Source organism: Cupressus sempervirens, chromosome 5 (genome assembly GCF_028749045.1).
Source record: "Cupressus sempervirens isolate cs-2001-9-10 chromosome 5, ASM2874904v1, whole genome shotgun sequence".
In the NCBI taxonomy this organism is placed as follows: Eukaryota; Viridiplantae; Streptophyta; class Pinopsida; order Cupressales; family Cupressaceae; genus Cupressus; species Cupressus sempervirens.
The window spans coordinates 150,834,893-150,979,071 of record NC_143122.1 but is presented as its reverse complement, the minus strand read 5'-3'; positions in this window follow the sequence as shown (position 1 = coordinate 150,979,071).

Genomic DNA, 144,179 nt, shown 5'->3' with positions numbered 1-144,179 from the left:
CATTTGCATAGAGAAGCCTTCCCCCTTTTGCATCCATCAGCATTATTGCATCTCATCCCTAGGAGCATTTTTCATGCCACCCGTCACTCGCTTAGCCAAGAAGAAAGAAACAATGGAGCCCTATCATTTGGATCGAACAACCTCACCCCCCTTGAGCACTCAGCCATCCTTCAGCCTAGAGAAAGCTATGCCATCATCTACTGACATTGAAGTTTTCATGAACCAACCAAGAAATGCAGTATTGGTAAATGCCATTATAGACAAGAACAAAGAGACAATCATGGCTAATTTTCGAAGGGACAATGTAGGAACCTTTGACTTTGGAAGACCCCCTCCATTATCAGATCCATCTCGCCCATTTTTTGGGAAGCTGCCATCACCCATAGGCTCTTATGATCCAAATTATCCTCAATATATGCCAAAAGAAGAGCCTCCAACCAATCCATATGATACAACAGACCCAAACATACCATCATCCACCCAAGTTTAAATCTCCATGCCGCAAGCCAACCCAGCCACCACCACTCCATCCTTGGTTCATACCTCTCCACTCCAAACCCCCTTTACCCAAAACACCTCACTGTTCACCCCCTTCACTATTGTTGCTGCTACTCCCCAACCCAGCCTTCCAAATCCGCCCATCTCCCAAATCAGTGCTAGCATCTTTGGCCAACCTCAGCAATATACAACAGGGATGCCACCTATGGGGCCATGTAATCAACCTTTCATCACCCCCAGTTTGTTTAGTATAGCCCAAAGCACAATCCCATCATTTTAATTAGGTCTTGGGAGCTTAGTGCCATCAGCCACAAATCCACAAGCTACTACCCTCACTCCACAAAGCTATCAAACCCCACAAGCTGCTACCAATTTTCTACCAAGATCCCAAGTAACCCCAGCTCTTGCCACCACTCTACCAAGCTTTCAAATCCAGCCACCAAGCTATCAAACCCCATCAGTTCCATTCCCAAGCTTTCAATTCCCACCACCTCCACCACCAACTAATCCATTACTTCCTATTACCAACTACTTTTCAATGCCACTTCTAGGAGGTAATCCACCAATCCAGCCAACCACCAATTATTTGCAGGTACCATCCAAATGGGCGCACAACCCACATACCTTGGTCAAACCTCACCAGCCCCCCGATCCTTTCCCCAAGCTTCACAGCCATCTTATACCTTACCTCCACAAAGCCATTCATTTATCCCACAGACAACTTATGTTCCTCAATCCCAACCTCAAATCCCATATCAACAGCAAGCCTTGCAGCACATGCAGCAATATGCGCCACCTCCCCATCAACAACCTGTCATCCACCATGCAGCTACCCAAACAATGTACAATCCCTATCATCAAATCCCTCACAACCATCCGTATTTAGTGGCCCCATCTAGCGCATACCTACCTCAATGCACTCCTACATTGGGGGCACCCTAGCCATCACCTATCAATTTAGAATAGGAGCAAATGAAGATAGCTCTGAAAGCCATCCAAGAAGGGAATGATCCGAAGACATTCAAGTTTGAGAATGTGTGTCCTTACCCATTTGATAGAGCCATTACCATGACACCATTTCTCAAACACTTTGAGGTACCCAAATTTGACAAATTCAGAGGAAAAGGAGACCCTATCACACATATCAAAGAATTTTACATGCACTGCTAGGACATAGCATACAATGATGTCTTCCTCTTGCGCCTTTTTCCCAAAAGCTTGGCTGGACCAGCTCTTGAATGGTTTTATATAATCCCCTATGGCACAATTAAAAACTTTGCTGAATTATCTGAGGCATTCGTAGCCCAATATGCCCATCTTGTTGAAATAGAGCTATCAATAGTTGACCTTGTCCACACTAAGAAAAAAGGTGGAGAAAGCCTTGCTGAATACCTAAAAAGATGGCAAACCCTTACCACCCGCATATCCTGCACCTTGCTAGAGCACCATGTGGTGAAAATGTTTATTGATAATGCACATCCTAGCTTGGCTCACCACATGACCATGAACTATTTGCAGACCTACAAAGATATCAAAGAGAAAGGAATGATCCTTGAGCAAGGACTGATTAAAGATGGTGTGGTCAAGATTTACAAGGAAGCCAACCAAAATCAATCACATTCCAATGACAAGTCTAGGTATTGGAACAAAAACAAGCACGTTGCAACAGATGGCGTCACTGACACCAGACATGTGAATATTGTTGGTCCTTCTCACAACCAGTCCAACCCACCATATCAACCAAACAATCAACAAGCTATCAACTACCAACAATAGAATAACCAAAGCTATCAAAACCACAATCCAAGACCCAACTTCCAAGGGTCTAGCAATCAAGCTAATGCCATCAATGTAGCTGCAGGAAAAAAGCCTAGATTCCAACCTACACCTAGAAACTATACACCCCTTGGTGAGCCATTGGATGTCATTTTTGAGAAATTAGTCAAGGAAAACCTCATCAAATTTCCTCCTACCCAGAAAATTGACCCAAGCCAATCCAAAGCTGCATGGTACAAAGATAATGAGTACTGCAAATTTCATAGGGTAAAAGGTCACACTACCCTTAGATGCATGAAACTGAAAGACTATGTGCAGGACCTCATTGATCGGAATGAAATCACTGTTGGTGCCCAAACCTCTCCCAATGCAGGCTTACAAATCTATCAAAATGCTTTTCCTCCACACCACAACCAAAATCCTGAAAAAGCACCTATCCAAACCAACAACAACAACAGCAACAACCATCAGCCAAACCAACTGCATGGGAAGAACAATGACCACACTTCATCCTATATAGACTATGGTAGCCTTATAGGTTGTATATCTGAGAAAGAGCCTTCTGTCAATGTTATCAATATCTAAGGACCAAACAATGAGTGTGCAGTCACCACTCGAAGAGCGCAATTTAACATCGCAGGCACACCCATTCCACCAGCACCATCATCTCCATCAAAAAGCCAGTACAATATCTTGGAACACCTTGGGAACATGCCAACCCAAATCTCAATTTTAGACCTTCTTCGTACTAGTCCTGTGTACAAGAACATCCTTGATAGTGCTCTCATAGAATCTCGTGTCCCTTCAGATATCAATGCTACTAATTTTCATAATCTTGTTGGACACCTATCCTCCTCATGTGCCCTATCTTTCAAGCCCACCGACATAGCTGTGGTCGAGCCAGATCACACCCTTCCGCTTCGCATAGCCATCATGGTATCCAACTTTGCTGTGAAAAGAGTAATGATAGATAATGGATCAGCCTTGAATATTTGCACCCTAAAATTCATAAAACAAGCTGGGTATACTGAGGCAGATATCATCAGTGGGGTTATCACCATCAAAGCTTATGACAACTTGGAAAGAACCATAGAAGGAACTATTTTGCTGCCAATCAAGGTTGGGCTAGTCATCCAAGAGACACTCTGCCATGTTATTGATCTAAACCTACCATTTAACATCCTCCTCAGTCACCCATGGATTCATGCCATGAAAGCCGTTCCATCCACTTACCATCAGTGCGTCAAATTTCTGCATCAAGGCACTGAGGTAACCATCCATGTTGATCCAGAACCCTTTGCTTATTGCAATGTGGTTGAAGCTTCATATACAAACCATTGCCCTGGAATTGATATTGGCACATCCATCGCCAGCTCATCCCACACTTATAATGACCCAAAAACCATCCTCGCCTCTATCCTATCTACCATGAAGATCAATAACAAAGGTTGTGGAGAGTATAGTCTTTCGGATGCATTTGTTGTCGGGGCACTCCCACTTGATCCACATGCCCATGGACGACTGACATATCATAAAGCTAAGCAGATTCCACCTCCTCGATACAAATAGTTTGGCCCAACAAACTTTGTATCCTCGAAAATCCCTCTTCATGAGGAGCTCACTCCAGATATCAACAAATGGTTACATAAGGATGCACCTCAAAGAAATCAAGCATGCCTTGATCACTTTAACCAAAAGTATCCCCAAGAATGTAAGCTCATCACTGACAAATGGAACTATTAAGGTGGTCGTCTAGGACCAGAAGAAAGAGGCATGCAGTGCCCCATCAATGCACACAAGTGGGAATCGAAGTCAAGTCTTGGCTTTGGCATACCCACAACTGGGGGCACCAATGAGAATGGTCACGCTTTTTTGAACATTCACCGCAACCTTGTCGAAATCGAAGACATTCTTGAGGAAGTTGAAAAGAGAGCCTACGACGATATCCTAGATCAAATCTCCCTCAGAGACTCTGTTCTCCAAGAACTATCCATCCACCTCATTGACCTACCACTCACCCATCCACAACACATAGATTGGAACCAACCAAGTGTCATACACATTGATGAGTTCACATCAGAGGAGGCACTTCTAAGATTCATGGGAGCTAAAACTCCTCACAAGAAAACAAAGCCAGATTCTACCTATATCTACAAGCTAGATCCCAAGGGGTATTTTGGAGAAAATCCCCAACCTAGTTCCGATACACCCAAAACTGGAACTAAGGTGAATCTGAGACTAGCTAAGGCAACGAAGAGAACCCCTCAGCAAGAAAATCCAGAGCCACAAGAAGAACATGAGGATTTAGCATTGCCTCCTCAAGATAATCGACCAGAGGTGTCTTCTATTCTAATTGAGGATCTCAAGAAGTCAACATTGGTTCTTCAGAGATCCCTAGACTTGTTCACATTGCTGCATCCCTATCACAAGACCAAGCTGATCTCCTCTTTGAAGTCTTAAGAGAAAACATTGGTCGATTTGCATGGTCATATCAGGACATGCCAGGGCTTGATCCAAAGCTTGTAGTTCATCATCTTGCAGTCGATCCAAAGATCAAGCCCGTTAGACAAAAGCTTAGTAAAATGCACCCCAAGGTGGCATTATTGGTCAAAGTTGAATTAGAAAGAATGTTAGCTGCTAAGGTTATCCGACCTATCGACTATTCAGAGTGGATCTCCAACATGGTCCTTGTCAGTAAGCCTTCTGGTGACATCAGAATCTGCACTGATTTCAGAGATCTTAACAAAGCTTGTCCAAAAGATGATTTTCCCTTGCCCAACATAGATATGATTGTAGATCTTACAGCTGGACATGAAATTTTGTCCCTCATGGATGGATTTTCTGGGTATAATTAGATCAAGATTGCAGAAGAGGATCAACATAAGACAACATTCACTACCCCTTGGGAAACCTTTTGCTACAACATGATGCCTTTTGGCCTAAAGAATGCTGGGGCTACCTATCAAAGAGCTATGACAGTCATTTTTCATGATCTCATCCATAGCATTTTGGAGGATTATTTGGATGATATCTTGGTCAAGTCTCATACCTTCATGGATCATCTTGCTGACTTGGAGAAATTCTTTGATAGGTTAGCCAAATATCATCTCATGCTAAATCCCAAGAAATGTGTCTTTGGGGTCACATCTGGCAAGCTTCTAGGCTTCATAGTTTCTAAACAAGGTATAGAGATCGACCCCAAGAAGGTCAAGGCTATCTTAGACATGCCTTCTCCCCAGACACTATGACAGCTTCGCTCTCTTCAAGGAAAGCTCTAATCTGTTTGGCACTTCATCTCCCAGCTTGCAGATAAGTGTACACCATTTTCACATTTACTGAAGAAGGATGAGAACTTCAAGTGGGATCCTTTATGTCAGTGCAGCTTCAACCATCTCAAGAAGTATCTCATCAATCCCCCTATCTTGGTTCCACCAGTTCTTGGTCGTCCCCTAACTTTGTACATATCAGCAACACCTACTGCTCTAGGGGCACTTGTAGCATAGCTCAATGACTACAACAGAGAAAGAGCCATCTACTACATCAGTAGAACCCTAGTTGGTTATGAACTCAATTACACTCCTATAGAAAAATCTTGTTTGGCAGTTGTTTTCTCAACTCAAAAGCTTCGCCATTACATGCTAAGTCATACCATCCAACTAGTCTCCAAGATTGACCCTCTCAAGTATATGCTCTTAGAACAACACTTACAGGCTGTTTGGCCAAATGGGTTATGCTCCTTAGTGAATTTGACATTCAGTATGTGGATAGAAAGGAAATCAAAGGGCAAGCTATAACAGATCACCTAGCTGATGCACCTCTAATAGATGCTTATCCATTGATCACAAAATTTCCAAATGAGCATATCTGTCTTATTGAAGAACAACCCCCATGGAAACTTTATTTTGATGGCTCATACACATCTCATGGATCAGGGTCAGGAATATTGTTGGTCACACCTCAAGGAGATTACATTCCAAAAGCCTTCAAGCTAGAATTCCCTAGCACCAACAATATAGCTAAATATGAGGCCCTCATAGTAGGATTAAAGATAGTAGCAGAATGGAACATTGCTGATCTACAAATCTTTGGTGATTCTTAGCTCATCATCAAGCAAGCCCTAAATGAATATCAAACCAAAGATGAAAAGCTATTACCCTACAAAGAGCTAGTTGATCAACTAACCCAACATTTTACAAAGCTTCAGTTTACACAAGTGCCTTGAATATAGAACAAAGCAGCAGATGCTATGGCTACTATAGGCTCGCTCTTGAAAATTCCCCAAGCAGCTATACAGTATGAGTTTTTAGTGGAGCAGCTCCTCACACTTGCCTATGTGAATGAGGATTCAAACTGTGTTTGTATCTTGGTTGGTCCCCAATCCCCTTGGTACCATGAGATTCACGCTTACCTTAACGATGGTATCATATCCCCTCCCCTCACACGTACCCAATGCCAATACCTCATCTGAAAATCATCCCACTATGTTATCATAGCCAATACCCTATATCGTCGGGGTTATCACGATACTCTCTCTCGATGTTTAGACCAAAATGAAGCCACGATGGTGTTAAAGTACACTCTAGACTTTGCGGTGCCCACACGAGTAGTATTGTCCTAGCGTGACAAATCCTTAGAGTAGGCTACTATTGGCCTACCATTGAAGAAGATTCCTGTGACTTTTTCAGAAAGTGTCTCCCATGTCAGGAGCATGCAAATATTGTGCACGCTCCAGCACAAGATCTACAACCTATTGCACCACCTTGGCCTTTTGCTTGTTGGGGCCTTGATCTAGTTGGAACTATCACACCCCTCTCATCTGATGGACATAAATGGATAATAACAGCTACAGACTATTTCACTAAATGGGTGGAAGCAGTCCCCCTAGTCTTAGCTACAGGAGTTTAGGTCTCCAAGTTCATCTTGTACCACATTGTTTGCCGCTTCGGCATCCCATCCACCATCTTCACCGACCACAGAGGTAACTTTGAAAATCTCAACATGGAAGAATTATGCACTTCCCTCTGCATCCATCACCACTTTTCTAGCCCATATTTCCCACAAGGTAACGGCCAGGCAGAGGCAACTAACAAAACCCTCCTCAAAATCCTAAAGAAAGTTGTCAATGATTTCGGCCATGATTGGCACCTACAAATAAATTCAGCCCTATGGGCCTATCAAACTTCCTTTCGTACATCCATAGGCACAACTCCATACTCCCTAGTCTATGGTGCTGAAGCGGTACTACTTATAGATGTTGAACTTCCCTCCTTGCGCATATCTTTGCAAGGGCAAATATCATATGAAGAATATAGAGTAGCTCAGCTCACCCAGCTAGATCTCTTAGACGAGAAGCGACAACAAGCCTATGATCATCTCACAATCTATCAAACTCATCTCAAAAGGAATTTCAACAAGAAGGTGCTTCCATGACACTTTCAGCCAGGTGACATGGTCCTTAAAGAAAACATGAAAGTCCAAGTAGATCAAGAAAAGAAAGGCAAGTTTGAACCTACATGGCTTGGTCCTTATGTTGTCACTGCTTCCTTTGGCTTCGGAGCCTATCAGCTATCTACACTGGAAGGAGAACTCTTGAATGATCCTACTAACATCATTCATCTCAAGAAGTTCTATGCTTGAAGATCCTTGGTATACCTAGCTTTTGAAAAATGGAAAAAAAAAATAGTAAAGAGAAATAAGTGTGCAATGGTGAAAACTTGGCAATTCAAGCGCCCTGGATAGGTACCTTGGTGAAAACCTGGTAATTCAAGCACCTTGTGTACTAAGACTAATCCATTATCTATCACTATCCTATCCCTCATCCATTCACCCACCATCCCATAAAACATCTGCTTGTTCCCTTGGTGTTCCAACCAAATATCCAAAATCTAATGGAGCTTGTAAATACCTCCTGTACAGCTTGTAAAATCTTGTACCAAAGCTTGTATTATACCTTGTAAATCTTGTACCATACCTTGTGTATCTGAATCTTGTCCAAAGCTTGTACCATACTCCAGCTTGTAGATAATCTTGTATCCTAGCTTGTATCCTATCACATGCACACAAAGAATCCCATTTTCCTTAAGCTTTTCGCAAACCATCTACCTATCCACCTATCACCTATTATGGACATCCCATCCTTCACAAACATTTCCATCTCACAAAAACCAAAACATGAACAAACTTGTACATTTGTAACATATCTTGGTCCATCAGCTTGTACATCCTCTTTAGCTTAGTACCATTGTATCTATCCAGCTTTTGTGTCAGTTCCTCCTTGATTAGCATCTTGCACCCATCGCATATCTTGGTTAGCTATTCCAATGCATCCTTTAGCTAGATCTCCTATCACCAAAGTTTTATCCTTCTTAATTCAGCTTGCTAGATGCACCACTCATCCCGATCCACCAACTTAGGTGCTCTCTGATAGGTCCTTTTAGGATATAGCTTTCCTCATGTCTGATCTTGGTCCGTTAGTACCTCGTCCTACCCATCTCATTGGCAAATGACTCTCTTTTGGATTTTCACTTTCTTTTGATTTGGAATCTCCCCTTTTGGGTCTTGAAGTATCTTTTCCAAGCAATCTCCTTGTTCCCTCCTCAAGGTTGCCACGATCTTCCATATCATGGTATGCTGCAAATGGGGCAATTAGAGCGTAAGGTCTTGATCAAGTCTTTTGTTTATTTTTCTTTTCTGCTTGTGGGTTACCCAGTGTCAGTTTCGAATTGCTTCCTCTAGGATTCATGTGTGATGCTTGGGCAACCCTTGCGTGTTTGTTTCGAGTCAGTTTGTCAGTCCTCTGGATAGTTGGTGAACATGCCTTGATGTTCTTGGTAACCTTGGCAATTAACCAATAGTCCTATAGCAAATCTAGTGCTCAACTACATGGTGGTACTTCTCTTTGAACTATTCCCCCACTCAAAAAGCTTCAATGGATTCCCTTCATCTCCATTATCCCCCATCCATATCCAGCACCTATCCCATCTTATGCATCAGTATCTCTTTGGATCACTCCTCATGCTTAGCTTTAGGGATCCACAATCCTAGTCTTAGGGATCCACCAATCAAATCAATCCACCAAGCCTCATCTTTCGAGATCCACAATCCTAGTCTTAGGGATCCACCAATCCAAATCAATCCACCAAGCTTCATCTTTCGAGATCCACAATCCTAGTCCTAGGGATCTTTGAAACCCATCTTCCACCAATCTGACTCTTTGAAATCTTGTTGCATCAGCTTTATAATCCCCTCATCCATCTCCCTATCCTGGATTCCTTTTTATAGCACTTTTCTCCTTCATCCTCCCCCTTCCCTAAAGTGTTAAGCTTGCTTCCTCTTGTGCATCTGATTCTCCTTTATCATTCTCCCATAGTGAGAGTTTGAGATAATTCGGCCCCTTCTCTTTGCCAATCTGAGTTTCCTTGCTCATCTGAGATTCTTGTACATTTCAAGAAGCCATCAAGCCTCACTTTCTCTCCCCGCTGCCTTCTTGAGGGGGCATCTCACAGTCCATTCTCTCCTTTTCTGCTCTAGCCTTGGGCATCTTATTTTCTTATCTTTGATGCCATGCCACTTGCGGCATCACATCAAAGAGGGGCAAAATGTAGACACATAAAAACCTTTAGAAAATAAAGTATTTTTATTTTCTGAAAAATTCCTGATGACATCATCATTTATTAATTATTTATTTATTTAATTAATTAATTTATTTTTATGCCATTAAATCCCTTTATCTTAATTAAAAATATTTAATTAATAAATTGACCAAAAAACCCAAAATAAATAAAAAATTTATTTTTTGTCCAAAACTTGGCCAATTTCCTTAAGACCACTAACCTCTTCCAAAATCTTCTAATCCTTCTTTAATTTTAATTAAAGGCTAATCCCATCATTTCCTACCCCTAATCCCAACCCAAAATATTTAATTAAGATTAAATATTAATCCTCATGTTTATTAAAAAAATTTTAATAAATATCTCCTCAACCCAAACCCTTGAAATAAATAAAACTTTATTTATTTCCTAAAAATCTAATTTATCCTCATCCTAAGAAGTTCTAGACTCTTCTAGAAAGTCTTCATCCTCATCCTAGGAAATTCTAGACTATTCTAGAAAGTCTTTATCCTCATCTAAAGTCTAGACTCTTCTAGAAGATGTCTTTAAACCTAATCGTAATCCCCTCCTAACCTTGTCACATTCCCTAAACATGGGTTAAGAATTACTAACCCAAGCCAAAGTTAACAAATATCTCCTCCTTCACCCACCCTCATTAAATGTCATCCACTTGCCTATCCCTAAGCTAATCCTAAACCATCCTAATCCATCCTCTAATCATTTGCACAAGCCTAAGCAAGCTTAAAACCCTCCTAATCAAGTCCAAGTCGAAATTGCTCTCATCACCCTCAAAATATCTCAACCATAAAACTTTATGAAGCCCACTAGGCCATAAATGACTCTTCCAAGCCCTTTTATTGCTCTTACAAGTCATTATGAGGGTCTTTATGAATATTTTATCCCTTGAGCCTCCTTTGTTGGCTCATCCTTCTCTTTTCCTCCATCCTCTCACCATGTGACATGTGTCATTCCTTGATTGGCTGTAAGGAAGCACAATCCATGTGCTCTACTCTCATGCAATCTGAGCCCTCCATGAGCTTTTTTCCATCCTTGCATCTTAGCCCTCAATCCCTCAAGCCTCTTGCCTATAAATTGGATCCTTCCCCTTTGCAAAATAACACAATCCATGAAGTAAAGTTATAATGCTATTTTGAGAGCCAAATCCATACTAAAGCCATCTATCCACACCAAAAATCCACAATCATCCATTAAAGCCTTTGGAAGCATATTGAGCATACATCCTATCCATTTAGATAAAGCCACTCAACAAGACAGCTTCTCATTGAGAGAGCCCATTAATGGCTCATATTTTCAATTGAGAGCTCATCTTAGTCTATCTTGAAGTTTATAATTTTCTTTAGTTTGTAGAAGCTTTATTTAAATTTTGTTTCTATTAGCATACTAACACTACTCATATACAAGTAAATTCTTTGGGACAAGTTCTACATTCTTCCTTCATAGGGACAATTGAATAGGCTTCACATGCATCAATGATGATTGGAATTCTTTCCACACACAATGGTAGCATCTCACTTGTACCTATGGTATTATTTCTTCCAAAGGGGGGAGGAACACTATTCAACAATCTTGGATCAGCTTCTACATCAGAGAAGTCACTAGTTGACATTATTCTTTGTGGGGGGAGCCTATCCTATCTCTCTTCCTCTTCTCTGATTTCTCTATTGTATATACTTGATGTATGTCATAATGGGAGGGTCTTCATTACTCCATCCATCCATGCATCTAGTTTTTTCATCTCTCTTTTTGGGGGAGGGTTTTTCCCACGAGATTTTCCCTCTTTCTCTACTTTATAAGAGATTGCATTTTATTATGTACATGGGTACCTAACATGGCCTAGTAGCCAAGACCCATTATGCATTTCATCATAGATTTTGTGATCTTAAGCACATTCCCCTAAGTTGCACTTATGGGAGGTGTTGGTGTAAATAAGTATTTACTATTTACACTTTACATAAGTTTACTAAAGTTAATGCATTATTTTATTATTTATTAAGGTGAGACACTTAGTAGTTTGTGTACTCTCATGAGTTGTCATGTTGACAACACAGAAGTATGCAACTCTAATTCAACACATGGTGCCTACAACACTAAAGTTTGCATCATTCACTGAGTTGTCATGTAGATAACATAGTTATTCACACTCCCATTTTAAAAAATTTTTTCTACAACCTTAATTTTTGTACTACACCTTTGCACACTTATCCTCTCATCATCACACTTACTCCCACACTTAATGGAGGATAACCCATATCTAGTGGGCATGTCCTTGGTTGTATGACTTATCATGTTTTTGACTTCTATGCATTCTAGAAGCTTTGTAGAGGCCTTTATATATAGACACTCCTTCTGCACTTTAAAATATAATATTGAATGAATATATTGTCATTATGATCATACTCTTAGTCTACTGTTGTGCTTCTATTTGAGTTCCTTCATCTTGTGTGAATTCCACCCTAAGGAAAATTCTTACAAATATTAACAAAATATTTTTTTAAAGGATCAAAGAATAATTGCACCTTCACCATTTCTTTTATTGTGGTTTCCCACCATGGATGTCATGTTTCATTAATGACTTTATTCACTCTCAAACAAAATAAATCATCTAATTTTTTGGCCCATTCATTTTTATCCTTCAATTTATTCTTCTTATCCAAAGAAAGTTGGAATAAATCAAATTTCTTACTTTTGTACTTATCCAAGTAGCTACCAATTCTTCTTTGTAGTTCAACTCTCTTATCATCAAATTCTAGAGGATCATTAGCAACATCATAAGTTATTTCAATGTGGTCATGTGAAGATCTTATAATCGAATAACACAACAATGTAACATATTTTCTTCTCTTGCTCAACTTATTGACAATGAGTTTCAAAATCTCATCACTTGCTTTTATTTCCTCCCATGTGTTTGTTACCTTGACAATTGATCATAGAATAATGGCCATTCAATTTTGTCAACCAAATACATGAGAGCCTTTCTCAATTTATCTTCATACTGCACATTCAAATCTACATGTAATGCCCACAATTTTCTTTTCTCTTCTTCATAATCTTTAGCTTTATAATACTATGGCCTCTATGTTGTATTAGGAATCTCAATAAGGGGAGCAGATTTAAAAGGCTCCACTAGTGGGTGGGAGTATGTGATCTTTGGTCTAGAAGGTTGTCCCCTCATCTTATTTTCAAGTTCAATTATTTTTTGATTTTCTTTATTGTAAGCCTCCAAAACTTTCTCATACTTAGCCTATAACTCCAACCTTTCCTTCTCATCTCTTTCTGTAGTGGCCAAAGCTAGGTTAAATATACCAACATTCAAATGTGCAACCTCCACATGGGTTGTATCTACCACTCTCTTTACAATTATATTTCCCATTAATCCAATGTCATCTGACTATAAGGAAATATTCTTGGATCCTTTCCTTAGTGACCAAAAGACTAAGGTAGCCTAGTTTTCACTAAAGGTGACACCTTTTATTTCTTTCTTATTTTTGTCTTGTATGGTTAGTTTATTAGAAACAAAATTAAAAACTAGAGCATTTTCTATATCATAATTGGGTAGCAATAGAATATTATATGCTTTTACCATTTGTCTCCCCTCTTTAGGGCTTATATTTTGGCATTCTTGCATCATTTCTTGTTTTATTTGATTTTGCATGGCCGCTTCTTCCATTTTTTGAATATTCTCTTCTTAATTTATTACAACTATCCTCATATTTTCTCTCCATGCAAATTGATAGAAGCTTCTGGTTCTAAAAAACTATCATCAGACAAAAATTCAAGACCAGCCTGTTGAATTATATAGTCTAGCTCTTTTCCTCTGTAATTTGCTACTATCAAATCAAGGTTTGGCATTGGAGGTTCTTAAGGATTTTGTTCTTCTAGATCTACCTACATAATAAATACTCCCCCTTGGGACCCCATCTATTCAAGCTTCTCTTCCATGAGTTTCTCCTCTCCAATCTCTAAAGGGGATTGGGTAGGTGAATATTCCTCAATGTGAGGACCTTGTTCTTTCAATATATTTTTCCTCTTGGGTGAGGGCTCATTAGGTCTCTCTTCCAAGACAACACTAGTTGATTATATTATTTTCTTTCCTTTTTCCATAGAGATCTTCTTATTTTGGATCATATTATAACCTGGTCTTTTTTGGATAATTAATTGTCCTACTCCAACATTGGGAGTGAATGCCAACCTTCTCATAACCTCCCTAGCTTTATTAGGATAGGCATTAATGAAGAATTGTTTCTTCTCATTCATTTTTCCCATTATCTCAGGAAAAGTTATCATGAGTTTATTTATTTTATCTACCTCTATTTTTGCATTATCCAGAGGCTCATAATCCTTGTCAAAACAATGAATAAATTCCAAAACTCTTGAAAAAACTCTCAACTTCTCCTTTTTGGTTTCTTGCTCCTACAAAGAGAACTCATTCCTTATTATATCCTTAGGGTAATAAGGTTCATGTTTTATGGAACCAAGTTTAGCTGTGAATCTAAAAACTAAATCATAGAATCCCTTCGTATCACAAAAATGTGGATGAGATACAACCATCTTATATTGGTCTATTAATTTGTATAAAGACAACCAACCACCCTCTATGATTACAAAATGGTGTACTATATTACAAGTTGGGAAAATTGAGCCTCTTTGTCTTCTTACCAAATAGTTTTCCTCCAGTTCTCCTAGCTGCCACAATATCTTAGCTATCCCCACTTTTAGAGGCACCTGGTAGGGAAATGCATGAGGAGTCCCTCTAAAACCATAAACTCTAAACATATTTGAAATAGAGTATGGTATAATATCTCCCTAGTTATGTGATACTTTTAGACCTTTAGGATTATCCATGGGCTTGATAAAATCTACTAGTGCCCTAGGAACTCTGGGATTGTCCCTTAATAAGAGGCACCTTAACCTTGAGGCAAAGTACCTATCAAACCTAACAAAACTATCATTCTCTGCATCCCAAGTCATATCTACACTCCATAATTAAACTAGCAGGGCTTCTCCCTCCTATTCTCTATTTAAGACCATTTCCTTCCCAAAATATGTCACACCTTTAAACATGAAAATGTGCATCAAAAATGAGTAGTGACCAAATTTTTTTCTACCTTGCCCTTGGAAATTCCAACTAGGCCTATATGGATTTCTTTTGCTAAATATGAGGCAAAATGAAAAATAATATCAACACCAAAAGAAGAAATTTGACCTAGCATATACACCAAATTTATTGGCATCACATTATGTTCATCCTCACCAAAAGCCCTACACAGAGTCCTATATATCTCCACAGCTTAGGAAGTGAAATATTCCTTTTTAAAAAGTTTCGTAATAGATGCCCAATTGTGACTATGTGTGCCCTCAATGCACCTTATCTAATCTTATCCCTTTTAGATAAATAATATTTTTCTAATTCTTGTAGGTCAATAGGTATATGATAATTGTATAGTGGCTCAAGACCAAAAACTTCTCAAATTTCCTCAAAGCTTGTTGTGATCAGACATTCACCATCCAACCTTCTCACTACTCTAATTACTAGATCATAATTTTTAGCAATAACCTTTAATAGGTCATAATCCATGAAAACACTAGGGACCACTAGATTTCCCAAGTCAAACTTCTAGATGTTCCAATGAGGGGAAAATAATTTCCTTTGTGAGAACTATTTTTTAAGAGACAAAGCCTTATTTGAGAAGTTTTAGTATCCCTAACCCAGTTTCACTTATCATACAATCCCTCAACAATTTTGAGTCTAGGGTTCAGAGTGGTTAATTTCTTCACTTGAGCAGATTCATTTGTGGACTCGAGCAACAACTCAAGGAGGTCATCATGTATGTTTCTAGATAAATAGTCAACCTAAACTAAGAAAACTTTCTTCGGAGACATGATGATAAAAATTTTAGAATACTAGAAAGCTGAATATATGATGGACTGAGAAACTTACTCCATTGTCACCATCCTATAGCTGTAACTATGTGACACACCATGGTTATTGGAAATTTCTTCGTGTTTTAATCACCAAGCACAAGTTCTCAATAGCTCTGATCTCTCTAGAACTCTGAAGATTGGTTTGCATGGATAAGAATTAGAATTCTTTTTTGCAATATACTCTATTCCTAGTTTGCACAAGAATCCTTTAATCTTCATTAATGAATGGTAAGGAGAACAAGGTGGCACCACCTTTTTTTTTTTTAAACACACTTTTGATTGCAAAAAAATTTGATGATCCAGGGATATGGCCATCAATGATTCATTTTCCCACTTGCCAACTTAGCAATCAACACAATAGAAATTCTCCATGCAAGGCTTTCCTTTTGCTACTTGCAACTTGACCTAGACTCATTGGCACTCACATACATGTGTTATCTTCTCGCTATATCACCATGCTTAAGTGGTGAGTAGTTTCATTATGTGATATAACGACCATCATTGATTCATTATAATCTAATGATGTGCATTACACGAGTTCTTTAACGTGATTGTGGTGGGTCCCTCTATTTTTCCCTTTGGTTGCCATGGCACTATCATTAAAAACCAAACAATTTCTCATAATGACTTAGTGCCTACTATTGATGCAAATTAAATATTATAGTGAGGAACTTGAAATCATCTTACTTAAGCTATAGTGTGCCCATCTATTTTTTCCTTTGGTTGCTATCTTGCATGGGATAAACATCGAGAAACTCTTCATAGTAATTTGGCAATAGTCATTGACGCACTCTAATCTGACAGTTCTTACTATTCATCTGCCTTCTTCCCAAGTTTGAGTCCACATAACATATGACAAGACATCACCTTGACATGTTGGCAAAGTATTATATTAATTATCTTTCTAGCACCACCTCCCTTTTAGTTCCCATTGTGTTTTGTTTTACTAGGAAGATGCTATATCACTACTAGCCAAAATGATGAACTTCCTGATCATGACATAGTGAGTTTTAGGTTATTTAAGAAAATTTGGCACCAAGGGGACACATGTTCTTACTACTATTATTGCATTGATTACTCCTAACATTCCATGAAGATTAAGTGCTGCATTGATGATAAAAAAACAACTCCTTACAGTGCCAAAAAGGTATTTGGTTCATTACCTTTCACTTTAATAGGAAATTAATATGTCACTACTGGTTGGAATGATGAGTTTTCTAGTTTTGACATAGCGACCTTTGTGAATTTGCAAAAAAACAATCATCATGAAGAAGAACATGACAATTCTTTACTCTAAGTCCAATTACTACATCCAACACCTTTGATGACCTCTAATGCTAGCATGTCTTATCAATGATATGCTAAATCTTGGCACTATAACTTACTTTTGGTCCCACCATATTTTACTTTTGTAGGGAGGCACTATGTCACTGCCAATGAAAAAATTTCTAGTCATGACATAGTGACCTTCATTGAGATTAGAAACTTTTGACGGTGCTAGAAAAACATGGAAAGTTTACATTAAATGTTAGTTGGGTCCTAGGGGTAACAACAAAATTGGTTGCTATTTCACCAAAGACAAAATAACCAAAATCCCTTAGTCACAACATAACAATTACTACAAATCTTGAAAGATCCAATAGTGTAGGCTTTTTGTATGAAACATTGATAAAAGCCACTTAAAAAATAGGGTTCCCAAAAATTATGACCATTTTAAAATAATTTTTTCTCTTAACAAAGTGATGATGATCATATGACATAGAGGGTACCAAAGATGCTTAGAATAGGGCTTTTACTTAGGGTTTAAACAATATTGCCATGACCAAACCCTAATTTGTAGATTCAAACCAATAACCCATACCAATATATCTTTATGAAAACATAAGGAAAAAACATGACAAAAAGGATCTGCATTCAAATTCTCTATGTCCATACTTTTGATAGTTGTAGCAATATCCTTCAAATTTTTGTGCATGCATGGTTCTAGTTCTACATTCATATGCCTCATGACCTTGTTTGTTGCATGACAATGATTTATGTTCTTAGGCTTACCATTTTGATTTCAATTCTTGCTCCTACACACATTAGTAGTATTTCCTTTCTTACCGCAGTTATGACAAGTAGTTTTGGAGTTCTTACCTTTGTTGTTCATTTCCTCAGTAGCTTTAGTTGATTCTCCTTCTTTAGTGCTTGTGTAGCCTAGTCCCAAGGTATCTCTATTAGATCTAGGGGATTTTAGTAATTGCTCAAAATATTTGATGGCTTTATTTGGCTTGTTGAAATTTTTAGCAAATTCCTTTTCTCTTTTTAGTTCATTCTGCAATTATTCATTCTACAATTTTAATGTATTTATCTCAATGTCCTTGAAATTCCACTTATGATGAGCATTCATCATTTGGCTCAAGGTATCCAATTGCATTTTTGAGATCCTAGATAGCTCTATTGACTTCTCTTCCAATCTGTTTGCCAAAATTCTTTTGTCTTCTTTAGTCATGGCCTTTTTTGCTATGGCTTTCTTCTTTTGTTCCATCACATCACATAGCAGTATGGATTGTGACTCTTGCTCCAACTTGAGATTTCTGATTTCTTCAGCTTGTGTTGTATTCTTTTCCATTAGATCTACAATTGTTGCATCAAATTTACTAGAGTTACCATCTAAAAATAGCTTTGTGGTGGTAATCTCTTTGTATTGTGTATCATTTTCTACTATAGCAATCTATTTCCTTCTTTATAGGGAACTCTTCAAAGCATCTCTAGATTCATTTAGTTGATGTAGTATGAGATGTATTTCAAGCTCCTAGTTCTCAATGGTCTTTCCCAACTTATACACTTCCATTTCAAGATCTTTCCTCTAAGTTGCAAAGCTTCTTCTTCTAAGAAATCAGCTTTGATACCACTAATACCTTAGGGGTCAATTTGCGACATTAATTTGCGACGGCAAGAAAAGATAATGTGGTTTTGGCCTTTTTTTTTTCAATTTTAGCCCGATGGCATCGCAATTGCGATGGCAGCGAGATATAACAAAAAAAAAGAAGCCAAAAACCCTCATTTGAATGAAATTGCGCAACACAGGCTAGTTCTTCTAAAAGGCGCACGCGGGAGATCACTTTAGCAAGGTGTAAGGTGAACTCGAGGTGCATTGAGAGGGTCGAGCAGAGATGCGCATCGGCAACTTGAATGAGAAGATTGTTTACATATTTCAAATGCGTGAGATCTCCATTCATAGGTGAGTCCCAATGACTCAAAATGATGGTGATGGATCCCAAAAATATCCCTGACCCAGATTGTTATGCAATGCTCTTGAGTCAAAAACATATATGAATTGTTGGTGTTATGTGGCATGCTTGCATATACCATTTTTCAGTCTTCTCACATTCACAATGCCTCCATATCTGAATCATTCAATATTTCCATTCCTCAACTTAGTGTATTAGGCATCAAAGAGAGATTGGGTCACTGCATTTAATGTATTTGTCCATTATGGGCAATTCCTAGTGCATCTTGTTGAACTTAGATAAGATCGAGTGTTTGGTGTTGCAGGTCACCGCTCGATGATGTCTTCACCAACACCTCTTTATCCATTCATCTGTTGAGGCCCTTCAAATCTCTAATTATCTTCTAGTACATATATTCACAATTGTATTCAAGTTCTTGATCTTCATGAGAACCAATAGAGTGAGGCTCGGGTACATGATGCTCATCACCAACTTGGCATACAAAGCATGAATTTTGACTCCAATCAGCCCTCTGAACTCTCTTTCAATGTGCATTGATATAAACCAATGGTTTCCTTATACCCATAAAAATCCTTCACGTTCATTGAGGCCAAATTTTTTCTTTATATGTTTAGATAACTTTCCATAGATTAGGATTTCATTAGATATAGAAGTAAATGTATTCTCGTGAGAGCATATTCACTTACATTTGGATTCTTGATATACTAAGCTGATTGTGAATTCCTACTTCATGTGTGAGGAACTTTGAAATTTTAATGGTGCATCCTTGATAATATGGTTAACTCATTTGCAAAAAGATGCAGCCTTTAGGATTACTTTTAAAATTTTCTTTCCAACCCTTACCAATTTTGTCTCTTCAGAGACTTCACAATAACATGATACTTAGATGCCTTCAGGTATCCCCACCTGAAGGCACAACAACACAAATTTCCTTCTATGTGGCAAGCTGAGGCTCTTTTGTTTCATTGCAGATCTTCTACTTGCACGGAGGTCTCTCCCCATCATCGGACACACTTGATAACATTCGAGCTTCGGATCGCATATAGGAAGTGCATCTATACACATAAGTATAAACTTCTTCTTTTCCTGCAACACATATAACAAAAATTTTAAGTGCTTGCAAGCTGGTATATACTTATGAATAAATATTACATCCTGATTTAAATGTATGAAAAGAATTTTCATTCCTTTTAAGCTTCATTCATCTTGAGGTGCAATTCAAAAACTTAAGAATAGTGGCTTTTGTTCTTTAGGATACCTTTAGGGGAAGAGTATGTGAATGCCCCCTCGTGTTTGGAGTCCAATTTAGAGGAGATGGCTATTTACACTGCTAAGGTTTGTTGAATCTAATTCTGAATAACATTGTTTCCTATTGTTGAATCTAATCTAATGTATATTTTAACTAGACTTGTAGCTTATATGTTTTGAAACTTTTGTTAGGCCTTGTAGTTTGTATAATTTGATTGTTGGAGAGCTTCTACAACTAAGCAAGAAGGCCATTGCACGAGTTATAGCCGCGTACTCGGGTATGAAAATTTTTTTTTTTTAATTCTAATGTATATTTTAACTATACTTTTAGCTTATATGTTTTGAAATTGCTTTTAGTGGCTTAATGTTGTAAGGTCTCTTGAAATAAGACCTTCAGGCGGTTGGTCAAAGTTTTACAAATAATCTTAGGAATAAAGTCAAAGAAAGTATTTTTAAAATATTAAAGTATTTAGCTAGGTCTAAGAAGATTTGAGTACTTTCGACATTTTTGTTTTGTTTGTGAAAGTTGTAGACCAAAGTTTTCATAGCCTGATTTTTGCTTCCTACAAAGAACGATCATGTCAGATAATATAAGTGAAGAACAAAATAGGGAGACAATCAGTAGATTGTGGTCTAACTTGAAAAGAAAAGGTGATGGAAAATGTTATTGTCCTTGCAATATTTGTAAGGTCTTAAATCGTAGAAGACTACTAATCAAAACAGTTAAGAGACATTGTAGGGAGAATGGTCACATTGAAGGGGGGCATGACTATCATCCACTGGTAAGTCATTCATTATATCATTTTAACAATTTATATACATATGAAATCACTTCATGATGAGTTGATGATCATGGTTTATTTATGTTAATCAATTTTATATAGGTTGATCTTCCCAGGGAAGTAAATGATATGAACCACAACAATCCGAAGAATATGGTTTTCGAAGTGGAGGAACATGGAGGTGCAAATATCCAAGGTGAAGATAATGATCCCATGGAAGATGACGATCATGCACCAGAAAAGACAATTGAATAGGATGGTATAAATACATTGATCCATGACACATCTAGTCCAAGTGTATCTGATCATGATGATGATGATAGCCTTGATGTACCTCTACTTCAGAAGGCATACGAGCCCCTATACAAAGACTCCCAAACAACTCTTCTCTCTGTTGTATTGTTGTTGTTGAACTTGAAGGTTATGAATGGTTTATCCAACATAACAATGTCACGTATGTTAAGGTATGTCATATATATCTTTATAGTTAACAAAGGGTGAATAATGTACCACTAATATTGTTTATATTAACAAATTATATTTTTTGTTGTAGATTGATAGGCGAGTTTCTGTTACCATCATCAAATATTCTACCTCGCTCATATCGAGAATTAACTGCTGTTATGAAAGATATTGGAATGGAGTATGAAGCAATACATGCTTGTCCCAATGATCATATTATATATTATAAAGAACATAAATTTGCAACACAATGCCCTATATATCATACGAGTAGATATCAAACAGATCAACTAACAAAAAAGGTGCCTCAAAAGGTTCTTCGTTACATCCCCGTTATTCCACGGATGCGACAATTATTTAGGTGTAGTAGCTTGGCTCAATTTATGGATTATCATGCACGCAATAGAAGTCGAGATGACATTATTCAAATCCCTGCGGATGGTTTGGCATTTATGCACATAGAGGAAAAGTGGCAACACTTCAAAGAAGAACCTCGTAATCTTAGGCTTTTATTGGCAGCGGACGATGTCAATCCATTTGGAGAGATGAGATCTGTTTACTCGGTGTGGCCTATTTTTGTTATCAACAATAAAATTCCTCTGTTGATGTCAATAAAGAGGGAGCACATTATGTTGGCAATGATTGTTCCAGGTATCTTATCATTTGATAGTTATTAATTTACACATACTTACAAATCTTGCAATAAAACGGTCACAATAACTATGTAATGTTACTGTTCATTCAAGTAGGTAAATATCAAGTAAAAGATATGAATGTATATATTGAGCCTCTTATCGACGAGTTGGTGGAGTTATGGAATGGTGTCACTATGTATGACGTGTCTAGACCAATACGACAAAGACAATTTCAATTCCATGCAATACTTGCATGGACAATACATGATGCCCCAGGGCTAACACATTTTTGTGGTATGTTATAGTGAATTCAAGTTGCGCACAATAATTCTAATTATAAAAATCAACATATTTAATAATCCAATTACATCATTATCTTGTAGGTCTTCAAATAAAGGGAAAATTTGCATGTCCAGTTTGTGGTCCAAAGATGAAATCTCGTCATTCAAAAAGTTTAGGAAAGTAGGTGTTTGATGAGTGTAGACACTTCCTCCATAGGAATCATAAGTATTGAAGTACAGAAAAACATCTTTTCAATGGGAAAGAAGAGACTACATCAAAGCCACGAAGAATGACACCTCACCTATGAAAGTTGGAATATAATAGAATTAATCGTCGAGGTAATGTCGTTCCACCTAATGGTTTATGTTTGTAATTTATATATTTCTATTGTGATTTTTGTTGACTAATTGTGTAATTGATGATCATGAAGGTCGTCAAGGCAATACTGACAACCTTCCAAAGGGACTAAAAAGCTATCCCAGACAATTTAGTAGGTTTCCCTACTACGAGCACTTACAAATTGTGCATTTGTTTGATACTATGCATATTGGAAAGAATATAACAGAGACATTGTGGAAAATATTGGATGGAAGGCGTGACAAAGAAAAAATTGTCAAAATTTGTAATGACATACATGAATCCAATCATATTGCATTGAAAAATTTCATTCACTCAAATAGCAACAGAGATCAGATTAATATAAGTGCCCTTCCATGGTTATTAACGGAGCAACAAAGTGATGCCATAAAAGAAGTCATATGAAAAATTTGATTTCCCACAGGATTTGCTGCGAACATAAACAATCTCATATAAAAACAAAGTGAATTTGAGGAGGACCCTTTCTATATCGATTTAGCAGAGACCGATGACCCGATCGGTTCGATTAAAATTAATTTAAAGAAAATTAGCAAAGAAATTCTACGTTTGGCAACCATAAAGCCTATGACTCAACAAATAAAAGATAGGGCATCTGAATTGTTGCACACCTCTGAGTCCTTAAAAGTAAGTATTAACAAAATTTTTAATTATAACAGGAGTTCAATAATGGTTTTTATGTTATGCTCTTTTATGGCATTAATTAAAATATGGATGCATTGTCTTTACAGAGTTTTTTGCTTTATTTCGAGCCCCGTTCCCATGATGAGGGTGTTGCAGGTGGTTCAGGTAGATCGCATGTTCCATTCACCACTTCTATTTTCCACTGAATATATATAGGAATGATCATAATCATTGACAATACATGCTTGAACAATCCTTTTTTTTAATGCTCTAACAATCTTGTCCATGCTAGTCCACGCATTCTATATTTATGCATGCTCTAACAATTTTATTCTTCAGCTTCACATCAATTGAATCCTACGATGACACCACCTCCATCTAGGACAACCAAAAATCTCTTTCCGACTGCCGAGTCAGCAACACGCAGATTACATGCATCGACTGTCGCACCATCTGTTGGTACACAAATCCCTCTTTTTCTTTCTTATGACAGCAACAAATAGTTTCTTTTTACAACATTATAACATCAATTATCATTTGTTCTTTTATACTTCGATCGTGACAAAGACTTATGAAACTTATGAAAACTTTTGCAATAGGACCTGCAACATCATTTCCTAGATGTTCCTATGTTCCTAGTACGGGAACGGTGAAGGATGTCACATTGATCGTCAGTGATGATGAAGGCATTCCATTAAAAGTAGCCAAAGTTCCAGGTACTTTAATGTTACTATTATTCTAGAGTGATATAATAGTAATTTAGTTTTTTATCACTCTTCATCGACTAATGATCCCATGATTGTTTTGTAGGGAATGATCTTTTTTGGAGAAAACTTGGTGATGAGTGTTTGCGAATATTTGGGCCCATCATGCGTACCTGGTGGAACATCATATCCTAACTAAAACCCCAAACCACTATTTTGATTTCATATCATTGCTATAATAGTTTTCCTTTTCATCCATTTCTTGAACTATATTAAAGGTAGCTTCACTTCATTTATGAGTCTAACATGTTTTTTTTTACTTAAAAGGTGGAATCAGCAATGCAAACCGTTGAAGGATGATCTTATAGAGAGCATGACCGAACTCTTTGGACCTCGTGCATTTGAGAGAAACAAGCTCCTTGAAAAAGCTAGTTTATGTTTGAAGTATATTAGGGACCAGTACAGAAAAAATTTACGGGATAACCCCAGGTACGAGCATCTACCCTATGTTCCTGAGGCTGAGTGGCAGGCTCTAATTTTGGATGGAAAGTATAAAGTTGACAAGAAAAATAATATTACACCAGTGGAGAGTACAGCAAGGTATGTGATACTATTGAGAATCTAATTATGTACTAATTAACCTCCATATTTATACTATCTAACATATTTCAAACTTTTCATAGATTGCCTGACACATCAAAGGCAACAAAGGCAAGACTAGAAAAGCACGGGACACACAAGCTCGACTCTGGTGGTTTTTCAAAACTTCAAGCAAGAGTTGTAAGTATTAGTAAATGAAAAATTGTATCAAATTTTTTATATAATGTGAAGGGAAATGCTAGGACTCCCTTATTTAGCTCATCAATTATAAATAGGTCAACAAAATATAATAACAGTAGTGGATTTTCATATTCAATATAAACAATTCAACAATTGAAGTCAAGACTCTGCAATCTAGATTAGTGAAGAAAACTTGTGATTCACTAATATGACATTATTTAAAATCTCACCCTTGACTGAATTTTCCTCCAATAGTTGAGAATAAAGGCAATGATTGAAAGAATGAGGGAATGCAGCAGCACTTGCAGCCATTTTTATTTCCAAAGAGCTGAACTAATTCTTACCCAACTTAAGAATTTGGAGAAAATATGTTGGTACAAGAAAAGCATACAAACACGCAACATTTATATAGTAGATTGCTCCATCAAAACTGCTTGATTTTTGTCCTATTATATTGTGATGGATATAGATGATTTTTTGTTGATATTTTAACTACCCTCCATTGGTTGATGAAACAATGCACGTAAAATTCACCATACCACGCAAAAATGCAGGGTTCAGAGTTCAAGAGATGCCTCACAGAAGACGATAAGGGAATTGGCTTCCAATAGGGCTATAGAGCCATGGCTGAACGGCTACGAGCTGAAATTAGTGTGGAAGGTTCTAATACTGATGCATCTCAGCCATAGGTAAATAAGCTAAATGAAATTTATTTCAAATTGAATACTTTACCAATTAGTCTATTTGATGTTAAGTTCTAATATAAAGTGAGTATATCTATTTTAAGCAAGCAATGATAACAATGCGTAGAATGTTGGAATGCAGCCTAACAATCCTTCTACACAATTTGTGGATGTCGAAGGTTCGCATGATGTGCACCCCAGTGGTGGAGGTATACATTTGCTATTAAATTTTTTATTTGTAATTGCAATTTGTGTTTGCATTAATGTAACATTTTGTATAGCAGCTGTAGAGGATCGAGTGGTCGATGTTCATGACCGTGTTGACGTTGAGTCCAGACAAAATGATGTGGTCAGATCAGGTAAAGAGACACAGTTATGTTATTTAAAATAATTAAATACTTGTAACAATTATAATAAATTATTTTTAATTTAACTCTTTTATTTGTTATTGCAGAGGACCCCCCTTTGCAACAGCATAGGAATTTGAGATCATCAAGAACAAAAAATAGAACAACTGATGAGGGGGGAATTGATGATGACACTGATGCTCCTCTTAGAGCTTACATAGAAAAAAGAAATAGAAAGAAAAAAAAGAAATGATTGTCACTACATACCTTAATTGATAATGACTGTATTTTATGTCTCAATGAATTTAATTATGTGCTAATGAATGTTCATGAATTATGTGTTAATGCAGAATATTGATGAATGTTGCATGTTAACGAATCTAATGTGTTAATGAATGTTATCATGTGATATTGATTGAATGTTATCATGTGATATTGATTGAATGTTACATTTTATTAATGGTTGAAAGAATGAATGAATTTTAGATGTTAACGGGGAATGTAGAGTGATGTTAGGGGGAGGGGGGTGGGGCCAAATGAGCTTCCACCTTCACGTGGTTGGCCCTATTTAGTAGAGAATATTAAACTATTCTCAAAACAAAGTGAAGCTCAATAAGATGTAAGTGAAGCTCAAATTGGCACAAATAGGGAGTCTATATGATATAAGGGGTCATTTGAAGTCCTAGGGTGTCCTAGGAAGAGTTATGGGTGGATGGTAGTGTTTACATAATGTAATAGGCTATTAAAGCCCCTAAATGATGTAAAATGCACTCAAAGCGCAAGATCCGTTATTTCTCGGTCCTTCCCCAATATCAAATGCTTTAATTTTGATCTCCCTGAAGTCATCTTGGATAATGAAAAAGCATTCATTGAATTACTGGATGAAAAAATGCAGCATGGCCTTTCTAGCAAAGATGTTAATTTTAGAGATCTAGTGCAATGCCTGCCAGATGTTGTCATTCCAACATGAAGAGGTCTAGCTGGAAACTGAGCATTGCTCATCTAAAAACATTGCAAAAGAAAGCAATTCAACTAAGAGATCCACTTGCCATGAAGTGATGAAGTTGATTTTGAAAAAACCTAAGGAATTGGCAGTCAAGTACAAAGATTGCCCCCTTCCATTATCTACCCACCTTGACACTTCTGAGGACAAGGTTGGAGAGTATCTTTTTTTTTTTGTCTTTGTCATTTAGACTTTTACATAGACATTTCTTTGAAAGCTCATTAAAAAAATTATTGAAATTCTTCACTCAAGAATAGACATGAATTACAAGTATTATTTCGCATGGAAATACTTGCCTTAGAGATTGCTGGGAGCATTGAAGAGCAAACAAAGAATAAATTAATAAAAGAAATTTGGAAACTTCTAGAAAACATCCAATTTAATTTGCCAGGAGGAATATTTGGTGGGGAAAACCTAAATGATTTTGCAAACAGAGTTATTGCATCCAGGTAACTGTCTAACTTATTAATAGATTGTGTCTACTATATTTTAATATCTAAAAACACTTAAATTTATCATATGTTCATATAAGCCATGCCCTTCTTTGCAGGTATATTAATCGACTAGACATGGTGATTAGAAAAGTATATAAGGATATGGAATTTTATGTATATGATGATTCAGGTGATATCTTCAATTCTATGTCCAACGAGGATAAAGATGCTGATATGCAGAAAAATAAGTCTGATGTATTGGCTTCTTCTCAAAATAATGTCATGGTTACTAATGGTGGGAAAAGGAGAAATGCAGGCTAGATAGGACAGTTATATCATTAGATGTTTTCCTCGTATGATGATCAACATTCTCTAAAATTTCCACAAGCTGAAAGGGTTTCAAGAAAGCATAAGGGCAATGATTATGACCGTAGACTTAAGAAAGTCGAAGAAAACAGGGAGTGTGCACATAGATTTGAACATTTCACAAGTAGAGCTTGAGATTTACAATCTGTGTGGGTATCAAAACATGCTAGCCATATGATTGGGAAGCTATCTAATAGCCAAGTAAATCAACTAAAGAAGAAACATATAAAAGTTATAACGGTATGTCAGATTGATATTGGACTATGTTAATATTTTTTATGAGATAAGCAAGAATTTTCAAAGAATTCTGAAATAATTTATGCTAATATTACAACTAACATGTTTTGTTACAATTTAGACTAACTTTGTTTGTCTCTTTGTTAACCTTTGTGGACTTTAAATAGGATTCTAATGATGAGGACCAGGTAAGCAATAATGCCACTAAAGGTTCAACCCTCTATTTTCTTGATGTAAGTTCTTCAAACATTTTAGTTTCTTAGGAATAACTTAATCTAACCATTTTCTATTCCTTTATCGACTTGACTATAATAGGAGTTTGATGATGAATACCATGTAAGCAACTATGATAGTAAATGTTTAGCTCTCCATTGTCTTGATTTAATTTCTGTGAAGATTCTAATTTTCATAGGAATATTTTATTCCGAGCATTTACTAACCCTTTGTAGACTTGACTATAATAAGAGCATGATGATGATGCCCATGTAAGAAAAATGCTACTAGAAGTTCAGCTCTCTATCATCTTGTTGTAAGTTCAAAGATTCTAATTTTATTAAGAATAACTTAATCTATACATTTGCTAATTTCCATTTTTGAATGAGTTTATCAGAGATATGTTGGGTTGATAATGGACTATGCTAATATTATTTATTAGAAAAGTAAGAATCTTGAAAGGGCTGTAATGTCTTGTTCAAATAGAAAGTAAGATTTAAAGGTTATGCTATTGTTACAACTAATATGTTTGTTTTTCTCCTTTTTGATTATCTACTAACCTTTGAGGACTTTTAATAAGAACCTCATGACGATGACCATGTAAGAAACAATACTACTGGAAGTTTAGCTTTCCATTGTCTTGATGTAAGTTCTTCAAAGATTCTAATTTTCTTAGGAATAACTTAATCTGACCAGTTTCTAATCCTTTGTGGATTTGATTAAAACATGAGCTTAATGATGATGACCATGTCAACCATGATGTTAATAGAGGTCTTCATGTAAGTTTTTCAAATATTCTAATTTTCTTAAGAGTAACTTAATCTAACATTTGCTAACCCTTTATGGACTTGACTTAACAAAAGTCTCATGGTAATGGTGGTGTAAGCAACAATACTACAAGAAGTCTTGGTGTAAGTTCTTCAAAGATTATAATTTTCTAAAAAATTACTTTATCTCATCATTTTCTAACCCTTTGTGAATTTTGACTATAACAAAGTTCTAATGATGATGACAATGCAAGCATCAACGATTATGTAACCATTTGTAACTCTTTGTGGGCTTGATGATATAGAAGTCTAATGATGACCACCATGAATAGAAGTTTGATGATGACCACCATGTAAGCAATAGTGCAACTGTAGGTTTAGCTCTCCATTGCATTGATGTAAGTTCTTCAAAGATTCTGTAAGACATTTTTCAATCATATTGTTTCAGTGATCTATTGTAGTTTCAATGAGGTTTCAGATTCTACTTTTCATTTGGTTGGTGAGGCCACTTAATATGTGAATATTAGCTGACATGATATTTTATCTAGAAAGACATCCAAATTTATAGATAGTTTGTGATTTGTAATTTCTGATTATTAAAATCCACCAGCAAAGAGACATCAATCAAGAGGTTACAGAGGTCACAACCAGCTTAAGTTCTCTTCCTCCCTTCTATAGTGTGTGCTAAGTTGTGAGTCCCATAAGCTGCTTTAGTCTCACAAATTCATTCATTCATTCATTTGAAAGTCTAAATTGTAGTACTTTAAAAACACATGTTTGCGATCTTTTCTTAGAAAATATATAATTAATTGTCAACATTGTTCTTATGCAGGTGCAAAACAGAAGTGATTCAGTATGAAGGCCAATTGTTGGGGAATCTAAATAGAGAGTGATATCCAAACGCACCCTTCGAACCTTCAAAGTAAAAATTCCATTCAATTGATTGAATAATGTAGGCCATTGCCTTTTCATACAATTGGAAAGAGCATGCAAGCGGTTTGAAGTGACTTCCATGGATATCACAGCTTTAATCAAATTTTTACTACTATCAACATCGAAATATTCACCTATTTTGAAATGGGATATTATAGATTTTTGGATTAATGATATTGTAAGTTTCATGTTCCTCTACCTTTTTCAATGAATTAAGGGTTTTCGTATATCTTTTGTCCTTTCTTCCCTGGGGTAAAACATGCTTATTTTGGACTTGGTTTGACAATGAAAGTTCAATATGCTATCTAAAGCATCAGGATGGAGGATTCACTAAAGGGAGAAAATAGATTGATGTCTATTTTCTGCTACAGATTGGATAAAACATAATGTAAGTACAATTCATCTACTAAAAACATTGATTAAATGATAAGAGTCAAGGATCAAGAAGTAATAGCTTTAAATTATCTTTACACGTCTGTGATGTCAAATAAATGTTTACTAGATGATAGTGATCTGAAGCTCAAATGCAATTAATATTCATTGATGGGTATAAAATAATTTAGATGTGTGAAGAATTAATGGTGCAACATTTGAAATGAAAAGGTAAGATGTAGATTAATATTTAGAAAGGAAACATGAGTATATTGAGAAGATCAGTTGTGACTACAAATTTCATGGAGACTTAAGAAATGGTGAAAATTGTATTAGTTTGCTTTTGAAAGGATGTGATAATTGCTTTGCTGCAAAGGGATGGGTGTTCTTCTTAGGACATTGTTTTGAATTGTTAAAAGACTGTCAGCTTCAAGTCATTAGACTTAGACTTACTTTAACATGGCAAATTTGAATGTTTTAGATTGAATTTTCAGTGATTTTTTTGGTTTTGGTAAGATGTCTTGGTTATGATTGTTTACTCAACAGTTTTTATTTATAGAATCTTCTTATGTAATTGAATGATTCACTTTTTCCCAAGATAGGCATGGGCGCAATGTTGGAGTTAATGTGGAAAGCCAATGTTCTAGAGCTACATTGTTGTCTTAAATCTTTTGCAGTTGTGCTTAAAATTAACGTAACACAATTAAATTTAAATCTCTTGATATCTGGATCATCAATCCAAGCATGAATGTAGAGAATCATAGCTGTGTAGACACCAAATTTGAATAGTCCACTTACAATTGAGAAATAGATTATTGGTAGTGTCCTCATCTACTTGACAGATTGAGCATGCAGAAGCTTGGTAGGTGCCTCAAACCTAGCCCTAGTTTCATCGCCAACCATAAATTTGGTGTATACAAAAAAGCTGTTTTGATCTTGTGAGCATTGAATATCAAGATCTCCATTTGACTTCTTGGTATTAATGCCTTGACTCACTACTGTTGGATAAACAACCTAGTTGAAGTCCAGTGCAAAGAGGTTGCTGGCTACCAAAGATTTGATAAGTGTTACAAAAATATTCACTGTAACAATCTCCTTCTAAATTGAACTTCTGATGAATATTAATCTGGAATTCTTTTGGCACCATCCTTTTTATTTGTTTTTTAATATTCTAAATTCCTACTCTAGCCTCATTGCTCTATTTTTGTTTTTATTCTATTTAATTATATATGTAATATTACAATGTGAAATTCAATGCTTAGATGTTTGTGGATGAAGTAATGGAACTTGTGGAGCTCACTTCTTTGAGAGGTGCCTTGGTTGGGCTTCTTGGACTAAATGGCCTATCTACTGAATAGCGTAAGCGGTTAACAATAGTAGTAGAGCTTGTAGTTAATCCTTCAATTATATTCATGGATGAGCCAACTTCAAGCTTGGATGCTCGGGCAGCAACTATAATTATGAGAACAGTAAGAAATATAGTTGACACGGGGAGAACTATTGTTTGCACAATCCATCAGCCTAGTATTGATATCTTCGAGGTATTTGACAAGGTAAAGATTTGGTTTTCTTAAAATAGCTTTGTGAAGCATTTGAAATTGGCATCTTCTTAAAGCTAAATGAAATATGTTGCAGCTATTCTTAATGAAGCGAGGAGGTCAGCTTATCTATGCAGGTCCACTTGGTCACAATTCTAACAAACTTATAGAATATTTTTCGGTAAGATGCCATCCACTATAGTTTTATTCTATTGAGAGATTTAGATCTGAATCTGGTACCTTTTGATGAGCAGTTTGAATTTTGGAGTTGTAAGTAGTCATAGTTTATTGTACTAGAACCAATAGGAAGTTGATTTTATATACAAGGAATTGGTCATGCCGGATAGTGTTGACCACTAAGCTTTTAGCAAACATTCTCAATACGTTGAGCTTAAGAGTCAAGCACTAGTTGCAATCATCATATATGTTTTAGCTAATTGAAAATGATTCATGTAGGCCATTGAGGGGGTTCCGCAGATCAAGGAAGGTTATAATCTAGCTACGTGGATGCTGGAAGCAACTTCTATGTCAGAAGAGCACCGTCTAGGTGTCAACTTTAGTGAAATCTATAAATCATCAGACCATCTTAAAGCACGAAATTTTTGTTTTTGTTTTACTCCTTCGACCGTCGCAATTGCAATGACGTTTCTGTCACACCTACAGTAACCCTGACGCAGTTGGAGGGGTTGGCGTCGCAATTGCGATGGAAAACACGAGAATTGTGATGCGGTTGCCATCACACCTACCCTCCAATTGTGACGGGGTTGCTGTAGGTGCGACAACAACCGTGTCGCAATTGCGACGAAAAACATAAGAATTGCAACGAGGATGATGGGACAGCAAGGTGGTTGCATAGCAACAGATAGGTGTCGCAATTGCGATGGCAAGGGTAGACGTCGTAAATTGCGACTGAATAACTACAACGTCTATATCTTTCGTAGTGGCGACACATTGTTGTCATAATTGCGACACATAGCTATCGCAAATCGATGCCAAATCTATTAGTGTACCATTTATTGGAATTACAAGTAGGAAAGATAAACTTCTAAGGGAGGGTGAATCAATACTTAAAGCATGAACCCATAAAAATTTTCACCACTCATCCATCTCATGCATTCAATAGATAAACTGAAATAACATTTAAAGCACATACATCTAAATCATGCAAATATATAAGAAATCACACATTTGATACTAGATATCAGTACCCAAAAACCCTCAAAAGAGAAGGTAAAACTAGGGTGGGGATGACACCCACAATTCTTCACTATTGCAGCAATAAAGTGTAGCCAATTAAGGTTACAATGGTTTGACCATGAAAAATGATCTACCCTGTGAAAGGCCTACCTTGTTAAAGCTTACAACGACTGTTAAGTCCCACCTTGTTAGGGGATTTCAACATCCTATTAGAAGTTCATCTGGTTATATTACGTCATAACATCCACTTGGAATGTGACCCAGTTAAAGGATTTACATCAGTCTATTAGGACTACTCCACTTACGAGATTCAACTAAAATTACCTGTTAGGATGTTTTAGCATAGATGTTTTTATTGGCTCTAGTTGCTTGATTAAAGAACAAATCTGTACAGTTTTCTTCTTGATCCTTCTTGATCTTATGTGACAATTTTTGTATCCTTCTATTCTTGTTCTCCTCTAAATGATTCTGCAATTCACTCTCTGTAACTTCTAAGTTTCCATGAATGATCTATTTTCACATGCAAACTTCACTATTCTTCTCCTTCAATTCCTTACACACTCATATGAAGTTTAGAGTTTTTTCCTCCTTAAGAAGACTAGAAGACTTAGGGTTAGGTATGAATCTATAGCTCAGATTCTTTTTGCTACTTAATCCTTCCTATTTTCTAATTGGTTTCATGTAATTTCATAGGGAATGGACATATAGATTCATCTTTATCTTCAAAAGATCGTATTCTATCCTTTGTTTAGCTGAAAAATAGTTTGCATAGTTATTTTTGCAATAAAAAACAAATATGTCCAATCTGTGTTGCTTAGCACTTGGAGTTACTGATGCTCGGCACATACTATTGTTCTATTTTTGACTTGGCACTTGAAATGCTTGGTGTCTACTATTTACTCAACACTTGAATCACTTGGGGTCTATTTACTCAGCACATGAGTGACTCAACACTCATTGCAACTCAGCATGGTCTTGTATTTACATATTATACTTGACATGTATTATTAGTCCAGCATGAACTTAGTAAATGACTTAAGTGTGTTGACATGTAATTGTCAAAACCAATTTGAGATCAACAAAGACAACTGCTTACATGATTTGGGTACTATCATTTGTTTGATTGATGAGTAGGTTTTGATCAAATTAGATAACAATAGCTCCTAAAGGAAAGGTTGAGTTATGCTATGAAAAAGAAGTACAAAGATTAGTTTAGATAGTGATGTTACTATGCATTGATAATTTACTTAAGATTACAAAGGATGGATACACTATTTAAGTTTAGACAAATAAGTAAAATAAATTGAGTATACTAAGCTTATAAATCTTCATAATAGGTGTCAAGCAAATTTAGTGTAAGGGGATAAAAAAATTAGTTCGAGCCAAGAAAAGTCTAATTTTAGTGTATGTCAAGTGATACGGTGTAAGCCAAGTAAATGTTAGTTGATGTCAAGCACTAATAAACTTTAGTGTTTTCCAAGTGAAAGAATAGTATGGAAGCTAAGTGACAACATATTGATGCTGAGTGCCAATATTCATTTTAAATTAGGGATTTGATGAATACGAGTTCACTATTTTGTTTTCATTAATTTTTTGAAATGTGTGGAAGATAACTATGATGATTTTTTGTGGCACAGAATTGATGCAAAACTTTTTTGAGGAAAAATCAAAGAGTAATGAAGGAGAATTTTCTAGAAGGGAATAAAATAGAAAGATGGGTAGATTCAATGAATCGTACATAATTCTACCTAACCCTAAAATGGATGATAGAGATTGAATGGTAAAAAATCTTAGTTTTCTATTTATAGAGATGGCTAGTTAGAAGCAAATCTCATCAAATGCAAGAACCTAAGGAAGACAAGGAGTCTAGAGTATAGCTTCAAGCAGTGACTAAATAGAAGAGACTACTATTGGCAAGAAAACCAATAATACTAAAGGGTATGAATTCTTGAAGGGTGAAGAAGCTATTAGCACTAAAGTGTGTGAAAGAAAAGAAGAATAGAGGACTGAAATAGAGATCTATAATCTAAAAAGTGAGTTGTAAGTTGTTATAAGATTAAGCCTTACTGTTACTTTCTAATCATTGTATTAGTCTAGGGTAAATCCTTTGGATTAAGGTTGACCTAATAGTCTTTTGTAAATCCTTTAACCAGGTGACATTCCAAGTGAATAATCTAATGTCCTCTAATAGGGCACACTCCTAACAGGGTGATTGAAATCCTCTAACCATGTCACATTTAACAGTGTGTATTGTAACCTTTAACAAGGTTTTCTTTTTACAGGGCATCACTTCAAAAGAGTGAGAATGAGTAGCATGTTACAAGTGGTTTTTTCCAAATTGGGTTTCTACCTAAAATCTTTGTATCAAATGTGTTATTGAATCTATTATGTTTCATGCTTACATCTATGCAAATTTCATTTGGCATTAACCTACAAGTTTAATTGATTGTATGATCTAATGGTTGCATGCATGATTAATATGTTTTATGGATATGGGTTCACTAATCTTTGAAAAGTTTTATTTGTACATCTAGACATTTTATAATTAATTTACCCCACTCTTAATTATTCTAAAGAATTCCAACAATTGATATCAGATGCTTCTCTTAAGAGATTTAGTTTGAAGGTACTAAAAGAAAATAGATCAAGATGTCAAAAAGAGAGGTACCCAAGCTTAATAGAGATAAATTTCCTGCATGTAAGAGTTTGATGAAGCCACACCTATGAGGTCATGGAGATCATACACAATATACCATCATCAGAAAGCATGTCAACCTGTTGGGCCCCTAATTGTTGAAGAATTGAAAAAGAAGACAGAACATGACCAAGCAATGTTAGAGATTACCTTTGCTATAAGTTATACTAAGTTTGATGACATAAATGGTTGTGATAGTGCAAAGAAAATGTGGGATGCTCTTCACATGATTTATGGAGGAGACAAAAATATTCTATGAACTAAATCTAAAATTCAAAGAGGTAAGTTCGACGATATGAGAATGCAAGAAGGTGAGAATCATGCTCAATATTGCTTTGGATAAAAGATGTTTTTAATTCCATAAGAGGATCTACTTGTAACATAGATAATGACACTATACTAAGAAAATTTTTGAGAACACATATTTCCATCTATGCTATTATATGTTTTCCAATACAAGAACTAAGATGTATACTAGGTTCTAATTTGACTCTTGATGGACTGGTAGGCAGGATCACTATTTTTGAACTATCTAATTTTGATAACTTCAAATTTGACAATGTTGAATCTTCTTTCAAATCTAAATTGTCATTGAAGGAACCTAATGAGGAGAAGAAGAAGAAGAGGAAGAGGAAGAGAAAGAGGAAAAGGAAGAAGAAGAAGAAGAAGAAGAAGAAGAAGGTAAAATATATTTCTAGTGACAATAATATAGATGAGGAGGATGTAGAACAACTTGAAGCACTACTAGCAAGGAGATTTCACAGAGGTAAAGGAAAATTCAAAGATAAGTTACCTATCATGTATTTCTATTATAATGAGGTTGGTGATATTTCTTCTAAATGTCTAGAGAAGAAGAACTAAAGAGGTGGAGATAAGTACAAAAGTAGAAGAGATGAAGAAAAAAAATATTACAAAGACAAAGGTAAGAAGTCTTGCTACTTTATAGAAGAGGGAACCAAAGATGGATCTAACAATCGTGATGATGAAGTGGTGTATATTGCAAAGAAGGATGATTTTGATGAGGATGAGGAAACTACACTAGTGTCTTACATGAACAACAATAATAGATGGGTCATTGGTAGTGGGTGTTCACATCACATGACTAGAGATAAAAGTAAGTTCATTTTGTTGAATTATTTTGATGGAAATAGTGTAACATTTGGTAATGATGCACTGTGTGTGATAAAATGAAAAATTTTTATCAAACTCATAGAAATTTTTTTATGTGACAATCATTATTATGTTGAAGGACTTAACTATAAATTGTTATGTGTGTCAGAACTGAATAGTTCATGTTATAAGGTTGAGTTTGAGAACAAGATTGCTAAGATATATGATATTGACGAAAAACTAATGGGTAAAGGTTATCGAACTAGATGTAATCTATTCTATCTTAATGTGGATGATGATACCTATCTAATTGTAGAATTTGGTGATGTGTGGTTATGGCACAAGATGTTATGTCATATTAGTTTTGATAACTTGGTTAGTATCAGTAACATGAGAAGAGTAAGAGGTTTTCCTAAATTGAAGAAACCTAACAATATAATTTTCAAACAATGTTAGTCATGCAAGATGCCAAAGTCAAGTTTTAAGAGTAAGAATCATACCTCTAAAGGAATTTTGGAGATTGTTCATATTAACTTAGCATTGACTAATTGATGTGCAAAGATAAAAAGGTGATAAGTATATTATGCTATTTTTTGATGGTTACTCTAGGATGATGACAATTATTTTTCTAAAACAAAAGTGTAATGCTTTCCAAATGATTAAGTGGTATTGAGAAAGAGTTGAAAATGAAATGGGTAAAATTCTAAAATGCTTGAGATTTGATAGGGGAACAGAATGTACATGAAATGAGTTTGTGATATTTTATAGCAATAAAGGAATCAAAATATAAACATCTTCCCCTAGAACCCCTCCACAAAATGGAATTGTTGAAAGGAGGAACATATTTGTAATGGACTGTGCTAGGAAACTCTTGATCGAGAAGAATGTTTCTTTTTAATACTAGATAGATGTTATAAACACAACTATCTATACCTTGAACCATGTGTAAGTCAAGAAATGTACTCATTGAATAGCTTTTGAACTATGGTATGGATACTCACCCAATACAAAATATTTTAAGGTATTTCGAAGCAAGTGTTATATTCTCAAAGATTTTAGGAATGGTAAATTAGATGCACAAAGTGAAGAAAGCATATTTCTTGGCTATTCCATAAGAAGTAAAACTTTTAAGTTTCTAAATACTAACACTAACAAAGTTGTGGAAATTAAAAATGTGAAATTTGATGAATATACAAAAGCACATGAGGTTGAACCTATGAAGAAAATAGAGGAATACAAATCATTTGTATACTTTTATGAAGGTATGCCTACTAATGAAAATTTTGTAAATCTAGTTGCAAATCAACAAGTTTTAGTGACTGCCAAGTTGCATACTATTAATGTTGAGTTGCATTAAGGAATCGAGCTACAATCACATGTTGAGTTAAAGAATGAAGTGGAGGAATATTCTAATTCTGAGATTACTATACATGAAAGAGATGTTGAACTACTTGATAGAGAAGTATGTAGTGATTCAAAATTTGAGAGACGAAATGAGGAAAATAGAGTAGAACCAAGATTGTCAAAGTATGTCAAGAAACATCATCCTATTGCACAAATTATTGGAGATAAATATGCAAGACCAATGACAAGGAACAAGTTGAGAAATGATACATGTTTTCTTAGCATGTGTGAAACTAAAATAGTGAAAACTAACTTAGAAGATATGGATTGGAGTAAAGCTATGAAAGAAGGGATTAAACAGATTGAGAAAAATAAGATATGGACTCTAGTTCCTAGACTAGAAGATAAAAATGTGATTGGCACTAAGTGGGTGCATAGAAACAAGATACATGAAAATGGTGAAGTCACAAGGAATAAGGAAAGATTATATTTCAATGGGTATCCACAAGAAGAAGGGATAGATAATGGAAAAATATTCTCCCCTATTGCATTATTGGAAGGAGTAAGAACTTTCCTTTCTTACTCTACATAGAAATGTTTCAAAGATTATCAAATGGATGTTAAATCTACATTTTTGAATGACATATTGGAAGAGAAGGGTTATATAGAACAAAAAAAAGGATTTGTTGATGTTAACAAAAAAAATATGGTATGTAGTCCAAAGCTTCATGTGGTTTGAAGTAACCAAGAAGAGCATGGTATGAAAGGCTTCACAATTATCTTGTAAAGATTGGATTTGAGAGGACAAGTGATAACAACAATTTTTACTTAAAGATAGAGAAAGGAAAAGGTATTTTAATATCAAAAATTTTTGTTCATGATATCATGTTTGGGGGGAAAGATAATTTATGTAAAGCTTGTGAAAATGAAATGAAGAAAGCATTTGAGATATCTATGTTTTGAGAAATCAAGTTATTTGTGGGTTTGCAAGTACATGAGATGAAATATGGTACATACATAAAATAGTTAAAATATGTAAAGGAGATACTAAAAAAAATTATATTGGAAGATTCCAAGCCAGTAAGCATACCTATGGTGGTAGGACACAAATTGTCAAAGCATGATGATTCAACTGAGGTGAATCCAAGATTGTACAGGTCTGTGATTGGAAAATTGAAAAATGTAGTACATATGAAACCTAATATTGGATTATCTATTGGGATAGTTACAAGATTCTCTACTATTCATAGAGAGAATCATTTGATGGTTGTTAAGAGAATAATGAGATAGATGAAATGAATAGAAGACTATGGTCTATACTATAAGAAAAATAAAAATTTTGAATTGAGAGCCTACACTAATATTGGTTGGGCTAAAAATATTGATGAAAATAAGAAAGCTAGTGGTTGAGCATTTTTGTTAAGAAAAAGGTTGGCTACATGGACTCACATGAAACAAAATTGCTTATCTCAATCTACTATTGAAGTTGAATATGTTGCTACTATAGTAAATTGTACAAACACTGTACGGATAAAACAACTACTCAAAGGTATGAAGGAGGAAATCACTGAACTTGAGATACTTTATTATGATAATACAAGTTCTATAAATATATCAGAAAATCCTATGATGCATACAAAGACTAAACATGTTGCAATCAAGTATCATTACTTGAGAGAGTAACATCATGAAGATAAAGAGGTGAAGATGGAATGTGTGAATACAAAAGAGCAAATAGTTGATATCTTCGTAAAAATATTACCTAATCATTCTCATGAGTATATAAGATGCAAACTAGGGGTAATACCCTTGTCTAAGGTTATTTAAGAAGCATGAGAAGTAACTTACTTCAAATGAGATGATTTGCATATTTTACAAATTGATGTAGTTTATCTTACTTTAATAGATACCTAAAGTAATCAAGGAGCTAGAGCTATTGGGTACAATTGTCTAATTGTGTGTTGTCTTTGATGTCACAAAAATGTTATATCAATTGTTAGTTAGTGCTTACCAAGATCAGTTGGTGAGAAAGATAGTTTTCTTTGTCTACCGAGCATTCTTGAAGTTTACTCTGCAAAGACAGTGTCTATCGAGCTCACTCGGGTGTTGAAGGAAATTATGGCAGAAAATAGTGTTAACCAAGTTTACATGGTTAACTAAATTCACTCAGTTACAAAAGGATTTTTCCAAGTTCATAGTATTAACCAAGCTTCTATTGGTTAACACAGGAATTTGTCTTAGAACCAATGTTTACCAAGAAGGGTCAGCTAATAAAGGATTTTGTTTTTTTTGCATGAGAAGCTTAATTATTTTAAGTATTGGTTATAACTGAATATGGTAATGATTAATGCTCATTAATCTGGAAGGTATAAATATAAGGTCAAGTTGTGATTTTCAAGTGTGTGTGAAAGTGTGTTGATTCAATTAAGAAGGAAAGCATGAGAGAAAACCTAAAGGATAAGTAGATATCCTTGTGGAGCAAAAAAATATTATTTAATTAGGAAGGATCAAGTATGAACTACAGCAAAGATCTATAATCAACAATTTAGTTGTATCACAATCAGGCCACTCCTAATAGGGTGACTAAATCCTCTAAAAAGGTCACACCTAACAGTGTATTTTGTAACCTTTAACAGGGTTGGCTCCTAACAAGGGTCACTTCAGAAGAGTGAAAAATAGTAACTAGTTATATTAGTGGTTTTTCCCATATTGGGTTTCCACGTTAAATAATAGTGTCTCATGTGTTCATTTTATTTCTCTTATGCTTGCAAATTAATTACTATTAATGTTTTAAGATTTATTAAAAGTAATTCACACTTTGCATTTATCGAGTTACAACATTTTTAGTGTGTTTACCGAGTAATAGTAGCAATCAGTTTTTAGAGTCTAAATTTTATTGTTGACATCTAAGGGATCTGGGATTTATTTTAGTGGTAATTGATTAACCCCTCCTCTCAGTTACACCTCCTATATTCCAACAATTGGTATCAAATCTTTTGGTGCTTGCAGGAAAGGTTTCAAGGACCTAAGCTAAAGATCAACATGTCTTATAAGAGAGAGAATCCAAAGCTAAATAGAGACAACCTTTCAGCATGGAAGGGACTCATGGGACTTCATCTAGCCACAATTAGTGATTCAGGATTGAAATACCTTAATGAAGAATACAAAACTCCTACTCATGCATTATCTATTGGAGATCTTTCTGAGAATAAGAACCATAACATCATGAAGATTGATATTGCATCTACTCTCAACTATGATGAATTTGATGAGATCAAAGACTACAAACTACTTTTGATATGTGGAACAAGCTAAAAGCCATCTATGGTGGTGATGATAATGTAAGGAGAGCCATAGTAGAAAGTCTTAGAGGATAGTTTGATCAGATGAGAATGAGAGAAAATAAAAATGTTGCCAAATATGTAGAAAGAATCAAAGCTAGTGTCAGTGCAATTAGAGTTTCTAGAGGAGAAATCAAGGAAGAAACTGTTGTAAGTAAATTTCTCAAAACATTGCTTCCTATCTATGTAATTAGAGTATCTGTTATTAAAGAAAAGAAGCGTGATCCAAATCACAAGTTAAGTTTGGATGCCTTGGTAGGAAACAAAGGAAACAGAGGAAAGTTTTGATAGTGGTCTTGAAGTTGTTAAAGCTTTACAAGAAAAGAAATATTCTAGAAGTAGAGGAAAATACAAAGGTAAAGTTCCATTAATCTATTTTTCATGTCAAGAGATTGGTCATATTACTGCTAGATGCCCAAAAAAAAAGAGCAAGGATGAGAAGATGAGTCACAAGTACAAAGGAAAAAGGGATTTCAAAAATCACAAATCATACAACAAAAAAGGTAACAAGACTTATTTTATGGCTCAAGATTCTGATAATAGTTAGGGCGAAATAGTATACATTGCTGTGAAAGATGAATTTGATGATGATGAATATAAGATGGAACTTATCTCTTATGTTAGTAAAAATGACACATGGATCATAGATAGTGCATGTTTACATCACGTGACTAGAGATAGAACAAAATTTGAATACTTTGAATACTATGATGGAGGTAGTGTAAGGTTTGGAAATAATGAACCTTGTTGCATAAAAGGGAAAGGCCGAATCTCATTAACCAAAGAACTTGTATGTGATAATGCCTATTGGGTTGAAGGACTAAAACATAATTTTCTAAGTGTAGCACAACTAATCAACATTGGATTCAAGTTAGAATTTATGCATGGAAAGGCAAGACTACTGGATGAAAAAGGGAATCTGATTGGATTAGGCAAACAAACAAGAGGTAACCTATTTTATCTTGATCTTGGTGATTGCTCATGTTTTATTGCTCAAATGGAAGAAATTTGGTTATGGTACAGAAGACTATGTCATGTAAACTTTGATAATATGGTCAAGATAAGAAAATTTAGAAAAGTAAGAGGTATCCCTAGTTTAAGGAAACCCGATATTGGTTTATGCAAAAATTGTCAGATTGACAAAATGGGAAAGACTATTTTAAAGAGAAAATACTATCAATCTAAAGATGTCTTGGAAATTGTGCATACTGACCTTTGTGGACCCATTGGAATAGAAAGTTATAGTGAATAAAAATTATTTATTCTCTTTGTTGATGACTACTCTAGAATGATGATTGTTATGTATCTAAGAGAAAAATTAGAAGTATTCAAGCAATTCAAATGGTATCTAGCAAGAGTAGAGAAAGAAACGGGAAAAAGATTGAAATTCTTAAGATCAGATAGAGGTGGTGAATTGATCTGCAATGAATTCAATAACTTTTTCATTGAAAGAGGAATTAAAAGATAGGTATCAGTTCTTGGTACTCCTGAGCTGAATGTAAAAGAAGAAACAAATCCATCATGGATTATACAAGGACTCTAATTATTGAAAATAATGTGGCTATCAAATGTTGGAACAAAGTCATCAGCACTGTAGTCCATGCTTTGAACTGAGTTCAGTTGAAGAAGGTCTCACATAAAACTCCTTATGAATTATGCTATGGCTAGAAACCCAATGTAAGTTACCTAAAAGTATTTGGAAGTAAATGTTATATCTTGAAAGAGTCTAGAAAAAAGAAAGTTTGACATGAAAGGTAATGAAGGAATATTCTTGTATATTCTTGCAGAAATAAGGCATATAGATGTTTGAATTTTTCTACTTATAAAATCATAGAAAATGCACATGTGAGAATTAATGAGTTTGTAGAAAAGACTCAAGAAGAAAGGAAAAGGGAACCAAAAGATTATTGAAGATTTGTCTACTTCAAACTTGATGCATTGCCAAGCACATCTAACAATAAGGAGACTTCACTTCTAGAATCTTCGTCAGCTACCGAGTTACAAGAAGTACAAACTGAGTCATAGGGCCCCAAGTCGCATTTTGACGCTACCAAGCCAATGCCTACCAAGTCTAAATGATCTGAGCTACAAGTTGAAATTCAAAATAAGGAAAATGTGATTCATTCAAAAGGAAAAGAACTTGTATTACCATTACCAAAAAGCATCTCCGCGGATTGAATAAAGTTGGGACCAAATGCCAGGGCCTGGAGCAAAGCTAGGATGAAGGACCATTCAATGCATTCATATGCTTTGGAAAAATCTATCTTCAGAAAGATAGCCTTTTGTTTGGACTTGCGAGCCCACTCCATCCCTTCCCAGACAGCAATAATGTTATCAAGAATGTCTCTAGACTTGATGAAGCTAGTTTGCTCAAGCTGCACAATTAGAGGTAGCATGTGCCTGATTTTGAGAGAGAGAGTGCCTTGGCAATTATCTTATAAGTCACATTCAGAAGGCTGATGGACCTCCAATTGCATATGTCCTCCGGATCACCAGCCTTAAGTATGAATTTAATATTTCCTTTATTTATAATGGCTCCTAAGCTTTTAGAAAGTTGAAGGTTGGAAACAAAGCCTCAAAGGAATTTTTTCATGCTCTCCGAGCCCGTCATACCAAAGTTGGGATTAAAATTGAATATTTTTTCATTTCCCTACTTTCTTGAGTTCTGTCACATTGAAAGCAATGAGCATGCAACGTCAAACGTTGACTCCGATGATTTTCCTAATCTCTCGACCTTCTTCTGATATTTCTAGTTCGGATTCAACACTATACCCACTCCACTCCAATTTGAAATACGGAAGAGAAACGCTTATGACAAACCTTTATTAGTTTGTCATAGAAGTCAAATGAAAATCCATTTAAATTATACACCATATCTTTTGGCGGTCAATTTGATCTTGCCACTGTCATTTTGTCCACCGAAGTCGGGCATGATATTTCTTAGTTAAAGACCACGCTGTTTTAGGTAAGGATTAGTCCTATTAATAAATCAAACCCATCTAAATTATACGCCATAGTTTTCATGGTCAATTTCATCTTAACGTGAAATAATGTCTATAGTATGTCCCACATGTGATTGCGACTCGCACTTGCCTTTGATGTATTAAAACCAGAGGCAGTTGGGTTAATGCATTTTTATTCTTATTGTATTGTTTGTCTATCACTCTATTATTTGGTTAAATTGTTCGTTGTAAGATTTACTATTATTTATCAAATGGTCATATAGCACAATCAGGCCAAATGAAACTGACTTTCTATACGTTGAATTCAAAATATATACAAAGCCTTCTCGATTCGTGAAGAATTGAGTAGCATGTGATTCGTCTTCCTGACTCATGAAGAATTAAGTAGCATGGGATTAGTAAAAAACATGTTGGACAATGATAAAATTTGTGATGGTATCACATATGAAGGGACAGATTAATCTCTAGACAAAATGTACTATATGCAATGGTTATAGCAAACTTATTCATAGGGCCAAGCTCCATCATTTATTCAGATTTGAAAAAAGATCATATTGTCTAATTGGTCTACCCAATTGAAAGGTTCTTAAAGAGCCCACCATGATCAAGTCTTATCGAGTGCATGGTTCCTACATTGAAAAGGGATGTGCCCTAGACCAATTTGGCAGGATAGATACCCATTAGTGGTTGACTCTTAACAGAAGAGTTCAGCCTAAGACTAGTTTGCATGTAGCTACAAATATTTTATGGAAGACGTCCATCGAAAAGGCTAGCTCAACAAGTCCAAAGGTATACCTGCCTACTATCCACAATATTGCAATCCTGAACCATTTAATTAGATATACATTTATTTATTTTATAAGCACGGCCTAATACAACTCCTCATATATATATATATATAAACACCACCTAATACAACTCCTCGCTACTTGCATCAAAACTAAATATACCAAATTGCCACTGTGATTTGCGGAAATCGCATACAATTTTACACTAACCACCGATTTTGTGATCAAATTATTGACAAACCACCTGACATTTTATACTTTTAAAATTGTATATTTCGATTTCAAATTTCCTGAGCAGAGAGCATTGTCAAGCTGAAGTACTTAATATGTCCATAGTTACAATAATTCACAATTTTCCCAAAATCAAGAGAACTGAAATACTTCCCTTGCTGACACCCCTGTAAACCTAGCTGCCAATTAATGGCAAATCTCTAAGCGCAACTTCATTAAAAGAGCAAACAGTGTATTTTGACAGGAAACTTGAACCACGTGATATACTTTCATATTTTTCTTTTAATTTGAGACTAACGGTAGCAATCTGTCAAAAAGCATCCACTACTAACTACACCATATATGACTTCTCTGATGACTTACTTTAATTTACAAAACCCTTAGAAAACAAGTTGAATGCTCCGGTTGAAGGGTTTTACGAGGGGGGTTCTTCATTCAGATCAATAATCTCGGAACCCACATATTTCACACTTTCAACATCTCCTCTGGAAACTCTGCAGCTATTTTTAAAAGGAGTCATAATATCCATCTGGGCATGACAAGGCCTGCACTTGGGTGTTAGATTAGAAAAATCTTCCCACTCGAAAACAGGCTTCCAAGGTGCAGACTTAGAATGAATAGAATTGGTAGAGTTACCTCCTTTATTTATAGGATTCATCAGCTTCTTCAATGCTTTGATATTTTCCACCAAAGCAAAAAACTCTAGGGCTTCTCTTTCATTGTCATCTGGCCGTAACCGTTTGGTCTTGTTTTCCATACTGCTTCCTGCCTCTTCACCACTTGGACAACTTTGCATCGGCCTCTTCGAATCCATTCGAATACCTAACTGATCCTTTCAAGGAATTTCTAAAGAGATATTAGATTCAGGCTTCCATTTAATCGAAATATATTCACCAATCATATTACATTAGACCTTTATTCCAAAAGCAAAATACATACAAACGGTTATATTAAAACATGAATTATATCATTGAATTGGGATTCACAGAATTAAAGGTAGTCACTCAGCTTAATATTTCGGCCGAGTGGTAGCAATACTCCAAAACCTGAAATCTACTCTCGCAAACATATGCACACAAATTTTCTACTATCGCAAACATATTATATCATTGAATTGGGATTCACAGAATTAAAGGTAGTCACTCACTTTAATATTATATCATTGAATTGGGATTCACAGAATTAAAGGTAGTCACTCACCTTAATATTATATCATTGAATTGGGATTCACAGAATTAAAGGTAGTCACTCACCTTAATATTTCGGCCGAGTGGTAGCAATACTCCAAAACCTGAAATCTACTCTCGCAAACATATGCACACAAATTTTCTACTATCGCAAACATAAGCGCGTCTCCATATGCACACAATTTTCCATGCGCGTGTATTCATTAGTTATGTCAACCGTGGGTGAAATTGACAGAAGTTGATGGGAAGAGAAGTGTGTGGAAATTTTGTCCGCTAAACTCGGGAATGTCATGGCGCGTTACGAAAATTTTGGAAGAGTGATTGATACGTAACTGTATTTTTCTCACATTAGTCAATGAGAGAGAGAACTGGCAGGACAATTGTACACTATCGATGTGAGTTGTTTATTCTCCGTTTGATCTAATTTTACTGTGGAGGATATCGCCAAGATTCTTTTCTAACTTTTCTTTCTGTACGTTTGAGTTGTTGTATTAGAATTGAAATTAATGTAGAATTGACTATTAAGTTAAAATTGAAAATTAAGAAAACAGTTTTCCAATTACAACACTAAAGCAAGTGCTACAACTGGCATGTACTTGGGGCGACCTAGTATGTAAGATAATAGTTGTTAAAATAATATTGTGATACAGTAAATTTGTAATGATCTAAATACAATTAAATTTGTAATAGTTAGGATATATTGTTTCTGCAAAAGGAATTGAAGTATATCCAGAAAAAGTACAAGCAATAATGGACATGCCACCACCTCGAAACATTAGTCAGATGAGAGGACTACAAGGAAGGTTTCAATCTATTCGCACGTTCATTTCACAATTGGTGGATAAATCACAACCCTTCACAAAGACCTTACATAAGGGTGTGAAATTCAATTGGAGCCAGGATTGTGAGCAAAGCTTAACACAAATTAAACAATATCTTGTCAATCCACCAATCCTGATGCCTCCTATGCATGGGAAGCCTTTGCTTTTATACATTTCAGCCATTGAAACATCTTTGGGAATCCTGTTAGCTCGGGAAGACAATGATAACAAAGAAAGAGTTATTTATTACTTGAGTCGAACATTGGTCTCTTATGAGAAAAACTACAGTATTATTGAGAAAGCTTGCTTGGCAGTTGTCTTTGCTTCCCAAAAGTTGAGACACTACATGCTTGCCAACACTACACGGCTTGTGGCTAAAATAGATCCATTAAAGTATTTGCTCAGTAAGGTAGCTCTCATAGGAAAATTGGCTAAATCGGTCATGATACTAAGTGAGTTTGACATCCATTATGTTGAACGCAAAGCTATAAAGGGATAGGCAATTGCAGACCAGCTGGCCGAGGCACCCATACAGAGTCTTCTACCAATAAACATTGATTTTTCAGATGAGTCAATTCTAACACTGACTCATCATACATGGGTTATGTTCTTCGATGGATCCTTCACACAACAAGGATCAGGTGCTGGATTATTTTTCATCACACCGCAATGATACTCATTGCCCAAAGTGTACAAGATTCTATTTCCTTTTACAAATAAAATTGCTGAATATGAAGCTTTGATCAATGGTATGAAAATTGCAGCTGAATGGAGAGTAGATCAGTTGGATATCTTCGGTGACTCTCGACTTGTCATCAACCAAGTAAATGATGTGTATCAAACAAAGGATGAAAAACTAATTCCTTACAAATGCATGGTTGATGACTTGATGAAATATTTTGCACATATCACCTTCCAACAAGTTCCACGCGTAGATAGTAAAGCGGCTGACGCCATGGCCACTCTGGCCTCCCTTCTACAAATGCCAGAAAATGATCTACGACACGAGTTCTTGGTGGAAGCGTTACACTACCCAACCTATGACACACCTGATTCTAGGATGATCTGTTCTATTATAGGAAAAGAATCATCCCGCTACCATCATATCTATTCCTACCTTCTTAATCAAACCATTCTAGAAGGTCTGACTTGGAATGAGAAACATTACCTAATCTGTAACGCTTCACATTATGTCATTATTGCTGACGATCTGTATAGGAGAGGTCTCGACAGAACACTCCTTAGGTATTTAGAACCCGACGAGTCCAAACGCGCACCAATTGACATTCACGAAGTCATTTGCGAATCTCATTCCAATGGCCTAACACTAGCTTGCAAACTCCTTCGTGTTGGTTACTACTAGCCTAAAATGGAGCAAGAAGCTATTAACTATGCTAGATCCTACAAGCAGTGTCAGCTACACGAGAATCTCATTCACGCTCCAGCTAGAGAGTTGATTCCCTCTACTACAACATGGCCATTTCAACAATGGGCCTTTGACTTGGTGGGGAAAATTCACCCAGCCTCTTCTAATGGACATAAGCTCATTATCACCGCTACAGATTATTTCACAGAATGGGTAGAGGCAGTCCCTCTCACAATTGCTGATGGCAAAACTGTAGTGCTTTTTATCACAAACTACATCATCTGTAGATATGGTATACCGTCCTCAATCATTATTGACAATGGAGGATAGTTCAAAAATAAGGACCTCAAGGAACTGTGCAAGAAATTAAAGATTACACAACATTGGTCTTCCATTTATTACCCTCAGGGTAATGGCCAAGTTGAGGCATCCAATAAGGCGATCCTCAAAATTCTTCATCGCACAGTCAGTAAGTCAGGGAGAGACTGGCATCTCCAGATCAATCCAGCCCTGTGGGCATATAGAACAAGCATTAGAACTCCAACAGGCATGACTCCTTTTGCGTTGGTATATGGGGCGGATGCTATGCTTCCGATAAAGGTCGAGATTCCTACCTTGAGAATCTCTATGAAAGGTCTTATCACTAATGATGACTATAGGATAGCCCGGCTTCAACAGCTTGTGTTGCTGGATGAACGACGACAAGTTGCCTATGATCATCTATGAGCATATCAACAAAGAATGGCACGAAGCTACAATAGGAGAATTAGGCCACGTGACTTCTAGCTGGATGATCTTGTCCTGAGAGAGAACCCTAAGAATCAACAACAATGAATGCAAAAGGGAAAGTTTGAACCAAACTGGCTAGGTCCTTACATCATTACTGTAGTATATGGATCTAGCGCCTATCAGCTTTCCACAACCGAAGGAGAAATGCTTAAAAAGCCTATGAACACTCTCCACCTGAAGCGGTTTTATAGTTGATTCAATCCCCGCAAGCTCTCTGTACATATCTAAATGTCCCAAAAAAATTCTAAAAATCAGAAAAAGTCCCAAAAAAAAAGAAAAAAAACAAAAAAAAAAAAAAAAAAAAAAAAAAATTGAAAAACAAGAAAAGTGCCATTGGTGAAAACCTGGAAACAGGCATCATGGTAGCAAAAAAAGGAGAATTTTGCAAAGAAGGTGAAAACCTAGTAAATAGGTGCCTCTTATTCCCAATGCTCCATCTTGCAGCGAATCTTCTGGCCATTCTGTATAGTTGCTTTTATGCTTTCACTTTTCTGCTTTTCCTACTCATGTATCCATGAATTGAGTCTTGTCATAGCTTGGGGGCAGTCCCCCCTTAGTGTCACTTATTTGAGATTCTCCTCATTGAATCTCCTACATGATAGTCACCAATCATTCTGACTGTGTCTGGCTACTGTCATCAGTGTTACTCTTTTCGAGATTATCCTCATAGAATCTCCTACGCAACAGTCACTAGTCGTTCTGACTGCGTCTACCTACTGTCGCCAGTGTCACTCTTTTCGAGATTCTTCTCATAGAATCTCTTTCGCAACGGTCACCAGTTGTTTCAGTTGTATTTGCCTACCATTGCTCAGATCATGTCTCAAGATTTCTTTATGGAAGATCTCTCTTGCGTCAGTCACCAGTCGTCCTAGCTGTGCTTGTCTACTGTCGCTTAGCCCTATTTAGGTTCTTCATCATAAAGATTCCTGTTTGACATCAGTCACTAGTCATTCTGACTGTGTCTACCTACTGTTGTCACCCTACTGAAGAGATTTATTTCAAACATGTTCTAGACATTGACACTTGACATCAATCCCGAAAAACATTGAACTCAAAAAAAAATTAAAAATGATATACTTGTTTGGATATGCTGAGCATTTCTTTTGTTTGCTTTTTTTTTCTTTATCATATCTCCTCGAGCCACTCAATGATGTCATCTTTGACAAGAGAAGTAATGACTGGGGGGCATCATCTTTTTCTTTGCTTTTTGTTTGCAGTTTAGTTCCAATAAGTTGATCTATTCCTATAAGAGGGGTGTCCACTATAAGAGCCTCCATCTCGTATTGGACGGCCTTGTGTACCTCAACTCCTTTTATACAGATACGTCAATGAAATTGGTTCTTCTCCTTGTTTACTGGAGTGAACTTTTCATGCTATAGTACATACTGATACTTTCCCTATTCAATGAACATACGGGTCACTGCGAGTATATCTAGCACACTTCTGTCTCAAGTTACGGACACAAGGGTCATTGCGGACAGAATGAATATTGAATACTTGGCATAAGAGGAATCTCCCATGTGTTTGTTGTGCCTGTCATGCAAGGAACATTCGGGTTATCCTAGCATTTATGCTTTGATGTTTATGTTAACCTGCTACATTAAAAGGGACAAATGTTCTTGTCATTCTGGCTTCTTGTGCCTCGAATGCTTACATTTAATCCCGACATCCCAATAACGTATGTTATATTCATATTTTCATGATTGCAATGTCAGTGGGAATTGTATAACATACAAGCTTTATTTTATATCCAATGATGATAAATCGTCGAGGCTTGGTAACCAGACCTAGGGTTGCATTTAACATAGTCTTGCATTACATGCTCCATTTGCATTAACATGCAATTCGATGGTAATTGTGTTCATACTCCACATGCATCAGATTCTTCCACGACTGTACAAGCATTTGATTCATCGATTCACGCTCCTCAATAGAATACCTGTGACTGTCAAACAAAAACACGCAAAAATACGTAAGATGTCAGTTCATACATATGCATTCTATCTAAGTACAACATATATGTCATGTACATCAAAGAAAAATAAAAAGAGACAATGACATGTACACAGGAATACTCGGCTCAAAATCTCGTATATATATATATATATATATATATATATATCAAAGAATGGGTCAGTACAAAAATGGGTGCTACTCGAGCGCAATCGATCAAAAATGATACATGTGGTGCTGGCACACCAATCGATACATGGCCAGAGGTCAAAATCAAAACTCAGGCACAGAGCATCTAACTCTATCCTGCACCCTTGCCTCCAAGAGGAGCAGGAGGTGTAGGGGCAGTAGGTGGCGGAGGTGGTGGTGGCATATCTGGCCTGACAAGAGGACGTCCGCCCCCAGACTCTCGCACATACTGAGAAAATCGTTGCACCTACAGTGTCTCGTCTGGCATGATGCTGGTGTATGTAGCATAATAATATGCAGCCTGAGCAGATTGGAAGAGAATCTCATCCTGTGCCAGCTCCAGCCTCTGCTCTGCAGTCTCCGCGCACTCTCTCTAACGATCTATCTCTCGCTATTGCTCTACTAGCTGCGCAACCCTGACTGCCAATGCAATCTGCAACTCTCCCAACTGTCAGGACGCTGCACAAACTCGCTCTCGATACCGTCGTACTACATCCTGTACCCCACTTTCCGACTGATCCAACATATTCTCATCAACCATCTCTGGTGCCTACTACTCTGGAGGTACTTGTTGCGGTGGAGGTACCTGTGGCTGTGGAGGCACCTGCTATTGTAGGACCTCCTGCTGAGGGGCCTGCTCCTCTGTCCTCTGCCTCCTCCGCCAACTATGTCCTGCCTCACTTCCCAAAGCACCTGGGTTTGATCCCATCTGACATGGGGGAATAGGTATCTGCTGTACCCGGTGTTGGACCTGTGGTGGCACCTGTGGCTGTGCCTACTGCTACTAGGGCACCTGTCCCTGCCCCTATACTTGCCCTGCCATCCCTAGTGGATCTATGAAGCATGGGAATGGATGGCTCATAAAAAATGCCTGATATGCAGGCGTCATCCCTACATCTACTACCTCTGGCAGGTAGTACCACTAAACAAGACCCAAACTGCAGATATCTATCATGGATCATCTTGGATCCATCTGTGGAGGCCATCCCCGCTCAATATCCCTCTGCACCCTGGCATAGGCATAGTACTCAGCTGAAATGTCCTGTGGTTGACCATACTACCGCCACACTCGTGAGATCATGAATCTCTTTATGATTGATGTCGTCCTGCCTGCTAGCGGTTGAGAACCAAACATTCAGAGTAGCTCTCTCGGAGCATCATCCCAGTCCTCTGTCTCTCTCCAGGGTCACCATAAAACAAACACCAGGTCATCGAGATGTGTCCGCCAGTGCTCAGTCTTACCTAGGTGGGCCTGGGTAATATGCCCTCAATATCTGCAGATGTAGGGCTCCATGGGCTCCCAAGAATCCTCAAAAATTGGCCTACATACAGTGAGATACTCCTAGGCCCAGATCTGTAGAACATAAACACCCGCTGCCATGGTCTTCTTCTCGTGGAAGATGACCTCATGCATCTCATGCAAAAGATGGGCCAACATGCATTGACCCCACCCAAAGATCTTGGGTGCCTCAACCATCCTACGGAGCATGACACCCCACCCACACTCCAACCCATGCTATCCCCTGTCAGAACATAGGAAGCAGCTAAAGAAAATACCCAGCACAGATGCCAACCTGTGTGTGGGTCCATAGGTATGCATCAACTCATCCCAGCTGATGTCTCTACCTCTCGGTAGCTCTCTCTGGAATATAATGTAAAGTGCCTCTGTCCCTAATCAAGGCACTGTATCATAGACGACTCGGGTGCCATGAAATGGGATCCTCAGTATCCTCTATATATCCTTTGGGGTAATCATCATCTCACCCATCGGCAAATGAAATGTGTTTGTCTCCGAATGGAAATGCTCTACCAAAGTAGTCAGTAAACCGTGATTCACCATCATGGCTGGAATCTGACATAATGAAGACAAACCCAATCGTGCAATTTGTACCCGATCTACGTCATCCAAACTCCGCAATAACTCTCCATACGGTGGCTAATGAGATCTAAATGACACATCTCGAAAGACCTCCTGCACGCACAACAAAAAAATGACAAACAAACGATAAGTATCAAGTGAAATCAAAGCATCAGAACGAAATAAATTGCAATTTCTAAGTGCGAAATCACAAAACTGTCACGAGATTTCGTGCGAGATTCGTGAAATCTTGCACGAAGATATACAGTTTTGCGCAAAATAATTCATTCTTCACGTGAAGAATCTCTCCTCCGCACGAAGATAGAGCTAGTTGTGCGAGAAAAGATATTCTCGCATGAAACACAAATTGCCTCATGCGAAGAATCCCCATCTTTTCGTGAAACCAAATTCACCCAGCGAGAAGAGATCGGTTTCACGCGAAGAAAGAAGTGGCAAGCCTAAAGTATGCTAAAAATGTGCATAAATGAACTCAAAATGCGTGAAAACAAAAATATGAAGATGGAAAATCAACGACTCAATGGTGGTCTGTAGTCTACTGGCTGACTGTGTTGTCTAGAGCACTCAAAATCATGATATCTCACATTCACTGCCATGTTTCTATCACAGCTCCAAATCACTACAAGAGAAAAGCACAAATGAATTGAAAATGACCCTTCGAGCCCTTATATAGGTGTTGACCAAAGTTTTCAAAGTGCTCGGATTTGCGCAAAAATTGCACCTCTGGCTAATTGGACCATTCTGGATCCATTTTTGGGATCAAATTTGAAATTTGACATAGCTAAGAGCCTTAAAAATGCATTTTAAAGTTTTGGGGACAAACGTGCTCGAATGCTTGTGCAGCCCAAATCTTTATGATACTTTATGATTCTTGGAATCCTTTCAACTTAACATTCTTCATATTTTCAAAATTCATTTTTAAAATAGTCAACTTAAGTCAACTGTGGTTGAATCTGGTCAACTTTTGGTCAAACTTAGTTTTTGCGAGTTCGCAATCATTTCAAATCAACCCAATCTTTAAATCGTTTTGATCTCTTCTAGATTCTGCTGACATGATATACTGCTTCAAATCATATTTCTGGTGTCTCATCTTTCAATTTTGCTCTCGAGGGGGCAGGATGATTACATCATTGAATACTTAATGCTCAGGGCATCTTGTTCCCTTTTATCTGGCATCTTTTCCATCTATCACTTGGGGCATCTAATCACTCGGGGCATCCTGTTCCTTTCTATTTGGCATCTTTGCTATCTATCATATCTTTTCATCAACTGAGCAATCTTATAACAACTCTTCTCAGAGTTTGATGGACAGGTATTGGGACAGTCTAAACCCCAACTCCTGAGGATCAAGCCTTGTTCTGGGGATGATTCTATGGCTTATTATTGGACCTTGTTAGCTTTTAATCAATCTCAGGTATCTAGGTGTTCTATCTATATCCTTGAAGGTTAAGCTTCGTGCTAGAGATAATCTTCTAAATGCTTTCAATTCTAGGTATCTAAGTGTTCTATCTGGATCCTTGAGGATTAAGCTCTGTTCTGGAGATAGTCTTCAAAATTCTTTATGACTCTCGAGTATCTAGGCAATCTATCTAGATCCTTAAAGGTTAAACTTCATTCTAAAGAAACCTTTTAAATTCTTATCAATTTTATGTATCTAGACATTCTGTCTGGATCCTTAACGATTACGCTTCGTTCTGGAGGTAGTCTTTTAAATGCTATCAATCTTAGCTATCCAAGTGCTCTGCTTCGATTCCTTAGGATTAAGCTCTGTTCTAGAGATGGTCCTTAAAAAGCTTATCAATTGGTTCTGTATCATCACCTTTGGAACCAATCTCATGTTTACATCATGCTTTTTGATTATCTTTGAATTGAATGTGCTGCTCGCACATTCATTCAAAGAGGGGAAAAATGTAATACCCCAAAATTGGCTCATTGCCATTATACCAATTCTGGTCTATTTCTGACAATTTCAAAGTCCTATTCTAAATAGGCAATTCTCATTCTGCTATTCGCTACTTGACTTAATTGTCAGATGCAGAAAACCCTAATCTACATTCATCATATTTCTTACTTAATTCCTATAGTATGTACTCATATTAGTCACATTAAACCTACTTGATTTAATTATAATTTAATTATTAAGTATTTATACTTTAATTAAATTAAATTATATCCTAAGGCTAATGTACTATGAAATTAAATTTATTTAATTTAATAAATACGCCTATCTTAATTAATTAAATGTAATTATTTAATTAAATGGGAAAGGTATTTATAATTAATTAAAAGAAATTATTTAATTAAATGGAGTACTTACTTCTAATTAATTAAACAAAGTTATTTAATTAAATGGAAAGCCATTCCTAATTAATTAAATGAAATTATATAATTCAACAAAAGTGTCTCTAATTAATTAAATAGAAAAAGTAATTATAAGAGCATATCTTATTTTATTAAATTAAATTTCTAAACAAAATCTCTCTTTAGTTCAAAAAGGAAAATTTCCAGTTCACTATTGATAAAAAATGAGTTAAATGAGTTAAATCCTTTTTCTACTCAAATTAAAACAGTTAACTCCTTATTTTACTCAAATTAAATCTGTTAACTCCCTTTAATTTGGGAATCTCCCTTTATGGCTGAACCTCATCTTCAATCATGATTGTTGATTTGAATCGATCTCAGCCGTTGATGGATTTCAGGAAAGTCTATTTAAGAGACCCTCATCTCTTCATTTTGGAGAATGAATTTGGAGAATTTGCATCGAATCGTTGTTGAAATTCATGCTCAAATTTACTGACATTTCTTGCATACATTCTCATTCTTAGTTTAATCTCATTTTAGTTTAGTCATGCATATGCTTAATCTAGTTTGCTTTATTTGTTCTTAGATTACATTGCATCTTTTATTCTAGATTAATCTGCATACTCATTCTTAGCTTAATTTCATTGTCAAATCCTTCGTTCTTAGAGGGTTTGGTTGCTTGCACCTTGATTCTGACGATATTAACAAGAAAAATCCCTTTAGATAGAAGGCAACAGGTCGCTTTGCAGGTAAATTTTTGGATGAACAATCCAATGTTCATTCCGAGATGAATCCGCATGCAATGATTGTGTTGAAGTGTGTGTGTTAGCATAGGCCGCATTTTCACATATACATTTCTAGCACCCACCATGGTGCTCGAAAATCAATTTTTCTAGCCTCTTTCTGTATCTTTTTAAATCATCTTTTTGTTCTCTATGCATACTGTTCCGTATAGATTCAAGAATCTTTGCACGAAACTATTCATTTTCGCGTGAGGATCTCGAATCTTCACGCGAAGATTCTTTTCGCATCGCACGTGAAAGTTCTTTGCCACGCGAAACTTCACGCGAAACCTATTTCTTCGCGTGAGCCGAATATTGTTTTGCGTGGGCCGAATTTAATTTTGTGCGGCCCGTAAAGCTTCTTCACGCTGACTATTAGGAATTTTGCATGAGACTCTGCTGACAGAGACAATTTTTTTGCATTGATTTGCATTTTTTCTGATTTTTCTGCTGATTGTTCGCATTTTTTAGTGTTTCTGTGTTTTCTGATTTTTTTGAATAGTAAAGCAGCGATTTATGGGACAATGAGAAAAGCATGCTAAAGTTGCCAGAAACAGGTAAAAATCTACTAAGCACATTATGAGGATTACCAGGTAATTCTTTTTGACTGATAACATTTCATTTGGAGCTAGAACGAACATCTCTTGTTTCAAGCTTGTGTGTGTATTTTCTTTCATGTTCTCATTTTAAAACACACACACATAATTTGATGCTAGGTTGTGATCTCTATTAGTTTCATTTAGCAGGCTTAGTCTTTAGTGATAGATCTAATTAGCTATCTTGGGTTATTGGACTCGCTAATCCGCCGGCCCCTCATTCCACCCTATGGTTGCAAGCTCAACACCACGTTAAATAGGGGAGGCGTCTACAGGACATAAGTGTTAAAGGCTCCACAAGGCAACCCTTTTGTGCTTTCTAGAAATCACTAATTTTTGAGTTGTGGACTCGTTTTGGATTGTGCGAGGGGTTAAATGTTCCACATCTTTGGACTTACCTCACATTAGTTAAAGTGTTAAGTGTACCACCTTGATCTTTTTGATTACTTTTAGATAGATTTGTTTTCAGGAATTAACATCTGTACACACATAGTAATTAAGCCCCCATGAACACTATTCATGGATCTTGAGGGAGTTGGTTCCTAGTGAAACTCCTCTCTAAGACGAATTCCTTATGGGTGGGGAGGATACTTTGAGCATCTCGTAGATAGATGAATCTTTGATTTGTTGATTAAGGCATCCTTTCTCCAAAGAGGTTGATAGATCATGGGGAGATGATATCATGGATATTTAGGAGATAATCTTAGTTTAGCGTGTTGGATTAATCTATCTATTTTGATTGGCCTAAAGGTGAAAATGTGTCAAAACCTTGAATTTGGAAGCTAAGTCCTCTAGTGGTACGCTATTGTGAGTCGGTCACCTTTAGAGAGAGTTAACCGTAGTAGACAATCCCTCTAAAGGGAAAATTGCATTGACGGAACCTTGAGCGGTAATAGCCATTTTTGCGATGGTAGTGACAACCGCTATATAAATGTCCTTGTGGAAGAAATCTCCATGGGTGTGGTTCATTGTGGGTTGTCAGATCTCCCTAGCAGCTCTTGAAGATTAAGTTCTCAGACTGTGTCAAAACCTCGGTGCACCAGGATTGGAGGTCACCCCTGTGAGTCATAAAAGTTGCAGAGTCAAACCATTACTAAATACCTTAGAGAAGCCAACTTTTATTTTCTAGGAATGTGTGCAATGATTGCAAAACTCTTTGAAAACGTACACAAATAGCTCTCTTAGGGATTAGCACAAACTAAGTCACTTGATTGTTCATGCGCAAGGTTGCTTTTGCCCTTGCTCATTGTTTTCGGACGTGCTTAAAATCGCTTGGTTGCTGTTCTACGTGCCTATTTATCTGCCTGGTTATTGGAATGATCAAATTTTTTGTCAAAATCAGTCATTGTTGTGAAATTGTTCTGTCCTTTCGCGTGAAATCATTTGGTTCTCACTCGAAGCCATTTTGTCCTCTTGTGAAATTAAATTTCTGTTGTGCATCTTCACACAATCCAAAAAACATTCTTCTGCAAAATTAAAAACTATTACTGATCTTCACGCGAGACAGAAACATCTTCGTGCAGCCCATAAAACTTTTTCGTGCCGATCGTAAAAGTTTTTCGCACGAGACTTTTTATCAACATTAACAATCTAGGTCTGTTCTAGCTATCTACTATCAGTACGTTGTCCTTTTCTACGTCCGTTTATCGCTCTTTGTTTGCAAACAATCCTGGAACAATGATACTTCACTTAATTGAAAACTTGTGTCGTATACCTTGACTAGTCTAGTCTCGTAAGTAATTTTTGTCCTCGTCTTAATGCTTGTCATAATTTGTGCAGAAGTGGTCACAATCTCTGGCTGCTCTAGCCTTTAAATCAGACCATTTGTGCCTTAGTGAATAGCATTCTTGCTACTATCTTGTCCTTTTTGAGACTCAGTCTTAGTATAGTCCTTGTCCAGGTTCTAGCTTCTTGTCCTTGCCTATGACTGTCACAACCAGAAGCGAAAATGTGTTTTATCCTGATAACATTAGATGTGGTCATGCTAGGGGTCATAATCATGGTAGAGGTAGCTTACCTTTCGCTATGTAATCTATATCCAATTTGGCTAGTGAGGCATCTTCATGGTCTTCCTCACCTGCAAGGTCATCTCAAGTTCAACGAACATTTTCCAATTTGCAACAAATTAGGAATCCTTTTTACCAAAAGGATACTCAGACAGGTAGGAGTCCTGCATTCTCAAACACAATGTATGATCCTTTCTCCACGGACCCTTTTGAAACACAACATACGAAAACTGAAAAAGTTCCTATAATGACTAATCGTGAACCTGAATGGGGTAGTCATAGTCGATAGCTAGAACAACCTAGGGATGACAAGGAGAAAGAGAACGAAGATGACACTGATAAAGAACAAGAAGACGTGGAAATCCTTCCTGAACACATCACAAAATGTCGAAGAGACAAAAAATTTTAGAAGGTCATGGGAATCTTACTCCACGAAGAGAAAGAAAAGTATTTTCTCAAACTCACCCAAGAGGGAGCTAAACTACCCACACATTTCAATGTGGAGACCATTATCACACGTGAAGAAGAAACTGAGACCACTAAACTCCAAAAACAAATGAAAATTATGCAAGACCAATTGGCATAGATGATGCATGAGAAAGAGAAACCCAAAAAGACATTCACATTACATGATGTTTGTTCATTTCCATTTTCAAAAAGTATAAACATGTCGCCTTTCCCAAGAGGCATACAACTACCCAAATATGATAAGTACTTTGGTACTACTGATCCCCAAGATCACTTGCGAGAATTTGGTGCTTTGTCTTTGGAGTTTATACAAAATTAAAAGTACCTCATGCGTTTATTCCCTAGAAGCCTAGGTGGTGAAGCTTTGGAGTGGTTCTCACATTTACTTCTTGGTATCAAGATGTTTGATGAAATTGCTAATTCATTTGTTCAGCAATATTCTCATACCATTCAACATCCTATGAATATTTGAGATCTATGCAACCTAAATAGAAGGTTGGTGAGCCTTTTCTCACTTTCCTCCAATGGTGGAGACAACTTTACACTAAGTATTCCTGTAAAATCCCAGAAACGAAGAAGGTCAACATTTTCACTGATAACCTCTTATCTGATTTCGAGTATAGAGTCCAACTACAAGGTCCACGTACCTTTGAAGACATGATTACATAGGTTATCCGTATCGAAGAATTTATGGTCAAGAAAGGTGAGCTCACTCTATAGAGAGACACAAAACCATGTTCCACTTCCAACAGGGATAAAACCAAACATGTCAACAAGAACCAAGAAATTGTACATGATGGGGTTGTTGATAATGTCACACCAAAACTTGCTAAAGTAGCATTTAATCTCATAGACTGCTTCAAAGTGGCCAAAAGTGTTGAGAAGCCTCCTCCTGACAATAAGGCATCTAGGAACAAACTGAGAAACTCATGGGTAGCACGACCCAAGCGAGAGTATATGCCTTTAGGAGAACCTTTGGATGTGGTTTACAAAACATTGCTACAACACAACCTTATCTCACCAATGGATAACCCTCATCCCTATGATCCACAACCACGTCCACCATGGTGGAATGAGACCTCATTTTGTGAGTATCACCAAAACAAGGGACACAAAATCAGAAACTATATAAACTTACATCATAAAGTCCAGGACATGATTGATGCTGGTGAACTTGTTGTAGATGGACATAACAAAAACTCAGACCACAAGGTGTTCAAATAGCATTTCCCAGCTTATGAAAAAGGAGACACTTCGAAACCAGAACCCTATAATAAGGTCAACTATACGTATTCCAATGATGACAATGTTATTCACGTGGTTGAACCTATAGATTCTAAATACTACATTGTTATTACCATAAAGTGCAAGCAAGATAATGATAAACCCAAGACACCATTTGTCTTGAGAGGCCCTACTTCCAATAACATGGATAATGCCTCTTCACAACATTGTGCTAATGCTATTACTTGTTCCCATGCGAAGTTGGTGCCCAAAGGCCCTACACCTCCTATTTCAAATACCCAACAACACAAGGACAAAGCCCTTATTGGTCCATCCAGTAAAGGTGCAAAACACATGACGAACTTGACTACAACCAGTTATAGTGTTCTAGATCAGTTGAAATGAACCAATGCTCACATTTCCATATTTGAGCTGGTAAAAATCTTGCCTACTCACAGGCAAATTTTGGACAAAGCCCTCGCTTGACCTCACCTCATCTTATGACCTTCTCCGAGTAGGATGACAACTCACCGAATCACCCACACAATCAGCCTCTACACATTGAGGTTATGATCCACCAGACACATGTTTGTCGGGTACTCATTGATAATGGTGATGGCCTAAATATTGTTTCTGCTGCTCTGCTTAGACAATTGGATTATTCTGAGGACTCTGTTGATCCTCGATGAAAGATCACTATTAAAGCATACAATGAAGCAGAATGAAAGTCACTAGGTCTTGTGACTTTACCAATTCGCGTAGGTCCTGTCGAAAGGGATGTCACCTGTCAGGTACTTGACATTCCCTTAGCCTACAACATTCTGTTGGGACGCCCATGGATACATGAGATGCGCGTTGTGCCATCCACATACCACCAATGCATTAAATTTCCATTTCGTGGCTCCAAAGTTACTATTCTTGCTACTACTAGCTCCACTTGCAATATGCTCAAAGATGCTGATTCTTTTGTCCCTACTATCTGTGAGTCTACTGATTGTCACAACAATAAGCTGAAAAAAATTGAGCAGTCATTTAAATTGAAAGAAACTGGTATGGGAGAGTACCACATGGAACCAGTGCTGTCATTAACATCTATTCCAGAGTCCCCTTGACATTTTGGGAGACCCTTAGTAGCAAAGAAGCCATTCGTGTTGACACCTCAAACCAAGTTTAATGGCTCTTTTGTCAAAGCTACAGTTCCCTTAGAAGATGAAAGCAAAAATAGAGCCCTTGCTGCATGGCTTTACAAAGAAGAGTCTCTAGTAGACCTAATAGAACAAGCTCGAGAAATCACTCCTAAGAAGTATGGACTTGGTCTTAAGCTTATGAAGCATTTTGGCTACAAGGGAACTGGCCCTATTGGGTGCAATAACAATGGTTTAATAGATCCTATGAAAGCAACAACTTAAAGCAACAGTGACAGAATTGCCCTAGGGTTCAAGAAGGTCCCTTTCCATTTGGGATCCAATAAATTCATACCCATACCTGAGAGTTCATCTAAAAATGAGTCACAATCTAAGTCAGGTACTCGAGAGGAAGAATCTGATGATGAGGATTCTTACCCTCATCCTATTCCTTATGATCTTGCTAAATTTTTTGTTGAGCTAGATGAAATTGTGCCACGTGTTAGCACTGTGGATTATACTAGTGATTCTTTTGAGGACAATGCTGAGCAACTCAAATATCATTCAGAAAAGGGAGAATCTAGTCAATCATGCCATATTGAGTATAGTCTCTCACCATGTAGCACTGATTCTCATGAATATGAATTTGACAATCTTTCAGAAGTGACTACTGATAAAGACATTGACCAAGTGCATGTCTATGAAAATCAAATTGAAGTGAGTGAAACGTCTAGGAATAGTTCACAGGGGTCTGATCCAACTAGTGTCCTAGAGTCATCAATTACTAACGTTCGTAGTCTGAGTTATTTGAATACGCCTATGGGTGAGGTCACCGTAGGTCTCGAATTGCTGGTCCACACATTTAATGACTATACTATGAACACAATTGAACCAACCACTACTCTCTCACTCGCACATCCTGAGCTTATAGACTGGAACCCCAATGCATCTAACGAAGTCCCCACATTCCAGAATGACTATGCTCTTGCTTGTTACTTAAACACTATCGAACCTGTAACTTCTTCCACCAATGAGCAGAGTGTCAACATGACTGAGGCTGACATCAAATATCTCAGTCACATAATTAGAAAGAAAAAATGTAAGAGGTCCGATGGTGAAAACCACATTGTGGCAGTGTCGGATCCCAAAAAAGTAAAAGCAAAAGACATACCCAAGGGTGAAAACCTCTCTGAGGCGCCCGTGGATAAGATATTTGTTGTCCTTCCCAATCACTTTTAGGAGAGATCATCAGTGTTAATAGAGCCGACACAGCCAATTAACCTGGGCACAGAAGAACATCCTCATGTGATACATCTGGCGTAGTCATTGGCACTTGAAGAGAAGGAACAATTCATTGCCTTTTCCAAGGGAAAGAAAATAAATTTTGCCTGGACATATTCTAACATGCCAGGATTGGATCCTGATCTTATTATGCATCACTTGTCCATAACACTAGTCATAAAACTAGTTAAACAGAAGCTTCGGAAAATGCATCCTCATGTTGCATTACTAGTCAAAGCTGAATTGGAGAAACTTCTGAAGGTTGGTTTCATTCGTGCAATTGATTATGCTGAATGGATATCCAATATTGTCCCTGTGTCCAAGCACGATAAGTCTATCAGATTTTGTACAGATTTTCATGATCTTAACTTGGCATGTCCTAAAGATGACTTTCCGCTCCCTGATATTGATATGATTGTGCAAATGACGGCTGGCTATGAGATGTACTCACTTATGGATGGTTTTTCTGGATACAATGAGATAAAAATTGCGCCAGAAGATCAAGAGAAAACAACTTTCACATGTGCATGGGGAACCTTTTGTTGGAATGTGATGCTATTTGGTTTAAAGAATGCCGGAGCTACATATCAGCGGGCTGTTACTACAATTTTCCATGACATAATGCATAGAACTATAGAGGATTATGTTGATGATACTTTGGTCAAAACCACTAAATGCAATACTCATTTGCACGATTTGGGACAAATCCTAGATCGTATGGAAAAGTTTAGTCTTCAGCTTAATCCTAAGAAATGCGCATTTGGTGTTACATCAAGAAAATTGTTAGGATATATTGTTTCTGCAAAGGGAATTGAAGTAGATCTAGAAAAAGTACAAGCAATAATGGACATGCCACCACCTCGAAACATCAGTCAGATGAGAGGACTACAGGGAAGGCTTCAATCTATTTGCATGTTCATTTCACAATTGGTGGATAAATCACAACCCTTCACAAAGACCTTACATAAGGGTGTGAAATTCAATTGGAGCCAGGATTGTGAGCAAAGCTTAACACAAATTGAACAATATCTTGTCAATCCACCAATCCTGATGCCTCCTATGCATGGGAAGCCTTTGCTTTTATACATTTCAGCCACTGAAACATCTTTGGGAATCCTGTCGGCTCAAGAAGAAAATGATAACAAAGAAATAGATATTTATTACTTGAGCCGAACATTGGTCTCTTATGAGAAAAACTACAGTATTATTGAGAAAGCTTGCTTGGCAATTGTCTTTGCTTCCCAAAATTTGAGACACTACATGCTTTCCCACACTACATGGCTTGTGGCTAAAATAGATACATTAAAGTATTTTCTCAGTAAGGTAGCTCTCACAGGAAAATGGGCTAAATGGGTCATGATACTAAGTGAGTTTGACATCCTATATGTTGAATGCAAAGCTATAAATGGATAGGTAATTGCAGACTAGCTGGCCGAGGCACCCATACAGAGTCTTCTACCAATAAACATTGATTTTCCAGATGTGTCAATTCTAACACACTCATCATACATGGGTTATGTTCTTCGATGGATCCTTCACACAACAAGGATCAGGTGCTGGATTACTTTTCATCACACCACACAGATACTCATTTCCCAAAGCATACAATATTTTATTTCCTTGTACAAATAACATTGCTGAATATGAAGTTCTGATCAATGGTATGAAAATTGCAGCTGAATGGAGAGTAGATCAGTTGGATATCTTCGATGACTCTCAGCTTGTCATCAACCAAGTAAATGATGTGTATCAAACAAAGGATAAAAAACTAATTCCTTACAAATGCATGGTTGATGACTTGATGAAATATTTTGCACATATCACCTTCCAACAAGCTCCATGCACAGATAATAAAGCAGCTGACGCCATGGCCACTCTGGCCTCCCTTGTACAAATGCAAAAAAATGATCTACGACATGAGTTCTTGGTGGAAGCGTTACACTACCCAACCTATGACACACCTGATTCTAGGATGATCTATTCTATTATAGGACAAGAATCATCTCGCTACAATCAGATCTATTCCTACCTTCATAATCAAACCATTCTGAAAGGTCTGACCCGGAATGAGAAACATTACCTAATCTGTAACGCTTCACCTTATGTCATTATTGTTGATGATTTGTATAGGAGAGGTCTCGATAAAACATTCCTTAGGTGTTTAGAGCCTGATGAGTCCAAATACACACTAATTGATGTTCACGAAGTCATTTGTGGATCTCATTCCAATGGCCTAACACTAGCTCGCAAACTCCATCGTGCTAGTTACTACTAGCCTAAAATGGAGCAAGAAGCTGTTAAATATGCTAGATTCTACAAGCAGTGTCAACTACATGGGAATCTCATTCACGCTCCAGCTAGAGAGTTAATTCCCTCTACTACAACCTGGCCATTTCAACAATGGGCCTTTGACTTGGTAGGGTAAATTCACCCAACCTCTTCTAATGGACATAAGTTCATTATCACTGCTATAGAGTATTTCACAAAATTGGTAGAGGCAGTCCCTCTCACAATTGCTGATGGCAAGATTCTAGCACTTTTTATCACAAACTACATCATCTGTAGATATGGTATACCGTCCTCAATCATTACTGACAATGGAGGATAGCTCAAACATAAGGACCTCAAGGAACTATGCAAGAAATTCAAGATTACACAACATTGGTTTTCCATTTATTACCCTCAGGGTAATGGCCAAGCTGAGGCATCCAATAAGGTGATCCTCAAAATTCTTCATCGCACAGTCAGTAAGCTAGGGAGAGACTAGCATCTCTAGATCAATCCAGCCTTGTGGACATATAGAACAAGCATTAGAACTCCAACGGGCATGATTCCTTTTGTGTTGGTATATGGAGCAGATGCTATGCTTTTGTTAGAGGTCGAGATTCCTACCTTGAGAATCTCTATGAAAGGTCTTATATCTAATGATGACTATAAGATAGCTCGGCTTCAAGAGCTTGTGTTGCTGGATGAACGACGACAAGTGGCCTATGATCATCTACGAGCATATCAACAAAGAATGGCATGAAGCTACAATAGGAGAATTAGGCCACGTGACTTCTAGCTGGGTGATCTTGTCCTGAGAGAGAACCCTAAGAATCAACAACAACGAATGCAAAAGGGAAAGTTTGAACCAAACTGGCTAGGTCCTTACATCATTACTGCAGTATATGGATATGGTGCCTATCAGCTTTCCACAATCAAAGGATAAATTCTTAAAGAGCCTATGAACACTCTCCACCTGAAGTAGTTTTATAGTTGATTCAATCTCTGCAAGCTCTCTGTACATATCTAAATGTCCTAAATAAACATCTAAAAATCAGAAAAAGTCTTAAAAAAAAATAATAAAAAAACAAAAAATTGAAAAACAAGAAAAAGTGCCATTGGTGAAAACCTGGAAACAGGCATCATGACCTAGCAAAAAAAGGAGAATTTTGCCAAGAAGGTGAAAACTTGGGAAATAGGCACCTCTTATTCCCAATGCTCCATCTTGCAGCGCATCTTCTGGCCATTCTGTATAGTCGCTTTTATGCTTTCACTTTCCTGCTTTTCCTGCTCATGTATCCATGGATTGAGTCTTGTCATAGCTCGGGGGCATTCCCCCCTTAGTGTCACTTTTTTGAGATTCTCCTCATAGAATCTCCTACATGACAGTCACTAGTCATTCTGACTGCGTCTGCCTACTGTCGCCAATGTCACTCTTTTTAAGATTCTCCTCATAGAATCTCCTATGCGACAGTCACCTGTTGTTCTAACTGCGTCTACCTACTATCACCAGTGTCACTCTTTTCGAGATTCTCCTCATAGAATCTCTTTCGTAGTGGTCACCAATTGTTTCAGCTGTGTTCGCCTACCATTGCTCGGGTCATGTCTCAAGATTTCTTTATGGAAGATCTCTCATGCGTTAGTCACTAGTCATCTTGGTTGTGTTTGTCTACTATCGCTTAGTCCTTTTTAGGTTCTTCATCTTAAAGATTCCTCTCTGACCTCAGTCACCAGTCATTCTGACTACGTCTGCCTACTATTGTCAACCTACTGACTAGATTTCTTTCAAAAATGTTCTAGACATTGACACTTGACATCAATCCTGAAAAACATTGAACTCAAAAAAAAAATGATATACTTGTTTGGATATGCTGAGCATTTCCTTTGTTTGCTTTGTTTTGCTTTATCATATCTCCTTGAGCAACTCGATGATGTCACCTTTGACTAGAGAAGTAATGACTGGGGGGCATGATCTTTCTCCTTGCTTTTTGTTTGCAGTTTAGTTCCAATAAGTTGATCTATTCCTATAAGAGGGGTGTCCACTATAAGAGCCTCCATTTCATATTGGATGGCTTTGTGTACCTCAACTCCTTTTATACAGATACGTCAATGACATTGGTTCTTCTCCTTGTTTGTTGGAGTGAACTCTTCATGCTATAGTACATACTAATACTTGTCCTATTAAGTGAACGTACGGGTCACTGTGAGTATATCTGGCACACTTCTGTCTCAGGTTATAGACACAAGGGTCATTGCGGACAGTATGAATATTGAATACTTAGCATAAGAGGAATCTCATGTGTGTTTGGTGTGCCTGTCATGCAAGCAACATTCAAGTCAGCCTAGCGTTTATGCTTTGATGCTTATGTTAACCTGCTACATTAAAAGGGACAAATGTTCTGGTCATTCTTGCTTCTTGTGCCTCGAATGCTTACATTTAATCCCGACATCCCAATAACATATGTTATATTCATATTTTCATGATTGAAATGTCAGTGGGAATTGTATAACATACAAGCTTTATTTTATATCCAATGATGATAAATCGTCGAGGCTTGGTAACCAGACCTAGGGTTGCATTTAACATAGTCTTGCATTACATACTCCATTTGCATTAACATGCAATTCGATGGTAATTTTGTTCATACTCCACATGCATCAGATTCTTCCATGGATGTACAAGCATTTGATTCATCGATTCATGCTCCTTAATAGAATACCTGTGACTATCAAATAAGAACAAGAAACAATACGTAAGATGTTAGTTGATACATATGCATTCTATCTAAGTACAACATACATCTCATGTACATCAAAGCAAAACAAAAACAGACAATGACATGTACATAGGAATACTTGACTCAAAATCTCGTATATATATATCAAAGAATGGGTCAGTACAAAAATGGGTGCTACTCGAGCGCAATTGAACAAAAATGATACATGTGGTGCTGGCACACCAATCAATACATAGCTAGAGATCAAAATCAAAACTCAGGCACAGAGCATCTAACTTTGTCTGGCACCCTCACCTCTAGGAGGAGTAGGAGGTGTAAGGGCAGTAGGTGGCGGAGGCGGTGGTGGCATGTGTAGCCTGATAGGAGGACGTCTACGCAAAGACTCTCGCGCATACTGAGAAAATTGCGGCACCTGCAATGTCTCATCTAGCACGGCGCTAGTGTATGCAGCATAATAATATGCAACCGGAGTAGACTAGAAGCAAATCTCATCCTGTGCCAGCTCTAGCCTCCACTTTGCATTCTCTGTACACTCTCTCTGATGATCTGTCTCTCGCTGTCGCTCTACCAACTGCGCATCCCTAACTGCCAATGCAATCTACAACTCTCCCAACTATTGGGAGGCTGCACGAACCCACTCTCGGTACTGACGTATCATATCTTGTACCCCACTTGCCATCTAATCTGGCATATCCTCATCAACCATCTTTGGTGCCTGCTATTGTGGAGGTAGCTTTTGCGGTGGAGGTACCTGTGGCTGTGGAGGCACCTGCTACTGTGGGACCTCCTGCTGAGGGGCCTGCTCCTCTGTCCTCTGCCTCCTCCGTCGATTATGTCCTGCACCACTACCCCCAGCACCTGGGTCTGATCCCATCTGACATGGGGGAATAGGTATCTGCTATACCCGGTGTTGGACCTGTGGTGCCACCTGTGGCTATGCTGGCTGCTGCTATGGCACTTGTCCCTGCCCTTTTACCTGACCTGTCATCCCTAGTGGATCTTTGAAGTGTGGGAATGGATGGTTCATCAAAAATGCCTAATATGCAGGCGTCATCCCTGCATCTACTACCTCTGGCAGGTAGTCCCACTGAATAGTAGCCAAACTATGGATATCTATCATGGATTGTCCTGGATCCATCTGTGGAGGCCATCCCGCTCAATATCCCTCTGCACCCTGGCATAGGCACAGTACTCAGCTGAAATGTCCTATGGTCGACCATACTGCCACCACACTCATGAGATCATGAATCTCTCTATGCGGTTGAGAACTAAACATCTAGGGTAGCTCTCTCGGGGCATCATCCCAGTCCTCTATCTCTCTCCAGGGTCGCCATATAACAGACACCAGGTCATCGACATGTGTCTCCCAGTGCTCAGTCTTACCTAGGTGGGCCTGGGTAATATGCCCTCGATATCTGTAGATGTAGGGCTCCATGGGCTCCAAAGAATCCTCAAAACTTGGCCTACATAGAAGGAGATGCTCCCAGGCCCAGATCTGTAGAACATAAACACCCACTGCCATGGTCTTCTTCTCGTGGAAGATGACCTCATGCATCTCGTGAAAAAGATGGGCCAACATGCACTGACCCCACCCAAAGATTTCGGGTGCCTCAACCATCCTATGAAGCATGACACCCCATCCACACTCCAACCCATGCCGTCCCCTGTCAGGACATAGGAAGCAACTCAACAAAATACAATGGAAAGTGCCTCTGTCCCTAATCGAGGCACTATATCATAGGCGACTCGGGCGTTGTGCAATGGGATCCTTAGTATCCTCCATATAACCTCTCAGGTAATCATCATCTCACCCATCGGAAAATGAAATGTGTTCATCTTCGAATGGAAATGCTCTACCAAAGCAATCAATAAACCGTGATTCACCATTACGGCTAGAATCCAACATAATGAAGACAAACCCAATCGGGCAATGTGTGCCCGATATGCATCATTCAAACTCCACAATAACTCTCCATATGGTGGATAATGAGATGTAAATGACACATCTCCAAAGACCTCCTGCACGCACAACAAAAAAATGACAAACAAACGATCAGTATCAAGTCAAATCGAAGCATCAAAATGAAATAAAGTGCAATTTCTAAGTGCGAAATCACAAAACTGTCACGGGATTTCGCATGAGATTCGTGAAATCTCGCGCAAAGATATATAGTTTCACGTGAAATAATTGATTCTTTGCGTGAAGAATCTCTCCTCCACATGAAGAATCTCACCTTTGCGCTAAAAAAGATCTCCTCTTGCGAAGATAGAGCTAGCAGCGCGAGAAAAGATATTTTCGTGTGAAACACAAATTGCCTCGCATGAAGAATCCCCATCTTCGCACGAAACCAAATTCACCTCGCACGAAGATTCTCTAGCTGCATGCAAAGAAACAATGCATCCTATTTCTTCGCGTGAAGAAATAACATCTTTGCGCGAGAAGAGATCGGGTTCGCACGAAGAAAGAATTGGCAAGCCTAAAACATGCTGAAAATGTGGATAAATGAACTTGAAATGCATGAAAATAAAATTAAAAAATGGGAAATTGATGACTCACCAGTGGTCCATAGTCTACTGGCCGGCTATTTCGTCTAAAGTCCTCAAAATGATGATATCTCACGTTCACTGCCATGTCTCTATCAGAGCTCAAAATCACTACAAGAAAAAAGCACAAATGAATTGAAAATGACACTTTGAACCCTTATATAGGTGTTGACCAAATTTTTCAAAGTGCTCAAATTTATGCAAAAATTGCACCCCTTCCTAATTGGACCATTCTGGATCCATTTTCGGGATCAAATTCAAAATCAGACACACCTAAGAGCCTTAAAAATGTATTTTAAAATTTTGGGGACCGACGTGCTCGAACGCTTGTGCAGCCAAAATCTTTTTGATACTTTATGATTCTTGGAATCCTTTTATCTTTACATTCTCCATATTTTCAAAATTCATTTTGAAAATAGTCAACTTAAGTCAACTGTGGCTAAATCTGGTCAACTTTTGGTCAAGCTTGGCTTTTGCGACTTCGCAATCATTTCAAATCAACCCAATCTTTAGATCGTTATGATCTCTTCTAGATTTTGCTGACATGATATACTGCTTTAAATCATATTTCTGGTGTGTCATCTTTTGATTTCATTCCCAAGGGGGAAGGATGATTACATCATTGAATACTTAATGCTCGAGGCATCTTGTTCCCTTTTATCTGGCATCTTTGCCATCTATCACTTGGGGCATCTAATCACTCGAGGCATCTTGTTCCTTTCTATTTGGCATCTTTGCTATCTATCCTATCTTTTCATCAACTTATCAATCTTATAAAAACTCTTCTTAGAGTTTGATGGACAGGTATTGGGACAGTCTAAACCCTGACTCCTGAGGATCAAGCCTTGTTCTGGGGATGATTCTATGGCTTATGATTGGACCTTGTTATCTTTTAATCAATATCAAGTATCTAGGTGTTCTATCTAGATCCTTGAAGGTTAAGCTTCGTGCTAGAGATAATCTTCTAAATGCTTTCAATTCTAGGTATCTAGGTGTTCTATCTAGATCCTTGAAGATTAATATTTGTTTTGGAGATAGTCTTCTAAATGCTTTATCACTGTTGGGTATCCAGGTGTTCTATCTGGATCCTTAAAGGTTAAACTTCATTCTGAAGAAACTTTTTTAATTCTTATCAATTTTAGGTATCTAGATGTTCTTTCTGGATCCATAAAGATTACGCTTCGTTCTGGAGGTAGTCTTTTAAATGCTATCAATCTTAGGTATCTAAGTGCTCTGATTGGATTCCTTAGGATTAAGCTCTATTCTAGAGATGGTCATTAAAAAGCTTATCAATTGGTTCTGTATCATCACCTTCAAAACCAATCTCATGTTCACATCATGCTTTCTGATTATCTTTGAATTGAACGTGTTGCTCGCACATTCATTCAAAGAGGGGCAAAATTTAATACCCCAAAATTGGCTCATTGCCATTATACCAATTCTGGTCTATTTCTGATAATTTCAAAGTCCTATTCTAAATAGGCAATTCTCATTTTTTTATTTGCTACTTGACTTAATTGTTAGATGCAGAAAACCCTAATCTGCATTCATCATATTTCTTACTTAATTCATATAGTATGTACTCATATTAGTCACATTAAACCTACTTGATTTTATTATCATTTAATTATTATGTATTTATACTTTAATTAAATTAAATTATATCCTAAGGCTAATGTACTATGGAATTAAATTTATTTAATTTAATAAATACGCCTATCTTAATTAATTAAATATAATTATTTAATTAAATGGAGTACTTACTTCTAATTAATTAAACAAAGTTATTTAATTAAATGGAAAGCCATTCCTAATTAATTAAATGAAGTTATTTAATTAAACAAAAGTGTCTCTAATTAATTAAAGATTATTTAATTAAATAGAAAAATTAATTATGAGAGCATATCTCATTTTATTAAATTAAATATCTCAACAAAATCTCTCTTCAGTTCAAAAAGGGAAATTTCCAGTTCACTATTGATAAAAAATGAGTTAAATCAGTTAACTCCTTTTTCTACTCAAATTAAAATAGTTAACTCCTTATTTTACTCAAATTAAATCTGTTAACTCCCTTTAATTTGGGAATCTCCCTTTATGACTGAACCTCATCTTCAATCCTGACCGTTGATCCGAATCAATCTCAACCGTTGATGGATTCCAAGAAAGTCTATTTAAGAGACCCTCATCTCTTCATTTTGGAGGATGATTACATCATTGAATACTTAATTCTCGGTGCATCTTGTTCCCTTTTATCTGGCATCTTTTCCATCTATCACTTGGGGCATCTAATCACTCGAGGCATCTTGTTCCTTTCTATTTGGCATCTTTTCTATCTATCCTATATTTTCATCAACTCATCAATCTTATAACAACTCTTCTCAGAGTTCGATGGACAGGTATTGGGACAGTCTAAACCCCGACTCCTGAGGATCAAGCCTTGTTCTTGGGATAATTCTATGGCTTATGATTGGACCTTGTTATCTTTTAATCAATCTCAGGTATCTAGGTGTTCTATCTAGATCCTTGAAGGTTAAGCTTCGTGTTAGAGATAATCTTCTAAATGCTTTCAATTCTAGGTATCTAGGTGTTCTATCTAGATTCTTGAAGATTAAGCCCTGTTCTGGAGATAGTCTTCTAAATGCTTTATCACTCTTGGGTATCCAGGTGTTCTATCTGGATCCTAGTTAAACTTCGTTCTGAAGAAACCTTTTAAATGCTTATCAATTTTAGGTATCTAGACATTCTGTCTGGATCCTTAAAGATTACGCTTTGTTCTGGAGGTAGTATTTTAAATGCTATCGATCTTAGGTATCTAAGTGCTCTGCTTGGATTCCTTAGGATTAAGCTCTGTTCTAGAGATGGTCCTTGAAAATCTTATCAATTGGTTCTGTATCATCACCTTCAGAACCAATCTCATGTTCGCATCATGCTTTTTGATTATCATTGAATTGAACGTGTTGCTCGCACATTCATTCAAAGAGGGGCAAAATGTAATACCCAAAAATTGGCTCATTGCCATTATACCAATTCTGGTCTATTTCTAATAATTTCAAAGTCCTATTCTAAATAGGCAATTCTCATTCTGCTATTCGCTACTTGACTTAATTGTTAGATGTAGAAAACCCTAATCTGCATTCATCATATTTCTTACTTAATTCCTATAGTATGTACTCATATTAGTTGCATTAAACCTACTTGATTTAATTATAATTTAATTATTAAGTATTTATAGTATAATTAAATTAAATTATATCCTAAGGCTAATGTACTATGGAATTAAATTTATTTAATTTAATAAACAGGCCTATCTTAATTAGTTAAATATAATTATTTAATTAAATGGAGTACTTACTTCTAATTAATTAAATAAAGTTATTTAATTAAATGGAAAGCCATTCCTAATTTATTAAATTAAGTTATTTAATTAAACAAAAGTGTCTCTAATTAATTAAAGATTATTTAATCAAATAGAAAAAGTAATTATGAGAGCATATCTCATTTTATTAAATTAAATATCTCAACAAAATCTCTCTTTAGTTCAAAAAGGGAAATTTCCAATTCACTATTGATCAAAAATGAGTTAAATGAGTTAACTCCTTTTTCTACTCAAATTAAAACAGTTAACTCCTTATTTTACTCAAATTAAATCTGTTAACTCCCTTTAATTTGGGAATCTCCTTCTATGACTAAACGTCATCTTCAATCCTGACCGTTGATCCGAATCGATCTCAACCGTCGATGGATTCCAAGAAAGTCTATTTAGGAGACCCTCATCTCTTCATTTTGGAGGATGAATTTGGAGAATTTGCATCAAATCGCTGTTGAAATTCATGCTCACATTTACTTACATTTCTTGCATACATTCTCATTCTCAGTTTAATCTCATTTTAGTTTAATCATGCATATGCTTAATCTAGTTTTCTTTATTTGTTCTTAGATTACATTGCATCTTTCATTCTAGATTAATCTGCATACTCATTCTTAGCTTCATTTCATTGTCAAATACTTCATTCTTAGAGGGTCTGGTTGCCTGCACCTTGATTCTGAGGATATTAACAAGCAAAATCCCTTTAGATAGAAGGCAACAGGTCACTTTGCAAGTCGATTTTTGGATGAACAATCCAATGTTCATTCTGAGATGAATCTGCATGCAATGACTGTGTTGAAGCATGTGTGTTAGCATAGGCCGCATTTTCACGTATACATTTCTGGCGCCCACCATGGGGCTCAAAAATCAATTTTTTTTGGCCTCTTTCTGTATTTTTTTAAATCATTTTTTTGTTCTCTGTCCATACTGTTCTGTACAGATTCAGGAATCTTCACGTGAAACTATTCATTTTCGCGTGAGGATCTAGAATCTTTGCATGAAGATTCTTTCTTCATCGCGTGAGAAAGTTCTTTACTGCGCGAAACTTCGCGCGAATCCTGTTTCTTCACGTGAGCTGAATATGATTTCGCGCGGGCCAAATTTAATTTCACCCCAGGCCGTAAAACTTCTTCGCACGGACTATCAGGAATTTTGCGTGAGACTCTGCTGACAGAAACAATTTTTTTGCATTGATTTTCATGTTTTCTAATTTTTCAGCTGACTGTTCGCGGTTTCTAGTGTTTCTGTGTTTTCTAATTTTTTTGAACAGCATAGTAGTGGTTTGTAGGACAATGGGAAAAGCATGCTAAAGTTGCCAAAAATAGGTAAAAATTTACTAAGCGTGTTGTGAGGATTACGAGGTAATTCTTTTTGACTGATAACACATCATTTGGAGCTAAAATGAACATCTCTTGTGTCAAGCTTGTGTGTGTATTTTCTTTCATGTTCTCATTTTACAACACACGCATAATTTGATACTAGGTTGTGATCTCTTTTAGTTTCATTTAGCAGGCTTAGTCTTTGGTGATAGATCTAATTAGCTATCTTGGGTTATTAGACTCACTAATTTGCCAGCCCCTCGTTCCACCCTGTGGTTGCCAGCTTAGCACCACGTTAAATAGGGGAGGGGTCTACAGGACATAAGCATTAAAGGCTCCATAAGGCAACCCTTTTGTGCTTTCTAGAACTCACTAATTTTTTAGTTGTGGACTCATTTTGGCTTGTGTGAGGGGTTAATTGTTCCACATCTTTGGACTCACCTCACATTAGTTAAAGCATTAAGTGTACCACCTTGTACTTTTTGATTACTTTTAGATAGATTTGTTTTCAGGAATTAACATGTGTACACACATAGTAATTAAGCCCCCATGAACACTATTCGTGGATCTTGAGGGAGTGGGTTCCTAGTGAAACTCCTCTCTAAGACGAATTCCTTATGGGTGGGGAGGATACTTTGAGCATCTCGTAGATAGATGAATCTTTGACTTGTTGATTAACGTATCCTTTCTCCAGAGAGGATGATAGATCGCGCAGAGATGATATCATGGATCTTTAAGAGATAATCTTAGTTTAGCGTGTTGGATTAATCTATCTGTTTTGATTGGCCTGAAGGTGAAAAGGTGTCAAAACCTTGAATCTGGAAGCTAAGTCCCCTCATGGTACACTATTGTGAGTCAGTCACCTTTAGAGAGGGTTAACCGTACTAGACAATCCCTCTACAGGGAAAAGTGCGTTGATAGAACCTCGAGCGATAATAGCCATTTTTGCCATGGTAGTGACAACCGCTATATAAATGTCCTTGTGGAAGAAATCTCCACGAGTGTGGCTCATTGTGGGTTGTCAGATCTCCCTAGCAGCTCTTGAAGATTAAGTTCTCAGACTGTGTCAAAACCTCAGTGCGCCGGGATTGGAGGTCACCCTTGTGAGTCATAAAAGTTGCAGAGTTAAACCATTACTAAATACCTTAGAGAAGCTAACTTTTATTTTCTAGGAATGTGTGCAATGATTGCAAAAATCTTTGAAAATGTACACAAATAGCTCTCTTAGGGATTAGCACAAACTAAAGCACTTGATTGTTCATGCACAAGGTTGCTTTTGCCCTTGCTCATTATTTTCAAACGTGCTTAAAATCACTTGCTTGCTATTCTACATGCCTGTTTATCTGCCTAGTTATAGGAATGATCAAAATTTTTGTCAAAATCAGTTGCTATTGTGAAATTGTTCTGTCCTTTCACGCGAAATCATTTGGGTCCTGCGCAAAATCATTTGGCTCTTGCGCAAAGCCATTTTGTCCTCATGCGAAATTAAATTTTTGTTGCACATCTTTGCGTGATTCAAAAAACATTCTCACGCAAAATTAAAAATTGCTACTGATCTTCGTGCGAGACAGAAACATCTTCACGTGGCCCATAAAACTTCTTCGCGCCGATTGTAAAAGTTCTTCGCGTGAGACTTTGTATGATCATTAACAATCTGGGTTTGTTCTAGCTATCTACTGCCTGCACACTGTCCTTTTCTACGTCCGTTTATCCCTCTCTATTTGCAAACAGTCTTGGAACAATGACACTTCGCTTAACTAAAAACTTGTGTCTTATACCTTGACTAGTCTCATCTCATAAGTAATTTTTGTCCTCATCTTAATGCTTGTCATACTTTGTACCACAGTGGTCATAATCTCTTGCTGTTCTAGCCTTTAAATTAGACCATTTGTGCCTTAGTGAACAACATTCTTGCTACTATCTTGTCATTTTTGAGACTCAGTCTTAGTATAGTCCTTGTCCAGGTTCTAGCTTCTTGTCCTTGCCTATGACTATCACAACTAGAAGTGGCAACGTGTTTTATCCTGATAACATTAGATGTGGTCGTGTTAGGGGTCGTAATTGCAGTAGAGGTAGCTTACCTTTCGCTATGCAATCTATATCCAGTTTGGCTAGTGAGGCATCTTCACGGTCTTCCTCACCCGCAAGGTCATCTCAAGTTCAACGAACATTTTCCAATTTGCAACAAATTAGGAATCCTTTTTACGAAAAGGATACTGAGACAGGTAGGAGTCCTGCATTCTCAAACACAATGTATATTCCTTTCTCCATGGACCCTTTTGAAACACAACATACAGAAACTGAATAAGTTCCTATAATGACTAATCGTGAACTTGAACAGGGTAGTCATGGTCGATATCCAGAACAACCTAGGGATGACAAGGAGAAAGAGAAAGAAGATGACACTGATGATGAACAAGAAGAGGTGGAAATCCTTCCTGAACACATAGCAAAATTTCAAAGAGACACAAACTTACAAAAGGTCATGGGAATCTTACTCCATGAAGAGAAAGAAAAGTACTTTCTAAAACTCGCCCAAGAGGGAGCTAAACTGCCCACACATTTCAATGTGGAGACCATTATCACACGTGAAGAAGAAACTGAGACCACTAAACTCCAAAAAAAACTAAAAATTATGCAAGACGAATTGTCTCAGATGATGCATGAGAAAGAGAAACCCAAAAAGACATACACATTGGATGCTCTTTGTTCATTTCCATTTGACAAAAGTATAAACATGCCACCTTTCACAAGAGGCATAGAACTACCCAAATATGATAAGTACTTTGGTACTACTGATGCCCAAGATCACTTGTGAGAATTTGGTGCTTTGTCTATGGAGTTTATACACAATCAAATGTACCTCATGCATTTATTCCCTAGAAGCCTAGGTGGTCAAGCTTTGGAGTGGTTCTCACATTTACCTCCTGGTATCAAGACGTTTGACGAAATTGCTAATTCATTTGTTTAGCAATATTCTCATAACATTCAACATCCTGTAAATATTCGAGATCTATGCAACCTTAAACAAAAGGTCGGTGAGCCTTTTCTCACTTTCCTCCAATGGTGGAGACAACTTTACACTAAGTATTCCTGTAAAATCCCAGAAACGGAGAAGCTCGACATTTTCATTGATAACCTCTTACCTGATTTCGGGTATAGATTCCAACTACAAGGTCCACATACCTTTGAAGACATGATTACATAGGCTATCCGTATCGAAGAATTTATGGTCAAGAAAGGTGAGCTCACTCTTCAGAGAGACACAAAACCATGTTCCACTTCCAATAGGGATAAAACCAAACATGTCAACAAGAACCAAGAAATTGTACATGATGGGGTTGTTGATAATGTCACACCAAAACTTGCTAAAGTAGCATTTAATCTCATATACTACTTGAAAGTGGCCAAAAGTGTTGAGAAGCCTCCTCCTGACAATAAGGCATCTAGGAACAAACTGAGAAACTCATGGGTAGCACGACCCAAGCGAGAGTATATGCCTTTAGGAGAACCTTTGGATGTGGTTTACAAAACATTGCTACAACACAACCTTATCTCACCAATGGATAACCCTCATCCCTATGATCCACAACCACGTCCACCATGGTGGAATGAGACCTCATTTTGTGAGTATCACCAAAACAAGGGACATAAAATCAGAAACTATATAAACTTACATCATAAAGTCCAGGACATGATTGATGCTGGTGAACTTGTGGTAGATGGACATAACAAAAACTCAGACCACAAGGCGTTCAAAGAGCCTTTCCCAGCTTATGAAAAAGGAGACACTTCGAAACCAGAACCCTATAATAAGGTCAACTATACGTATTCCAATGATGACAATGTTATTCACATGGTTGAACGTATAGATTCTGAGTACTACGTTGTTATTACCATAAAGGGCAAGCAAGATAATGATAAACCCAAGACACCATTTGTCTTGAGAGGCCCTACTTCCAATAAAATGGATAATGCATCTTCACAACATTGTGCTAACGCTATTACTCGCTCTCATGCAAAGTTGGTGCTCAAAGGCCATACACCTCCTATTTCGAATACCCAACAACACAAGGAAAAAGCCCTTGCTGGTCCATTCGGTAAAGGTGCAAAACAAATGACGAACTTGACTGCAACCAGTTATAGTGTTCTAGATCAGTTGAAACAAACCAATGCTCACATTTCCATATTTGAGCTGCTTAAAATCTCGCCTACTCACAAGAAAATTCTTGACAAAGCCCTCACTGAGGCAAACGTTCCTCAAGATCTTGATCTTGACCAATTTCAATCCATGGTAGGTCACCTGACCTCACCTCATCTTATGACCTTATCTAAGGAGGATGAAAACTCAATGAATCACCCACACAATTAGCCTCTACACATTGAGGTTATGATCCACCAAACACGTGTTCGTTGGGTACTCATTGCCAATGGCGCTAGCCTAAATATTGTTTCTACTGCTCTGCTTAGACAATTGGATTATTCTGAGGACTTTGTTGATCCTCGACGAAAGATCACTAATAAAGTGTACGATGAAGTAGAACGAAAGTCACTAGGTCTTGTGACTTTACCAATTCGTGTTGGTCTTGTCGAAAGGGATGTCACCTGTCAGGTACTTGACATTCCCTTAGCCTACAACATTCTGTTGGGATGGCCATAGATAGATGAGATGCGCATTGTGCCATCCACATACCACCAATGCATTAAATTTCCATTTCATGGCTCCAAAGTTACTATTCTTGCTACTACTAGCTACACTTGAAATATGCTCAAAGCTGCTGATTCTTTCATCCCTGCTAACCGTGAGTCTACTGATTATCACAAAAATAAGCTGAAACAAATTGAGCAGTCATTTAAATTGAAAGAAACTGTTATGGGAGAGTACCACATGGAACCAGTGTTGTCATTAACATCTATTCTAGAGTCCCCTCGACATTTTGGGAGACCCTTAGTAGCAAAGAAGCCATTCATGTTGACACCTCAGACCAAGTTTAATGGCTCTTTTGTCAAAGCTATAGTTCCCTTAGAAGATGAAAGCGAAACTAGAGCCATTGCTACATGGCTTTACAAAGAAGATTCTCCAATAGACCTAACAGAACAAGCTCAAGAAATCACTCCTAAGAAGTATGGACCTGGTCTTAAGCTTATTGAAGTGTTTTGGCTACAAGGGAACTGACCCTATTGGGTGCAATAACAATGGTTTAATAGATCCTATCAAAGCAATAGCTCGAAGCAATAGTGACACAACTGGCCTAGGGTTCAAGAAGGTCCCTTTCCATTTGGGATCCAATAAATTCATACCCATACCTGAGAGTTCATCTCAAAATGAGTCAAAATATGAGTCAGGTACTCGAGAGGAAGAATCTAATGATGAGGATTCTTACCCTCATCCTATTCCTTATGATCTTGCTAAATTCTTTGTTGAGGATGATGACTTTGTGCCACATGTTAGCACTGTGGACGATACTAGTGATTCTTCTGAAGACAATATTGAGCAACTCAAATATCATTCAGAAAAGGGAGAATCTAGTTAGTCATGCCATATTGAGTATTTGTGTAAGAATCCAAAGGCTAAAGGAGAGTATGTCCCTATCACTATTGGGGAGTTCTATAGTCTCTCACCATGTAGCACTGATTCTCATGAATATGAATTTGACAATCTTTCAGAAGTGACTATTGATAAAGACATTGACCAAGTGCATGTCTATGAAAATCAAATCGAAGTGAGTCAAACATATAGGGATAGCTTACAGGGGTCTGATCCAACTAGTGTCCTAGAGTCGTCAATTACTAACGTTCGTACTCTAAGGTGTTTGAATACACCTGTGGGTGAGCTTTCCATAGGTATCAAATTGCTGGTCCACACATTTAATGACTATACTGTGAACGCAATTGAACCACCCACTACTCTCTCACTCGCACATCCCGAGCTTATAGACTGAAACCCCAATGTACCTAATGAAGTCCCCACATTCCAAAATGACTATGCTCTTGCTTGTTACTTAAATGCTATTGAACCTATAAGATCTTCCACCAATGAGCAGAGCGTCAACATGACTAAGGCCGACATCAAATATCTCAGTTACATAATTTAAAAAAAAGATACATGAGGTTCGATGGTGAAAACCACATTGTGGCAGTGTCGAATCCCAAAAAAGTGAAAACAAAAGACATATCCAAGGGTGAAAACCTCTATGAGGTGATCGTGGATGAGATATTTGATGTCCTTCCCAATCACTTTCAGGAGAGATCATTAGTGTTAATAGAGCCAACACAGCCAATTAACCTGTGCACAGAAGAACATCCTCATGTGATACATCTGGCGCAATCATTGTCACTTGAAGAGAAGGAACAATTCATTGCCTTTTTCAAGGGAAAGAAAATAAATTTTTTTTGGACATATTCTAACATGCCAGGATTGGATCATGATCTTATTATGCATCACTTGTCCATAACACCAGGCATAAAACTAGTTAAACAGAAGCTTCGGAAAATGCATCCTCATGTTGCATTACTAGTCAAAGCTAAATTGGAGAAACTTCTGAAGGCTGGTTTCATTCATGCAATTGATTATGTTGAATGGATATCCAATATTTTCCCTGTGTCCAAGCACAATAAGTCTATCAAAGTTTGTACAAATTTCTGTGATCTTAACTTGGCATGTCCTAAAGATGATTTTCTGCTACCTAATATTGATATGATTGTGGACATGATGGCTGGCTATGAGATGTACTCACTTATGGATGGTTTTTCTGGATATAATCAGATAAAAATTGCACCAGAAGATCAAGAGAAAACAGCTTTCACATGTGCATGGGTAACCTTTAGTTGGAATGTGATGCCATTTGGTTTAAAGAATGCTAGAGCTACATATCAGTGTGTTGTTACTATAATTTTCCATGACATGATGCATAGAACTATGGAGGACTATGTTGATGATACTTTGGTCAAAAGCACTAAACACAATACTCATTTGCACGATTTGGGACCAATCTTAGATCATATGGAAAAGTTTACTCTTCAGCTCAATCCTAAGAAATGTGCATTTGGTGTTACATCAGGAAAATTGTTAGGATATATTGTTTCTGCAAAGGGAATTGAAGTAGATCTAGAAAAAGTACATGCAATAATGGACATGCCACCACCTCAAAACATCAGTCAGATGAGAGGACTACAGGGAAGGCTTCAATCTATTCGCACGTTCATTTCACAATTGGTGGATAAATCACAACCCTTCACAAAGACCTTACATAAGGGTGTGAAATTTAATTGGAGCCAGGATTGTAAGCAAAGTTTAACACAAATTAGACAATATCTTTTTAATCCAACAATCCTAATCCCTCCTATGCATGGGAAGCCTTTGCTTTTATACATTTTAGCCATTGAAACATCTTTGGGAATCCTGTTGGCTTAGGAAGACAATGATAACAAAGAAAGAGCTATTTATTACTTGAGCCGAACATTGGTCTCTTATGAGAAAAACTACAGTATTATTGAGAAAGCTTGCTTGGCAGTTGATTTTGCTTCACAAAAGTTGAGACACTACATGCTTGGCCACACTACACGGCTTGTGGCTAAAATAGATCCATTAAAATATTTGCTCAATAAGGTAACTGTCACAGGAAGATTGGCTAAATGGGTCATGATACTAAGCGAGTTTGACATCCAATATGTTGAACACAAATCTATAAAGGGATAGGAAATTGCAGACCAGCTGGCCGAGGCACCCATACAGAGTCTTCTACCTATAAACATTGATTTTCCAAATGAGTCAATTCTAACACTGACTCATCATACATGGGTTATGTTCTTCGATGGATCCTTCACACAAAAAGGATCAGGTGTTGGATTACTTTTCATCACACCATAGAGATAATCATTGACCAAAGCGTACATGATTTTGTTTCCTTGTATAAATAAAATTGCTGAATATGAAGCTTTGATCAATGGTATGAAAATTGCAACTAAATGGAGAGTAGATCAGTTGGATATCTTTGGTGACTCTCAGCTTGTCATCAACCAAGTAAATGATGTGTATCAGACAAAGGATGAAAAACTAATTCCTTACAAACGCATGGTTGATGACTTGACAAAATATTTTGCACATATCACCTTCCAACAAGTTCCATGCACAGATAATAAAGTGGCTGACGTCATGGCCACTCTGGCCTCCCTTCTACAAATGCCAAAAAATGATCTATGACATGAGTTCTTGGTGGAATCGTTACACTACCCAGCCTATGATACACCTGATTCTAGGAGGATCTATTCTATTATAGGAAAAGAATCATCCTGCTACCATCACATCTATTCCTACCTTCATAATCAAACCATTCTGGAAGGTCTGACCCAGAATGGGAAACATTACCTAATCTGTAATGCTTCACATTATGTCATTATTGCTGATGATCGTTATAGGAGAGGTCTCGACGGAACACTCCTTAGGTGTTTAGAACCTGACGAGTCCAAACATGCACTAATTGATGTTCACGAAGGCATTTGCAGATCTCATTCCAATGGCGTAACACTAGCTTGTAAACTCCTTTGTGCTGGTTACTACTGGCCTAAAATGGAGCAAGAAGCTGTTAAATATGCTAGATCCTACAAGCAGTGTCAACTACACAGGAATCTCATTCACGCTCCAGCTAGAGAGTTGATTCCCTCTACTACAACATGGCCATTTCAACAATGGGCCTTTGACTTGGTGGGTCAAATTGACCCAACCTCTTCTAATGGACATAAGTTCATTATCATCGCTACAGATTATTTCATGAAATGGGTAGAGGCAGTCCCTCTCACAATTGCTGATGGAAAAATTGTAGCGCTTTTTATCACAAACTACATCATCTGTAGATATGGTATACCATCCTCAATCATTACTAAAAATGGAGGATAGTTCAAAAATAAGGACCTCAAGGAACTATGCAAGAAATTCAAGATTACACAACATTGGTCTTCCATTTATTACCCTTAGGGTAATGGCCAATCTGAAGCATCCAATAAGGTGATCTTCAAAATTCTTCATTGGACAGTCAGTAAGTCAAGGAGATACTGGCATCTCCAGATCAATCTAGCCCTATAGGCATATAGAACAAGCATTAGAACTCCAATGGGCACGACTCATTTTGCATTGGTATATGGGGCGGATACTGTGCTTCCGATAGAGGTCGAGATTCCTACCTTGAGAATCTCTATGAAAGGTCTTATCACTAATGATGACTATAGGATAGCCCAGCTTCAAGAGCTTGTGTTGCTGGATGAACGACGACAAGTGGCCTATGATCATCTATGAGCATATCAACAAAGAATGGCATGAAGCTACAATAGGAGAATTAGGCCACGTGTGACTTCTAGCTGGGTGATCTTGCCCTGAGAGAGAACCGAAAGAATCAACAACAATGAATGCAAAAGTGAAAGTTTGAACCAAACTGGCTAGGTCCTTACATCATTACTGCAGTATATGGATCTGGCGATTATTAGCTTTCCACAACCGAAGGAAAAATGCTTAAAGAGCCTATGTACACTCCCCACCTGAAGTGGTTTTACAGTTGATTCAATTTCCACAAGCTCTCTGTACATAACTAAATGTCATAAAAAAATCTAAAAATCAGAAAAAGTCCTAAAAATAAAAAATAAAAAAAATAAAATTGAAAAACAAGAAAAGTTCCATTGGTGAAAACTTGGAAATAGGCATCATGGTAGCAAAAAAAGGAGAATTTTGCCAAGAAGGTGAAAACTTGGTAGATAGGCACCTCTTATTCTCAATGCTCCATCTTGCAGCGCATCTTTTGGGCATTCTATATAGTCGCTTGTATGCTTTTGCTTTCCTACTTTTCCTGCTCATGTATCCATGGATTGAGTCTTGTCATAGCTCGGGGCCATTCCCCCCTTAGTGTCACATTTTTGAGATTCTCCTCATAGAATCTCCTACGTGACAGGCACCAGTCGTTCTGACTGCGTATACCTACTATCGCTAGTGTCACTCTTTTCGAGATTCTCCTGATAGAATCTCCTACATGACAGTCACCAGTCGTTTTGACTACATCTGCCTACTGTCGCCAGTGTCACTCTTTTCGAGATTCTCCTCATAGAATTTCTTTTGCAATGGTCACCATTTGTTTCAGCTGTGTTTGCCTACCATTTCTCGGGTCATGTCTCAAGATTCCTTTATGGAAGATCTCTCTTGCCTCAGTCACCAGTCGTCCTGTTTGTATCTGTCTACTATCTCTTAGTCCTCTTTAGGTTCTTCATCATAAAGATTCCTCTTTGACCTCAGTCACCAGTCATTCAGACTATGTCTACCTACTGTTTTCACCCTACTAAAGAGATCTCTTTCAAACATGTTCTGGACATTGACACTTGACATCAATCCTGAAAAGCATTGAACTCAAAAAAAAAAAAAAAAATGATATACTTGTTTGGATATGCTGAACATTTTCTTTGTTTGCTTTTTTTTGCTTTATCATATCTCCTCGAGCAACTTGATGATGTCATCTTTGACTAGAGAAGTAATGACTAGGGGGCATGATCATTTTCTTTTCTTTCTGTTTGCAGTTTAGTTCCAATAAGTTGATCTATTCCTATAAGAGGGGTGTCCACTATAAGAGCCTCCATCTTGTATTGGATGGCCTTGTGTACCTCGACTCCTTTTATATAGATACGTCAATGACATTGGTTCTTCTCCTTGTTTGTTGGAGTGAACTCTTCATGATATAGTACATACTGATACTTGTCCTATTAAGTGAACGTACGGGTCACTGCAAGTATATCTAGCACACTTTTGTCTCAGGTTATAGACACAAGGGTCATTACAGACAAAATGAATATTGAATACTTAGCAAAAGAGGAATCTCCCGTGTGTTTGGTGTGCCTGTCATGCAAGCAACATTTAGGTCATCCTAGCATTTATGCTTTGATGCTTATGTTAACCTGCTACATTAAAAGGGACAAATGTTCTGGTCATTCTAGCTTCTTGTGCTTCAAATGCTTACATTTAATCTCGACATCCCAATAACATATGTTATATTCATATTTTCATGGTTGCAATGTTAGTGGGAATTGTATAACATACAAGCTTTATTTTATATCCAATGATGATAAATCGTCGAGGCTTAATAACAAGACCTAGGGTTGCATTTAACATAGTCTTGCATTACATACTCAATTTACATTAACAAACAATTCGATGGTAATTCTCTTCATACTCCGCATGCATCAGATTCTTCCATGGCTGCACAAGCATTTGATTCGTCGATTCATGCTCCTCAATAGAATATCTATGACTGTTAAAAAAAAACATGCAATAATATGTAAGATGTCAGTTCATACATATGCGTTCTATCCAAGTACAACATACATCAAAGTAAAATAAAAATAGACAATGACATGTACACAGGAATACTTGGCTCAAAATCTCGTATATATATATCAAAGAATGGGTCAGTACAAAAATGGGCTCTACTCAAGCGCAATCGATCAAAAATGATACATGTGGTGCTGGCACACAAATTGATACATAGCCAGAGATCAAAATCAAAACTCAGGCACAGAGCATCTAACTTTGTCCTACACCCTCGCCTCTAGGAGGAGCAGGAAGTGTAGCGGCAGTAGGTGGCAGAGGTGATGGTGTCATATCCGGCTTGACAGGAGGATGTCCGCCCCCAGACTCTCGAGCACAATGAGAGAGTTGTTGCACCTACAATGTCTCATCTAGCATGGTGCTGGTGTATGTAGCATAATAATATGCAGCCTGAGTAGACTGGCAGCGAATCTCATCTTGTGCCAGCTCCAGCCTCCGCTCTGTAGTCTTCGCATGCTCTCTCTTACGATCTATCTCTCACTGTTGCTCTACCAGCTACGCATCCCTGACTGCCAATGCAATCTACAACTCTCCCAACTGTTGAGAGACTGAACGAACCCGCTCTCGGTACTGCCATACCATATCTTGTACCCCACTTGCTGGCTGATCTGACATATCCTCATCAACCATCTCTGGTGCTTGTTGCTGTGGAGGTACCTGTTGTGGTGGAGGTACCTGTGGCTGTGGAGGCACCTGCTACTTTGGGACCTCCTTCTGAGGGGCCTGCTCCTCTGTCCTTTGCCTCCTCCACTGACTATGTCTTGGCCCACTACCCCCAGCACCTTGGTCTGATCCTATCTGATGTGGGGGAATAGGCATCTGTTGTACTCTGTGCTGGACCTGTGGTGGCACCTGTGGCTGTGCCTGCTGTTGCTGGGGAACTTGTCCTTGCCCTTATACCTATCCTACCATCCTAGTGGATCTGTGAAGTGTGGGAATGGATGGCTCATCAAAAATTCCTGATATGTAGTCATCATCCCTGCATCTACTACCTCTGGCAGGTAGTCTCATTAAACAGCAGCCAAACTGTAGATATCTATCATGGATCGTCTTGGATCCATCCGTGGAGGCCATCCCCTCTCAATATCCCTCTACGCCCTGGCATAGGTGTAGTACTCAGCTGAAATCTCCTGTGGTTGACCATACTGCTGCCACACTCGTAAGATCATGAATCTCTCTATGACTGATGTCGTCCTTCCTGCCAGCGGTCGAGAACTAAACATCCAGGGTAGCTCTCTCAGGGCATAATCCCAGTCCTCTATCACTCTCCAGGGTCACCATATAATAGACACAAGGTCATCGAGATGTGCTCACCAATGCTCAGTCTTACCCAGTGGGCCTGGGTAATATTCCCTCAATATCTACAGATGTAGGGCTCCATGGGCTCTCGAGAATCCTCAAAAATTGCCCTACATACAAGGAGATGCTCCTAGGACCATATCTGTAGAACATAAACACCTGCTGTCATGGTCTTCTTCTCATGGCAGATGACCTCATGCATCTCGTGAAAAAGATGGGCCAACATGTACTGACCCCAGCCAAAGATCTCGAGTGCCTCAACCATCCTACGAAGCATGACACCCCATCCACACTCCAACCCATGATGTCCCCTGTCAGGACATAGGAAGCAGCTCAAGAAAATACCTAGCATGGATGCCAACCTATGTGTGGGTCCATAGGTATGCATCAACTCATCCCTGCTGATTGCTCTGCCTCTCGGTAGCTCTCTCCCGAATACAATGTAAAGTTCTTCTGTCCCTAATCGAGGCACTATATCATAGACGACTCGGGCACCTTGAAATGGGATCCTCAGTATCCTCCATATATCCTCTAGGGTAATCGTCATCTCACCCATCGACAAATGAAATGTGTTCATCTCCGAATTGAAATGCTCTACCAAAGCAGTCAGTAAACCGTGATTCACCATCATGGCTGGAATCTGGCATAATGAAGACAAACCCAATCGAACAATGTGTGCCTAATCTGCATCATCCAAACTCTGCAATAACTCTCCATACAGTGGATAATGAGATCTAAATGACATGTCTCCAAAGACCTCCTGCACGCACGAAAAAAAAAATGACAAACAAACAATTAGTATCAAGTCAAATCGAAGCATCAAAATGAAATAAAGTGCAATTTCTAAGTGCGAAATCACAAAATTATCACAGGATTTCTCGCGAGATTCATGAAATCTCGCATGAAGATATAGAATTTTGTGCAAAATAATTAATTCTTTGCATGAAGAATCTCTTCTCCACGTGAAAAAAGATCTCCTCGTGTGAAGATGGAGCTAGCCGCGTCAAAAAAGATATTCTCGCACAAAACACAAATTGCCTAGCGCGAAGAATCCCCATCTTTGCACGAAACCAAATTCACCTTGCGCAAAGATTCTCTAGTTACACGTGAAGAAATAGCACATCCTATTTCTTCACGCAAAGAAAGAACATCTTCGCTCGAGAAGAGATCGGTTTCGCACAAAGAAAGAATTGGCAAGCCTAAAACATGCTAAAAACGTGCATAAATGAACTCGAAATGCGTGAAAACAAAAATACGAAAAATGGGAAATCGATGACTCACCGGTGGTTCGTAGTCTGCTAGCCGGCTGTGTCATCTAGAGTGCTCAAAATGATGATATCTCACATTCACCACCATGTCTCTATCAGAGCTCAAAATCACCACAAGACAAAAGCACAAATGAATTGAAAATGACCCTTCGAGCCCTTATATAGGTGTTGACCAAATTTTTCAAAGTGCTTGAATTTGCGTAAAAATGGCACCCCTAGCTAATTGGACTATTCTGGATCCATTTTTTAGGATCCAATTCAAAATTTGACACACCTAAGGGCCTTAAAAATCCATTTTAAAACTTTGAGGACCGACGTGCTCAAACGCTTGTGCAGCCCAAATATTTCTGATACTTTATGATTCTTGGAATCCTTTCAACTTTAGATTCTCCATATTTTCAAAATTCAATTTGAAAATAGTCAAATTAAGTCAACTATGGCTGAATTTGGTCAACTTTTGGTCAAACTTGGTTTTTGTGACTTTGTAATCATTTCAAATCAACCCAATCTTTAGATCGTTTTGATCTCTTCTAGATTCTGCTGACATGATATACTGCTTCAAATCATATTTTTGGTGTGACATCTTTCAATTTTGCTCCTGAGGGGGTGGGATAATTACATCATTGAATACTTAATGCTCAGGGCATCTTGTTCCCTTTTATCTGGCATCTTTGCCATCTATCACTTGGGGCATCTAATCACTTGGGGCATCTTGTTCCTTTCTATTTGGCATCTTTGCTATCTATCCTATCTTTTCATCAACTAATCAATCTTATAACAACTCTTCTCAAAGTTTGATGGACAGGTATTGGGACAGTCTAAACCCTGACTCCTGAGGATCAAGCCTTGTTCTGTCGATGATTCTATGGCTTATGATTGGACCTTGTTATCTTTTAATCAATCTCAGGTATCTAGGTGTTCTATCTAGATCCTCGAAGGTTAAGCTTCGTGCTGGAGAAAATCTTCTAAATGCTTTCAAATCTAGGTATCTAGGTGTTCTATCTAGATCCTTGAAGATTAAGCTCTATTTTAGAGTTCGTCTTCTAAATGCTTTATCACTCTCGGGTATCTAGGTGTTCTATCTGGATGCTTAAAGGTTAAACTTCATTCTGAAGAAACCTTTTAAATGCTTATAAATTTTAGGTATCTAGACATTCTGTCTAGATCCTTAAAGATTACGCTTCATTCTGGAGGTAACCAGACCTAGGGTAAATCGTCGAGGCTTGGTAACCAGACCTAGGGTTGCATTTAACATAGTCTTGCATTAGATACTCCATTTGCATTGACACACAATTTGATGGTAATTTTGTTCATACTCCACATGCATCAGATTCTTCCACGGTTGCACAAGCATTTGATTTATCAATTCATGCTCCTCAATAGAATACCTGCAACTATCAAACAAAAACATGCAAGAATACGTAAGATGTCAGTTCATACATATGCATTCTATCTAAGTACAACATACATCTCATGTACATCAGAGCAAAACAAAAATAGACAATGACATGTACACAGGAATACTTGGCTCAAAATCTCATGTATATATATATATATATCAAAGAATGGGTCAGTACAAAAAAGGGCGCTACTCAAGCGCAATTGATCAAAAATGATACATGTGGTGCTAGCACACCAATCGATACATAGCCAGAGATAAAAATCAAAACTCAGGCACAGAGCATTTAACTCTGTCCCACACCCTCACCTCCAAGAGGAGTAGGAGGTGTAAGGGCAGTAGGTGGCGGAGGTGGTGGTGGCATATCCAGCCTGATAGGAGGACGTCCACCCCCAGACTCTCACGCATACTGAGAAAATCATTGCACCTGCAATGTCTCATTTGGCACGGCACTAGTGTATGCAGCATAATAATATGCAGCCCAAGCAGACTGGAAGCAAATCTCATCCTGTGCCAACTTCAGCCTCTGCTTTGCAGTCTCTACATGCTCTCTCTGACGATCTGTCTCTCGCTGTCACTCTACCAACTGTGCATCCCTGACTGCTAATGCAATCTACAACTCTCCCAACTATCGGGAGGCTGCACGAACCTGCCCTTGGTACCACTATATCACATCCTATACCCCACTTGCCAACTGATCTAGCATATCCTCATCAACCATCTTTGACGCCTACTATTGTGGAGGTATCTGCTACAGTGGAGGTACCTATGGCTGTGGAGGCACCTACTGCTGTGGGACCTCCTGCTGAGGGGCCTGCTCCTCTATCCTCTACCTCCTCCACTGATTATGTCCTACCCCACTACCCCCAGCACCTGGGTCTGATCCCATCTGACATGGGGGAATAGGTATCTGCTGTACCCAGTGCTGGAGCTGTGGTGGAACCTGTGGCTGTGCCTACTACTGTTGGGGCACCTGTCCCTTCCTTGCCATCCATAGTGGATTTGTGAAGTGTGGGAATGGATGGCTCATCAAAATTTCCTAATATGCAGGCATCATCCCTACATTTACTACCTCTGGTAGGTAGTCCCACTAAACAACAGCCAAACTATGGATATCTATCATGGATTGTCTTGGATCCATCTGTGGAGGCCATCCCTACTCAATATCCCTCTGCACCTTGGCATAGGCACAATACTTAGCTAAAATGTCCTGTGGTCGACCATACTGTCGCCACACTCGTGAGATCACGAATCTCTCTATGACTGATATCGTCCTGCTTGCCAGCATTCAAGAACTAAACATCTAGGGTAGCTCTCTCAAGGCATCATCCCAGTCCTCTGTCTCTCTCCAAGGTCACCATATAATAGACACCAGGTCATCGAGATGTGTCTGCCAGTACTTAGTCTTACCCAGGTGGGCCTGGGTAATATGCCCTTGATATTTGTAGATGTAGGGCTCCATGGGCTATCGGGAATCCTCAAAAATCGGCCTACATATAGGGAGATGCTCCCAGGCCCAGATCTGTAGAACATAAACACCCGCTACCATGGTCTTCTTCTTGTAGAAGACAACCTCATGCATCTCATGAAAAAGATGGGCCAACATGCATTGAACCCACCCAAAGATCTCGAGTGCCTCAACCATCCTATGGAGCATGACACCCCATCCACACTCCAACCCATGTTGTCCCCTGTCAAGACATAGGAAGCAACTCAAGAAAATACCCAGCATGGATACCAACCTATGTGTGGGTCCATAGGTATGCATCAACTCATCCTAGCTGATGGCTCTACCTCTCAGTAGCTCTCTCTTGAATACAATGTAAAGTGCCTCTGTCCCTAATTGAGGCACTGTCTCATAGATGACTCGGGTGCCATGAAATGGGATCCTCAGTATCCTCCATATATCCTCTAGGGTAATCATCATCTCACCCATCGGCAAATGAAATGTGTTCATCTCTGAATGGAAATGCTCTACCAAAGCAGATAGTAAATTGTGATTCACCATCACGGCTAGAATCCGACATAATGAAGACAAACCCAATTGAGCAATGTGTTCCCAATCTACGTCATCCAAACTCCACAATAACTCTCCATACGGTGGATAACAAGATGTAAATGACACATCTCCAAAGACCTCTTGCACGCACAACAAAAAAATGACAAACAAACGATCAGTATCAAGTCAAATCAAAGCATCAAAATGAAATAAAGTGCAATTTCTAAGTGCGAAATCACAAAACTGTCATGGGATTTCGCATGAGATTCATGAAATCTCACTCGAAGATATATAGTTTCACATGAAATAATTAATTCTTCGCACAAAGAATCTCTCCTCTGCGCGAAGAATTTCGCCTTCGCACAAAAAAAGATCTCCTCGCACGAAGATAGAGCTAGCCACGCAAGAAAAGATATTCTCGTGCGAAACACAAATTGCCTCGCGCAAAGAATCCCCATCTTCGCCCGAAACAAAATTCACCCCACGCGAAGATTCTCTGGCTGTGCGTAAAGAAATAGTGCATCCTTTTTCTTCATGTGAAGAAAGAACATCTTCACACGAAAAGAGATCGGTTTCGTGCGAAGAAACAATTGGCAAGCCTAAAACATGCTAAAAATGTGCATAAATGAACTTGAAATGCGTGAAAAAAAAAATACGAAGATTGGAAATCGACGACACACTAGTGGTCCATAGTTTACTGGCTAGCTGTGTTGTCTGGAGTGCTCAAAATGATGATATCTCACATTCACTGCCATGTCTCTATTAGAGCTCAAAATCACTACAAGACAAAAGCACAAATGAATTGAAAATGACACTTTGAGCCCTTATATAGGTGTTGACCAAATTTTTCAAAGTACTTGGATTTGTGCAAAAATTGCACCCCTAGCTAATTCGAAGGGTGGCGTTGTTAGTTCAATGAAGGTGGTCAACCACGGGAGGACTCCCCACGTGGCAAAATAAAGAGAGATGATTGGCTCGTCTGGCCCAGCTGGCGTATAGAGTTGAGTTGACTTGTTTGATTCACTATTTCATGAACTAGAAATGATAAGATTAGGAGTCTTCACCATGGATTTTATTTTGCAATCAATTGCCACCAACTCAGAATGAATACAGAGGGACCTTCCATCACTATTCAGATCTATCTACTATGTTAGGATCATTCATTGGCGCCGCTTCTATCTACTCAAGGCATTTCTTCAGTCAAATACCTAATTTTTTACCTCAGAACGATGCTCAAGTGTGATCTTTGATTGGATATTTTTGTATGGGAGCTTGATGGTAGTAGTTGACCAGTTAATGCAGAGCCAATTTCCTCAGTTATGCTTGAACTATAAAGGCAAATTTTGTGCATTTCTAAAGGGGAACCCTTCTCTATTGTTCTCTGATATTGCTCTACAATTCTCAATTTAAAATTCCCTATGCGTCTGAACTATATGATTTTTTGTTTTATCTCCTTCAAACATTAATGTGTATGTGCATGCTTCTTGCCTCTCATTGGTGCATTGTTGAGATCTATAGCCTGCATACTATATCTATTTTTGCCTATTGGATAATATATAAGTAAGATTCCTCTTTCCTTGTGTTTTTCAGTTTGGTTTCCTAATTTGCATGTGGTTATTAGATCAAAACAAGTCTGTATGTGTATATCAAGAGTTTCATTCTGGTTCAGTAGTGCATATATGGGTAGAAATGGGTCTGAATACTCTATTTTCGTGCATCACCTTCATAATTTAGGTAGGGTAGAGTTGCTTTCTGCATCTCCTTCTTCCACTTTTCCTTTCGAGAGTAGTTAGGTGTGCCTTGAGAGTAAGAGGAAGCTAGCCTTCTCCGGAGACTCAACCTCGAAGTTCAAGCCCCACAGCTTGGAGGTTGTTTCCATGTTTCACTAGGTTGTCCTAGCACATAGGCCTTGGAAGAGGGTGCAAACCTAAGTGACAATAGTTTTTGGCACGACCGGTGGGACACTTTTTCAAACAAAATTTAAAGTCTACTGGTGTCAAGAAGAAAGAGTTTCAGAGATTAATGCTGAAGAGGTAGTGTTGGCTTTAGTATTCAAGCCTTTAAGAGGCTGATCCTTCAAAGTACTTGGAGACCCTGAACATCAACAAATCTGGTTCCAGGCCAAAGTTGCAGAAATTCATGCCCAAAGCTAAAACAAGGGCATCTTCTAGAGGTAAATTTCAATATCAAGAGCTTTCTCTTTCAAATCCTAGAAGCAGGAGGACTAGAACTTCATTATCACTAGTTAGGGGTGTAATAACAGTTAATATACCTGTAAGATCTGTCTCTACTCCTCCTGTTGCTCGTACTTAGCCTAGATTTCCATCAACACTCATCAATAGAACACTTGTTTACATGGCACAGCCAAGAGTTCATGCTTTTGCCACCTTTAATGGTGGAAGTCCTCTGTTGTTAGCCCAAAGACATGATATACCAGTATCTACACTAAAAAGTATACTCAATTTTATTGGTGAAACTTCCATCTCCCCTTTAGAGCATATCCAAGAGGTAGCAAATGTCTGTAATATTCATGGTATTACAGAGGATGATGTTGCTATCAGACTTCTAGCCTCATCTTTAAAAGGAAAAGAATTACAATTGTATAGAGGCTTAGCTCATGGTTCTATAACTGATTGGGATGGACTAGGAGCAGGATTATGCAAACATTTTAAGGATAAGAGTGACCATTTATCACTTTTAGAGCAGCTGACTACAATAAAAAGAGCCCCCCATGAATGTATGACTAATTTTAATTATAGATTTCAAAAGACATGGGATAGAATACCCACTGCAGTGAAACTTACCCCGGGTAATGCCTTCTTGCATTACCTTAGAGCATTTAATAGTGATATTGCCACTACAATCCAAACTATGGGAGGAGATACCTTGCCTAATGCTTATGAGATAGCCATAAAAGCTGAGAACATCTTGATACAAGGAGGAAAATTGGCTCCAAGGCCCCTTATGCCTTACTTTCTTGATGTTCCCAACCACCAACCAGCAACTGCCCTTCTTCCTACAACTTCTCCATCACAAGCCCTTCCTCCAGTTCCTCAAGCTTCCACATCCTCAAATGGGATAGATGAACTCAAAGAGATGCTCCAAGGTAGGGGAGGGAGTTGAAGGACCAAGGGAAGAGATTAGAGGATAGTTTTTCTATAATACAAAAAATGAGTAACAAGGTGGTGGCCTTAGAAAGGCAGCAAGTCGAAGGTGGCAGGCCTCCCCAATTGTAATATCAAGCTCCAAGTGGTGGTAGGTCTCCTAATCAGTGGAATAGCTCTTTTGATCAGGGTAGGAAAAATAGTCATGCTTCTACTTCAAGCTCAAATCAGAACAGAGCTATAGTCCCTCAAAATAACTTGGCCCAAGATCAAGATTTCTATCCTTCCTACAACTATTCTTATACCTATTGCATGTGCCAGAAGGCAGAATCTTATTTGGCCCTAAGTGACCAAGAACCTGCAGCAAAGAAATCATACAAGAAGGATCAAACCAAGGATGCCTCATATATTCAAGGACGTGATGATTGCTCTTTCATGAATCATCAAATTGGGGAGCATTGTAATGTAAACCAAGATTCTGTTGCCCATAACAAAAGAAGTAAGAAGAGAGCTATGGAACATGCTACCACTCCTCCTAAGCAGGCCTCAACTTCAAGTGCTACACCTCATGCACATGCAGCAAATGAACAGACAAGTACTTCACAGCAGCAAAAGCAAGATTCTAGAGAGAAAGATGCAAGTGATCCTTATGTTTCCCCATCTCAACCACTTATAGGTGCAGCTCTCAAAGTTTCTACCAAAGTTCCTAATGCACCATTTAATGTGGTAGAGAAAATGAAGAAGACCAATGTGAATATCTCCATGTGGGATGCCATTGCTACCATACCAATACAGAAGAGAATGCTGCAGCAAGAGTTAGAGAAGATTGAACCCAAGGATCAGCCATCTACCATGGAGAGTGCCACAAGTCTAGTACAACTAGTAGGGGATGTGGAGACAAGTAAAAAGGTTAGACCTCCTCCATTCTATGTTTCTCTGATTATAGGGGGCAAATTAGTCCATAATTGCATGATAGATTCAGGGGCTAGTAGCTCAGTAATGCCTAGGTGTATTGTTGATGCTTTAGGAATCAAATATGAAACCATTGTTAGGGATGTGTTACAATTAGATGGTAGTACTATCAAAACTATTGGTATCCTTGGGAATGTGGAGATGGCCCTACATGCATGCCCTAGTTGCACTATGATTCAAGACATATCTGTTGTTGAAGTCAAGCCCTATTTTGCTATCTGTCTTTCAAGAGACTTCACTGCTCAAATTGGTGGATTCATATCTGCTGATTAGTCATATATGTCATTTAAGACTAGATATGGAGCCAATGCCTCAATCAGAGCAGAACCTCAAGCCCTTCATCACACTGAATCTTATAACCCCAATCCCATCAACATGAATTGCCCTATTCTAGAGATGGATGAAAATGACATAGTAAATGAGCCTGCCACTTCCATAGCGGAGATTCTTGATTTCTTCTTAGATGAATGGGAAAGTACATATCAGTTTGAGTATATATCAGAGACTCTTGAGACAGGTCTTAGTACATATTGCATAATAGAGAAAGATGCTCAAGTTCCTGACCTTATCGAGACTAATGATGATATAAGTGGAACATGGAGTATGTACTTTGATGGCTCAAAGAATAGAAATGGATCAGGGACTAGTGTTATGTTGATCTCTCCTATGAAAATAAGATACTACTTCTCCTTTAGGCTCCAATTCAGTCGCACTAATAATGTGGTTGAGTATGAATCTTTGATTCAAGGTCTCTTACATGCCCAAAAGAGAGGAATTCAAGCCTTGAGAGTATATGGGGATAGTGAGTTGGTAGTTAATCAAGTGAGAAACCAAAATATCACTAGAAATGGCCTACTCAAGTCTTACAAACATAGAGTCTGGGATTTTCTTGAGGGCTTCAATGCATTTAATAATCAGAGCATTCCTAGGAAAGAAAATGAGCATGCTAATGGACTTGTAGTAGTGGGTGCGTCTTATGATGTACCAAGGAATCTTGAGGAAGAGAGGAAGCAACAAATAAGGGTGGTAGTGAGGCCTTCCATCCCTAACAACAACACTCATTGGCAGTTGTTTGATTTTGATGAGAAAATTGTGAGTTGCTTGCAGAATGAGGTAGAATTCTCAGATAGAAACTAGTCAAGACAGCAAGATTAGTGTGGTGATCAGATCATTCATCTCTGTTCTAACAAGTTTCCCAATGGTCTCATTACCTTGGAAAGTATCTTTAATCTTGATGATCAAACAAGAGGCAAAGGAATGAATCTAGCTGCAAAAAAGGATGATTATGCCCTAGTTCCAATTGCTGATGAAAATTTTTTGAATATGGGAAAGGTATGTTCTGAAACTAAGCAAGAAAACTTCATCCATCTATGTCAAGAATTTAATGATGTATTTGCTTGGACATATGATAACTTAAAAGGATTTGATCCTAGTTTGTTTCAGCATACCATAGAATTAGTTGATAAGGCCAAGCTAGTAAGGCAAAAACAAAGGCCAGTGAATCCTAAGATTGAACCTCTAATGAGAAAAGAACTATCCAAGTTGATTGAGGCTAATATAATATTTCCTATCAAACACTCATCATGGGTGGCTAACCTTGTCCCTGTAAGGAAGAAAAATGGAGAAATCAGATTGTGTGTGGACTTTAGGGATCTCAATTAGGCTTCCCTTAAAGATCACCATCCCCTCCCTTCCATGGAGAAGATCTTGTCCAAGGTCAGTGGTTCAAGGAGATTCTCTTTTCTTGATAAATTCTCTGGTTATAATCAAGTGTTGGTTAAAGAATCTGACAGACATAAGACAACATTTACTACTAAATGGGGCACCTATGCTTTTTGCAAGATGCTATTTGGGCTAACAAATGTAGGTGCCACATTCCAAAAAGCTATGGAGATGGCCTTTAAAAAATGAATTGACAAGTTTGTCTTAGTATACCTTGATGATATAAATGTATATTCAAAAAATGTAGAAGATCATTTTGATCATCTAAGACAGGTATTTCTAAGATGTAGAGAGTTTGGGGTTTCCCTTAACCCAGCCAAGTGTGTCTTTGCTACAAGCCAAGGAAAATTATTGGGACACATTGTATCTAAGGATGGGTTGACCATTGATCCAGAAAGAAAAAAGGAAATACTCGCCCTTCCTCTTCCTAAACCCAAGAAGGGGCTGCAAAGTTTCCTTGGTAGGATAAATTTTGTAAGAAGGTTTATTCCTAATCTTTCTACCATGGTGAAACCTCTTACAACTATTCTTAAGAAAGGTATGGTCTTCTCATGGACCAAGGAAGGGAAGGAGAGTTTTGAAGAAATCAAGGTAGCCATAGCCGCAATCCCTACTCTCATGAATCCAAATTTTAAGAAAGATTTCATCCTCTACAATCTAGGTGGTGAGTCAAGTATCTCTGCTATCTTGACTCAAACAAATGACAAGGATGAAGAGCAGCCCATAGCTTTCTTTAGTGAAGGGCTCAAAGAATATGAAGATAAGTACAGCTTTTTTGAGAAATAGGCCCTTGCGGTCATCAGAGCCTTAAAGAAATTCAAACACCTCTTATCCCACAACAAGATCCATTTGTTGGTGCCCCATGCCAGTGTAAAGGACTTCCTATTAAGCAAAGATATCAATGAAAACAGAGCTGGATGGATCACTAGGGTAATGGAGTATGATGCTAATATTCAGATTACCAAGCTAGTAAGAGGAGAGGATTATGCAAAGAAATGTTATCAGGTCAGGATTCAGATGAAGAGGTTGCTATGATAATAATAGAGTAGCAGGAGGTAAGAAACATTAATGGTCCAAGGAACTGGATAAATGATATGAAGAGCTTCTTATCAGGGAATGGATACCCTCAAGGATTGGATAGAACCAAAAGGAGACAATATAGACTGTAGCCCATTCCCTATGTTGTAATTAATGGTATCCTATTCAGGAGGGATTTTAATGGGATCCTACTGAGATGCATTAAAGAGGATTAGGCTAAAAGGATGGTTAAGGAACTTCATGATGGCCCTAATGGTGGCCATTTCTCTACAAGAATAACTGCCATGAAGATCATGAGGGTTGGTTATTATTGGCCATCTCTATTCCATGATTGTTATGGATATGTGAGAAAATGTGAGAAGTGTGCTTTCTTTTCAGGAAAATAGAGGCTTGCAGCTCTCCCCCTTCAGATCCTATTCAGGTGGATCAGCCCTTTACCCAGTGGGGGTTAGATTTTATAGGCCCCATTAATCCTCCATCTAGTGCAAGTCATAAATGGATTTTGGCTGCTACTAATTATTTCACTAGATGGATAGAGGTATTTTCCTTGAAGGATGCCACGGAACCATTAGTTGTTGAATTCCTTGATGGAATTGTATCTAGATTTGGTGCTCCTTCTACTATCATTTCGGACAATGCCAAGTCTTTTGTTGGAACCTAGATTTGTGCATGGGCAATGAATCACAATATCTACCTAAGCACATCATCAAATTACTATCCCTAGGGTAATGGTTTGGCTGAGTCTTCCAACAAGAATCTAATCAGAATCATGAAGAGGACAATAGAAAACAATTAGAGGGTCTGGCATAAGAAATTAAGAACTGCTCTATGGGCTGATATGATAACACCCAAGAGATGTATTGGGAATTCACCTTTTGTGCTGGTATATGGTCGGAGGCCAAACTCCCAATTTTATTGGAATTCTCGTCCTTGGAGTTGGCTCATCAGCTGGAATTGATTGAAGATAATGCCATGTTAGTAAGAATGGTAGAGTTGATTGAACTAGAAGAAAAGAGAAATAAGGCTATGCAAACCCTAGAGATACATTGATAAGAAAACTAGGGTTAGGACCTTTAGAGAAGGAGATTTAGTTCTAAAGTGGGATTCTGACAGAGCAAAACTAGGAAGACATTCCAAGTTTGACCCACTATGGAGTGGCCCCTATCTGATTGCCAGTTGCAAATAGGATAATGCATTTCAGTTGAGCAGGCCAAATGGACAGATTTTGCCCATTCCAGTTAATGGGATCTATCTGAAGCCCTATTTCTAAAAATTTGTCGATCTAAGTACATAAGTAGTTTAGTTTCTTTTATGTTATTTCCTGATTTTCAAGAAGTGCATGGGCACAACCATCTCCCTGTGAGCTAGCAGTTTTTAAGGTGTCTCGGGTTGTAGACAAAGTTTTGTTTTTGTTTCCAGTTGTAGTTGCAGAGCTAGGATTTTCAATGTTTTGATCTCCTCACAGACAGGTTAGGGTTTTGTAGTTCTCAGGTTCATATTTTTTGACTCCATAGCCCAATAGATTTTTTGCAGGCACTGGTCTAATACATAGTAGGCTAGCATCCCCTGTGAGTCGCCAGAATGTTACCATATTTTGTTTGCCCCACCAAATTTCAGAATTCAAATGTTACCCCGCCCAATGGTCACCTCCCCAATTAATAATATTTAATACCCGTGGGAATATTAAATACCAAGTTTTGAACCTTATAACATATGTTTTGTGGTCCACAAGTTCTCTGCCGTTGGATCAAGAAAAATCAATAGATGGCGCCATCGCGCTATGGGGAAGCTACGTAGGATTTACGATGGCGACACAACGCCTTGATGACAGGTTTCTTTGGTGGGTCCATATTCAGTGAACACGTCCCAGTGTTCGATGGGTCAAAAAAGTTTCACGATGGACTGAAAAGTGTTCATGACGGCGGGTGAGCATGTTCTGATAGCTAGAAGTCTCAAAAAGTGGTATGGCACCATGTCGCCAACGAAAAACCCATGAGTTTTCCATTGGTGACATAGTGCCCAAATGAAAGATCAGATCGACGATAGGAGCGATCAGACAGTTGGGTCCCATTTGTACCTCATCTGCATAGTCAAAAAGCTCGACGCCATGGTGGTGAATTAGAGGGAGCCATGTGCAAAAAATGAGGACATGTCATCAGTTGGGTGCTATGGCACTATGATAATTTCACCTCAATTTTCTCATAGCGAAATAGTGCCTAGTTGACATGTGGCCACTCCATGGGGTCAGGTTTTGGTTCTGCTATGTTAGTGCTTCAAATGGCCAGTAGGGAGGTGCCAAGTGTATGTGTCAGAGCATGGCGTTTCATGGGCCCAGCAGTTTTCAGAGGAAATGATGTGCAGAGTACGACTTGGTTTTGATCGGTAAATTGAGACTGATCTATGGTGGGCGCCATCGCACTATGAGGAATTGCTCGAGATATAACATTGGCGACATAGCGCCCTAGCGCCACATGTCCTGGTGGGGCCATATTTCCATGTAGCCAGCATAGTAAAGAGGGACAGATCTTTCATGGTCGTCAGATCAAGACGATCGATGGCAGGCACCATCACGCTATTAAGAAGCTACATGATGTATACGTTGGCGACATAGCACCTTGATGACACGTGTCTCACTGGCACGGTCAGGATTGACGGTCAGCTGGCAGTTAGTGTAACCATCACAGTTAGTGTTAATATTTGAAGGGTGGCGTTGTTAGTTCAATGAAGGTGGTCAACCGTGGGAGGACTCCTTAGGTGGCAGAATAAAGAGAGATGATTGGCTTGTGTGGCCCAGCTGGCGTATAGAGTTGAATTGTCTTGTTTGATTTGCTATTTCATGAACCAAAAATGATAAGATTAGGAGTCTTCGCCATGGATTCGATTTTGCAATCAATTGCCACCAACTCAGAATGAATACAGAGGGACCTTCCATCACTGTGTAGATCTATCTACTTTGTCAGGATCATTCATTGGTGCTGCTTCTTTCTACTTGATGTATTTCTTTAGTCGAATACATGATTTTGTACCTCAGAACCATGCTCGAGTGTGATCTTTAATCGAATATTTTTGTATGGGAGCTTGATAGCAATAGTTGAGCAGTTAATGCAGAGCTAATTTCCTCAGTTATGCCTAAACTATAAAAGAAAATTTTGTACATTTCTAAAGGGGGACCCTCCTCTGTTGTTCTCTGATATTGCTCTGCAATTCTCAGTGTAAAATTCCCTATGCCTATGAACTTTATGATTTTTTGTTTTATCTCCTTCAACCATTAATGTGTATGTGCATCCTTCTTGCCTCTCATTGGTGCATTGTTGAGATCTGTAGCCTACATATTGTATCTATTTTTTCCTATTGGATAATATATAAGTGAGATTCCTCTTTCCTTGTATTATTCGGTTTGGTTTCCTTATCTGCATGTGGTTATTAGATCAAAACAAGTCTATATGTGTATATCCTTAGTTTCGTTCTAGTTCAGTAGTGCATATATGGGCAGAAATGGGTTTGAATACTCTATTTTGGTGCATCACCTCCGTAATTTAGGTAGGGTAGAGTTTTTTTTTTGCATCTCTTTCTTCCCCTTTTCCTTTCGAGAGTAGTTAGGTGTGCCCTGATAGTAAGAGGAAGTCAGCCTTCACTGGAGACTCAACCTCGCAGTTCAAGTCCCATAGCTTGGAGGTTGTTTCCATGTTTCACTAGGTTGTCCTCGCGTATAGGCCTTGGACAAGGGTGCAAACCTAAGTGACAACGTGGACCTTGTTATCTTTTAATCAATCTTAGTTATCTAGGTGTTCTATCTAGATCCTTGAAGGTTAAGCTTCATGCTGGAGATAATCTTCTAAATGCTTTCAATTCTAGGTATCTAGGTGTTCTATCTGGATCCTTAAAGATTAAGCTCTGTTCTGGAGATAGTCTTCTAAATGCTTTATCACTCTCGGGTATCCAGGTGTTCTATCTGGATCCTTAAATGTTAAACTTCGTTCTGAAGAAACCTTTTAAATGCTTATCAATTTTAGGTATCTAGACGTTCTATCTGGATCCTTAAAGATTACGCTTCATTCTGGAGGTAGTCTTTTAAATGCTATCGATCTTAGGTATCTAAGTGCTCTGCTTGGATTCCTTAGGATTAAGCTCTATTCTAGAGATGGTCCTTAAAAAGCTTATCAATTGGTTCCATATCATCACCTTCGGAACCAATCTCATGTTCACATCATGCTTTCTAATTATCTTTGAATTGAACGTGCTACTTGCACATTCATTCAAAGAGGGGCAAAATGTAATACCCCAAAATTTGGTCATTGCCATTATACCAATTCTGGTCTATTTCTGATAATTTCAAAGTCCTATTCTAAATAGGCAATTCTCATTCTGCTATTCACTACTTGACTTAATTGTCAGATGCAGAAAACCCTAATCTACATTCATCATATTTCTTACTTAATTCCTATAGTATGTACTCATATTAGTCACATTAAACCTACTTGATTTAATTATAATTTAATTATTAAGTATTTATGCTTTAATTAAATTAAATTATATCCTAAGGCTAATGTACTGTGGAACTAAATTTATTTAATTTCATAAATACGCCTATCTTTATTAATTAAATATAATTATTTAATGAAATGGGAAAGGCATTTCTAATTAATTAAAACAAATTATTTAATTAAATGGAGTACTTACTTCTAATTAATTAAACAAAGTTATTTAATTAAATGGAAAGCCATTCCTAATTAATTAAATGAAGTTATTTAATTAAAAAAAAGTGTCTCTAATTAATTAAAGATTATTTAATTTAATTAAAAAATTAATTATGAGAGCATATCTCATTATATTAAATTAAATATCTCAACAAAATCTCTCTTCAGTTCAAAAACGGAAATTTCCAGTTCACTATTGATCAAAAATGAGTTAAACGAGTTGACTCCTTTTTCTACTCAAATTAAAACATTTAACTCCTTAGTTTACTCAAATTAAATCTATTAACTCCCTTTAATTTGGGAATCTCCCTTTATTACTGAACCTCATCTTCAATCCTGACCGTTGATGGATTCCAGGAAAGTCTATTTAAGAGACCCTCATCTCTTCATTTTGGAGGATGAATTTGGAGAATTTGCATCGAATCGCTGTTGAAACTCATGCTCACATTTACTTACATTTCTTGCATACATTCTCATTCTTAGTTTAATGAAATTTTAGTTTAATCATCCATATGCTTAATCTAGTTTTATTTATTTGTTCTTAGATTACATTGCATCTTTCATTCTAGATTAATCTGCATACTCATTCTTAGCTTAATTTCATTGTCAAATCCTTCGTTCTTAGAGGGTCCATTTGCCTGCACCTTGATTCTGAGGATATTAAGAAGCAAAATCCCTTTAGATAGAAGGCAATAGGTCACTTTGCAGGTCAATTTTCAGATGAACAGTCCAATGATCATTTCAAGATAAATCTACATGCAATGACTGTGTTGAAGTGTGTGTGTTAGCATAGGCCGCATTTTCACATATACAAGAGGAATTTTGATTAAAAAGATAAAATTTGTATACATATTTCAAATATTATCTTATTACAAAAATTTTAACCTAAGTCTTCTCCTATTCAAAAGTCCAAAAAGTCCATTTACAAAGCCAATATGATTTCTTATATAGACATTGAGGTTAAGAACTACTCCTCCATGGTTAATAACTACTTCCCAAATATGTGATTTAAGTGAGGTTAATTAACTTCTACAAAATTAACCTAGAATGACTAAGATCACTTATTGAAATGTATGGCTAACAACATGTCTCCAAAAGGTTGAATCATTCATTTGGCAAGTTATTTGATGTAGACACTTCTCATGATATTCATCATAGTTTTACATATCGAATATTTACATAGAAACAATCATTCACAACATCCCTTTTCAAACCTCTTCATCTCTTTTATTAGAATATTGTAGCAATACAAGCATGCACTGGTTTCTCATGATGCTAACGTACTGTATTGAAACTTTATCATTACCAAGTAGAAGAATGGTAATTATCATTTTGCACCCTATTCTCATCATGCCAATGGTTGATGAGACAGTTGAACCCTTTCAATAATATAATTCTATAGGATGTATCATGGGAACTTTTAGTCAAAACAACTTATATGTAATGCCTCTGATTGTTTGTGAGGTCCGTATCGTCTCAACGCACATACAAATTTAACCATCCCCATTTGTTTGAGCTCCCAAGTCCACCACCATATGTGTTTCATAAAAATTTGGTTTTCCATCCCATTTGATTGATTTGAGGCCTCCAATATTCAACATGTGTTTCACCCATTAAGTCATGTGCTTGTGAATGCTCTCGTGATTTGCACTTATGGTTTCCTTAATCATGTTGATAGAATAGTTAAATTCCCCAAGATGCTTGATGGAATCCCTTTGATTCTTATTCATCATTGACTCAATATTCATATTTTTCATCCCTTCATGCCAATGATGGCAATTAATCCAACAACCCAATTTTATTGCATAAATGATTTTGAACTCTTCTTGATATACCACAACATATGATGATGTGGGGTGTCAACATCTAGCACTATGATATTCAATACAATTCCTTTTGACATAATCTTAGAAAATGACTGAACATCCCATTTGTGCATGGCGTGCAACCATCATATTCCCTCCTTCAGATGAAATGTGCATTATATGAAATAGATGAAATACATACATACTTCATGTCTTAATTTTGAGGTGTTCTTTCAGAAATTTAACTATAGTACCATCGATATTTCTTCAAACAATCCATTTGCATATCAGGTAATACTTGCAATCCATGAGATGACATGTGATTGTAGTTGTGGCATTTGAATGCTTTCCTTATGCAGATTGGAGGTGACCGTTATCTCCTTGGTTATGGTTGAATTATAAAAAATAGTTCCCATGCTTTGTTATTGGTATGCCACTACCATTCTGAATGGTGCAAATCAAAAATGAAGGAAAATTGCTCACAAAAACCATTTTCCTTGTTGTTGGTAAATAGATTTGTCACAGTAGAACTTTCCCAATGGAATGTGTGTGGCAAACCATTCACAATATTTGGATAGGTCCTCGATATCTGGCCTTCCTCTATGTTTGGAGGGGCAGCTCACTCATAAGATGAAATTTTGGATTTTTCAATAAAGATAAGAAGAACTTAGAAAATAGGAAGGAAAACCATTGATAGAGAATGCACCACACACCTTCAACATTTTCATAACAATGATGTAACTATTAATGAGAACAAATAAGGACTATGCTTGAGAACTTTGACCAACACAATGCTAATTCAACCATTCATGAATACTCACACCATGCCATGAAAATACTCATAAATGAATCAACACCACAACAATTCAGACTCTTAGAAAGAGAATGACCAAATGTACTTCCTTTATTTCTTTGCACCAAGAAAGTAAGAAATAACTGATTACAAAAACAATAATCGTACACACTTTCAAAAAATTGCTTTGGTATCAGAGCATAAGTGTCCCCTGTATCCAAGTCCAAAAAGTCCCCTATTACATTTATTTTTAGGAATTTATAGCCAATCTAGAATAACCAACTTTTGGGTTCATAACTACCCAAAAAGTTAGAGTTTGGACTACTTGAAGATGGTTCATAACCAACTCTAACCCTTAAAGCTTAACTATAGTTAGAAAAACCAAAACCAGAGATAACTCTATAGTTGACCTTTTTTACGAAATATATAAATAAAAATTTAAGACAACTTTAGACAAATATACTTCTAACTTCTAACTATTCCCACTAATATTCCTTGAACTCGTCCTTTGATCTGTAGGTGTTGCCAGCAACTGAGCTTTCTTCTCCTTCGACCTTATCTTCTTCCTATTTTTATCATCACTTCATCACCTAAACAATTGAATGTGCTACAAGGTAGTCATGCCATGAAAATGAGCTTGGATTCTTATCTCTATCCATGAGCTTTGAAGAAGATTTGAATCTAGCATGTGCCTTATTCTCAATTTTAACCTTCTCATTTACATGGCCATAGATTTATCACCCCAAATTCTTGATTAAATTTTATGTAGATTAGATGAGCTTCATCACTTTATGAGATGTTGGACAAAAATCTCCCTAATCAAAAAACCATATGTCTTGATCATTCTTCCATAGAACCAATCATTTTTACAAAACTCGATCATGCCTTCTCTCCATTATTGCCTTTAGAAACTTCTCAAACATTGAAAACCACAAGTCATCATTCTTAGAAGGAGTCAGAAACAAGTTTGAATCTAGAAGGTCGAGTGAAAAAGCCTCCACCACAAGAGGTAAATTAGGAACCTCTTATTGTGTATCAAAACGTATAAGCTTCTGCACTTTATTTGTATCTATTATAGAGAGACATCTCGTTGAGACAACAGACTAAATATTTCTCCTTATAATCTCTACTAAAAAGACCACATGCTTAGTATTAGTGTGAGACCAATCATTGGTTAAGCTCTGCTGATAGTACTCAGATCTATTGTAAGGAGCCATAACATCAATCTTTGAATAGCTTATTATCCTTCTCGAGTAGACTAGTCCTACTCAGAAAGTGGCTAAAAGAATACTCTGTGTCCTTATCAAAATGAGAAATCCTCTTTGTTGAAAATGGTGATGTTTCTCACTACCGCATTGAGAATAGACATATAAGCATATCCTCTTGCTCACTTCGCTTGTTACATTCAAGACCTTCAAGGTATAAGAGCATGTACAGGCACATGTTGTGTCTAGGAACATTTTTTACATCACTGGTGATAAGAGTTCATCCAAACACCATCTATGCACCTAACCCCTCCAACATCAAAGAAAGATCTTGACAAATGGTTCAATAGATAAGATTTTTTGCTGCTCTTTTTTCCCATTGATGATATAACCTTAATTTGGCCCTTTGTGAACTTGGACATCTTTTTGATCAAATGTGGCACACTTTACATGGAATTTCTTCAAACACTTGATACACATACATGTTCAAACATCATCTAATGATTATGAGCTGTGAGGTTTTGCAGGTGCAAAATCAAGAAAATCACACACTCCCTCAATTTCATTATTTTTGTAGCCATGTTGCGCTTACAATGATAATAAGATTCTTCTAGTGGCCCCTCGTATATTATATGTGTATTTCCCATTGCAAGACCTACTTGTGTAGGAGCACCCCCAAATGGCCCTGTTGATGTCATTGGGGCCCTCCTTGTTCCCAGCTTGTACCATATCCTTAGATATTTCTCATATTAAGAGACTATGAGCTCTGTGTAATCTGCACTGATCTCAATGAAACTGGAAGCAAATAACATTGTTAAAATAATCATTTCCTCCAAGATTTATAGAAACAAGACCCTCCTCAAAAAGTCTGCTCATTTCATGACTTCCAATGATCTGTGCCACCTTATTTTGGTACTCTACAAAATACTCAAATCGTTGAGGAAGATGAGCAACATGAATTTCTGAGCTAGCCTATCAAAAGTTGACACCTTTTGAAAACACAGTTTGTGTTCCTATAACTTGGGCTTGCTTTCAAATAGACCTCCAACAAAAGAATGCACCTGTTACTACTTCAAACATCTATGAACTTCATTTTTAGCCAATAGTTGTTTTAATGTTGCGTTTGGGTTGGAATTGCTCGGGTTAGGATTAGGTTAAAAAGTTGGAGTATGGGTAGAGAGAGTATTTTGGTATGTGGAGAGAGAAAATTTGAGTGTGAAAACTCAAAACCAAACTCAAACCATGTACTTGTCTCTAAAAGGTTTGAGTACGTGGAGAGAGAAAAATTGGGAGAGAGAGAGAGTGAAAACCCAAACCCAAAACCAAAACCTATACTTCTCTCTAAAGGTTGAAGTACATGGAGAGAGAGGATTGTGAAAAGGGGAATGAAACTCCAACTCAAACCCTGTACTTCTCTCTACAAGTTTTAGTATGTGGAGAGAGAAAAGTACAGGGAGAGAGAAAGTTTAATTTTTCTTGAGGACTAATCTCTATCTTTCTGATTAATTAATATAATTAAAAATCTCTGTAAAATATTTGGGTAACACTTGTTTATAATCAATTTGAGGATAGGGAATTCAGATCAAATGGCTCTCATGCCTTATCTATTTTTGCAACTGTCACTGATCTTAATATGCTTGAGCTAAAAGATGAAGGGAGCTTGGTCAAAACTAGAAAGATGAATAACTTTCATTGATGTGAGAGAACCTTAATAGTCATGTAGTATTTGTTGAGGGACCAAGGACTCTGGTATTTTAAACTCTAGCTAATTTCCCACACATGTCTGGCCTTTAGTGCATATTTTTGAATCTATTCCAATGTAGGTACTTGATATGATGCAAAGGTGTTGGGGACTTGTACACTGGGTGCATGACTTTAAAGGAATTGCTACTTTGATCACTCAAATACTTGTCATTGTAGATAGAAATCACAAGGGACAATCACCTCACCATCTAGCTCGATTTCTCTTCCTATTCTTTACTGCCTAGTCAAATTCCTTCCACATTTGAAAAGATATCAACCTATGACATAAAATGAAATAATTGGAGACATTTTATCAACTATTTTGTATACATTCTCCATACGGTGAAACATCTCAGATTTGGCATTCTATCAAATGATAGGTTGTGACCATTTTGAAAGTTCGTTAAGTATCTTGTAATCAAGAATTTTCACAGTGGGAAATCTCTTCAATATATATGTAGTAAGTAAATTGAGAACTTGTCAAATCTAGATGCCCTTTTCTTTGACTCCATTTTTTACCCATTGTCTCTACTTTTCAATCTTTCACTTTCATCAACTAATCTTGAAAATGTGTATTCTGAACCTCTAACCTAAAAATTTTGGAAGAGAGGTTCGTTGTGGGAGTTTATCTTAACCTCTTTTTCTAAGTGGAGAGGTTAAGATTTCAAATTGAAATACGTGTTTTGTAGCCCAAACCTTAACCATTTTAGATGAGGTTAATGGTTAATGATTGAAATGAAAACATGTATTTTAAAAACTTATCTCAACTTTTTTGATGGAGAGGTTAAGATTTCTAAATGAAACATTTTTTTTGGGATGCTTCATTAACCTTTCATTATTTGGGACTTGGGAACTAGATTGAAGTGCTGGATGACAATATGAACAAGCCAAAGATATTTGGAAGGCAAAAATGATTAAAAACTATGAGGAGAAGCAATCATTTTAACCTTTAAAAAGAGGTCTATCCAAGGAATAACTATAGTTTAGCATAACGAGGATTTTTTTGAAAATTCAAACCAATTTTTATATCCAAGCAACACACATATATTATATTTTAATCCTTCTCAATGTATCATCTATTTAACAAAATTTCTATTTCTATCAATCATAACATAGAAAAAACCTTGAAAATTTATGAAAACTAGTGATCACTATTTCTATCAATAGTAACATAGGAAAAAACCTTGAAATTTTATGAAAATTGGTGATTACAAAAGACAAAAAAGATATAATGATATTGTATTGAGCTCATTGATATAATTAATATTTAGATCAAGTTAATGTTATGATTACACTTTAGGGTATGGTTAGAATGATTCTTAACATTAAAATTAGAATTAGAGCTAGTATTTAGCTAAGAGTTTATTTTGTTGTTGGTTCATACTAGGATATGACTAAGGTTAAGTGTAGACTGAGTGTTATGATAGAGTTTAGAAATGACAGTTTAGAAATTATTGTTATAATGTTGGATACTTTTAAAGATCTCATTATTTGAAAAAAATCTATATAAAAATATAATCAATAATTAAAAAACATATTTATTTCTTCTAAATATATAAGTGAAAAGTTGTATATGTTTCTCATCTAAAAAAATATTTTATGTTTGGATATCTTAGTCATAATTATTTTAAATAGTTAAATCTATATACAAATTACTTTTAGAAACTAGTAAAAATAACAAAATTGACTTCTAGAACTTATTAAATTATAAAATATTACTTGCATAAATATATGAAAAAAAAGGAATTATAAATTTAGAAAACAAATATATAAGTTTGTCAGTATGCGCTTCTAGATCCCTTGAAGGAGGTATGTAATGCTATTATGAGATAACTTACTCATGAGGGAAGGTTTCAGATCTTCTATTAGTACCATTTCTCCATTTTAAATCATTCCCCTAAATGGGACCTCATATCTTTCCCATTCTTTCTTTAGCATTCTATAAAGGATAGTATTTTTAGGGTTAGGGAGAAGATTAAAAAAAATGGAAGTCCTACATTATCCTGCACTAGGCCTTTATGTATAAATTATATAATTTCCATAAGAACCTTTGCCCCATACAACCCATAAATGTGCAAGTGGTCCTACCTAACCTGACCCTATATACCTCTAGCCCTCAAAAGTCTATTGAGGTTATGTACACTCAAGAAAATAAAACACCAAAGTACACTATCCTTAAACAAATCAAATGGAGAAAAATATTCAAAATTTGGACTCAGATATTGAAATTGAAGGTGGTAGGAGAAGGTCCATGAGGAACAAGAAGAAGAAGGTTAATGTTGACCCCAAACCTAAGATGGAATGTTTCTCTAGTTTGGACTCCACTCATAGTGGAAAACACAAACCACCTCAAAAAAGAAAGGGAACAAGAGTTGTCGATGAAACATGTGAGAGAGGAGGAGGATGACACTATTAGTAAGGGAAAGGGTGAGATTAGTATACAGTTATGCCCCCCGCCCCCTTCCCATGTCAGTGATACCCAATAGAATAATTCCTATATTATGCATTGGGTTGAAGGGGGTGGGGGTGGAGGGGACCCCAACCTCCCCCTAGTGTGCCACTAGAAAAGGTGATCATATCCCTTAGAAAAGCACCCCTCACTCCCCATCCACCTTGTTTAGAATGATGACCTAAGGGTCATTAATAAGATCTTGATGAAACAAGAAGAAAGACATGAAATCTTGGAGCAAGGTTCAATTTGATTACTAAGTTTTCATTTAGGATGATACACTCGAAAAAATCCACCCTTCACTTATTATACGTAGAGAAGAAAGGTGTTAATTCTCTGAGAGGCGTGGATACCACGAGCTTAGTTTAAAAGTTCTTACTTGATGATTGGCTCCAACTATTATTGGACAAGCAAGGGGGAAAGGAGAAAAAATCGAGAATTAGTACCCCCTTTTGTTTATGTTTTAGTTTTTATTTAGATTACTATTACACCACTTGCCCTATGAGGGTTTTGTTAATGGTTCTTTTATGTACTCTGGTTATTATGAAGTTTGAATATTTTGAGTTGTCTATCATTCTTTGTTTTCTTCACCATAGTTGGGACACGTTAATATGGAATTTTTGGAAATTGAAAATGGGGGTTGGTTAATTATGGACATGAACATTAATTACTATTTTTTTTTTCATCATACAGTACTTCAAGTCGGAGCCTATTTTGGTTTTTTTTCAATTTGAAAAATTAATATATAAGTTTATTATTGCTGAACATAAATAAAACTTTTTATATATGAAAAACTTTTTATATAAGTTAGAAACTAATTAACATTTTTCAATAATTATTTTCTTTTATATTCATGTATAGTATATTTTTTTTTACAAAATGAACATAACTTAAATACAAAATATTATAAATATATATTACAATATAAAATATATTTATTTATATTTATATTTATTAAGAAAGAATGTAATTATATATCAATTATACATTAATAAAAAAAAATTTAAAAAAATTCATCATGGTTGTTGATTACGGATTTTTCAAAGTTGTCATTTCCTTTACATACATACATACATACATACATATATATATATATAATTTTCTCTGATTCACTCTCTCTTCCATTGTTTATTTTTAAACTACCAGCTCTACCTCCCATTGGTCTTTTGAGTTCAGATGTAGTAAGCATTCCCTAGTAGCTCATTTTTAAACCTTATTCTAGATGTGTCGTTCTCTTTTACTTTGCCTATTGTTGACCAAGTTGACCCGTCAAATCTAATGCCATGTGTGTTATTTTTATCAAGTGAAAAGGAGTATTTCTTTAAGTAATCCTAAACTACTTTCTACCACTCTCGAATTGTACAAAAGAGTCTTGAATCTCTTTGTACCCCTTATATCTAGTTCAATATTTTAGAGGTTATTTCGGTTGAACTTATTTTTTATTCTTACATGACACTTTATGAAGGGTCCTAGCTGGATACAAAGAAAATTTTGAGGAGAAGTTGTGCTATAGCCAGATGCACTACAAAGTTTGAGGAGAAGTTGCACTATAGTTGGACATCATTCTAGAATTGACACACTCGTGTGTAATTTAATCATTTATGGAAAGCTGACAGATGGTTAATGTTTTGAGATGGTGTTATCATAAATAATTATGCCAAAATCTTGATTTATGGATCAAAGTAAAGATTTGTCTTGTGCAAAGGTAAAATATCTTGAACTCCTTGATTAGTAATCAGTGCTAGATTATGTATTAGTCCCATATCTCATTTTTCAAAACATGTAAAAATTCATTATGCCCTATTCCTGATTAATGTCTTGTCCTTGCCTCAAATTATATATGAGGTAAATCATTCTTTGTAAAAAAAGGCATAAGTTTCCTCAGGTGATTTAAATGATAACTACAAAAATATACATAAAGAGTTAGCTTTCATAGTTTCCATAGATGTTGTTCACCAGGTAACTTTCACATTTTCTATTCCTACATTTCATCTTTTGATAAACAAGGTAGTGATTACTTCTTTTATTTCGAAAGGAAAGGTTCTGAGTCATGATGCCTACACTGCATATGTTTGGAAATAATTGTAGTCTATATAGTAAGTCACCTATCATATTAGATACAAACCTCTTAGGGGTTGATCTAGAAGGAATAACAAAAGGGCTATGCAAAAGACTTTCAGAAACCCTTTCCACAAAACTATTAGATTGTAATTTTCTTATCACGTACTACATTCCCACCTACATATCCCTATATAGAATTGATTGAAGAGTGTACTAAAATTTATGATGTACCTAGCAATAATATTATGAAAAAGGATGGTACTGTGTTACTAAGAATTATGAGAGAATATGTATCTAAATTGTTCCACCTTAAAGAACAACAGTTTTCCATCATGACTCCTACTTCATCTTTGGTGAAGTTTTTAGTAGCCCTAGATGTCTATAGAAATGTCATAGCAAGGATTTGGACTATGTCAGTTTACAAAGGTGGTTCTAGGTCGCCAAAAACCCTCAAGAAGGATCATATGTCCCCATGAGTTCATGGCATCGTAATTTTTTCAACACAAAATATGTGGTTCTCCATATGCAAGTCTATTTGAAAATTGGATATATTTATGCATTTAGATACTGTTGGAAGGGCCATAATTTATGGATTAAGATGAGTTAATTGCTAGCTCTTTGAGGAACTAGCTCAAGTGGACATTGATCGTAAAAAAAGATTTTTACATGTCCTCATATTTGATGTTCATGCTAGCTAGTACCTAGGATTTGCAATATTTACCACATGAACCTTGGACTGAAGGCATCACTGTGTATAAATTTTGCCCTATGTTATGTTAAGACAAAGTGTCCAAAACTTTTAGAAAAGTTCATGACATTTTTTCAAGAAAGCCATGTTCTGAAATGAAGGGTCCTCCTCATCGTAGATTCTCTCACGATTCTTTAAAATTAGTTCAATCCTATGGAAACATATACAGTTAGTATCCAGAATTTATTTATTTTGGGATTGGAGGATTTGATGATGAACCCAAGGAATTTCCCTGATATGTTCTAGATTGTTTTATCTTGGCAAAGGTGTCTTTACAACTAGTTGTTGTCATAAACAAGTTTTCTATCAAAGAAAAATCATATTTCATCTTCCCATTTAAATTAGGAAAATTTACCTGTAGAAGTATGGAAGATTCCATATGTATAAGTTTAGTCTTATTCAACTTCTATTTTTTCTTGTATCATGCTAGGTGTAATTTTGATAATAAGGAGATACATCATAGTTTGTTTATAACCCATGTACATTTATTCTTAAATTGAGTTTTATTGGTTGAGCATAGACAAGGACACTACAAGTGTCAAAGAGGACAAGTGAGATCTTATTGGCATTCAAGTAGCCAAATCCATAGTTTCCAAATAGGTTTTCATAAACTAGGATTCCAAAGAAGAAGATAACATCTTTAAAAGGACTAGAGTTGTCTTTGAAAGAACAAACTCTTGGCTAAAGATGAAAAAATAAAACAATTTCTTAAATATTCTAATGCTACCCTTAAATTTAACAAGTAAAAGGAGATCTTCAATAGCTAGTAGTGTGAAAGGAACTAATTCTTCTTTAGTGCATAATACCCATTCCAAAAGCAAAGCTAAAAAGTCAACACCAACAAAACCTAATGAAGCCATTCACGTCAATAGTGAACCTGAAAAAGAATAGATTGGTGAACTTATTGTTAATTTTCAATGAGTAAAGATGATAGTGGTCATGTCTCCTCAGAGAATCAAACTTATGCGTACCCCAACTAGGGGTGATGAATCTTAGAACTCTACCACTTCAACTCCAAATTAGTTAGTTTGTTCAATAACTAAGAAATGAATTTTGGTACTTGTTTTCTTTTTGGTAGAAGATATTTTGACCAAGTACACTATTAGGACTCCAAAAATAAAGAGAACTAAGATCACTACCAGGATAGTATTTGACAACACGATAGGCAAAAGCATTGCTGAAGTATCTACATATAATCACAAGGAAGGTAGTAATGAGCTTGATCTAAATAAAATTGAAGTTACTCACATGGACATGGGAGTGATCAATCTTGAAATGAAAGAGCATTGGGTGGAAGCATCAACCAAAAAAAAATTTTTGCACTCTCAAAAAGATGGAATTGAGAAGAAAAATATAAATGTAGAAATAAGTGCAATGGTTGAGTATAGAAGTTCACTAAAGGGACATATTTACACATCCAATGATATCTCACAAGTCACATTTGATCCAAGTGTGCATGAGAACCAAAAATTGATGGATGATTTGAAAAACATGAAAGCTATGACCATAGTTGTCTATAATTGGATTGCTCAAATGATCAAATTGGTAACTAAGCTCATGAGAGATTTACACAAGCATTTCACCATTGTTGAGGTCATACTTAATCAATCTCACCTTCAAGTTAGAATATGGAAATTATAAGTTAAAAGTTTGTCAACCATGGTAACTCAATTGGCATAGGTAGAAGATTATGCTTCAAACAAGTTCCTAGAGGAGAATCTATTATATCATGTTGACACAAAGTTGCTTTATGTTTGGGAGAAAAAATATAGCATGGAGGTTGTCTAATTATTGTTCAGCCATCTCTAGTATGAAATAGTTTGGGAAGAACTCCAAAGGTGCATTGGAAAGTGTGAACGAACAATTTCAAACAATCAATTCAACTCATTCTACTCTATTCAAGGAAGGAGGTCCTGATATTGAAAAATTGGTTAAGCAGTATGACCGACACTTGAACTTGACTAAAAATAGTGTAGGTCTTACCACCTCTAATATTACCAAGGTAGATAAAGTTGAGGAAATGATAGAAATGTGTAATTGATAACTTCTTCAGTACCTTGACATTGTCACTAAGATGAAACAAGATAAAGACACATGGAACAACCAAATTTAGAGCATAAAGAGATGAAATACAACTGCTATGTTTGAGTTCATGAGGGAATTTTGGGGATGGAAAGTGGCATGAGGACCAATCAATGAAGAAGATGATGTGGATGAAGAAGACACACTTGAAAAGCAAGGAGATAATTAGCTTTGAAATTTTGTTGATTTATGTTTTTGAGATCAATTCTTAGCAATTGCATTTTGGGTTAGTGTACCCATGGATTTGTTATTCCAACTACTTCCTTAAACTATCTAAGAATTGAGATTTAATGATATTCTCAAGAAACTTAGTAGTTGTAAGGGTTGGCAGTTTTTGATTGATATCTAAACTAAAGACTTTAGTTTAGTGTTTTACTTTTTTACTTCCTATAGGTATTTTGAACTGTTAGTAGCATACATAAATGGAATGATTTTTTAATGAATGAAGGGTCCATAAACTATTCAAAGACTTTATGCTTTGAGCTATTTGTGGCTGGTTTATTTTTGAATCAATTTAGAATTATGGAGCTTTTCTTTGTTACTAGATATAAACATGGTGCATATTCTAAATATTTAGTTGATTCATTATTATGGTTTTTGAATACATGTGTTGGTTGAAAAACTATGTATTTCTATTGTTATATGTGTGGTTCATACTATTTCATTAATATTCATCTAATCTCTCCCCTATCTATGAATAGATGGGATGCCTTATTGCTTTCTAGTTAAAAGTAATTTATATTTAAGAATGTTTCTATTGAATATCTAATAAGGGAGCTTAACATTATTAAAATTTATAGAAGAATTGAAAAATAATAATGCTTCAACTATTCAAAATTTTTCTTTGTCTTGAGAGATTGGGAATAAAGAGTTTTAATTGTTTATTTTATTTAAAAGAAAAATCCATTTACCACCAGATTTTTGGTGACTCTATTGGGAAGTCAAGCAAAGAAGATGTTGTGTTTCATTAAGATTGAACCAAATATCATGTGCCAACATGGTACTCGCACATTATTATATTTTACCCAGTCTATAGCCCAATATCAGCTTTAATAGTGCCCAAGAAGATATCATATTTGATTTGAATGTAGTATCTTGTTGAGAAAGAATAAGTAATCAACAATACTTGCAAGTTGCTAAAATCTTAGAAAGAGAAGAATAAATTGGTAAGTGACTTAGAGGGATCCTTTTAGTTCAAGTAGCTCATGTGGTGAATAGATTAGCCCAACAACCAACAAGAAATTGAGAAGAAAAGATTGAAAAAAAATGGATGAATGAAGATACACAAGGATAAACAAGGATAAAGGTTTAACTAATGATGATTTTAAAGCCTTGAGACTGATTGATTTCAAACTTGATCATACACTAAGAAGGAAAAAGCAAATTTAGTCACTTAGCAAGCCTCCATCTCCACCACCCTTAGTGCAACCTTCTCTTATCTTACAAGCTCTTGATATTCTTGGCACTGTCACCCCTTCCTTCCTAAATATCCAACCTTTCAACATGTCATAATTCAAACATGGCCTTTAGCAGTCAATAAAATGGACCTTTACATCTTGGAGACAACATAGGTGCCATGCCTAAGGGAACTAGGGACATCTTGCCTAAGTTTAATGGACATGAAAAAACCCTAGGTGAAGATCATCTGAGCTCCTTAAAAATCACAAGTGAAACTGTAGATGTTGCAGTTTGTCTCTTCATTCAAACTTTTATTGATGTTGCAATTTATTGGTTTAATCATCTTCTACATGCCTCTATAACAAATTGTGATAACATGATTTGTGCATTTAAAGCTTGGTTCAAGATCCTAGTAAATTCTTCTTTTGAAGGCTCTTTGCAAATACTAAATGAAGATTACTTGGAACCAATGGGGAACAGTAGATAGTTTAGCTCAAAGTAAATAAAATCCCTCGTGGCTTGGTTTCCCGTGAGGATACCCTATCATGCATCAATGAATGTTGTATATCAAAGAGAGATCATGATCCTAGAGTAGACAAGGAATATGATAAGATTAATGTTGGAAGTGAGAATTACACAAAAAGGATGTCTATTGGAAGGAAATGTTCCCTAGAAGAAAGAGGTAAAATAAAATTATTATCAGTAGATTTTAAAGTTTGAATGGAGTTATGATGATTTAAAAAAATTCACAAATGGGAAATATAGTCACCCTATTCTGTTGAAGTAGGATGCCGCCCCTTACAGACAGAAACTGAGAAACTATAACTATCCTAAAGTGTCTAAAGTCGTCCTAAGAGAAGTTGAAAAGATGCTAAAAGCCTAATTTTTTTACCCCATTCACTACTCTACATGGGTGACTAATATAGTACTAGTACAGAAGAAGAATGGAGAAATTAGGATCTGTGTAGATTTTTGTAACCTAAATTAGGCTAGTCTTATAGATAATTATGCCTTTCCATTGATGTAAGATATGCTCCAAGTAGTTTTTGTTGTATTCCTCTTTCAAAGATCTGAGGGACAAAAATCATTATAATTTACCTTGGTGATTTGACCATATTTTATAAAAAGGGAAAGATCACTTGAAGGATTTGCGTACGGTGCTTCAGAGATGTAGAGAACATGGTATTTTGCTAAACCTTAAAAAATAAAATTTATTTGTTGGAAAGGGAAATTTTTTAGGACACATTGTGTTGAAAAGAGGATTCTGCATAGATCCTAAAATAATAAATTCTATTTAGGAGTTGAGTCTTCAAGTGAATAGGACTGGGGTGAATTCCTTTTCTGAACAAGTTAATTTCCTTCAAGTCTTTGTACCATATTTTTATGAAACTACCAATGACATAATAAAAAAGATGAGTGAGAATGAAGTGTTCAAATGGAATGGATATGGGAAGAAAGAATTTGAAGAAATTAAAAGATCCATTGCACTCGATCTTGCATTAATTAACTCCTACTTTTGGGAAGAGCTTCATTATTTATTGTTATTGTTCTAAACACAAAATGTCAACTATCCTTAAATAGAAGAATGATTAGGGTATGGATTCACCTATTGCATTTATGAGTGTGCCCTTAAAAAGGAATGAATTAAAATACTTGCTCATTGAAAAGAAATCTTTTTCCATGGTTAAAGGAGTGAAACAATTTAGGTATTATATCTTACATTCACACTATGTTGTTTATGTTCCTAAGACTGATGTGAAGAGTATTTTGACTCAGCAAGATGTAGGGTTGAATAAAAGTGCTACATTGGTGGCTAAGATGTAAAAATATTATATTGATATAAAGTCAATGAAGTTAGTAAGAGGAAAGGGTTTATGTAAGTTAATTTCTTAAATTACTACCATCCCACCAAAAGAAGAACAACCACAAGTATTATTAGTAAGTCTCATTGATTCATGGTTTTCCCAAGTGGCTTATTATTTGACTTATGGATATTTTCCATAGGGTGTGACACCAAAAGAAAAAAGACATTTGAAACTGAAGGATGAAAAGTATGTAATAGCTTAAGCAAATTTGCATAAAAGAGGTTTAGGTGGAACACACTTAAGATGTGTAGACAAAATTCAATAGAAGAAACTGCTCAAGGCTTTTCATGATGAGGTATTTGGAGGTCATTTCTCTTCTTCTTTAAAAACATATAAAATACTTAGAAACTATTTCTATTAGGTTGGGATGTTTTGACATGCTTATTTTATTTTAAAAACTATGAAAAATGTAAACTGATCATGAGTAAACTTCAGCTAGCTACATTGCCTCTTAGAAAAGTGATTGTTGCTAAAGCTTTTAAACAATGGGGAATTGATTTTATTGGACCTATAAATCCAACCTCAAGTCCAAGACATATGTACATCTTCATAGCAACTAATTATTTCACTATGTGGGTGGAGGCCATTCCAACCAAAACGGTGAATACTCAAGTGACTTGTGAGTTTCTCATGAGTCATATTCTGGCGAGATTCGGTGTACCTATAAAATAATTACTAATAGTGCCACATAATTTCCTTCTAGAGAAATGAGTGTGTTTTTCTATGAAGATGGGATTACTCTAGCACATTCTTCATGTTGGAGTTGATGAAAGCCAACTTTGAAGATGCCCAAGATCACCTGCATGCGAAAACATATGAAAGAGAAGTAAAGGAGAGAAGAGCGAGGAGCAAGGGAAAAATCCTAAATGGACATGAGAGATAAATATGCAAACACAAGAAGAATATTTATTTACAATGTCTTGATAATAATAAAATGAAGGAGCCCAAATATAAAGAGCTCAAGGAATCTTCTAGAACAAACTAGAATATGCTAGGAGATAAGTGTGACAACTAAGCATACATCCACATAAGGTGGAAAGTCCTCGAATGATGTGAGAGGATAAGTATGACCTAGCAGAGAACAAACTCCCGTATTGTCAACAACTTATAACAAACTCCTAGACTACAACTAATAAATAAATGAAATGCATTTACCTAAGTAAGATTAAGAAATAGAATAAATAATTAGTAAATTAATTATTTTCTCTAACACCCCCCCTTAAGTGAAACTTAGGGAAATGTCTTAAGGTCACAAAACTAAGATTAATGTAGAATGCAGAATGGGTCCTGGCAATGAGGCCATGTTAAATACCCATGTATAATTCAAAATATGAAACCTCTAAAAAAGAGAAAAGAGAGAAAACCATGTGGGAAAAACCCTTCCCCAAAAAGTGGTGGAAACCTAGTGAAGAATTGAAGAAACCTCCAACTAGGGGAATGTCGCCTAAAATAGGAACAAGGAGTGATCATGAAGAAGCATCACTGAAGCATGAAGAAGCCATAAATCTATCAAACTTCTTATCTAAAGAACCTCCAAGGAAGAAGAAGGCACGAACTAAGCATGTCTATATGGTAGATGATCTATCTCATCGAAATGCATAGGTAGCTAGCCACTACAATCACCTTGTACATAGGATCAACCACTGAATACATAGTTCACACTATCAAACCATCGAACCACAGATGCATTAGAACAATAGCATAACCCCCCCTTAATCTAGATGGGGCATGATGACAGGTAATTGAGAAGGTGGGCCAAAGTCTCCTGTAGATGAACCAAGAAAGATGAGAGAGCGAAAGAGGTACAAACACCCATAAAGACAAGGTCAAACTGACACTACATGGGGCTAATTTCATGGAAGGGACACTCACTTGAGAAAGGGAGAAGGCCTAAAATAGAAAACAACTATCCCCCAATGGTGCTTTATAAAAATAGTGCAAGTACAAATGACTCAAAACAACGTTCATGACCCCTAGAATTCAAAAAGTGGCACTTTATCTTAGTGTGATACATAAAAGTTCTTCAAAATTATAGCTACAAATATAAAAACTAAAAAAAAGCTACAACAAAACAAAGTACAACCTAAAACAAAGAAAACCATGCCAGGAAAATGATCTTCGGGCCTAAAACACTCAAGATATCCACCATAGAGAAAAAATGCAAAAACTATGATAGAAAGAGAATGGGCCAAAAAAAAGAAGCAAAAGGACCACATTTTTGAAAAGTACACAGAATCATCTTTTCAGATATATAAAGTTTTCAAAAAACTGACATGGGACGCAAGAGATATGCTTGCCAAAGTCAAAAATAGAACTTGAAACTTTGACTAAAAAATAGGCAATAAAAAGGCAATCAAAACTTAAAAATACTTGCATCAATATCTCTATTTTGAAACCAAATTTTTGATATTTCTTTTCGATCGAAAAAATACTTCCATATGCTCAAGTTATGGCCAAAAAATGAGAGTAGGTCAAAAAGGAGCTAGAGGGAGAGTGCAAGAAGGTGTGCTAATGTAGTGCTGAAATCAACATTCCACTATGTTAAATTTGATGGCTTCAAGGCCATTGCCACAAAAAATAATTCCATGTGGTAGTGCCATGTGGATGCCATGTGGAAAAATGATGAGTTGTAGGGGCCATGCGGCAACCTTGCCATGTGTCATGCGGTAAGCGGGTGCTAGACCTACTGACTGGGTGAATTGTCCAAACTGTCAACCATACCCTCTGTTGGCATTGAGTTGTCTACTGAATGGGTTGCTGACCTATCAATCAGTAGACTGGATGTTCAGGAGTGGAGCAGAGCTGAGGTTTGGTGGTGCCACAGGGACAGAGCTGGAAGCACCACCAGAAAGAGTGGCGGTAGAGCCAGGGCTGATCTAGGTGGAGCCACTAGCATTGAAGAGGCACTGGGGGAGCACAGGAGGCCCTGTGGTGGCCTCTGGGTGGTGCCACAGTGGTGTGGCCTACGTTGATTATTTTTTTTAATTTTTAATTTTTGATAAATCATCCGTACAGTCCATATGGAAGGGCTAAAACCAATTTATTTTCCTGCCAGAGCTCTGTCTCCAAAAATGACAAGTTTTATATGCATCCTAGCTAAAAAGTGCCTTCTAGATCCAATGGCAGTGTCCATTTGGGCCCAATGTGCTTCAAAAAATAAATTTCTCTTAATTTGAAAAAAAATGCACAAACAAACTAGGGTTTGTGACTCCAAATCATGACTTGAATAATCCTTCAATGAAGCAGTAGCAGGAAGGCTCTGATAGCATGTTAGAGTTGATGAAAGCCAACTCCAAAGATGCCCAAGATCACCTGCATGCAAAATAATGTCAAAGAGAAGCCAAGGAGAGAAGAGTGAGGAGCAAGGGAAAATCCCTAAATGGACATGAGAGACAAATATGCAAACACAAGAAGAATATGTATTTACAATATATCTTGATGATAATACAATGAGGGAGCCCAAATATAAAGAGCTCAAGGAATCTTTTAGAACAAACTAGAAGATGCTAGGAGATAAGTGTCACAACTAAGCATACATCCACATAAGGTGGAAAGTCCTCGAACAATGTGAGAGGATAAGTATGACTTAGGAGAGAAAAAACTCCCGTATTGTCAACAACTTATAACAAACTCCTAGACTACAACTAATAAATAAATAAAATATATTTACCTAAGTAAGCTTAAGCAATAGAATAAATAATTAGTAAATTAATTATTTACTCTAACACTTCAGACTATTTCACCCAAAGCAATGACTAGGTTGAGTCAAGCAATAAAAATTTAGTGTTAATTATGAAAAAGTTTGTAAGTGATAATTGTAAGGATTGGCATAAGAAATTGTATGAGGTGCTTTGGGCTGACAAAATTTCTCCTAAGAGGGCAAGAGGCATGTCTCCATTTGAGTTATTTTATGGGATTGATGCACAAGCTTTTTTACCCCTAAACCTTGGAGCTTAGAAATTGCAAATAATAATAGATGATTCTTTTTTTCAAACATCTTTGGAAAAAGAATTATGTACCTGATAAAGATGGAGGAGGAGAGGAGAAAGATGGTAGATAGATTAATGGAACATGAGATGAGGGTGAAGAAAAATTTTGACAGCAATCTGAGATCCCGAAAGTTCATGCCAAGTGATGAAGTCCTCTTGTGGGATAAGAAAAATGAGAAGAAAGGGAGTGACAACAAATTTGAGTCCTTGTGGAAAGGTTCTTTCAAGGTACATGAGGTAATTGGACCTAATGCTACAAAATTGTCTTATTTAGATGGTGAAATCCTACCATATACCTACAATAAGCATGATCTTAATTTATTCAAATTTTGATGTTTTGTACTTTCTTTGTACATATTAGGCTTAGGTTCTTGTTTTTGGTTTCTTGATTCTTGTTTTCATTTATGTTTCTTTGTTTTAGGTCTATCTACCCATGTTTACGAGTTCTCTTGTTTTCATTTCAAGAAAAAGTCCACAAATAGAGCTGATGTTGGTCAAGGAATTTTCAAACTAGTCATTTCATATATATATATATATTGTTGGAAATAGAAAAGGATTAACTAAGAGGGGAGGGGTGAATCCGTTACTACTAAAATAAATCCCAGATCCCTTAGATATCAGTACAAAAATGCAAACTAAAAACTGAATACTTTTGAAACTTGACAAACACATACAAAATGTTGTAACTTGGTAATAACTAAATGAGCTTAGTAAATGCGTAACATATAAATTTTTTATGTTATCTGTAATTATCAAGTATACTTAAAACTAGTTGCAAACACATCAAAAAAATAAGCATGAACACATTTGACACTAGGATTTAACATGGAAACCCAATTTGGGAAAAACCACCAATTGAAACTAGTTACTATTTTCACTCTTCTTAAGTGAGCCTTGTTAGGAGCCAACCCTATTAAAGGTTACAAAACATGCTATTAGGTGTGACCCTATTAGAGGGTTTAATCACCCTATTAGGAGATGCCTTGTTAGAGGTCTTGAGACAATTGAATAGAACTACCACTTTGCTAAAGGATTTGCAAATAGCTATTTAGCTAATTTTGTTAGGAGATTTAGGTCATTGCTACAATGGTTAGAGAGTAACAATTAGATGACATGATTTGAATGCAACTGAATTGCTGATTACAGATCTTTGTTTTGGCTTGTACTTGATCCTTCATTATTGAATATAACTTTTCTGCTCCAGAAGTATATTCTACTTATCCTTCAAATTGGTTTCCTCTTCTCATCATTAAATTTTCAATAACATCTTCATGATTATGGCTCCACACTTTGAAATCACATCTTGATGTTATACTTGTATCTTCCACTTTTTCAAGTCGGCTCAAATACAAATTAGAGCAATTAATATTCATCACCTCAGTCAGCTAGAATCAATAGATAAATCAATTAAGCTAAATATGAAAAACTAAGAAAATCCTTCATTGGCCAACTTAGCTCAGTAGAACATAACTTAGAAATGATTTCCTTTGTTAACCAACAGAAGCTCGGTTAACACTACAAACTCACAAAATTCTTTTGGTAACCATGTGAGCTTGGTTAGCACTGGTTCCTTCCAACTTTCCTTCATTAATTGAGTGAGCTTAGTTAATACTCATCTTTTGCATACATTCCTTTGATGCCCAAGTGAACTTGGTAGACATTGTCATCTGGACTAGAAAATCATAGGAATACTTGATAGACATAGAAAACTATCTTTACTACTCAAGTGAGCTCATTATATACTGACTGATAATGATATGACATTTCTGTAACATTAAAGACAATACACAAATAATCAATTGTATCAAAAAATCTCCCACTTTGGAATTGATGGCAACATAACATGGCATAGCACAATGAAACTTTGGATTGGTTCTTTGAGAACTCCCTCCATCAGTATGAGATCTTCCTTTCACTAGATTCTTTCTCTGTCTACAACAACTTATGCAAAGTTCATTCAGAACTTTCTCCCTCTTACAAAAAACTTCTCCTTCTTTGGAAAACTTATCCCTATTTAGTTCTTTAGTTCCTTACTTTATTCTAGTTCAAAACTTTCTTAGAGATATGGTAGTAAACTTCTCGCTCTTTCACAACACATGCCAAAGACAATAATTTTGTAAATACCAATCTACCTTAAGTAGTGATTCATTTGCAATATGCCCTTGCCAATTCTACACCAACTGATTGATCTTCAACTTACCTCTTGTTGATGCATCACTAAACTTTATTTAGTGAACTTCGAATAGGGGAATGATCCCTATCATACCTCTTAGATACAAAAATGCATCCTTATGTAATGGCTTGGTGAATATGTCTAGAATCTATTCCTTTGTATTAACACATTATAATTTGATTTCTCTCTCTTGTACCAACTCTTTTAAGAAGTGATATTTTATAGCAATGTGCTTTGTTTTAGTATGCATCACTTGATTCTTTGATATATTGATTGCACTGGTGTTATTACAACATATGACTATTGGATCCTTGATCTCTATCTTCATTCATTTCAACAATTGTTTGAACCAAACAATGTTAGAACAATTAATTTTTGTTGCCATATATTCTTCCTTTGTTGTGGATTGAGATGTACAATTTTGCTTCTTGCTTGTCCATGACACTAGTCTTTTACCATGAAAGAATGCTCCACCACTAGTGATTTTCTGTCATCAATACTTACTACCCAATCAGCTTTAGTAAACACTTTCAAGTTCAAATTGCCTCCAAGTTTATGCCATAAACCATAGTCTTTAGTACCTTTTAGATATCTCATGATTCTCTTGATTTTCATCATGTAGTTTTCCTTAAAATTTGTTGAGAATCTTTCCACTATTCCAATTGCTAGAGCAATATCAAGTCTTGTGTGTACTACATACTGCAATTTTCCAATCATTGATCTATATGTGGTCTAATCTACTTCTTTGGAATCATCATTTTTGGAGAGCTTATGTCTAGTAGACATACGGGTTCCAACTGGTCTTGAATCTTCCATTCTAAATTTCTTCAATATCTCCTTGATATAATAGATTGAGTGATGTAGATACTATTTTTTTTCTATTGTATCTATAATCCAATAAAAGATTTTATCTCACTAAACATGGAAATGTCAAATTCTTTACTCATTTCTTCTAAAAATGCTTTTCATAAGTCATAATTTCCTAAAAATAGAGTATCATCAAAAAATATTTCTGCCAACACATTTTTCTTGTCTGGTCCTTCCTTGATATATAGACTATTTTTATCATTTGTCCTTTGAAAGCCAATCTGCACCAAGTAATTATTAAGTCTTTCATAACAAGCTCTAGGAGCTTGCTTGAGAACATACAATGCTTTATGTAACTTGGAAACCATGTCCTTTTTGTTAGGATCTACAAAACCTTCTAGTTGTTCAATGTAGACTTCCTCATCAAGAATTCCACTGAAGAATGCAGATTTAACATCCATTTGATACACTTTAAATCCTTTATGTGCTACATATTCTAGTAAAGTTCTAACACCTTTTAGTGATCTTGCCACAGTAGCAAAAGTCTCACCATAATCAATACCTTCTTTTGAGAATAGCCTTTGCACACCAATCTTTCTTTTTTTCTTGAAACTTTTTCATCTTCATTCAACTTATTTATGAATGCCCACTTTGTACCAATTACATTTTTATCTTTGGGTTTAGGAATAAGAGTCCAAGTTTTTTTCTTTTCTATTTTTTCTATCTCTTCATTCATTTCTTCAATCCAAATTTCATTTTTTAGAGAATCTTTGATACTTCTAGGTTCAAATTCAACAAGTAAACATGTACCTTTTAATTTGCTTCTTGTCATTGTTCCATTAGATTTATCTCCAATGATTTGATTAGATGCATAATGCCTTCTAAAATATCTTGCTAACACAAGCTCTTTGGGCTTTTAATGAGTTCTACCATCTTCATCTTGAATTTTAGTTTTAAGCTTGGGTCCGTCAGGCTTAGTTTAAACTAGCTCGATAGGCTCTAATTGTGACTCAAATCCTTCAGATTGTAACTCGGGTTGCACTATCTACAACTTGATAACTATTGGAGATTTTGGGACTTAGGAGATGAAGCTTCTTTTCTTTTAGATAGATTTGTCAAGGTATTAGGTTCATAGTAAACAAATCTTTTATAATCTTCTAGCTCCTTGTTGCTTTCTTCTTCACTCTTTTCTGCAAACTTATCAATTCTCACATCTGCACTTTCTATAATTTTATGACTAGAAAAATTTAAAGATTTGTATGTTTTACTTTTGCACGAGTATCCTAGAAATATTCCTTCATGACCTTTTACATCAAATTTTCCTTTTCTAGATTCTTTCAAGATATAACATTTTCTACCAAATACTTTCAAGTAACTTACATTAGGTTTGTAGCCATACCATAGTTAATAAGGAGTTTTGTTTCAATCCTTCTTCAATTTAACTCTATTCAAGGTATGAACTATAGTGTTGATAGCTTCCTTCCATTATTTGAGAGCAACATTCTTTTCAATCATCAAGGTTCTTGTACAATCCATGATAGAGCTATTTCTTTTTTCAGCTATACCATTTTGCTATGGTGTACCAGGAGCTGATACTTGTCTTTTGATTCCTCTTTCAATGAAGAAATTATTGAATTCATTGGAGATGAATTCACCACCTTTATTTGATCTTAAGCATTTCAACCTCTTTCCAGTTTCATTTTCTACTCTTCCTAGATACCACTTGAATATCTAAAAGGCTTCTAATTTTTCTTTTAGATACATTACAATCATCATTCTAGAATAGTCATCAAAAAAAGGAATTAAATTTTTTTCTCCACTATAACTCTCTATTCTAATAGGTCTAGATAATTTTGTATTAACAATTTCCAAGACTTCTTCTAAGTGATAGTTTTTGCTTTTCAAACTAGTCTTTCCCATTTTTCCAATTTGGCAATTCTTGCAAAGACCCATGTCAGAATTCTTCAAACTAGGAATACCTCTTGCTCTTCTATGTTTTCTTATCTTAACTATATTATCAAAGTTTACATGACATAGCCTTATGTGCCATAACTGACTTTCTTCTACTTGAGCAATAAAATATGAACAATCACTATGATCAAGATAAAATAGATTACCTTTTCTTTGTTGGCCAGATCCAACCAGATTTCCCTTTCAATCCAATAGTTTGTCTTGTCCATTCATGAATTCTACCTTGAATCCAATGTTATTCAACTATGCCACAGTCATCAAACTATGCTTTAGTCCTTCAACCCAATAATCATTGTCACATAGAAGTTCTTTAGTCAATGAAATACATCCTTTTCCCTTTTATGTTACAAGGTTCATTGTTTCCAAACCTCACACTACTTTCACTCTTTTGAAGTGAGCCCTATTAGGAGCCTACCATATTAAATGCTATAAAAAGAACTATTAGGTGTGACCCTATTAGAGGATTTAATCACCCTATTAGGAGTGGCCTTGTCAGAGGTCTTGAGATAATTCAATACAACTGTCACCTTGTTAGAGGATTTGCAAATAGTTGTTAAGCCAACTCTGTTAGGAGATTTAGATCACTACTAAAATGGCTAGAGAGTAACAATGAGATGATCTAATTTGAATGCAAATAAATTGCTAATTATAGATCTCTGTTCTAGCTTGTACTTGATCCTTCCTAATCAAATATAGCTTTTTTTCTCCACAAGGATATTATGTTTATCATTTATCTTCACTTCATCTTCTCATTATTAAATTTTTAATAACATCTTCATGTTTGCACATATAGACTTTGAAATCACATCTTGACCTTATACTTATATCTTCCACTTTGTAAAGTCGGGCTCAAATACAACTTAGAATAATTAATATTCATCATCTCAATCAGCTGAAATTAATAGATAAATTGATTAAGCATAATATGTCAAACTAAGAAAATCCTTTGTTAGCTGACCCAACTCAGTAGAAAATAACTTAGAAACAGTTTCCATTGTTAACCAATAGAAGCTTAGTTAACACTATAAACACATGAAAATAACCTAGTAACTGAGTGAGGTCAATTAGCATTGGTTCCATTCAACTTTCGTTCATTAACTGAGTGAGCTCGATTAACAGTCATCTTCTGCATACTTTCCTTTGATGCTTGAGTGAATTCTATAGACACTACCTTTTGAACTAGGCAATCATAGGAATGCTTGGTAGACATAGAAAACTATCTTAACTACCTGAGTGAGCTTGACATATACTAACTGATAATTATATGGCATTTGTCTACAATCAAAGGTAATACACAATTAATCCATTGTATCCAACAATATATATATATATATATATATATATATATATATATATATATAGTTTTCTCTGATTCACTCCTACTTGAATTTTTTATTTTTCAACCATCCGCTATGCCTCTTCTTAGTCTTTTGAGTTGAGATGCAATAAACAATACCTAGTAGCTCATTTGTAAACCTTTTCCTAAAGGTGTCCTTCTCTTTTACTTTTCCTATTGTTGACCAAATAGACCCATTAAACCTAATGCCAACCATTGTTTTTATCAAGCTAAAAGGTTCAAAGTTTCTTTAAGTAATCTGGAACCAATTTGTACCACTCTCAAATAGTACAAAAGAATCCTAAACTTATTTGTACCCCTTGTTGGAAATTATTGAAAAGATCATGAATGAAGGATAATGGAACTGGTAAAGAATGTTTTCAATCATTTTTTGATCATTGATGTCAAACTTGCTACTTGCAGGAAAGATAATTACTTTAGTGATCCAAATGCTATTAATTGGTTGGTTGACAAGGAGGTGGCAATCAATAAGATGCAACTAGAGTACCTAGAGAAAGGTTGAAGTTATGATGATGTAATGAAGTATAAGGATAGGCTAATCCATTGATAAAATAATGTATTAATGACATACTCTAAGAGGATAGACATACAGAGATACATCAAAGATGTAAGGATTAACTAAGTTCATTAGAAAGAGCCAAGTAAGCTAGTTAGAGCCGAATAGATTCTTAGTTGAAGCCGAGCAAGTTCAATTTTAGTATAAGTTGAGTGATTACTCAGATGTCAAGTAATACAGAATCCTTTAGGTGCCAAGCAGCAAAAAAAGATTATGGATGCTGAGTAAGTTTTCAAGTGCCGAGGAAAGCCAAAATTCTTCAGGTGCCGAGCACCAGTAAATAACATTAAGAAGTTGAGTAACACAGAAGGTGTTGAGCATCAGTAAACCAATAATGCCGAGTTGTTGCATTATTTGTTAAGACAAGATTCACTAGATTAGTAGAAATAAGGTTGTTACATCAAATTTTGTGAAGTAGTTGGAAGTTATGAATGATGAGTAGATGTCATAGAATTCTATGTAATCCATGCAAATCAATCCAAGGTGAATGCTAATGGATTTATCATGAAGTATCTAGAAGAAACAATACTGTTTTCTCAAGAGAAATTTAAGATTTGAGTTGGAAATGAAGAACAAAACATCTTTATAAGGAGTTACAAGTTAGAGATCAAGTGCGCGTGCAAGAGAGGGAATTGATCATAAGTGTGATCAGGCAAAGAAGCCAAGAGGAGTAAGAATAGAGCATCAAGACTCTGAGTTGATCAAATGACCAGAGATTGCATTGGCATAATGAGTGGAAGAACTCAAGGAGATAGATCTTGAAGGGTGAACAAGATGTCAGCACTACAAGGAAGAGATGCCAAGAAAAGAAAAGAATTGAAGAGTGATCTGAAATCTGCACAGTTAGGATCACAATCTGTATCAGGTTAAAACCCTTCTAATACTTTCTTACCATTCTATTAGATATTGAAAACCCTACATTGCTAGGTTAGCTTAACAACTAGGTGGATAAGCCTCAGGAAAAGAATAGAAGATCCCCAGGAGAAGGATAAAGAGATCCTCAGGAGAAGGATAAAGAGATCCTTAGGAGAAGGATAAGAAATCCTTAGGAGGAGGATAGGAGATCCTTAGAAAGGGATGAAAGATTCTTTTGAGAAGGTGACTGCAAATCCCATAAGACTTTGGTGAGCCTAACAAATCTATGTAAATCCTTTAACAAGGTGACATTCCAAGTTGAGTGTTCTTAAATCCTTTAACAAGGTCACATTTAACAATGTGTTGTAGCCTTTAATAGGGCAGACTATCAGAAGTGGTTGAAATCATTTGTGCAATTATTTTGTGGGTATCATCCATACTCCAATTTTACCTTCTTATTCTTGGAGGATTTCTAGGTTATCAAATCCTTAGTGTTATGGTGTGATGCATGTTTACTTTTCATGGTTGTTTAATGTTTAATTGCATGCATGATAATTTCAGTTATGTGCCATTAAGGATTTGTAGAAAAAGTTTTATTGGACATCATTGGACCTTGGATAACTGATTCACCCCCCCTCTCACTTATTCTAAATAATTCTAACACCCCTTGTATCCAGTTAATAGTTCAAATATTCTTTTGGTTCAACTTGTTTTTTATTCTTACATGAAACTTTTTGGTTCCATAGTTGGATGTGCTATGAAGTTTGAGGAGAAGTTGCAATATAGCTAGATGTCATTCTCAAACTCACACACTCATGTGAAATTTGATAATTTATGGAAAGGTGATGGTTGGTTAATGTTTTGAGATGGAGTCATCATTAAGAGTTATGTTGAAGTCTTGATTTATGGATCTAATTAAAGATTTGGTGCATGCAAAGGTAAAATATCTTGAACTCCTTTCTTAGTAATCAATACTAGACATCATATTAGTCCCATCTTCCCTTTTTCATGGAATCTAAAAATTCATTATACCAAATTCATGATTCATGCGTTATCCTTGCCTCAATGTCTATATGAGGTAAATTATTCTTTGTTAAAAAAGCATAATTCTCCTTAGGTGATTTAAATGTTAGCTGTAGAAATCTAGAGAAAGAGTCAACTTTCATAGTTGCCATAGTCATTGTTCACTAGGTAAATTTCACATTTCCATTCCTGCATTTCATCTTATGATAAATAGGTTAGTGACTACTTTATTTATATCAAAAATAAAGGTTCTAAGTCATGGAGTCTACTCCACATATGTTTGGAAATACCCGTAGTCCATATAGTAAAACACATGTCATATCAGATAAAAATGTCTTAGGGGTTGACCTAGATGGAAGAACAGAAAGGTTCGTGAAAAGATTTTAGAACCCTTTTCCAAAATATTCCTACAATTGTAATGTCCTGCCAAGGGATCCAAAGAATAAACCTAAAGTTTTACTAAGTTTGGTATCATTTTTTTTTTTTAAACATGAAAGTAATATCATTCACAATTGATACAAGAATAATGGAAGCAATAGCAATAACCATCTAAAAATAAACATAACGTAACATAACAGGTTACATTCTTTAAGGATCCCTTAACGTTGAATTACATCTTAATCAACTAACATTATTGATTCCATCTAATACAACAATCACATGAAATAATACTGATAAGGCCAATGTTTATACATTACATTTCTAAATGTTCAATCATCCACTATACATGTCATAGGGTATGAAAGGCTTAAAGGAATATACATATGCATGGAATAAGGTACATCGTCCTATTCTAATCCACGATACATCAAACTAGAGATAATCTCATGTCATACATGATACATCATCATAGAAGATATATACATTCATCATAAAGATAAAAAATAATAAACTAAGTGCATGGTTCCTCCCAACCATTACTAGAATCATTAGACCACCATGGGTCCTAGCCATCCCTCCGTGCGTAACATTCCAAAAAACCAAAGAGATCTCGGTATTAACATAATAGGAATGTCACTCCTAACATTTACTACATCATATGCAGAAAGTAATCTAACATGCAAATAAAATCATAAGATAACATCATATAACATATACAAAACACTAGTGAAACGATACATATCCACCATCATGAAGGACACATCAGCCACGATGTCTTAATGGATCTCAAATGATAAGAGTGGAAAAACACTACCACACAATCGCGTGGCACCTAAGTGGTCCACTCCCACCATGCTGAGGAGATAATCTCAAGTCCCAAATAGGTTATCAAAATCACATAGTATAAATACTCACTAAGTCTAGGAATCCTAAAAGCATACTAACTCAAAGGTTCCAATCACAAAACTGACATCTAATTCCTAGAGGCACACAAAGACATGTAGGAAACCTACTATGCAAGCAGGAAAGTGTCATTGCATATATCATGTAGAAGTTACCCTGGTAGTTAGCTAAACTCCATGGGTCCCTATTGATCCTCATGTGGCCACTAGTATCCTCTCATACTGACAAGGCATACTATGGAATGCAAGGTCACAACCATGCATTCTCTCTACTCCCATCGTAGTCTGTACAAGCACTCAAGGCATGGGCGAGAACAAAACAATTATCTTTTTAGGTTCATTTAGTTAGTATTAGGTGTGAATGTTTTCACTTATTAAACAACTTACAATGAGTTACCCTGGTAGCCTTTTAGGGCCTCGACCCCCATTGCAAGCCACTTCCCGACACTACAAGCAGATAACCTACCCTAAGCTCATGGAATTATAAATCACCCCAGTCCTATACAAGCAACTGGAAAGAAAAATCAAAAGATAATCCAAAATAAGAACATCAAATATCCACAATAATAGCATCAAATCTCCATGAGCAACTGAAAAGCATCCATAGAAAATCATGACCATAACAGCTCTCTATTGGCAACTGAAGCATATCACTGATAATCAAAAGTATCCATTGGTTCTCAATAACCAAAATATATCTCAAAGCATACTGATTGAAGACTGCAAAATGGTTGAGTTAAAACATGTCACAAATGACATCATAAATCAACATTTCAGTCCCATCATGGTGACTGGAAAATATACCAAGAATAACTGATCGATGACTCAAAAATGATTAGGTCAAGTGTCTCATACATAAGAATCTCAACTATAACAATCAGTAATTACAAACATTACATAGAGCATTCCATCACTTAACCATGGTTGGGTTAGTAAAGATCAAAAATAAGACATCATCACGAAATCACAATCATAACCCCCTAGCCTCTGGTAGACGTCCTATAACTAGTCAACACTAATCAACCCAAAACCCAAAATAGAAAAATAAAGAATACACAATTCAAGCACATGTTTTGGCTTTGCTAAAATTAAATACTTGAATTAAATGTGGAGGTTTTTAGTTTTTGTTTCCAATTTTGGATAATGAATGGAGGAACATTTTGTATGTTTTCCTAATGCATGCTTTTGTTTGATAGACAAAAGTTTCTCTCCTAAAACCATTAGACTCAATTTTCTAATTGTTCTATTGTTTATATAAATGTTGTTTAAAAAAACCCCTATCGAGTTCCAATAATCAATTAACAATTCTAATGCACCCAATAATTACATAATTCAAAACTTTGATTTATAATATATTCTAATGATTAATCTTAATTAAACTAAGTTTAATTAAGTTAATTATTAATATCTGTCCACAATTAACAAGCTTAATATTAATACTTTTAAATCAATTATTTATTTATTTATTATTATTATTTTAGAATGATCCATTAATACAAAATGTTTTAAATAAAATAACTATTTATAACTAATATACATATATACTTATATACATATATATATATATATATATATATATATATATATATATATATATATATATATATATATAACATTCAATAATTTAATAACATTTCAATTTTGAAAAAGTCAAAATTCATACTGCAAAGTTGAAATTCATATTGCAAAGCCAAAATAACATATAAATTAATCCCCCCTCCCACTGCTGCGGTACGCAGTTCCTGCAGTCTCAGGCACTGAGCTGACAGTGGGTACGCCTCTGCCTCCACAGGGGTATGGGTACAAATCGTGCCCAATGTGAATTTATAACATTTTTAATAAAATGTTTCCCACTGATGCAATTTGCGATTTAATTTTTCAATAAAGGTTTTCTTCACTGTGATATTCGATTTAATATATATTTATACACACACACACACACACACACACACACACACACACACACATATATATTTGCATATGTATATATATATATATATATATATATATATATATATATATATATATATATATGCAGATTTGTTAAGAATTTCCTATAAAATATTTTCTCTCTAAATTTTCTCAGTAAAATTTTCTAATGGATTTGCTTATAATTTAAGCCCTAGCCTCGTAATTTCTTTAGATCTATGCATATAAGGTTTTCTCAAATAAATTTTAACTGCCCATATTGAGAATGCATACAACCAAAATATGGAAATCCTTAGAAGACATATCGAAGACATGAAGAAGACAAGAAGTGCAAGATGCAGAAATAGCATAAGCAAAATCACAAGAGTCTACCTAGATTCTAATGCTAATTTTCTTTTCTTTAGAAAACCCGTAGAGCAAGCTCCTCCCTCCAAAATTCCCCGAGTCCTCCAATGCTCCAAAAATGCTCTCCCACGTTGTGTCTAAGCTTCTAGGAATGCCTGAATATAAAGAACTCTCAGGAAGCACCTAGAATGTCTCTATAAACAACTAGAAGGTGTAGACAACTAAGCATGAGTCTATTCCAACCTTCTAGATAAGTCATAAGGTTGTAGACACCATGTGCTTAATTGGTGCACTAACCCCCATGTTGTTGACATATGAGAAATAAAAAGGTGAATTTACTCCTAGGCAAGCTTATAACTCTTTTTTTTTTTTTTATAACTTTCATTTTAATTTTTATAACTTTTATTATTATTATTTATTTATTATTTTATAATTATTATTAATTTTAATTTATAATTTTCTTTTATTTAATTCTTTTTCTCAATTAATTCTCCTTTAATTAATTATAGTCAAAATATCAAAGATCATGATATTATATTAATTTTCTCCAAATAATTAATTTTATTAATTAAATATATTTATTAAGACTTAATTAATAGAAAATTCACCATAGACCTCCAAGATAAAATATAAAAACCCATCATAGAACAATTCACACAAAATCAGTCTAAAGGGTTAAAAAGCATGAAATATGTCATCCAACATATTCGGTGGGTAACATATCTAGATACTTGTCCTACCTTACTAGGACAAATGGTTTAAGGGTTTGGGATTTGGACTTGAGAATTTATCTCCCTTCTGTTATCATTGAGATAGTGTAATAGGGTACGCTCATCCTGGCAATTCAGGGAAGTCGATACCCAGTACCTACAACCTACATAAAAACCATGCATGTACATACAATATATATAATACTAAGCTAAACAGGCAATGGTAGGAAGTGGTGCATTGTGTAGATCTCGACTAGTAGGTGACTACGACTCCCTTCCTTAACCACATCAGAAACATCATACAATAAAAGAAAACATGCACACCATACACATGCAAGTATGGGGTAAGTATGCATAATAAAAAAAATGAGATAATAAACCATCTAACTAATCATCATCAATAACTGAATGCAATGTAATGATCATCATGCATACATGAAATGTAAGGTCTAAATAATCTCATCATGTATCAACTGAATCCATAACATAATGTCTGATGCTCTCAAAACAATACCACTAATCCATCAACATAAAACTAGTCTAACATAGTCTGATAATAATAGCAACAATGTCCAGAAAGATGTGAATGAGGGTAGGCACTACAGCAATACAATTTTCTTATGGATTTTGTGTTCCGACCTACATATGCCTATCTAGAATTGATCCAAGAATGTATTCAAATTTATGATGTACCCAACAATAATATTCTGAAAAAGGATGGGACTGTATTACTAAGCATTAATAGAGAATCCATGTCTAAATTAGTCCATCTTGAAGAACAATAGTTTGCCGACATGACTCCTACATTGAATTTGGTGAAGTTTTACCTATAGGAAAGTCATAACAAGGAGTTGCACTGTATCATTTTACAAAGGTGGTTCTATATTCTCGAAAACCTTTAAGAAAGATCAAATTTCCCCATGAGTTCATGAAATAATAGATTTTCTACACAGAATATGAGGTTCTCTAGATGTGAGTTTCTTTTAAAATTGGATGTATTTCTACATTCAGATAGTTTGGGAAGGGTCTTAGTTTTTTCACTAGGTAGAGTTAATTGATAGCCCTTTGAGGGACAAGCTCAAGTGGATATTAAACCTAAAGAAATATTTTTACATGTCATCATATTTGATGTACATGCTAGCGAATACCCAGGATTTGTAATATTTACCTCATGAATCTTGGACTGAAGGCATCAATGTGTATAACTATTGGCTTGTGTTAACTAAAGACGAAACCTTGGAAAATTAAAGAAAAGTTCATGATACTTTCTCAGGAAAGCTATGTTTTTAAATGAAGGGTTCTCCTCATCGTAGATTCTCTCAAATTAGTTCAATCATATGGAAGCATATACATTTAGTATACTATATTTATTTATTTGAGATTTGGAGACTTTGATGGTGACCCCATGTGACTTCCCAAATATTTTCTAGATTGTTTTATCCTAGCAGAGATGTCTCAAAACTAATTATTGTCATAAACAAGTTTTCTATTGAAGAATTATCAGATATCATCTTCCCTCTTAAATTAGGAAAATTAACCCATACAAGTATGGAAGATTCAATATGTATTAGTTTAGACTTAGTCAACTTTGATTTTTTGTTCTATCATGCTAGGTGTAATTTTGATAATAAGGGGATACATCATAACTTGTTTGGAAGCTATGTAGACTTTTTAGCCATTCATAATTTTGAGTACTCTTGGGAGGATTGTGCAGATGATAAAAAAGTATGTAGAAGAGAATCCTCCAAGTTCACCATTTCTTAGATTAAGTTGTATTAGCTGAGTATAGACGAGCACACTACATGTGTCAAAGAGAGTGGGTCAGACCTTATTAGCATCCAAGCAACTGAATCACTAGTTTCCAAACAAGGTTTCCTAAACTAGGATTCCTAGGAAGAAGATAACATATTTAAAAGGACCAAAGTTGACTTTGCAAGAACAAACTCTTTGATAAATATGAAAAAGGGAAAACATGTTCATAAATGTTCTAATGCTACCCTCAAATTTTATGATAAAAGGAGATATTTAGGAGATAGCATTGTTAAAGGCATTGAATCTTCTTTAGTACATAAAACCTCTTTCGAAAGAAAAGCCAAAATGTAAACACCAACATGACCTAATGAAGCTAATTAGGTCAATAGTGAACTTGCCAAATAATAGGTTGGTGACCTTGTTGACAATTGTCAACGAGCCTAGATGAAAATGGGCATGTCTCCTCATTGAATTGAAGTTATGACTACCCCGACCAGGGGAAGTGAACCATAGAAACCTACCATTTCCACTCCAAATTGGTTATTACTTTATTAAATAAGAAACAAATTTTGGTATCTATTTTCTTTTCTCTAGAAGATATTATGAGTAAGTACACTACCAGGACTCCAAAACCTAAGAGAACCAAGAGCATAGGTAGGATGGTATTTGAAAGATCGATAGGTAAAAGTATTGTTGAAGTAGTTGCATTTAATCAAAAGGAATGTATTGATGACCTTGATATGAGTAACTTTGAAGCTACCCACACAAACCTAGGAGTGATCAATCATGAAATGAAAGAGGATTAGGTGGAAGCATCAATAAAACAAACTGTTTTACAATCTCAAACAGATGGAATTGAGAAGAAAAAGCTTAAGGTAGAAATAAGTGCAATAGCTTAGTATATAAGTCCACTAAAGGGGTAGAGTTCAACATCCAATGATCAGTTATGAGTAAAATTTGATCCAAATATGCTTGAGAACCAACAAAACATGGATGATTTGAAAAAGCAGAAAGCTATGACCACCATTGTCTATAATTGGATTAATCAAGTGATAAATATAATTGCTAAGCTCATGAGAGATTTGCAAAAAAATTTCACCCTTACTAAGGTCGCACTTAATGAATCTCACCTTCAAGTGTCAATCTAGAAAGCAGATGTTGAAAGGTTGTTAGCCATGGTCACTCAATTGGCAGAGGTAGAAGATTATGGTTCAAACAAGTTTGCAGAGGATAATCCATTACAACATGCTAATGTGGGGTTGATTCATGTTTTGTGGAAAAATATAGCATGGATAGTGTCTAATTATGGGTCAACCATATCTCCTATGCAATCCTTTAAGGAGTCCAAAGTTTCACTAGAGAGTGTGAACAAAAAATTTTAGATAATCAGTTCATCTCATTTGGCTCTATTCAAGAAAGGAGGCCCTTATATTGAAACATTGGTTAAGAATTATCAAGGACACTTGAACCTAATTAAAAATAGTGTAGATCTTACAACCTCTAATCTTAACAAGGTAGCCAAAGTTGAGACACTGACATACATGTGCATTTGAAAAATTCTTGAATACCTTGACTTTGTCAGTAAGATGATGCAAGATAACAACACATGGAAGAACTGACTTGAGAGCATAAAGAGCCCAAATGTAATGTTAATGTTCAAGTTCATGAGTGCATTCAAGGGATGAAAACTAGTACAAGGACCAATCAATGATGAAGATGATGAGGATGAAGAAGAGTTACTTAAGTAGAAATGGCATAATTAGCTTTGAAATTTTATTACTTTATGTTTTTGAGATAAACTTTTTGTAGTTAGTTTTTGGGTCTATGTACCATGGGATTAGTTATTTCAACTACTTAAAACGTTCAACATTTCAGCTTTAATGGAGAATCTCAAGTATAGCTCTATTTATGCATGAAACTTAGTAGTGGTAAGGGTTGGTAGTTTTTTATTGATATCAAAACTAAATACTCTAGTTTAGTATTTTTCTATTGAACTTCCTACAAGTATTTTGAATCATTAGTAGCATACATGAATGGAATGAAGAGTCCATAAACTATTCGAAGAGTTTTTGCTTTGAGTTATTTGTGATTGTTTTATTTTTTAGTCAATTTAGAATTGTGGAGATTTTCCTTGTTACTAGATACAAATATGGTGCAGATTCTAAATATTTATTTGATTTGTTATTTTCCGATTTGAATGCATGCCGATTTGAATGCATGCTCTAGTGGAAAAATTGTTTATTTCCATTGTTAAATGTGTGGTTTATAGTATTTCATTCATATTCATGTGTTCTCTCCCCCTATCTAAGAATAGACGTGATGCCTTATTGCTTTCTGGTTAAAAGCACTTTATATTTAAGAATGCTTGTATTGAATATTTGATAAGAGAGCTGAACCTTAGTAAAATTAAGAGAAGAATTGAAAAGTAATAATTCTTCAACTTCTTGAAAGTTGTGATTTTCTTGAGAGATTAGGCATAAAGAGTTTTAATTGTTTATTTTATTTAAATGACAAATCCGATTACCAACAATGGTATATTCTAATTTAAATCAAACTTTCCATATATTAGTATTTCTACTTAGTTTCAATTATAAAAACAAGCACTTAGATATCGTGCAACATTTTTTTTCATATTAATATTTTTAATTGTAATTTCGCATTAATTATTTAAATTTTATTTTATTTTTATCATGAATAATTGATCTCAAAACTTTTTATATTTAAAAAATATCTGAAATATATGCTTCATTGATGTGGTGTACCTATTTTTTGGCCTCCTTATCACAGTCCACATTATTCCTTTTTTAATATTTATGCTTTTGCTAGTAGGATTTATGGTTAATTTAATTTACCAAGTGCCACGTAGTGTCTTGCTTTTCCTTAAATTATAAGAATTATAATTATATTAAATTATTAAATGAATTTAATAAATAGGAGTAGAATTTAGATGATTAAAGTTTGATAAAGAATCATAACAATATTAAAATAAATAAATTATTGAATTAGAGTAGAACTAGTGTATAGTAGTATTCAAAATATTTATACACATTTATATATAAAATATAATTATTAAAAAATGTGGAATTAATATGTGGAATATTATTTGTTAAAAGAACATTTTAGTTTCAAAGTTAGAAGAAATGGTTGAATTAAAACATATAGATATTTTTTTGAAATGTCTTTGTTAAGTTTGTATTTAAGATACTTATAAATAGCATGGATAAAATTTAAATTGGACCTTAGACATTAAAGTGGGACATTACTATTACCTAGGTTATAAATCAAGTATAAATATTTAACCTATTAGTAAGTCAATTTTTTTAAACTTAGATTGGAACTTCGAATTAGAAGAGAGATAATTAACATATAAAATATTAAATTTTTCATATATCAAAAAATATATAAGCATTTTTGAACGTTGCCTCAAAGTACGCTCCTAGAAATACATTCCTATAACACAAAAAAATATTATCCAATCAAATTACCTATTATTTTTCATAATTTAGAAAATACTTTAGAAAAATACAAAAATAACAATAAAATATAAAAATCATTATATATGGTTGGTTGAAATCAAATGTTTTAATCACTATGTAATAAAAAAATATTGCAATAACTTATAGCCTATGACAAATAGAAGAAAGTATAAATTTTATAACTCATACCTTTTCTTTCTTAGTTGACACATAATAAATTTTGGTATGTTCTTGTATTCCTATTTATGCTCCCATTATTAGCTTCATATCTAGGTGTAACAAGAGATAGAAATGCATACAAGCATAAATGTTTATTTATGCACATGCTAAGTAAGGAAAATATAATAGCCCAAATACATTCACTCTATCTTTTTAGCAAGTATAGCCCTAACACATTCACACCATCTTATAAAATGGAACCAAATAACTTGGTATTCACACAACATTTTTGGATGTTCTAAGAGAAATCTAAAAATATTTGTTTACCACTCTCTAGCTACTAATAGTGGGAAGTCATAATCATCTTGGATTGAAGACGTATAATCTATTTTAAATTATTAAGTTAAAAAGTAAATATAGATATTTATTAAGTATTGAATTAATATTAACGTTAAAAATTCTTTCAACATCAATGCAATCTTGGGTAGAACAACTTATTTCAGAAACACAAGTTTTTTTTCTACATCTATTGCATGACATAGGTAATAGATTTGATATTGCTTATAGTGTTCTAACACTAGTTTCCACACCTCATAAAAATTGTCCAAAATTTTAAGTTTTTAGTTTTAAAAGTAAAATACCATGGGGCCAAAGATAGTGTTTTGATTAAAAACCATCTCAATTGGGTACCAAAGATTAGATATGAATATGTATCATTCTTTTAGCCCTTACATAAATACTTTAACCAATTTTAGAACCAATTTTTTATTTCCAAATTTATAACTTTTCTCTTCATGATTCCTTTTGAATATAATGTGAAAATTAAATTTGTTATAATCAAATTGTTAGAAGGAAATGAAGTACGCTTCATAATTAAAAATGAAATTTATCTACTATTCACTTTATTTAAAAATCAAATAGTATATAAGAAAAATATTTCAATAAAAAAATGTCACTTATTAACAATATCTTCTATAATATCACATAAATCTAACATGTTTATTCTGATTGTAAAAGTTCTAAACCAATTTTGCATCAAGAATAAGTGTCTAATTTATACTTATCATATTAGATT